At 40.4% G+C, this 113012-nt stretch overlaps 4 protein-coding genes and 1 pseudogene across 13 annotated transcripts; 3 read left to right on the top strand and 2 right to left on the bottom strand.

The window, feature by feature from the left end:
- Positions 1-2105: 2105 nt before the first annotated feature.
- On the bottom strand, positions 2106-2449 carry LOC127675461 (cytochrome c-like; annotated as a pseudogene).
- A 3382-nt stretch (positions 2450-5831) lies between these two features.
- Znf81 (zinc finger protein 81) lies at positions 5832-70245 on the bottom strand. 7 transcript variants are annotated; one of them, XM_052171241.1, is made up of 7 exons: positions 70162-70245; positions 69520-69650; positions 54272-54377; positions 52580-52750; positions 28495-28621; positions 16876-16971; positions 5832-10692 (listed from the first exon to the last, which is right to left on the bottom strand). In XM_052171241.1, the coding sequence occupies exons 4-7, from the start codon at positions 52631-52633 to the stop codon at positions 8993-8995; spliced, it is 1977 nt and encodes a 658-aa protein (XP_052027201.1). In that variant the 5' UTR covers positions 52634-52750; positions 54272-54377; positions 69520-69650; positions 70162-70245; the 3' UTR covers positions 5832-8992. The 7 variants fall into 7 exon arrangements, with proteins under 7 accessions (XP_052027201.1, XP_052027197.1, XP_052027200.1 ...); XM_052171237.1 differs by having other exon boundaries at positions 70082-70235; XM_052171240.1 differs by having other exon boundaries at positions 70076-70235.
- On the top strand, positions 70235-80180 carry Uxt (ubiquitously expressed prefoldin like chaperone). 3 transcript variants are annotated; one of them, XM_052171249.1, is made up of 7 exons: positions 70235-70346; positions 70515-70621; positions 72251-72332; positions 72470-72537; positions 72806-72913; positions 79581-79644; positions 79834-80180. In XM_052171249.1, the coding sequence occupies exons 2-7, from the start codon at positions 70524-70526 to the stop codon at positions 79885-79887; spliced, it is 474 nt and encodes a 157-aa protein (XP_052027209.1). In that variant the 5' UTR covers positions 70235-70346; positions 70515-70523; the 3' UTR covers positions 79888-80180. The 3 variants fall into 3 exon arrangements, with proteins under 3 accessions (XP_052027209.1, XP_052027208.1, XP_052027207.1); XM_052171248.1 differs by having other exon boundaries at positions 70257-70346; positions 70515-70579; XM_052171247.1 differs by lacking the exon at positions 70235-70346 and adding an exon at positions 70358-70369.
- Positions 80181-80275: 95 nt separating this feature from the next.
- Positions 80276-96467, top strand: Elk1 (ETS transcription factor ELK1). 2 transcript variants are annotated; one of them, XM_052171246.1, is made up of 7 exons: positions 81334-81409; positions 83135-83191; positions 88580-88823; positions 93004-93453; positions 93995-94426; positions 94902-95003; positions 95089-96467. In XM_052171246.1, the coding sequence occupies exons 3-7, from the start codon at positions 88614-88616 to the stop codon at positions 95185-95187; spliced, it is 1293 nt and encodes a 430-aa protein (XP_052027206.1). In that variant the 5' UTR covers positions 81334-81409; positions 83135-83191; positions 88580-88613; the 3' UTR covers positions 95188-96467. The 2 variants fall into 2 exon arrangements, with proteins under 2 accessions (XP_052027205.1, XP_052027206.1); XM_052171245.1 differs by lacking the exon at positions 83135-83191 and having other exon boundaries at positions 80276-81409.
- Positions 96468-102736: 6269 nt separating this feature from the next.
- On the top strand, positions 102737-108542 carry Cfp (complement factor properdin). Its single transcript, XM_052171244.1, has 9 exons — positions 102737-102887; positions 102979-103129; positions 104520-104695; positions 105071-105241; positions 105608-105799; positions 106010-106183; positions 106419-106610; positions 106751-106862; positions 108312-108542. Exons 1-9 carry the CDS (start codon positions 102824-102826, stop codon positions 108475-108477), a joined length of 1398 nt encoding a protein of 465 aa, XP_052027204.1. The 5' UTR covers positions 102737-102823; the 3' UTR covers positions 108478-108542.
- Positions 108543-113012: the final 4470 nt, after the last annotated feature.

The following is a 113012-nucleotide window of genomic DNA, read 5'->3' on the forward strand; positions in this document are numbered from 1 at the left end:
GGGGAACTTGGCCATCCCTTCATTCAGAGAAGTTCTGGGTCTGCATAGTGTTTCTAAATATGGAAACTGATACATGGGCTGAAATACCATTTTGCCACAATCCAATGAAGCCCTTCTTTCATTTGTTTGAGAAGTTTTCTGCTTATACAGATCAAACAAAATGCAGTAGGCTTCTTTTCTATTTCATTACTGGAAACACCATGATTGATTAGCCAGTACCGAAGGTCATACCACTATAAATTTCACTTTGTATCAGCCATTATAGGTCAGGCCATAATGGACACTGCTTTGTCTATGCTGCTCATTAGAATAACAATGAACACATTGTCTATAGTGATTCAATGCTGCCAACATGGCCTCTGCAACTTCAGGGCCCAATTAAACCCATTGATTAATTCATCCAACTGAGCAGAAGCATCTCCAACCATTAGGAAAAAGTACAACAGAAAAAAAGGACAAAAAAGCTCTGCCGGCATAATATTTTTGTACACAGTGTGAAGTTTATCCTTGGTTATTCAAATGCTGACTTCTCTGTTCTCATATCTTGTTTTAACCCACATGGCATTGCAATGCGTATATCAAGAATCTTCTATCTCAAGTTTGTATAAGCAGTTCTTAACATTTATTCTCTGCCTTGTCAGTAAACACTGATCACCCAATGGCTGGGCAGAACAGAGAATAGGGTGGGACATCTGCCAGCTAGAAGGAAGGAGAGAGGGAGATTCATATCAGCTGCTGGATGGAGGAATTGGAGCCATGAAGAATGGATACAAAGAACCAAATTAATAATAATATTCAAGTGTCATTGGAAGGGGCTGGGAGATAGCCAGATTAGCACAGGAGGTAAAGGAAGATCACTTAACTGCTCAGCTATTGAAGTGCAGTTTTAAATAGATCTTAATTTTTCTGTGTAGTTATTGGGGAATAACATAAGGTAAAGAAATACTGTTGCCTGATTAATTCACCATTTAATATAAATTTGCATTTATATCAAAGATAATTTTTAACTTTATATATTTTAATTGCTTTTAATTATTACACAGTCACATAACTTAAGCACGATTTTAAATTAATATTCCAACATTAAAAAAGCATAGGAAAGAAAGATTCTGAAATCTTTTAAGTAGCCATCAATCTTATGGCAGTTACAAACATTTTTTTCTTTCAAAATACAATTTTTTTCCTTTTGCTACAACACGTTCATTGAGAAACATTGCGATATTGTATTAACTCTGTGTGAATAAAGAGAAATTGAGATTCTCTTTGAATGAGTGAGTATAAAGCACAAATTACCTTTTAATGAAACCCTCAACTCCTTCCTTTTCCACAAAAGTCCTATATCTTTGTTCGGCAGAATACTACTACAGTAGGTCACTTCTGTTAAGCCCCTAATAAACCATTAATATTCAAGGGTAGTTTTTTTCTTGTACGTGGGACATGTTCTTCTAACTTAAAGATAATTCTTTTGTTTTTTTTTTTTTTTTGTTTTTTCGAGACAGGGTTTCTCTGTGTAGTCCTGGCTGTCCTGGAACTCTCTCTGTAGACCAGGCTGGCCTCAGACTCAGAAATCTGCCTGCCTCTGCCTCCCGAGTGCTGGGATTAAAGGTGTGGGGGTCTTTTTTTAAGTGTTAAATAATCTTTATTTGATATCATACATGAACCACAGTAAATGCCTTTCAGTGGTAAAAGGCAGCATCCTTGACATAGGGAATTCTAATTAAAGCAACATTGGTGTTTAGCCAGTGAACGCAAACTGAGGGCCAGTGAACACAAACTGAAACACAGGTGAGTCTTCTTGTTTCTGAGACAGTGATAGAATTTTCCCAGTGTTTAAACATATTCATATGCCCAGTTATATAAATCTAAGTATAAAACCACTAGTAGGTATGAGGCGACACCCCCAAATTTATGGAAAGTAAAACATTACTAATTAAATCCAATCTTATCTTGAGAAAGGAAGATCAGAGATAGCGTGTATATAACTGGAATTGTTGCTTTAAAAAAAGATCATATCAACTTTATGACAAGTCAGTCTTACTTAAATCGGGACTGTCCGCCAAAAGATTGTTAGCCCTTCCTGATCTGAATTTGGTGTATGAATTAAGTTATGGTAAACATTCGAAGTCTTGAAACATTTGTTTTGTAATAAGGCAATGGAATTGCTCATTAGTAGCCCTTTTAAGATAAGCTATTAGGCCTGGCCTTTCTTCATTCTTAATTCCAGGGAAGATCATGTTTGTTCCAGGGATGTACTTTTTGGGATTCTCCAAATACTCCCTCAGGGTGTCCTCTCCCCGAGGCGATGCCTTTGTTCTTGTTGGCTTCTGTCTAAGAGAATCCAGCAGCCTGGCCTGTCTTCCACACAGACCATGGTCTTGCCTCCCTTTTCCACAGTGTGGCACTGGGCACATTTCTGAACAAAAATCTTGCCCTTTTCAACATCACCCATTTTTCAACATCAGCCCACTCTGGGCTGGTCAACACCACAAACATTCAGACTGGAAGACAGACGTCCCACTTGATCTTAAAGATAATTCTTTTTTTTTCAGCTTTTTTTGATTTGATATATTTTTTATTTACATTTCAAATGATTTCCCCTTTTCTGGCCCCCCACTCCCCGAAAGTCACATAAGCCCCCTTCCCTCCCCCTGTTCTCCCACCCACCCCTTCCCACTTCCCTGTTCTGGTTTTGCCCTATACTGCTACACTGAGTCTTTCCAGAACCAGGGGCCACTCCTCCATTCTTCTTGTACATCATTTGATGTGTGGATTATGTTTTGGGTATTCCAGTTTTCTAGGTTAATATCCACTTATTAGTGAGTGCATACCATGATTGATCTTTTGAGTCTGGGTTACCTCACTTAGTATGATGTTCTCTAGCTCCAAAAGATAATTCTTTAACAAAGCTCTTTAAATGTGCTGGTACCTCTCTCACCATTTTGTGCCTTATAGGATTAGTAAAGGGCCTTCCTGTTGTGGAGGATTAGATATTACAATGTACAAACTCTAATAATGCAATTTCCCTGAGCTTTAAAGGTTCTTCCGCAACACTAAGCCAAGGAATATTAAGCATCTCCAACTCCTTTTCAGTATACCATCTTTTGATAATGCTTTGGCCAACCATTCAAACATATCTTTATACATTTCTTAACTGTGCAAGCTTTCGTATTGAAACTAGACTATCCACTCAGTGGGCCCATATCAATAAACTTGGCCTGACCCAGTTTTATGTTCCTTCTACCATTATCCCACACCCTTAAAATCCATTGACACATATTCCCCAAATTTCTGCTTGAATGATTAGTTTACTAATTAAGCAAATAGCTTAATTGCTCAGTAAACTTTAGTAATGTAGCATACCTCTTCATGGACTACACTTTCCCCCTCCCCTCTAGGAACCTACTTTGCCTTGAGTCTGGTAATAGGTCTAGAAGCAACTATTGATGGGCCCTGAGTGATATCAGTATTGTCTTGCCTGGCATCTCCTTCAGGGAAATTGACTGCTGGTTTAACAGACGTGAAGGATTAATTTCCTCAGTCAAAAGGGAAAGAGTAATATTTTAGGGGTTGACATATAAGTATGTTTTCTGCTGAGGGTTAAGAGACTAATTTTTTGGGAGACACATCGTTGAGAAGCTGAGGGTTGAAAGTTCTCAGGTTCAATAGGGTCCTCCCATAATCTGCATCCCAAGTTACAGGATCCCATTCTTTATCAACTAATGCCCTGACTTTAACAGCTGATCTCTTCAGAGGCTGAGACTTGAATCTTCACTGTAATTCAACCAACCTTATAATAATGCCTTCAGTTGGATTTTTCAGAACTTGATTCCTGTGGGTGCAAGAAAGGTTTTCTTCCAGAACATACTTAGAAACCTTCGGCTGTTTATGCACATTTGGAGCTGGTCAGTTTTATCAGAGTTCATTGTTATCCTTCATCATATCCTGAGAGACTAGAAGTTAGTTAATTTTATCATGGAACTCATTCTTTTCCTTTGTCCAGAGATGCTAGGAGCAACTGACCAGCATTACAATTTCCATTATTTTTCTACAAATTTTCAAAAATTTTATATATGAAGCGACAAAATCCATTGCTTCTCACAACTGGTAAATCAGGATAAACAAATGCATTTGTTTCCTTAAGTTTGTAAAATACTTTACCCAATGGCCTTTCAGTTCTCTCTGAGTTCCCCAAAGAGGTTTGGTAACTGGAGAGGATTCAGTAAATGTATGTGTTGACAAATTGGAAAGCCTATTCCACTTAAATAAAACACTCATCCTTATAATTATATTGTTCTAGAATCATTTCTGGAACCAGAATCTGTATTAATCAGAGTTCTCTAAAGTGACAGAACTTACAGAATGAATCTTTCTATATATAAAGGGGATATATTAGAATGATTTATAGGCTGTGATCCAGCTAGTCAAACACTGGCTGCCTATAAATGTAAGGTTCAAGAATCCAGTAGTTTGTCAGTCTGAGGCTATATATCTCAGCTGTTTTCCAGTATACATCAAAATCCCCAAGAAACAGGCTCTAATGCCACTGAAGGAATGGACTTCTAAGGAGAGCGAAAACAAGTTGGCAAGAGAAAGAGTTTCCTTCTTCCATTTCCTTTACGTACGCAGGCTGCCAGCAGAAGATGTGGTCCATATTAAAGATGGATCTTTTCACTTCAAAGTTCTAGATTAGACATGGGGTTTTGCACCAAGAGTCAACTAACCTGGACCCTTGGGGGCTCCCAGAGACTGAACCATCAACCAAAGAGCAAGCATGGACTGGACCTACATTCCCCTGTACATGTGTAGTAGAAGTTAAGCTTGGGTTTCATGCAGGTTCCCCAACAACTGGAGTGGGCTGTCCCTGGATGTGTTGCCTGCCAATGGATCCAGTTTCGCCTAACTGGGCCAGCTTGTCTGGCCTCAGCAGGAGATGCGCCTATTTCTCCAGTGACTTGATGAGCTGGGGGGTGGGGGTAGAGGGAACACTAACCATGGGGGGGCTCCCTTCTCAGAGGAGAAGGGGTTAGGGAGAGGTGTGTGAGGGGGTACTAGGAGGAGGGGGCTGATATTGGGATGCAAAGCAATTAAAAAATAAATTAAAATGTGTCTTCCCACTTCAAATGATTTACTAAAGAAAAAAAAAATCCCTAACTGGTATGCCATTTGGGTTCCAGTTGATTCCAGATATAGTCAAATTAGAATTTGTCCACAAACAACTCCCCATGGAAAAACTCCTGCCACTGCACACTACCTGCCCCACTCACCATGTACAGTGTATGTGTGTCTCTATTAGGCAATATGCACCCCCATGCCCCACCAACTATGAAAGAAACTTCAGGCCTCACTCCTCATATGGAGCATGTTTCCTGTCCACCTCAGTCCTCTGAGCCCACTTGCTCTTCACTTTTGTGTGAGAAAACAACCCAGTGTTCATATGAGACAAGCCCCTGATGTGTCAATTAGTTGGGGTTGTGGAGAGCTGCAGGCTAGTGTGGCAGTCATCATGCTAGAGAAGAGTGGAAGCAGCACCTGCTGTGTGCTAAGCCTGGTGGCAAGTGCCATGTGGAGAAGCAGAACTCAGTGGCTGTCAACAAGGACACATACCCCAAACTCACAAGAGGAATGTAAGGCAGGAGCTAAGCCTCAAGGATTGTAGGGCAACTACACAGATGCAACCCTACATATAGAATGTCAAGTAAGCTCAGTGATGGGAAATTCCTAAAACTAGGTGGAAGACTGTAACTGCCTGCAGTTCCATCGAATGGGTTACCTGGAAGAGAAGCTAGGGATGTATGGGAAGGCAGCAAAAAGAGACGACGACCAAGACAACATTGCTGTTCAGGGTCTCAAAGTTTAATGAAGAACTCCACAAATACATAGGCAGGGGAAAAGGCTGGAAGCTTCTCAGCAGAACCAGTTCAGTTGCTCCACAGGTGGCTAGTGTTTCTCAGGAAACTGCAGGTCCTTGGAGAACAATAGGCTTCACCATGGTCTGAGAACTCCACCCTAGGTGGAGGGGATTATGGCTGATACAGGAGTTCTGGCTCAAAGGCTGGGAGAGGAACTTCACATTGGCCCTGCCAGTTGGCATGGCACCTCAATAAGGCTCTCTACAGAAGACATTTGTTGACATCACTGATAAAGCAGTAGTCACAGAAAAGCGATGTAATTATATTTTATGGCATTTTATCACTGCTGCAAGACTAGGAGAAGTAAAGTTTCATGATTTGTATGCATTGAAATTTTGTCTGTGTCCAGTTAACTGCAAGGTTTTTTCTCTTATCCTAAGCTGACTTTCATTTTTTCTGTCATACAGAGATTTTTTACTCTTTCAAAATCTTATGTTTCTCATACACAAATACACCTTCTGGACAAGCACCAAAAACACAGCTACAGTTCATTACCATTATTGTGTGAAATTCAGAGTTCTGTCATCTTTCCGAGAGAGTTGGGAGAATATAATCTGTAGTTAGATAACTGTACATTAATTATTTAATATTTTAATTATGTGTATGAGTGTCTGCATAGTTATATATGAACATGACTGCAGGTACCATGGATGCCAAAGTTCCCTTGGAACTGGAGTTACAGGCAGTTGTGAGCAGACATGGGTGTTGGAATGTTAAATATTATGTTTGGGTCTTCCTTCTAAGACCTTCATTTCCCATAAGGAAGGATTCATGTTTACTACTATTTTAGCAAATAGCTCATATCCTTCTTGTAGATGCTAGTTTAGGTAGGGCAGTCCAGACAACTTTAATTTTGAATTATTTCAGTCACTTTAAAAGCAATCTTGAGGTAATTTCAAAGATAAAGCACTCTTTAGTTTTCTATGGATCTGCTTTGAGCTAGCTCATGTCCCAAATGCCATATCAGTGAATCTTTATGGTAAGCTTCTCTTTATTTAGAACAGTTTCTCAAGTTGCCATGGTCTGAATGCTCACTAATTTAGCACCAATGCAATACTCTATACATTGTAATAAAGACTTAAATAGACACATCAATGACTGACCTTTAGGACAGTTTATACCTTGAGGATATTTTGATACTACTAGGTGATTACCTATGTAATCCTTTGATACTAATTACTAGGTGATTGCCTATGTAAAACAGTTATTTCTTAAATACTCAAGTATTTTTAGTATTCCTTTTGATTCTGTTTGCCAGTTAGAACAGCTATTTCTTGAATTCATCTCTCTTTTCTGCACTTTATTATATGCAGCTAAAAGCAGCAAAGTGATACTTATATTATTCTCTCAGAAATTTCCTAAGTCAGATACAAAAGTTCAACTGGCAGGTTCTTTATGTTCTTACAGAACATTTTGGGTGTTTTCCCATTTTTCACTTACTAAATAATGTGGGCTACATTTTACTAAGTTTTTCTCATTCTGGTCTCCACCACCTGATTCCCAGGACCAAAGCCAATACCACATTATGGTAGGATATAATATCCTTTTGTGTCTTACTTAGCATTTGCTATGCAACAAACCAATCCAATATGCTGCTGTTTAAAATGGTGGTTATTTACCTCACAATGTCAGTTTGGCTGGGATAATTGATATGGCTGTTCTGAGCAGGAGTGTCTTGGATAGGACTAGAAATCTAATAAGGCCTCATTCCTATATCTAAGAGTTGGCAAGCTATTTGGCCAATCAGATTTCAGCTGAGCTGGCTTGCTTTGCTCTATGTGGCTTTCTTAATCTTCCAGTAGTGTGATCTGAGACTTTTCACACAGAAATCTCAGGATTCCAAAGAGCAGCTAGAAAGAGTAAACTTTGAGGCAGGCTTTCACATAACTCAAGCCCCTTTTAAAATCTCTTTCATAAGGCCCTCTGGCCAAAGCCAGTCATAGTCAAATTCAAAAGTCAAGGAGCAGCAAGAAGCTACTTCTTAACAAAAATATAACAGAGTAACACTACAAAAGGGCATTCATAAAAAGTGCCTAACTGGGAAACAAAGGGTAGAAAAGATAATAGGAGAGATTGATTAATGGAGACAATATCACTGATAGACTAAAGGAATAAGTTCTGGTGTGCAATTACATAAAAGGTAATTGGCAACATGCAGTTCAAAATAGCCACAGGAGATTATTTCAAATCATTTCATCATGCAAAATTGATAAGTATTTGAGATAATAGATAATGTTAAGTAATTTGAGCTGACCTATACACATATGCAAACACAGCAAAACATCACACTGTAGCCCATAAAAATTCAGAATACTTACAAATAAAATGAATTGAACACATTAAAATCAAAGACATTTGCTCTTCTGTTTAATAAAAAGGGAAACCTAGGAGAAAATACTATACACACACATCTGTGGCTACTGTACTTTTACCAAATTAAAGAAGTAAGACTATTTCATGTTCAGCATAATGAGTAACAGGATCATTTTATGTTACCATATAAAATTATATCTGCAGATGTGTATATATATAAAATCAAAATAACCTTTTCACTTGTGGATACACTTGAAATATTCAGTCACAAAAAAATTTGATATACACAATCATTCTAATTTTGAAAAGGAACTTATATTCTTCCTGTTACACAGTATATTTCACCACAAAAAAAGCTACAGAACTGAGAATTTTAGACATCAAATACATTATTTTGTTGCTTTATCATTCATTTTGATGTTACTTTTAACTACTTAATTACTGAAACTTGCATAATTTCTTTCTAAAAAAGAATTTGGTAACAATTTGCTTTGTAATACTTCCTATAGAAAGACATTTCTTAATGTATCAAACTAACATTTTCCCAATATGTATTCTGCTTTGTGAGGCCATGCAAATATAAAAATCCCCCCTTTCCAATGTATTCTTAAAGGGTCTTTTCAAAACAACTTTTCTCATCTCAGGTGATATAGCTGGAAGTTTTGTACAGGGTATTTACACAAAGTCTATCTTAGATGAATCTTATAATGTACACTTAGATTTGATTTCTACCATGAGGCTGTCTTTGTTTTGATGAAGCAGTGTTACTTTCAGGCATGACTACTTCTATGCATACTTAGAACTGATTTCTGAGTAAAGCCCTTCCCACATTCACTACATTTATAGGGTTTATCCCCAGTGTGAACTGTCTGGTGTTTATTGAAATTAGACCTGTCAGTGAAGGCTTTCCCACATTCTGCACATATATATGGTTTCTCTCCTGTATGGATTCGCTGGTGTACTTTGAGATGTGGTTTCTTGAAGAAGGATTTCTCACAGTCAGGACATTTATAAGGTTTCTCCATAGTGTGGCTTTTCTGGTGTGTAATTAGCTGTGACTTCTGGATGAAGGCCCTCCCACAATTGGCACAAACATGGGGCTTTTCCCCAGTATGAATGAACTGGTGTTTATTGAAATTTGACCTGTCAGCGAAGGCCTTCCCACATTCAGCACATATGTAAGATTTCTCTCCAGTATGAGACTTTTGGTGAGTATTGAGGTTTGACCTATTGGTGAAAGCCTTCCCACACTCAGTGCATATATAGGGTTTTTCTCCAGTGTGAATTCGCTTATGCATCTGAAGTTGGGACTTAGAAGGGAAGGATTTTCCACAGTCACTGCATTCATAAGGCTTTTCTCCAGTATGAATTCTTTGATGTGCAATCAAGTGTGCTTTCTGGATGAAAGCCTGCCCACATTTAGTACATACATAAGATCTCTCTCCTGTGTGAATTCTCTGATGCATTCGGAGTGTTGACTTTTGGGTAAAGGCTTTCCCACACTCATTACATTTGTGATGTCTCTCCCCAGTATGGATTTTCTGGTGTGTAGTGAGGGATGAACTCAAAGAGAAGTCTTTCCCATATTCATTACATGGATTGAGTTTTTCTCCAGTATGAGTTGTTTGATGCCTAAATAGAGAAGGCAGCTGAGAAAATGATTCTCCACATTCACTGCACTTGTACAGTTTTTCTCTAATGTAAGTTTCCTCATGCATCTTTAATTCAGAATTCTGAATGAATGCCTTCCCAAATTGAGTACATATGTATAATTGTTCATCTCCGTGAAATCTCTGATACATACTGAGTAGTGGCGTCTGTGTAAAATCATTTATGCATTTGCAAAGTTCATCATGTTTTTCCACATTGTGAATTCTAGGAGTGAAGATATGTGATTTGGGGGTGGGGATCCTTCCAAATGCATCACATGCTTTTAGATTTTCCCCAATAGGAAATATCATACTTTGTCTACATGTATGCTTGATTCTGATGACTTTTCCATTCTGACTACTTTCATAGAATTCTGTTCCCATATGTGGATTTTCAAGGTTAGTATAAGAAGTACTGTGGACAAAACCTTGCCTGTGGCTTATTATTCTGTCAAAATTCTTTGTTGCTTTGTTTTTATTATGAATATGAAAGTCTAAATTATGCTTAAAATGCTTTCCAAATGAGTCTTTTATATGGAGTCTTTTCTGTGAAGTAACAACATTTGTTTTGAAGTTTACATGCTTTCCAATATCTGTACATTCATAATCTCTCTTAGTATTCAATATTTCCTTACGGAAAGCAGCATGATTCAAAGGGTAGAACTGTTTTCCCTGGTATCTTTTCATCCATTCAGCATCTTGCCACATTTCTTCTAAGACGGAATACAACAAATCATCTCTTGAATCTTCATCCACTGTTTCGCCATAAATTGTAGTAGCTTTTTCAGAAATTCTTTTTTCTGAGTTATTAAACTTCTCACCTAAAAGAAAAATACAAAACTTGACATAAAGAATAGATTGTATAAGATTAAAATCTATATGTATATATGTGTATTCTAAGTCAAACTCATAAAAATAAATAACTCTGATGAAAATGGTGACAGAAAATACATACAGAGCACTTATTATGTGGCAATCTTTATTGATACTTTATGCTATTCTAGCTTCCAAGTCTAAATCCTCACTCATCTCATTCTTTTATCTTGCCTAACTTTTTTATTAATTGCTGGCCTAAAACTCATTATATAGACAAGGTTGGCTTCAAACTTGAATGGAAACTGCTGGGATTTAAGTGTGTGCCTCTCATCTTATTAGCAACAATATCAAATTAATATCATAAAATAAAGTAACCATTATATCTACATGAGTAAGTACTGTAGCCCTAATTTCAGGAACAATAAATAGATGTCTATATTCTATTTCTATATCACAGATATAATTGTTTCTCTCATTACACACAACATACATACACACACACACACACACACACACAAACATATACACACAACATAAGCCAGATAAGCTATTACATATATCCAGATAAGCTATTACATATATACATATATTTATCAAAACAGATAGGCCATATGTGGAAGAGAATGATAAGGATGTCCAGTCAAACCACCTTTCTGAGCCTCCTTTGAAGATTGGTATTCCCATGTAACAGTGTTCTCATCAATTGAATTGGAAAGAAAATTATAGGCACACTTTCAAACTAGAGCACTGGAATCTTAGATATTTTGTCCCCAGGCCCACTTTTGCCTCTCTGCCTACTAAATCTGGACTTGGCAGCAACAAAGGTTCAAATGTGCAGGTGTCAAAAAAAATTCTAAGAGATTGAATAATATACTGTAAAAAAAAAAAAAACCTAAGGATTCCTGAATAAATGTGAATATCAAAGTTTTCTAATAGTAGAAAAGAATGGGATGGGGGTTATCGGAGGGGTAATGTGGAAAGGGGATACCATTTGAAATGTAAATAAAGCAAATATCTAACAAAAAATTTGACAGCAAAAGAATAAAATAATTTAGAACTTTAAGGGATCGAGACCATGTTGTGTATTAGAATTGGGTAAGATTCAATGAGATACCATTTTTACCAGAATTGTATGATTACATATATCATGTACTTAAAACAGACATTTAAAAAAAGAGAAGAATAAAGGGCAGTGGTGGTGCACGCCTGTAATCCCAGCACTTGGGAGACAGGCAGGCGGATTTCTGAGTTCAAAGACAGACTGGTCTACAGAGTAAGTTCCAGGACAGCCAGAGCTACACAGAGAAACCCTGTCTCAAAAACAAAACAAAACAAAACAGTGGAACAAAATCATTGCATATTTAAATAAATGTATCTTTTTGTTTGTTTGCTGTTTTGTTTTCTATTTGGTGATTTGTTTTATTCTTGAGAGAGTGTTTGCCTGGCTGGTCTGGAATTCACTATGTAGACCAGTTTGGTTTCAAACATGTGATCCTCCTGCCTCTGTCTCCAAGGTAGTAGGAATATACACATGCACCACTACACCTGGCTTATGTTTGTGTTTGTTTTTCAAGATATTGTCTCATGCAGTCTATCTTGGCCTCAAACTCATAATATGTATCTGAGGTTGGCTTTGAACTTCTAATCCTTCTAGCACTGCCTTCTAAGTTCTGGGATTATATGTACCACATGTATACCGTGTACCACTATATCTAGCCAATCACTGTATTTTATTACCTCTTTATTACTACAAATTGGCTTTAACAAAATTCAAGTATTACTCTCTTCCAGAAAAGGTATAATATGTTTCCATTGCTACAGAATACATGAAACATGTTATATTCTTAATAAATAATTTAAATTGAAGCATTATACCACTGAGCTATTTAATAAGGAATTTTAGACACTGAGAATGCTAAGACATCAAATCCAAATTTCTCTTTTCCACATACACATTTTATCAAAAACTTTATACCCTATTCTTATTTTGTTACATTATGTTATATTCCATGAATGTTTCCCTTCATGCATTGTCTGTTCACTACATGCATGGCTGGTACCTGCAGCAGCGTAAGTGGAATTAGAGCTTCAGGAACTGGAGTTATAAATGTTAGAAGATGCCATATGGGTGCTGGAAATTGAACCCAGGTACTCTGGAAGAGTAGGCAGTGCTCTTCACTACTAATCCATGTCTAGCCTCCTCATTCCTCTATTTTTTCCCAAGACAAGCTTTCTCTGTGTAGGCCTGGCTGTCCTGGAATTTGTTCTGTAGACCAGGCTGGCCTCAAACTGACTATCCTTCTATTTTTATTTTTAATTTTTTCCTCATAATCTGGCTCTAATTTTTTCTGGAGCCATTAGTCCTGAATTCATAGACATGTCTTAGAAGTAATCTACTTTTCCCTTGGTAATCCCAGGCAAGATTTAGACAATAGGTACCAATGCTCCTAGGGAAAAAGACTGTCCTCACAATGAAAACTCTTACAATTGCCCCCAACTCGAAGAATTTTATAAACTGTATATAAAAACACATATCAGGCGAGAAAAAATAGCAATTCATGTAAGTACATTCTATTAATCAATCATAAAATGCCTATAAAATCCAGTTTATTATCAAATTAATGAATACACTCAGGAAGTCTTTCTCCATGGAGTCTACTTAGCATCTTCTATTATGAAATTATCCTTTGTTTCCAACAATAATCAAAGTTCTCTTACATTCAGTAGCATTTTCTGAAACAAAAGATATTAATCCTTATCCCTCACAACTTTAATTAATTTAAATATTTTCTGTATTCATGGCAGTTATGAGAGTGAAATATTAACTCTTATATTCAGAAACTTACAAAATTATAAGGAATGAAAGCCCTTGAAGTATGATGAGAAGAGAAAGGCTCTCATCATTTACAGTAAATGAGAGCACTCCATGGAAGAGTTGGTCATCTAAACACAAAATGAAAATATCTATAGCCTGAATAGACAAATATAAAATGATGAAATGCCCATGTGCATAGAAATAATTTGTGTATGGTAAGCATTGAAGACAGATGAAATATTTGAAGAAAACATGAAGTAAGGAAAGCTATACAAGTAACATTTTTAAACTGGTAATAGTGGCCATGAAGTAGATGAAACAGAGAAAAGTGTAACTGGTTATGGGTTATATAATACAGACTAACTGGAAATTTATTTCATAAAGCTAATGCCAATGATAAATGCAATATCTTACAGAATAAGATGTGATAGTTGCATTTAAGATGAAATAACATCTTCCAGCTGCCATTTGCACCAGGGAGTCAGGAGGCTCCACAGCCTTCTGTGCACAGTCTACCAGAGAAGAGTGATCTCCCAGTAGGACTTTCACTTCTGAGTGTGGAGGTGAGATCTCCACCTTCTCTCCAATATCTCTCTGGATGAGAACAGATAGGAGCACACAGGGCATACGATCAGTGGAGCAACTGTGACAAGAGCCTTCCAGGCGCCATTTAAGCCAGGGAGCTAGACAGCTCTACAGCCTTCTATGCACAGACCCTTCCAGAAGAGAGTTGGTCTCCCAGGAGTACAGACACAGGCTTACAGGCCCACAGGAGGGACAAGCTCCAGCCAGAGACAGCAAGACCAACTAACACCAGAGATAACCAGATGGCAAAAGGCAAGAACAAGAGCCCTACCAACAGAAACCAAGGCTACTTGGCAACATCAGAACCCAGTTCTCCCACCACAGCAAGTCCCGGATACCCCAACACACCAGAAAAGTAAGAGTTGGATTTAAAATTGCATCTCATGATGCTAATACAGGGCTTCAAGAAAGACTTAAACAACTCCCTTAAAGAAATACAGGAGAACATCGGTCAACAGGCAGAAGCCCTTAAAAAAGAAACACAAAAATCCCTTAAAGAATTACAGGAAAACACAACAGGCGAAGGAAATGATCAAAACCACCCAGGATCTAAAAATAGAAGTAGAAACAATGAAGAAATCACAAAGGGAGACAACTGTGGAGATAGAAAACCTTGGAAAGAAATCAGGAGTCACGGATGCATCACCACCATAATACAAGAGATAGAAGAAAGAAATGCATGTGCTAAAGATGACATAGAAAAGATTGACTCAACGGTCAAAGAAAATGCAAAATACAAAAATTGCCTAACCCAAAACATCCAGGAAATCCAGGACACAATGAGAAGACCAAACCTAAAGATAATAGGTATAGAAGAGAGTGAAGATTTACAACTTAAAGGGCCAGTAAATATCTTCCCTAACCTAAAGAAAGAGATGCCCATGATCATACAAGAAGCCTACAGAACTCCAAACAGACTGGACCAGAACAGAAAGTCTGAAAATAGATGAATAACACCAACACAAGGAGGGAAACTACACCCTAGACAAAGGAAAAAAGTAATCTTCTTCCAACAAACCCAAAAGAAAGTAACCACACAAACATAAAAATAACAGGAAGCAACAATCACTATTCCTTAATATCTCTTAACATCAATCAACTCAATTCCCCAATAAAAAGACGTAGACTACCACAAATATTTTTCATGTAAATCTTTAATTTTATCAGAAAATGTTTGTAATTCCCCTTTCAATTAATTTAGTAGTATTTTTTATGTCTACCATTTTATCTGTATTACTTTCCATGATAATTTTCAATTTTTACATGTTTTCTATATATTTCTTCAATTTTGTCAAAAATATTTTCCAAGTAAATCGTCAATTTTATCAGAAAATGTTTATAATTTCACATTTAGGTCAACTTAGAAATCAACTTAGAAATATTTTTAGGCCTACAATTTTATCTGTATAATTTTCCATGATAATCTTCAATTTTAACATGTTTTTCTATTTATTTCTTCAATTTTATCAGAAATACTTTGCTGGTAAATCTTTGATTTTATCAGAAAATGTTTTTAATTCCATTTTCAATCATCTTAGAAATATTTTATGTCTACCATTTCACTCTTTAATTTTCCATGAAAACTGTCAATTTTAACATGTTATTGTATATTTTTCTATAATTTTATCAGAAATATTTTCCATGTAAATCTTCAATTTTATCATAAAATGTTTCTACTTCCTTTTTCAATTAATTTAGCAATGTGTTTTATGTCTACCATTTTGCTTTTTAATTTTCCATGAAAATTGTCAATTTTAATGTTTTTGTATATATTTCTTCAATTGTCAGAAATATTTACATATAAATCTTCAATTTTATCAGAAAATGTTTATAATTCTACTTTCAATCAACTTATAAATATTTTTATGCCTACCATTTTATCTGTGTAATTTTCCATGATAGTCTTCAATTTTACCATGTTATTCTATATTTTTCTATAATTTTATCAGAAATATTTTCCATGTAAATCTTCAATTTTATCATAAAATGTTTTTACTTCATTTTTCAATAAAAAATGAACAATTTTAAGGTAATACTTAGAATAGAAAGCATGGAAAACTGTAGGTGACAGTTGAGTATCTTAAAGTGAGAGGATAAAATGAAGAGTTTTAGTAAAGATACTAAGAACGGGAAAAAGATGATCCTACCTATTTTCAAAGAAAGCAAATGGGTGTGATAATAAGCTAGAGGCCGAGTTGTGATCTCAGTGATGAAGCATTAAAATGTGATAGGAGGAGGGCTGCAGAGATGGCTCAGTGCTTAAGAGAACTGACTGCTCTTCCAGAGATCCTGAGTTCAATTCCCAACAACCATACGGTGGCTCACAACCATTTGTAATAGGATCTGATGCCCTGTCCTGGTGTGTTTGAAGAGAGCGTCAGTATACTCGTATACAGTAAGTAAGTATGTAAATAAATACATACATACATACATACATACATACATACATACATACATAAATCTGATTTATGAAAAAAAGGAAAAAGGAAAAGAAATGTGCTAGGAAAAAAATATCCAAGGAAGCAAGATCCATAGAGAAGAGGCCTGGCCTACAATCCAGAGTGTGGAAATGGGGGCAGAAAGGCGCTATCCCTGGAGGAAAGTTAAGTAAAGAAGACAGTTTATAACAGCATCTGAAATAATAGGAGAAGAAAATTCAGTTCCTAAGAGCTGGGTAAAACAGTTTCTAAAATCTTAAAGGAGAGCAACAATGACAGCATTTTCAAGGTAGTAGCATCTCAGGGAGTGGGGGTTTCCACAGACCTCTACCTAGGTCACACTCACTTACCTGAATAGCTCTGGTATGGGACTCCTTCCTCCAATATCCATGGTTCCTCTCCTTGCTCCAACTTGAAGATGACTTCTGGTTTGGGAACTTTAAACCCTATTCAGAGAACATGATAGAGAACTAGATCCAGATAATTGTTTTCTATTTGTTATTTGAGAGAGTTAAGTATATAGTTATACCTTAGTGCTACTACTGATACAGCAGCACAGCTCTCACCTTAAAAAGGATAAGAGAGGAGAGCTTATTTTGGTACATGAACTGGGAACACAGATTCAAGTCACTTCAAATTCCATGTTCCAACATGGCAACAGTTTTTAAAGTAACAGAACAAATAAGATTTCAGGTCAAGATATTGGTACCTAGGCTATAACAAAGTGGGGAAGCCTCTGCTAGAGGTTTCAGATGCTGATGACATTATTAGCCTTGGTGGAAGCTAGCTTCCTATAAAGTTAATAATTCCAAAAGTTTTCACCAAACAATCACAATACAGAGTGGACACAGTTCAGTTCAGACAGAGAGGTGGAAAATGATGAGCTATTAATACTGTTAAAGATAGCTCAAGAAAAACCATAATTATGCTTTGGACTTAACAATATTCCAACCTCTTCACAATCACTTAAGTTCTAAGCAGTCTTACAAAAGGGAAGGTGTAAGATGTGGTTCTTTCTTGAAACTTTGGTTCACATTACTATGCCCAATGATTTAAGAAAAAAAAAAAAAACTACGCTGGGTGTTGGTGGCACACGCCTGTAATCCTAGCACTCTGGGAGGCAGAGGCAGGCAGATTTCTGAGTTCGAGGCCAGCCTGGTCTACAGAGTGAGTTCCAGGACAGCCAGGGCTACACAGAGAAACCCTGTCTTGAAAAAACCAAATCCAAAAAACAAAAAACAAAAAACAAACAAACAAAAAAACTATAACCACAAAATGCAAGTAGGAGCACTTATGACCCAGACCCTTTAAATGGCATCGTAGAGTACTCCTTGAATAAAATTTGAATCAGGGTCTTCTGAAGTCACGGCCCAACTAGGCTTCCACTTCTATGCTTCCTTGTCCATCTTCACGACACTCAATTTTGGCAAGGATTCCATTGCAACAACAATTTAGGCAGAACCCCCATTACCTCAACTCCCACTCAGCCACCCTGTGCAGGGGATCTACATTTAAGACAGCAATGACTCCCACCTGAAGTTCCAGACTACACATCTTTTCAATACGTTTGCACTGTTCTTTCATGAAATTTGTGTATTGTGTCTATACATGCAACACACACACACACACACACACACATACACACCAGATTTCCTTATTCATTTTACTTCTCGGGAGAATCCTAATACAGATTTTGGTGCCAAAAGCTATTTCAGAGTGAAAGAATCTTCAGATCATCAGGAAGGGTTTTTCCTGAATTAGTTATGGAATTTGTAGAATTAATCCTTTAATTTGATCAGATTTGGTAAGTATTTCCAGTAGGAAAGATGATTCTGATCTGATAGTTCATGGTATGATATAGTGATAAAGATAAGCAAATATCAATACTGGATTCAAATCTTTAGGTAACTTTCTGAGTGATGATGAATTAGAATGTTTTGTTTAATAAAATTGGCTGGTTACATCAAATTACATTGGATTAAGGGAGACAGGTGGGGTGAATTCAAACATCAAATTTCTGGGCTCATGAGTCAAAAAAATAACTTGAAAATTTCTACACCAGGGCCACGTGTGCTGTATATATCAGTAATCCCAGTACCCAGGAAACAGATGCAAAAATATCATGATTTTTGTTGTTGTTTCTCAACATGTTTATTTTATTACAGGATTAGACTCCTCACCCAGTCATCATTTTTTTGTTACCTGCAATGGGGCCCTGCTCCTTTTATCTCCTCTCCCCTCTACTTTGCTTTTCTATTAGGCAATGTGGATGCCATCTGTTAATCTCAAGCATCTGATGGTTTAGTGACCATCAATGTAAAGTTTTCCAGATATCATGAATTTAGAGCTGACCTGGACTACATACATGTCTCAAAAGACAAAAGATTTCTACACCTGCTTCTGTAACTATAAAACTAACATCAATAAAAATCAAACCCAGACTCATCCTAAAAAATAAATATACTGTAAATCAAATTGAATCCACAAACTTCCAGGCTATCTGCTATTAAATTAAAGCCATTTATTGGGAAAGGAATGGAAACTAAATCTCTAAATTCTGCTATGTCTTTGTAGATAAGTAGAAGTCCTTCCACTATTTTAGTCAATTTATTGCTGCTGTAAAAGAATGCCACAGGTCTGATGATTTATAAACAATACAAGTTTATTTAGCTAACAATTCTGGAGGCTGTTAAGTCCAAGATTGTGGCCTTAACATCTTGTAAGGGCCTTCACACTGCATCACAGCAGGACAGAAGCAAAAGGGAGAATGCATGAAAGAGAGAAACAGAGGGTAGGATAGGGGCCAAACTTACAACAAACTCATTCTGGTAATAACCAAACCAAGCTCTGGATGATAATAATCAAATCTGAATGGCAGAGCCCTATGACATTTTCACAATTTAAAGGTCCCTCCACTCAGTATCACAGTTGTAATTAAATGTCAACAAGAGTTTTTAAGGACAATGCAGACCAATCCAACCTCTGTCTAAAAAGGATAACCTGAAAAACTGAATGATCACCCCTACTATTCAGAGTTCAAATGGCTCCTCTGCCCCTTTATTCAACTGAGATGGTCACCCTAAGAGATGGTACCAGCCCATACTCAAGTTGGGTCTTCCTACCTTAGTTAATTCAACTCTCTTTGGAAAGACCCTAACAGGCACACCCAGATATAGATGTATTTCACCAATCTTCTAAATCTAGTCAATTGGACAATGAAGATTAACCATCATGAATATGTATATTGAGAGTGAAAAAGAAGACATTTAGTAAAAATTTCCTCTACATGGTAACTAAACACAGAACAGACCATTGTGGAATCCTTGTCCTTTAGTGAGGTGCTGGAAATATAGCATACAAAAGATCCACTCCTAGTTCTGCTTGTAGTACACTCAAGTCCTTTTGATTCAGGCTCAGCCTATGGAAGATATGAAGACCATAGCAACTCTGGAGTACTGAACTTGGGTCTCAGTGGAGTTGTATGCTTGAGAATGTAGCCCAAAACTAGTGATAAACTCCATCTAAGGCCACATACTAGCACAAAATTGATATCCAAGTACCATAAAGGAATTTTAAAGAGAAAATTTAAGAGCATACAAAATTTTTAAGAGAAATGATGTTAATTTAGACATGGAAGTCTCACGTGCTTGGTTCTCAGTAGTAGCCCTAACCTCTTGGTCATGGAAAAACAAAGTGGCCCTTCCTTCTGAAACAGAGAAAAGTGGTATCCATTAGCTATGGTCTCAGTGTTCACGATGGTGATTGCAACCCTGATGACTTCTGAACTATTTATAATGCCAATCTTCTGTTTTCTTTAAGGATAACACATACTCACACTAAAACAGCATCACATTCTATTTCCTACCTATGGAACCACAGAAGTGCTTCCTTCATTTTCTCCCATCTGTCTCCTTTAGCCCAAGCTGGTAATGTTTCTACTGAAATAATTACCTAGATCCAAAAGTTAACTGCCAAATCTTTTGAACAATGTGTTCATTCATACCTTTGATCTTCTCAGAGTATATTTTTCCAATTTTTGCAATAGATGGGTTAAGTCTAGTGGTCCAAATGAGAATGGCCCCCCAGAGGCACATCTGTTTGAGTACTTGGTCCCCAGTTGGTGGGACTGTTTGGGAATAGGAGGTGTCACTCTGGCTTTGGGGTTTTAAAAGACATGCTCTTTTGTGTCTTTCTCTACTTTGTGGTTGTTGCCTAAAGATGTGAGCTCTCACCATGCCTGCACTATTCCAGCACCATGTCTGCCTACCTACTGCTCCCCACCATGATGGTCATGGACTCATCCTCTGAAATTTTAACCCACCAATAAGTTCTCTTCTATAAGTTGCCTTGGTCTTGGCATAGTGAAAGTTAGGCACTAAGCATTTCAGAATCCTCAAATAATAATTTTTCCTTTAAGGTTTTTTTTATGATTTAACTCTTTCCTTTCACATTATATGATAAGCATCAAGGATAAATCACACTGTGCTTTCTGCAATGTTTAGAAACTCCTCAAATAAATATCAAAGTTTACTACTTATAAGTACTACTTTTGAGCTGAGAGAATACAATCGCACCAAGATCTTTGTGCCTTTACAATAAGGATTAACTTTCCTTCCATTTGTATTAATATGCCCTGGATTCTGATTCTTCACCTTTAACATATTTATATCAATAGGTTTTCAAATAAACTTATGCTTCTTTATGAGATAGTGTCTCACTATCTATCACTGGCTGCCTTGGAACTCACCATGTGGAGCAGATTTGTCACTGACTCACAGAGATCTACCTGCCTCATCCTCCCAAGTGCTAGGATTAAAGGCACCCAGCTAAATCTATACTTCTTATGTCAAATATCTTAAAAAATTTCCACCCTTAACCCATTATACCTATCCAAAAACCTCTTTCATATTTTAATTATTTTGTGGGTTTTATATGTGTATGTGTGTATGTATGCCACAGCATATGTACAGAGGTCAGAGAACAACATCCAGAAATAAATGCTGTGCTTCAACGATGGAATCAAGGGATTAAACTCAGATTATCAGATTCACATGGAAAGCACAAATACCTTTCATGTTACGTATTTTTTAAAGCAATATTCCATTTCTAAATGTGAAAAACGTGTATTAATTTCCTAGGATTTCTGTAACAGAGTATCACAAACTAGAAGGCTCAGAACAGTTATTATTCTGGAGATTAGAAGTCTAAAATTAAGGTATCATAAGCAGGCCTATGGTCATTGAAAGGGCTTAGAGAACATTTCTCTCTCAGCATCATTCTCAGATGTTTCTCAGCTTAAAAATGCATCCTTCCAATGCCAAACCATATTCTCATGTCTTCACATTCTCTTCCCTCTAGACACACATATGCACCAGTGTGTCCAGAGTTCCCTTTTTCATAGAGAAATAGATACAGGATCTACAAAATGCCTCACCTGTTAAAGGCACTTACCCCCTAAGCCTGGCGACCTGAGTTCAGGTCAATTCCCAGAACATACTTAAACAATCAGTATAATAAAGTTGTCATGTGACCTCCATAAACATATGTTGCATTTGTGTCCCACCCTGAGATCTCTCTCTCTCTCTCTCTCTCTCTCTCTCTCTCTCTCTCTCTCTCTCCCCCTTCCCTCCCCTCCCCCCACTCTCTCTCACATACACAGTAATAACAATAACAAATAAATAATTCAAAGACAAGTTATGGCAGGTTAGAGAGAGATTTGATGTGTCGGGGTGAGAGGATACCCAGGGGGCCCTACCCTCTCAGAGGAGAAGGGGAGAAGGGATAGAGGGAAGGACTCTGGGAGGGAGGGACCAGGAGGGGGAGGAGTGTTTGGGATATAAATTGATTAATTTTTTAAAAGTTATAGCAGATTAAAACTCACCTTAATCACCCTATTCTAATTTGATTACTTCCATAAAGAATTTATTTCCAAATATGATTATATTCTGAGGTACTGAGGGTTAGGACTTTAATATATATACTTTCTTTTTTAATACTTTTAAATATTTTTCTTTTCTTTTAAAAAAAAATTCCTTGAGAATTTAGCAAACTATATGTCTTAGTCATGGTTTCTATTCCTGCACAAACCAAGAAGCAAGTTGGGGAGGAAAGGGTTTATTGAGCTTACACTTCCACACAGCTGTTCATCACTAAAGGAAGTCAGGACTGGAACTCAAGCAGGTCAGGAAGCAGGAGCTGATGCAGAGGCCATGGAGGGATGTTCCTTACTGGCTTGCTTCCCCTGACTTGCTTCGCTTGCTCTCTTATAGAACCCAAGACTAACAGTCCAGAGATGATACTACCCACAAGGGGCCCTCCCCACTTGATCACTAATTGAGAAAATGCCCCACAGCTGGATCTCATGGAGGTACTTCTCCAACTGAAGCTGCTTTCTTTGTGATAACTCCAGCCTATGTCAAATTGACACATAAAACCAGCCAGTACACTATATTTTAATTATATTCACTCCCCTTCCCCAACTTCTCCCAGATTCCTCTGTTTGCTGTAGGACAGCTCTGATGGTCCTGCTCTCTCTTGAAGGTAGCCAGGAGTTGGGGGTGGGAGGGGTGGAGATCTGCAGGGACAAGACTTGGTGTTTTAAGATATTAGTTGCTGTCTTAAGTCTAAATTAGTTTGCAGCAGTAACTGACATGCCTGTTTGAATTCCTTTGAGGCCAGAAACTGCAGTCTCTGGTGTTTAGCATCAGTGGGGGATTAAGTAAAGGATTAATTGCTAGGGCTTTTTTTTCTCTTGGCCTGCCCTTGTCAGGCAGAAGGGGAGGTTTGGAGCAATAAACTTTTATTGAACCAGAAGTCACTTGCAGAAGGAAAAACTTTTATACAAGCAATATGCATGAACTCAAATAATTTCATATATAAGTTCATTCATACACATTCATATATGTTCATGTATTTCAGTTGGTCCCAGCTACATACTTATGTCATAATTACATACTTACACACATCTATACTTACATATGCATATGGAGCAAAATGCTAAGTGCCAGTGCAGAAAGAACTCACTCATTCCGGATTTATCGGGAATGTGCTAAGATTTTTATTGCATATAGAAAGAAAAAGCTTTTACCCTTTTTATTGCTAAATGAATTAAACCCAAGTCTGTAAGAAAAAAGCTTTGTTCTCTTCAGCAAGACTAAGCCTGCCTTGCTGTTAAAAAGAAGACCTATTCCATCCCCAGACAAGGAGAAGCCTTCCTGCTCTTTCTGCTGTCTCTGCTCTCTCTGCAGCTTCTTCTTTGTCCCTCTTTCTCTCTGCATTCTGTTCTCTCAATTTTTATGTTCCCTCTTACCTTCCTCCTCCTAAACTTGCTCTATCTATCCTCCTGTGTATGCTCTGATGTAATACTGCCACGCAATATAATCGTTCCTAGTTTTTTGTACCTTTTTCTAGGGTTATTCCCTAGAACAACAGCATGGTTGTTCCAAGCATCCTCCCCCCCAAAAAAGTTCACTAAAAATTCATACATAAATTCAAATCATAAAAAGAGAATGTTTACAAATATATTCATTAAGACTAGACATTCATTATCTGTCACTATCTCTACAGGTTCACCAAGGGTTAAAGACCATAACGAAGTTATCATTGAAGAAGATAAACCCAGTCAATATTTTATATTCTGTCGTTGTACCTACAATAAATTGTTAGTTCATTTTTATGGTCTTTGGTTAATTGTTTTACAATCTCTTGGAATGTGTTCCAAGTTATAAATGCCCGCTTTCTATCTCAGAAGTAATTAGCTTGTGACTCATGAAGACTGGCAGAATTCTCATTGCAATTTTTTATTATCAGAGTGGGCTTTAATAGCAGTCCTGGGGGCTGGAGAGATGGCTCAGCAGTTAAGAGCACTGACTGCGCTTCTGGAGGCCCTGAGTTCAAATCCCAGCAACCACATGGTAGCTCACAACCATCCGTAATGAGATCTGACACCCCCTTCTGGGGTGTCTGAGGACATCTACTGTGTACTTATAATAATAAATAAATAAATGTTTAAAAAATATCAGTCCTATTATAGAGGGCTTAATAATTACTAGTATAAATTAAAAATTCTTATAGGATCATCATTTAGAATTAAGAAATCATCTATTTGTCTATATAGCATCACTACAGATCTTTGTTGAGCTGCCAAAATCTTCCTAGAGTAATACCTGGTGATCGTTATATATGTTTAATAATAATAGGAAAGGTATATCAGCTGCAAGAAGCAATCCTGGGATGAGGTATCTATAGAATCTTGCCTTATAAAGTTCACCCATCCTTAGCCATGCAAAAACTGGGCCACGTCCAGGAAGAACACCTGCTAGCCTTAGCCTATTGTACGTTTTCCCTGACAGCTTACCTTCCCTATACACCCAAATTTGTATTCTTTTCTTTAAAAAAACACTATCAAAGGAAGGTCTGCAACTGTACCCAGGGGGAGATTCTGTGCTCTATTCCCCAACACTCTCCCACACACCCAGAGACAGCTTGACCCCCCCCCCCCAGGCTCACGGATGAGACCCACTGCCTAGACCTGATACCTAGACTAACTGGGACACCCCCCTCCCTGACTGGTCCCAGAGCTGACAGGACCTCCTGCCCTGCAAGATACATATCTTCCTCCATAGCCTGGGAGCAGATAGTGAGCTCCAGTCCTCCTCCAACCCCACCAACACCCAGAGACAGCCTGACTCCCAGGAGTTCCCACACAACCAGGCAAACAGGTAAGACCCCATATAATTGACACAAAACAATACTCAACAGATATAAGAAGACTGAATTAATCCCATGAATTCTACCATAGCATCCCAGACTAAGGCTGGCTGTCAAAAACAACAAAAACAACAAAAAGCCCACATATACATGGAAGCTGAAAACTACTCAATGGGAAGGAATAAAGAAATTAAAGACTTTCTAAAATTTAAAGAAAATGAAGGCATAGTATACCCAAGCTTATGTGACACAATAGAAGCAGTACTAAGAGGAAAATCATAGCATGGAGTGCCTTCATAAAGAAATTGGAGAGATCCTATGCTAGCAACTTAACCGCACATTTGAAAGTTCTAGAACAAAAAAAAAAAAAAAAAAGCCACCCATTGAACTGAGCACAGGGTCCCCAATGGGGGAGCTAGAGAAAGAACTGAAGGAGCTGAAGGGGTTTTGCAGCCTCATAGGAAGAACAACAATATGAACCAACCAGAACCTCTCAGAGCTCCCAGGGACTAAACCACCAACCAAAGAGTACATATGGAATGACCCAGACGGCTCCAGACACATCAGCAGCAGAGGATGGCCTTGTTGGACATCAATGGGAAGAGAGGCCCTTGGTCCTTTGAAGGCTCGAGGCCCCAGAGTAGGGGAATGCCAGGGCAGGAAGGAGGGAGTAGGTGGGTTGTTGGGGGAGCACCCTCACAGAAGCAGAGGGAGGAGGGATGGGAGGGGGGCGGTTCTGGAGGGGAACCCAGGAAAGGGGATAACATTTGAAATGTAAATAAAGAAAATGTCCAATAAAAGAAAAGAAAAATGGGATACGGAGCTAAACTTTAATGGCTAAGAAGCACCTAAAGAAATGTTCAACATCCTTAGTGCTCAGGGAAATGCAAATCAAAACAACCCTGACATTCCACCTCACACCAGTCAGAATGGCTAAGATCAAAAACTCAGGAGACAGCACGTGCTGGCAAGAATGTGTGGAGAAAGAGGAACACTTCTCCATTGCTGGTGGGATTGCAAGCTGGTACATGCACTTTAGAAATCAATCTATCGGGGAGGGGGGATCCAGGAAAGGGGAAATCATTTGGAATATAAACAAAGAATATAGAAAATAAAAATATTTAAAAAAAAAAAAGAAAGAAAAAATTCCCAGGTACTTAATACTTAAAAAAAAATGCATTTTGAGTTAAAAAAAAAAAAAAGAAATCGCTGGGCGTGGTGGCGCACGCCTGTAATCCCAGCACTTGGGAGGCAGAGGCAGGCGGATTTCTGAGTTCGAGGCCAGCCTGGTCTACAAAGTGAGTTCCAGGACGGCCAGGGCTACACAGAGAAACCCTGTCTCGAAAAAAACAAACAAACAAACAAAAAAAAACAAACAAAAAAAAGAAATCAATCTGTCAATTCCTCAGAAAACTGGAAATAATTCTACCCGAAGACGCAGCTATATCACTCCTAGGCATGTACCCAAAAGATGCTCCAGCATCTAAAAACAACACATGCTCTACTATGTACATACATAGCAGCCTTATTTATAATATCCAGAAGCTAGAAACAACCCAGATGTCTCTCAACAGAATGAATACCAAAAATAAGGTACATTTACATAATGGAATACTACTCCGCTATTAAAAATGACTTCGTGAATTTTGCAGACAAGTGGACAGAACTAGAAAATATCATCCTGACTGAGGTAACCTAGACCTAAATGGATGCACATGGTATGTACTCACTGATAAATAGATATTAGACCAAAAACTCAGAATACCCATGATACAACTTATAGACCATATGGAGCTAAACAAAAAGGAAGACTAAATTATGGGTGCTTCAATCCTACTTAGAAGGGGGAACAAAATAATGACAGGACATAAAGAGAGGAAAGGACCCAGAGGGGAGAGAGGACGGGGAGGGAAAAAGGGGAGCCGGGATCAGGTATGGGAAGAAACAGGAGAGAAGTCCAGGGGCCAGGAGAATGAATGGAAATATGTAGTTGTAGGGAGTGGGGAATGGGGTGAACCACTAGAAAGTTCCAGATGCCAGGGAAGCAAGTGGCTCCCAGGACCCTACAGGGATGACATTAGCCAAAATAGCCAACAGAAGGGAGATAGAATCTGAAGAAACCACCTCAAGTAGATAAGCATAGCCCCTGGGTGAGAGGTAGGGATACCCACCCATCTCAAAAAATTTAACCCAGAATGGTTCCTGTCTAAAGAAAATGCAGGGACAAAAAAGGCAGAGGCTGAAGGAAAGGCCATCCACAGACTACCCCACCATGCAATCTGTTCCATCTGCAGACACCAAACCCAGACACTATTGCTGATGCCAAGAAGCGCTTGCTGACAGGAGCCTGAGAGGCTCTACCAGGACCTGACCAATACAGATGCATATACTTACAGTCAACCATCACAATGAGCCTGGAACCCCAATGGAAGAGTTAGAGGAAGAACTGAGGGAACTGAAGGGGAATGCGACCTCATAGGAAGAACAATAATATCAACCAACCAGACCCCTCAGAGCTCCTAGAGACTAAAGAGTATTCATGGGTAGGTTCATGGTTCAGAGGACTGCCTTATCTGGCATCAATGGGAGGAGTGGCCCTTGGTCCTGTGGAGGCTTGATGCCCCAGCATAGGGAGATGGTGAGGTGGGAGTGGGTGGGTGGCTGGAGGAACACCCACTTTAGAGGCAAAGGGGAAGGGGAAGGGATTGGGAGTTTGCAGGTGAGACTGGGAAAGGGGATATTTGAAATGTAAATAAGATAATCAATTAATAAAAATGGTAACAAAAGATAGGAGTGAGAAATAAATATAATAAATTATTTTAAAATGTATGTTAATTAAAAAAGAATAAAATATAGGAAAATACCTATCCAGTTTAATTTGGGCTGCCCATATACTCGAAGATGTGTATCTTTCCACTGGAATTTAGTCTACCTGCCAGGGACCATACCCTAAAAGAAAACTGACTCTCCTTCTCTCAGTATCAATTACCAATACATCCTTAGCTAAGGGTAAGACACCCCTCCTCCATGCTGAGATTTTGTCTGCCTTGACCTTTCAAAGGTCTTATGCATGCTGTCACAATCACCATGAGTTCATATGAGCAATTTCCCTGCTATATCCAGAAAATACTGCTTCCATGCAGCAAGCTACCACCTCTGGCTCTTACATCTTTCCTCTCCCTATTCTGCCATGATTTTTCTCTGGAGACAATTTGATCTACAGCAAGATCCTTATGACACAATAGGACAGTTATACTTACCCACTGAGAGCAGGTGACTATAGTTCTCCAGCATTACATCCTGGTATAGGCATCTTTGAAAAGAGTTCAATTGCTGCCATTCCCCTCTGCTGAAATCTACTGCCACATCCTCAAATGACACTAGAACCTGTAACAACATAAACTGGTTCAGGAAAATGCTATCAGTATTAAAACATAGAAGACAGAAAGTTGTTTTAAACAGTTTTGTGGTAGTATGCACATTTAATACACATATAATAATATGTAGAACGGAATCATCTAATCATAAATTTCTGATTTTCTTTTGTTTAGTGTGCACTGGCAATTCACCTGCATGTCTGTATAAAGGTGCTGGATCCCCCTGGAACTGCAGTTACAGACAGTAGTGAGCTGTCATGTGGGTGCTGAGAATTGAACATGATTCCTCTGGAAGAGCAGCCAGTGCTCTTAACCACTGAACCATCTCTGTAACCCAATTTCTGCTATTCTTGATGTATGAGACATAGTCTTTCACTTTAAAAATAATTTTTTTAAATTTGTACAAAATTTGACCCTGATTTTAATTTTTTGCTCATTTTTAAAGATTTATTTTTTATTTTAGGTGTATGATATGTGCACATAAACCATGCTCATGCAATGCCCTTAGAAGCCAAAAGAGGGTACTGAATTTCCTGAAACTGGAGTCACAAATGATTGAGTAAACTTCTGGGTGCTGGGAATTGAATCCAGGTTCTCTAAAAGAGCATCCATTTCCCATAACTGCTGAAACATCCCTCTATTTTTAAAATATCACATAGCTCCTATTTGTGCATATTGTTTTCATCTATTCTTTAAAAATATGGTTATTTTCTATTGATGGCTTTTTATTTCTAATTTGATTATACAATGGTTAGAAATTATACCCTGTATAATTCAATATATAGCCTATCTAGAACTATGTTCAACATTCTCCTGAAGAGAATGTGAATCAGGCTGTTGATGGGTATAGACTTCTATAATACATAAGCCAAGTAGGCAGGATATTGCTAAAATGTTCTATCATATTCTGATATTTTTAATTTTTCAATCATTTGTCAAGAGTAATAACTACAAGATCTTAAAGTATGTATTGTTATGTAAAATTCCTAAGATAATTAAAGCAAGAAAAATTTAAAAAGATTTATACAATCTTATGTATAAATCCTATACATAAGTATAGGATTCTTATAAAGAGAAACACTTAAAGAAATGTTCAACATCCTTAGCCATCACAGAAATGTAAAAATTATTTTGAGATTCCATAGGACAATTATCAGAATAGCTAAGATCAATAACATAAGTGATAGCTCATGCTGGCAAGGATGTGAAGCAAGGAGAACACTATTTCTTACTAGTAAAAGAACAACTTGTACCACTATAGAAATCAATATAGCATTTCCTCAGAAAGTTGGGAATTGATCTACTCAAGATTCAGCTTTACCATTGTTGAGCATATATCCAAAAGATGCTCCATCCTACAACAAGGACACTTGCTTAACCAATAATAGCCAGAAACTGAAAACAAACAGAGGTGCCTCTCAACAGAAGAATGGATAAATAAAATGTGGTTCATTTACAAAATGGAGTGTTACTCAGCTGTTAAAAAATGACATTATGAGATTTGTAGGCAAACAGAAGAAACTAAAGCAATCATCCTGAGGTAACCAAGACCCAGAAAGAGAAATATGTTATGTATTCACTTATAAAAAGATATCAACTGTCAGGTAAATGAAAACTAAGCTACAATCCATAGACTCAGAGAGGTTAGATGAAGAGAAGGGGTCTAGGGGGATACAGAATCTCCCTGGGAAGGAAAAATACAATGGATTTTTATGGGTGGACTGGGGACAGGTGGGGACAGGAACAGGAAGAATTAGATGGGGTGGAAATGAGAAGGAGGGAAGAGAATATGGGGAGGCATGGGTGGAATTGAGGGGCATTTAGGGGGTGGTGTGGAAACCTAGTGCACTAGAATCTTCCTGGAATCTATGAAGATGATACTAATGAAGACACCTAGTAATTGGGGAATATGGAATCTCAATGGGCCATCTCTTGTGGCCAGGCATGTCTTCAGGTGGAGGAACTGGGCTTCATTCCATTGAGTTGTTAGCTAAAGGAGTTCCATGGAAATCCCCCAAACAACCCAGGCTGATGCCAAAACCAAAAGGGTTGCTCTCTACAAACTGGCAATGGGGCCCTATTGCTGAGGACATACACACAACTCATTAAACATGAAGAAGTTGAGCAGGTGCCTACACAGAGCCTTCCCCTCTACATTATAGTCTCTTTGGTGGGAAAGGTACTCTGTAGGCTATCAAGGACACCAACCCAGCCACCAAACCTTTGACCTACAAGCTGTCCTGCCTGAAAAATATGCTAGGGAAACAGTGGCACAGAACCTGTGGGTATCAACCAATGTCTGATACGACTAAAGGCCAACTCTACCAGATACCTATACCTGATACTACTTGGATAACCAAGAACCAGAGGCAACAGAACCCAGAGACCTAGAGTAAAATCAAACATGATTGTCTAAAAAATTCAATTAAATGATTCCTAATGATATTCTGCTATTCAATCATCATCAGAGAGGCTTGTTCCAACACCACACATAAAGATTGTTTATGTGTTTATTGTTAATTGTTTATGTGTTATGTAAGGCTTGTTCCAACACCACACACAGATTAAGAGACCCACAGCAAGACACTATAAAGATAAAGAATCTGCATTGGAGTTCTTCATCAAGTACCTCTTCTCAGTGCTCAGGGAATCCCACAGAGAAGGAGGTCAGGCAGAAAACCTCTAAGAGTCAAAAGAGATGGGGACACCAGGAGAAGGCAGCCCTCTGAATCAAATAAGCAAGGAGCACATTAGCTCAGAGTTTGAAACAGCAAGCACAGGACTGGCATGGATATATACTAGGTCCTCAGCTACCAGCTTAGTATTTTATGGGGCTCATGACTATGAAAACAACTAAGCCTCTGACTCTTTTGCCCACTCTTGAGACTCTCTTCCTCCTGTGGAGTTGCCATATCTAACATCAATATGAAAGTTTTTGTTTGATTTTATTTTATTTTCATGTTTGATTCTTATCTTTAAAAAACTATTCTTTTCTAATAAGAAACATGGGAATGGATTCTGAAGGGAGGGGAGGAGAGGGGAGGGGAGGAGAGGGGAGGGGAGGAGTAACTGGGAGTAATAGAATGACAGGAAATTGTAATCAGGATATAGTATATGAGAAAAGAGTCTATTTTCAATTTTTAAAAAGGAGTTAACATAAAATAACAGCAATTCAGACAGTATGCTACTGGTTTAAGAACAGATATATCAATAAATATATACAATAAAACCAAGAAAGAACTACATATGTATGCCCAACTGTTATTTGACAAAGGTATTAACATGATTTAATGGGGAAAATAAAATCTTTCCAACAATTTTTGCTGGAAGAAATAAGTATCAGCACTAGAAGAATGTAATGAGTCTTGACTATATATCCTTTTCAGTATGAATACATTATTTTTACCATACCAATCAACCCTCAACTATAAAAACTATAAACATTGACAAAAATACTTTAAAAAAAAAAACCTAACTAATGCATCATTGTGTATGCCTGCAACACCAGCATTTGGGAGACTGAGTCAAGAGAATCTCAAGTTTAAAGCCAACCTGAGTTGCATGGTGAGACTCTTTAGGATAATAATTAAAAAATAACAATTTCAATATACTTTAGAATTGTTCAAATTGCTTATCTACTACAAAAGAATTAACACTTAAAAGAAAGGATGATATGTTCAGTTGCAAACAGGACAAGTCAGTGGCATGTTAACCAAATTACAAAGGAAGGAAGGAAGGAAGGAAGGAAGGAAGGAAGGAAGGAAGGAAGGAAGGAAGGAAGGAAGGAAGGAAGGAAGGAAGGAAAAGAAAAGAAAGAAAGAGAGAGAAAATAAGAGAGAAAGAAAAAAAGAAAGAGAAGGGGGAAGAGGGAAGGAGAAAGAAGGAAAATGAGAAAATATTGGTTTTTTACTGATTAAAAAAAATGTTAAATTTTCTTGTTTGCTCATGGTAGGGATTAGACCTGAAGCCTAGTGTTATGCAAGCACCCTCACACTGAGCTATATTCCTAGCCCTCTTTCACATTTTACTTTTTTAAAATTTATTTACATTTCAAGTGTTATCCCCTTACCTGGTTTCCCTCCCACAGAAACCTCCTATCCCATCACCCCTCCCCCTGCTTCTATGAGGCGGTTCCTCCACCCCTACCCCCACCTGCCCACCTTCACTTCACCTGCACTGGGGAATCTATCGAGCCTTCATAGGACCAAGGACCTTTCCTCTCACTGATGCCTAACAAAGGCTGCCCTTTGCTACAAATGCATACACACACACACACACACACACACCCCAAATTTTCTGTATCCATTCCTCTGTTGAAGGACATCTGGGTTCTTTCCAGCTTCTGGCTATTATAAATAAGGCATCTATGAACATAGTGGAGCATGTGTCCTTATTATATGTTGGAGCATCTTCTGGGTATATGCACAGGAGTGGTATAGCTGGGTCCTCAGGTAGTACTATGTCTAATTTTCTGAGGAACCACCAAACTGATTTCCAGAATGGTTTTACCAACTTGCAATCCCACCAGCAATGGAGAAGTGTTCTTTCTCCATATCCTCCAGGCTACTCCAGCTTGTTTCTTAGGACCATATGCTTGGAAAATTGTTTCCAGCCCTTTACTCTGAGGTAGTGTTTGGCTTTGACACTGAGGTGCATTTCCCGTATGCAGCAAAATGCTGGGTCCTGTTTATATATCCAGTCTGTTAGTCTATGTCTTTTTATAGGGTAATCGAGACCATTGATATAAAGAGATATTAAGGAATAGTGATTGCTGCTTCCTGTTATTTTTGATGTTATTTTTATGTTTTTGTGGCTACCTTCTTTTGGGCCTGTTGAAAGATTACTTTCTTGCTTTCTCTAGGGTGTAGTTTCCCTCAGTGTGTTGGAGTTTTACATCTATTTTCCTTTGTATGGCCGGATTTGTGGAAAGATATTGTGTAAATTTGTTTTTGTCATGGATTATCTTGGTTTTTCCATGTATGGTAATTGAGAGTTTTGCTGGGTTTAGTAGTCTGGACTAGCATTTGTGTTCTCTGAGGATCTTTATGATATTTGTCCAGGATCTTCTAGCTTTCATAGTCTCTGGTGTAATTCTGATAGGTCTGCCTTTATATGTTATTTGACCTTTCCCCCTTACTGCTTTTAATATTCTTTGTTTTGTGCTATTGGTGTTTTCTAGTCCAATCTATTTGGAGTTCTATAGGCTTCTTGTATGTCCATCAGTATCTCTTTAGGTTAGGGAAGTTTTCTTCTATAATTTTGTTGAAGATATTTTCTGGCCCTTTAAGTTGGGAATCTTTACTCTCTTCTATACCTATTATCCTTAAGCTTGGTCTTCTCATTGTGTCCTGGATTTCCTGGATGTTTTGGATAAGGAACATTTTGTATTTTGCATTTTCTTTGACTATTGTGTCAATGTTTTCTATGGTATCTTCTGTACCTGAGATTCTCTCTTCTATCTCTTGTATTCTGTTGGTGATGCTTGCATCTATGACTCCTGATCTCTTTCCTAGGTTTTCTATCTCCAGGGCTCTTTCTATTTACATTTTTAGATCCTGAAAGGCTTTTCAATTTCTTTCTTATTTGGCTGTGCTTTCCTCTAATCCTTTAAAGGATTTTTGTGTTTCCTCTTTAAGGGCTTCTACCTGTTTACCCGTGTTCTCTTGTATTTCTTTAAGGGAGTTATTTATGTCCTTCTTAAAGTCCTCTATCATCATCATAAGATGTGATTTTAAATCAGAGTCTTGCTTTTCTGGTGTGTTGGGGTATCCAGGGCTTGCTGTGGTGGGAGAACTGGGTTCTGATGATGTCAAGTAGCCTGGGTTTCTGTTGCTTATGTTCTTGCCCTTGCCTCTCACCATCTGGTGTTAGCTGGTCTTGATGTCACTAACTGTGGCTTTTCCCTCCTGCATACATCTGTGTCAGTACTCCTGGGAGACCAGTTCTCTCCAGAAGGAATTTGGGTATGGAGCACTGTGGTACAGGGTCAACTCTGGGGTGCAGACAAAAACCAGAAGGATCCTGTCCCCAGCTGTTCCTTAGTTCATGTGTCCTGATGGCTCTTGGAGGGTCCCTCTTGCACCAGGAATCTGAAGAAAAGTGGTGGTCTTACTATGCTCACAAATGTGTTAAGTCTCCTGGGAAACAAGCTCTTCCTGGTAGCAGTTGATTATGTATCACTGTGCACAGGATAAGTTCTAATTGTAGATAGAAACCGGAAGGCTCGTGTCCCAGGCTGCTCATAGGTTCCTGTGTCCTGAGGGCTCTGGGTAGGTCCCACTGAGCAGCAGTGGTGGTTTTACCATTGCTGACAAGCTTATCTACACTCCTGCGAGGCTAGCTCTCTCCCCGTTCTATTTAGGTATGGAACCCTATGGCAGAGGTCAGCTCCAGGTCAGATGGAAAATCAGAAAGCACATTTTAGTTTAAAACAGGTCTCTCCATGTTCCCCCAGCTGCCTTGAACTCAATTCACTTGTCCAGGTAGGCCTTGAACTTCTGACCTTTACTTTGTCAGGCTGTAGATGGGATTACAGGCCTTTGTTACCCTGCCCAGTTAGGTGGGTTTTCACTACCATTGGAAAAGTAAAGGGATATCCAGTGAAATATCACAGAAATATGAATATCTAAATTCTGAAAATTAACTCTGTTCAAATCTCAGGTTGATTATTTATATGAATTGAAATTTGGCCTATCAAATGCCACAGAGAAAACAGTTTCCAGCTTAATTCCAGCCAAGTGTACACTTCATTATACAGAACAAACAAACCCAGCAATATTCAGAACAATTAAATGGCATCCAATTACTTATATAACAACTAATATAAAACCCAAAGTACCATAAAACAAAACAAAAGCTATGTAGATAAAAAGGTTCAATAAAAAAACTGCTACCAGCTGGGTGGTGGTGGTACACGCCTTTAATCCCAGCACTCTAGAGGCAGAGGCAGGCAGATTTCTGAGTTCGAGGCCAGCCTGGTCTACAGAGTAAGTTCCAGGACAGCCAGGGCTACACAGAGAAACCTTGTCTCAAAAAAGACCAAAAAAAAAAAAAAAAAAAAAAACCTGCTACCAAAGACTATTCTGAGGTAGTCCAAATACAGAAAAGAATTTTAAGATAATTATTTCATATATTTAAAATAAAGAAAAGGTTTATAATGAAAATATGACAGCTCCACTGAGATGTAGACACCATAAAACAACCAAATGAGAAGTCAAGAAATAAAAAGTACAATCTGAAACAAAAACACTTTAGTGAATGGGTGTAACAGAAAAGTGGAAATAAAAGAAATAGTTAATGAGCATAAACAGAAAGAAGAAAACATCTTTAAAACACAAATGGTCTCATGGATGGTACAATGTTTTGAATATTTGTTTTCCTTCCAAATTCATACTGAAACTTCATTCCCAATGTAGCAGTACTAGGAGATGTGGTCTTAGGGAAATGATTAGGTCATAAGGGCAGAGACCCCCATGAATAGATTAGTGGTGCTATGAAAGCTATAGAAAAACTAGTTTGGACTACTCTTTTTGTCCTTACATCCATTCTTGCCAAAGGTCAAATCCTGTGCAAATTCATCCTCTCTGGTCTTCAAAATAAGCACAATTTTAAAAGTAGAGAATGGACATGAGAGACCAGACTTGCCTTGACTTTGGACATTTCAGATTTTAGAACCATGAAAATATATAGTCTATAAATTACCCAGTATTGAGTATTCTGATAAAACAGCATGAAGAGACTAAGAAATTGGTAATAAATAAGCTATTGCTATAACGTTGAGAGCTTTTGGTGCCACTTCTAAAAATTTGGCATTTGTCAAAGGAAGTAGGCTAAGATAAGATTAGAAACAGGGACCATGGAGAAAGGAAGAAGGCAGCTTTACCAGGAGAGTTTTACAGAGACAGAGTAAAGAGAGAGCAAACTAGACACAGGTGAGGACAGAATGAGCCAGAGGAGGATGAGAAGGAGTCAGAAGATTAGAACAGAATGCCAGAGTTAATATGAGGTCAAGCAGAGAAATTCAGGAGAGTCTGAGAGAGAAGTTTTGAGTCAGAATAGCTGAGTTGACCAGCCAACCAGAGTTCAGAAAAAGGTAGAAAGGGTGAGTTTATTCAGCAGCAAATCTCAGAGGCTGAAAACATTCTAGGCCTAGATTAGATTGTACAGAGGCTAGAAACTTCCAGGACTAGGCCTAAATTAGCAGACAGACCCAGTAAGCCTCAGAGACAATTACATCAGGCAAACAAAAGTTACTTTTACAGTCAGCAGGTAAATGGCTCCTAGAGCACCATACAGCTGATTCCATTGGGCTCAGTCTACAAAGTGAGAGCCATACCTTCTCCTCCTGAGTTTGCAATAAAGATTTGCCAAGAAGTCATGCTTGGAAGAAAGAGGGCCAAGGACGAGAAAGGCCTCTCTGGAGACATGACCCTGAATACTTCTCCTGTTGACATGCTTGGATGGGGCTACCAAGGATTAGAAGATATGCGACAGACACAGAGAGAAAAATGGAACCCATTGTGATATCATGGTATGACAAAGTTCTTCCTCCACATTGCTTCTGAGTCAGAGAGAATGGATATATCACTGGTCTCCAGTACTCCACTCCTAAGACAGAGCAAGCAACATTTGCAAGTTTGATGACCTCACTAAGCTCATTATCTGTTCTAGAAATGTGACACAGGACAACAGAACCAACTCACTTCACCCCTGGCATGGAGTTTCAGACCAGGATCTGTACAATGCCTAATGTTCAGGTGGCTGATTTAGACCGGACATCTAAGCATTTACCTACATGTTAAGATTATTTTAATTCTATCAGAAGAGTTGTTTCTACCCATGGACTTCCTGTTGCTCTCTTGGGAGAGTCCCCACTCCTAACTGAGCCCAAGAAGCTGGTCATCGCCTGGCTCTCCAACCTTGAGTCAGATGGTTTGTTGTTGTTGGTGGTGTCTTGTCTTGTCAAAAAACACCATGATTTTTAACTTACTTCTCAAAAAAAAAATCTCTTCACACTCCAAGCTCTTTCTTATGCACCCCTCCCTTCAGTTTTAAGCTCTGATGTCTCAGCAACAAGGTCTCCCCAGGCAACACTGCTGTTCCTCATCACGTTCTCTTAAAGCTTTCTTCTTCAAGCTGAGTGGTGAGGTACATGCCTGTCATCACAACACTCAATAGGCTGAGGCAGAGGGATTGCTATTAGTTTAAAGCAGCCTGAGATACATAGTGAATTCTAGTTCTAAGCCACCCAGAGCTAGTGTGAAACTTAATCTCAGAAACTACACACACACACACACACACACACATACACACACACACACATACACACACACACAGAGACACCCAGAAGCACGCATGCACACATAGACAAGCATGTGCATGCACACACACACACCATGGTTCTTCTAGCATTTATTTCAGATCACTGGTCATAGTTATTGTGTGATCATTTCATCTCTGTCTCCCCAGGAGACATAAATTCCACATAGGCTAGAATCTACCATGTTCATCTTCTCTCCCCAGACCAAAGGAAGAGGGAGAATGAAGTTAGCAGTGAATGGGGAGGGATTTTGGATGGTCTGTCAAGATATTCTTCCTTGACTGTGAGGCTCTGGGTAACTAACTCATGGTACTGCTTTGTACCTTGGTTTTATCTTCTCTAAAGTAGGGCCAGTAAATATGCACCCACCTAGGTTCTGTGAGGTTAACAAAGATGGCAGGAGTGAAGATATATGGCTTGTGAAGAATGAAGAGTGACGGGAGAACAAGCTCATCTTCTCTCATGGGGAAAGGAGTTCTGATTTCCTAGAGCCCTTTGGAGATTCTAGTAGGGAAGCACAACTACTTCTATACTCCTGAGCAAACAACAGCTCTCTATTGGAGAAGGTCATCTTCCTTATCCAATCACGCAGCTTTGGAAAAAACATGTGGACCAGTGAGTTTCCTCCTCAACAGCCAGACCAGCTAAACCAACCATGATCAACTGGATGACAGTTGTCCTAACCAAATGCCCCTCACACCCAAGAAGTCCTGATTTCTTAAAGAGAGTCACACCTGTAGCTACTCTGTTTCCAATCACCATGCTAATCCAGTGAGGTGCTGTCCTGCCAACATGGCCTCTAGTGACTTTCCTTTCCTATACTTGCCCCAGGGGACCCATGAGGTTGGCTTCCCAATTCCACCCTCACAGAGGAGGCTGTTAATCCAAAGTATTCAAGATGGGTCTCAGAATGGCAAAGGAAGTCACGCCAGCTTAATATAGACAGTAAGGATTGTTTTTCTAACAGCTAGGCTAGCTAGCTCTGAGGTCACGAAGTGCACAGCTTGAAGGAGCTGTAAACACTCCTTAACTCTGACACCAGCGACATAGGAATCTTCTGCTTCATTGGTCATTACGTAGAAAGTGCCAGGTCTTTATGGGAGGTTTCCCTGAGCTGAATTAAAAGGAAAGCATTATTTATACCTTATCTGCTGTGAACTTAGATTTCTCTTGAGGAAGTGGTTCTGTATCCTTAGCTGGAGATTTTTTTTTTCTTTTCCTTGTGTGAAGCTGGGACTCAGGGCCTTTTGTACACTGGGTAAAAACTCTACCACTAATCTATATCCCCTCCTCATGAAGGTTTTTAGGATCAAGTCAACAGTAGCTTTTCTGGAGACAAGTCTGGTGTGAACTGAAGTCTGAGGATCCTCACTTCGGTCTTGTGGAATCAGCATGTCCTCTTGGTATTACCTATGGTCTGGGTGGGCCTCCACGCAATCTATTGCTTGTTTACTAGAATATGATGCGGGTTTTAGAAGATATTTAAAAATTCATTAATTTCTATAACAACAATAAGCTGTACACATTGTGATTTTAAGTTATAAGGACAAAATAACTACATATTGGATGCAAATGAAAATAAATAATTCTGAACTACATGTAACTCCAGCATGTTTAATACCAGACTTTGAGGCCAGCCTGAGCTCCTTAAGACTGTCTCAAAGCAACAAGAGCACAATAAATGGATAAACGAACAAACAAAAAAGGAAACAGTAACCGTGGGGCTTTGCTTACTACTTTGCTGAATTACTACTACCTTGTGTGATTCTTTTGCTTACTGCTCTGCTTAATCACTTTCTTGTGTGATCTCCTTGTTTACTACTTCACTTGATTACTTAGTCTTTGTTCTAAGAAATGACCATGTTTTTTGGATATCCCTAGAATGATATAAAAGCAGGCTGGAGAGAAATAAAGCTGCTTCAGCCTCAGTATGGGCTGAAGTCATGTTCTAATTTTGTCTAATTGTTTTTCTTCTTTTTCAAACTTTACTTCCTCGCTTGAGACTATGTTGACTAACTGAGCTAGCTTTGTCACTGTAAAATACACCTAAAAATGGAACTGGGTAATGGGTAGAGATTGAAGTGTAAAAGGCTTATCTGTGGCTGGGATATAGCTCAGTATTAGAGTACTTGCCAAAAGTATTTGAGACCCTATGTTTGACCCCATACCCTTCCCCCCTGCAGCAAGACAAAAAAGGAGAGAAGGAGGAAGATATGGACAAGAGATGGAGGGAGGGAAAGGAGATATATACATTGAAATAGAGACTTTAATAGAGTATTTAAAAGTAAAATCAAGGGGGCCTAGAGAGATAGTTCAAGAGTTATTCTAGAGGACTCAGGATTGGTATTCAACACCTACATGATGGCTCACAAGGAACTGTAATTCCAATTCCTAAAGATCTGGCACAATCTTCTGCCTTCCACAGGCACCAGGCAAGCAACTTTGTACAGAGACATTCATGTAGGAAAAACTCCCATACAAATAAAATAAAATAAAATTTAACAAAATGTAACAAATAAGCAAGTGAATAAATGAATGAATAGAATTTGCTGGGCATGGTGGTACACACCTTTAATTCCAGCACTCAGAAAGCAGAGGGATGTGGAGCTCTGTAAATTCAAGACGGACCTATTCTACAAAGAAAAGTTCCAGGACAGCTAGGGCTGTAACACAGAGAAACCCTATCTAAAGAAAACTAAACAAACAAACAAGCAAATGAATAAATAACAAAATATAAAAAGGAAGTAAAGGGGCTGGAGCAATGGCTCAGCGGTTAAGAGCACTGACTGCTCTTCTGAAGGTCCTGAGTTCAAATCCCAGCAACCACATGGTGGCTCACAACCATCTGTAATGAGATCTGACGCCCTCTTCTGGGGTGTCTAAAGACAGCAACAGTGTACTTATTTGAAATAAATAAATAAAACTTTAAACAAAATAAAATAAAAAGGAAGAAAGGAATCAATCAATCAACTAATCAACGAATCAAAGAACTCTGTCAGTATACAGAGGACAATATTTTTAGGGGGGATAGGAAAGGGGGTTTTCGGTGGGGTAATGTTGAAAGGGGAAAGGGAATTTGGAATGTAAATAAAGCAAACATCTAATAAAAATGAATAGATCAGAAACATGATTGTACAACAAAAAAATTTTTAAAAAACTGTAAAATTTAAAAACTCACTGGAATCTATAAGAGTAACTTCTACAGTTCTTTCCCAGCTTCCCGAGGATCAAGATGATGAACTCTCATCTCCTTCTCCAGCACCATGGCTGTCCACACACTGCCATGGTTGCTGCCATGATGATGATGATGATGATGATGATGATGGACTAAACCTCTGAAACTGATCTACAATCACATGGAAGACAAGGATCTGGGCACATCTATGAAGATATTTCTAGATTGGACTGAGGTAGGAAGAGTCATCCTGAATGTGGTGGCATCATCCCCTAGGCTGCAGTATTAGACCAAATCAAAAGGAGAAAGAGAGCTGAATACCAGCATTCAATTTGCTGTTTCCTAACTACAGATGCAACATGACCAATTAGTTACCTCCAGCTCCTGTTACCAAGCCTTACCTACAATGGAGGATTGACTCAAGTTATAAACTCAAATAGTTCCTTCCTTCCATGAGTTGCTTTTCTTACAGCAATAAGAGAAGGAGTTTATGTCCTGTGACCAGTGCAACCAGGAATGCAGGGAATACCAGAGTATAAGATCAGTTGAGACACAGTCCACCAGGGCCCAACCTGAACCCAGGAGATGGGCAGTGCCACAGCCATCTGTGCACCTATCCTGCCAGGGGACATGTGCCCTGCAGGGAGTCCCACATTTAGAGGTGAGGCTGCCATCTGTGCTCCTGTGACTAAGTGGACAGGTGCAACCAGGAACAAAGGGAGCACATGAGTATAAGATCACTAGGGACATGGTCTGCCAGGGCCCCATCTGCACCCAGGAGCTGGGCAGCCCCACAGAACTCTGTGCCAGGGGAGAGATGGTCACCAGGGGTGCTGAGACAGGCTTGCAGGTCCACAGGAGGGACAAGCACCAGCCAAAGTCAGCAGGACCAACTAACACCAGAGATAACCGGATGGCAAAAGGCAAATGTAGGAATATTGCTAACAGAAATCAAGACAGCATGGCAACATCACAACCCAATTCTCCCACAACAGCAAGTCCTAGATACCCCAACACACTGGAAAAGCAAGATTGGGATTTAAAACCACAGCTCATGATGCTGATAGAAGGCTTCAAGAAGGACATAAATAACTCCCTTAAAGAAATATATGAGGACACAGGTAAACAGGCAGAAGCCCTTAAAGAACTACAGGAAAGCACAACCAAACAGGTGAAGGAATTGAACAAAACCATCCAGGATCTAAAAATAGAGGTAGAAACAATAAAAAAAAAAAAATCACGAAAGGAAACAACTCTGGACATAGAAAAGCTAGGAAAGAAGTCAGGAGTCATGGACCCAAGCATCAACAACAAAATACAAGAGATAGGAGAATCACAGATGCAGAGGATACCATAGAAAGCATTGATAAAACAGTCAAAGAAAATGAAAAATGCAAAAAGCTCCCAACCAAAAACACGCAAGAAATCTAGGACAAAATGGGAAAAACAAACCTAAGGATAATAGGTATAGAAGAGAGCGAGGATTTCCAACTTAAAGGACCAGTAAATGTCTTCAACAAAATTATAGAAGTAGGGCTAGAGAGATGGCTCCACAGTCAAGAGCACTGACTGTAGCCGGGCGGTGGTGGCACACGCCTGTAATCCCAACACTCTGGGAGGCAGAGGCAGGCAAATTTCTGAGTTCGAGGCCAGCCTGGTCTACAAGAGTGAGTTCCAGGACAGCCAGGGCTACACAGAGAAACCCTGTCTCATAAAAAAAAAAATTCCAAAAAGAGCACTGACTGTTCTTCCAAAGATCCTGAGTTCAAATCCCAGCAACCACATGGTGGCTCACAACCATCTGTAATGAGATCTGATACCCTCTTCTGGAGTGTCTAAAACAGCTACAGTGTACTCACATATAATAAATAAATATATCTCTAAAAAAATTATAGAAGAAAACTTCCTTAACCTAAAGAAAGAGATGCCCATGAACATACAAGAAACCTACAGAACTCCAAATAGATTGGACCAGAAAAGAAATTCCTCTGGTCACATAACAATTAAAATGTCAAATGCACTAAACAAAGAAAAAATATTAAAAGCAGTAAGGGAAAAAGGTCAAGTAACATATAAAGGTAAAAATCATAATTACTACAGACATCACTAGAGACTGTGAATGCAAGAAGATCCTGGGCAGATGTCATACAGAACCTAAGGGAACACAAATGCCAACCCAGACTGCTATATCCACCAAATCTCTCAATTACCATAGATGGAGAAACCAAGATATTCCATGACAAAAACAAATTGACACCACATCTGTCCCCAAACCAGCCCTTCAAAGGATAATGAATGGAAAACACCAACAAAAGGAGGGAAACTACACACTAGAAAAAGCAAGATATTAATCTTCTTTCAACAAACAAAAAAGAAGATAACCACCCAAACATAAAAATAAGGGGAAGCAACAATCACTATTCCTTAATATCTCTTAACATCAATGGACTCAATACCCAAAAAAGAAGACATAGACGAAGAGACTGGATACAAAACCAGGACCCATCATTTTGCTGCATACAGGAAACACATCTCAATGTCAAAGACAAACACTACCTCAGAGTAAAAGGCTAGAAAACAATTTTCCAAGCAAATGGTTGCAGGAAAAAAGCTGGAGTAGCCATTCTAATATCGGATAAAATTGACTTTCAACCTAAAATCACCAAAAAAGACACGGAAGGACATTTCATACTCATCAAAGGAAAAATCCACCAAGAAGAATTCTCAATTCTGAACATCTGTGCTACAAATACAAGGGCACTTCATTCATAAAAGAAACTTTACTAAAACTCAAATCACACATTGCACCTCAAACAATAATTGTTGGGGACTTCAACACCCCACTCTCCTCGATGGACAGATCAGGGAAACACAAACTAAACAGAGACACAGTGAAACTAACAGAAGTTTTGGACCAAATGGATTTAATAGATATCTATAGAACATTTCATCCTAAAGCAAAAGAATATTATACCTTCTTCTCAGCACCTCATGATACCTTCTCCAAAACTGACCATAAAACAGACCTCAAGAGATATACGAAGATCAAACTAATCCCATGCCTCCTATCAGATCACTATGGAGTAAGGGTGGTCTTCAATAGCAACAAAAACTAGAGAAAGCCCACATACACATGAAAGCTGAACAATGCTCTACTCAATGATACCTTGGTCAAGGAAGAAATAAGGAAAGAAATCAGATACTTTTTAGAATTTAATGAAAATGAAGATACAACATACCCAAATTTATGGGACACAATGAAAGCAGTGCTAAGAGGAAAACTCACAGCTCCAAAAAGAAGCTGGAGAAAGATTACACTAGCAGCTTAATAGCACATATGAAAGCTCTAGAACAGAAAGAAGCTAATACACCTAAGAGGAGTAGAAGGCAAGAAACGGAAGTCAAAGGGATACAAATTGGAAAGGAAGAAGTCAAATTACCACTATTTGCAGATGATATGATAGTATACTTAAGTGACCCAAAAAACTTCACCAGAGAACTCCTACAGCTGATAAACAACTTCAGCAAAGTGGCTGGATATAAAATTAAAGCAAGCAAATCAGTAGCCTTCCTATACTCAAAGGATAAACAGTCTGAAAAAGAAATTAGAGAAATGAAACCCTTCACAATAGCCACAAACAATATAAAGTATCTTGCTGTGACTCTAACCAAACAAGTGAAAGATCTGTATGACAGGAACTTCAAGTCTTTGAAGAACGAAATCAAAGAAGACCTCAGAAGATGGAAAAATCTTCCATGCCCTTGGATTGGCAGGATTAATACAGTAAAAATGGCCATCTTGCCAAAAGCAATATACAGATTCAATGCAATCCCCATCAAAATACCAATTAAATTCCTCATAGAGTTAGAAAGAGCAATTCTCAAATACATCTGGAATAACAAGAAACCCAGGATAGCTAAAACTATTCTCAATAGTAAAAGAACTTCTGGGGGAAGCAGTATCCCTGACCTCAAGCAGTACTACAGAGCAATAGTGTTAAAAACTGCATGGTACTGGTACAGTGACAGGCAGGTAGATCAATGGAATAGGATTGAAGACCCAGAAATGATCCCACTCACCTATGGTCACTTGATCTTTGACAAAGGAGCTACAACCATCCAGTGGGAAAAAGATAGCCTTTTCAACAAATGGTGATAGTTCAACTGGAGGTCAGCATGCAGAAGAATGCGAATTGATCCATTCTTATCCCCTTGTACTAAGCTCAAGTCCAAGTGGATCAAGGACCTCCACATAAAACCAGACACACTGAAAATAATAGAAAATAAACTGGGAAAGAGCATTGAGCACATGGGCACAGGGGAAATTTTCCTAAACAGAACACCAATAGCTTATGCTCTAAGATCAAGAATTGACAAATGGAACCTCATAAAATTACAAAGTTTCTGTAAGGCAAAGGACACTGTCAATAGGACAAAACAGCAACCAACAAATTGGGAAAAGATTTTTACCAACCCTACATCCGACAGAGGGCTAATATCCAATATATACAAGGAACTCAAGAAGTTAGACTCCTGAGAGCCAAATAACCCTATTAAAAAATGGGGTACAAAGCTAAACAAAGAATTTTCACCTGAGGAATATCGAATGGCTGAGAAGCACCTAAAGAAATGTCCAACATTCTTAGTCATCAGGGAACTGCAAATCAAAACAACCCTGAGATTTCACCTCACACCAGTCAGAATGGCTAAGATCAAAAACTCAGGAGATAGCAGGTGCTGGAGAGGTTGTGGAGAAAGAGGAACACTGGTCCACCGCTGGTGGGTTTGCAAGCTGGTACAACAACTCTGGAAATCAGTCTGGTGGTTCCTCAGAAAACTCGGCATGATACTACCAGTGGACCCCGTTATGCCACTCCTGGGCATATACCCAGAGGATTCCCCGGCATGCAATAAGGACACATAATCCACTATGTTCTTAGCAGCCCTATTTATACTAGCCAGAAGCTGGAAAGAACCCAGATGTCCCTCAATGGAAGAATGGATACAGCGGAATGTGGTATATTTACACTATGCACTACTACTCAGCTATTAAAAACAATGAATTCATGAAATTCTTAGGCAAGTGGGTGGAACTGTAGAATGTCATCCTGAGTAAGGTGACCCAATCACAAAAGAACACACATGGTATGCACTCACTCATGATAAGCGGATATTAGCCCAGAAGCTCGGAATACCCAAGATACAATTCACATATCAAATGATGTCCAAGAAGAAGGAAGAAGTGGCCCCTGGTCCTGGAAAGGCTCAGTGCAGCAGTGTAGGGGGATACCAGGACAGGGAAGTGGAAAGGAGTGGATTGGGGAACAGGAGGAGGGAAGAGTGCTTATGGGACTTTCAGGGAGGGGGAAAGCAGGAAAGGGGAAATCATTTGAAATGTAAATAAAGAATATATCGAATAAAAAAAAACTGAGCTAAGGGTCATGCATGTGATATTCTGGCCAAAAATCTAGTTTTATTCTGTCCATGTACTGTGAATTTGAGTAACATTGAATTGGCAGACAATGGATTAATTTGTTTAATAGAGAAAATTTCAGGATAGGAGAAAATTCAAGCTGGTGCTGAGAGAGCAAGTGTCATTGTTAAAGAGCTCTGCACCAATGAAGATAGCTTCCTGTGCTACACTAGCACAATAGGAATAGTGTCCTAGGGGTAAAATTACAATCTTTGAAGACTCCATCTTATAAAGATCCAAATTCATTTGAAGAAAGAAAGTCTAAACTGAAATGATGTTCTGCACTTCAAAAGCAACTACTTAGGAGGTATTTTCCCAGAGTCAGCACATAGGGGTGGGAGGAAAACTCAGAGGTGGGGGAAGGGCTTAATCCTAAACAGACATCAGCGCTAAGCCTCCTGATTTTTCTGATTCTTGGGTTATTGCTAATTGCCTAACTGTACAGTTTTCCACTTATGAAACTATACACTAAGATTAGACCATTGTGTGTGCAGACCATGGACTGCACAAACAGTTTACAGCTATAGCAGAATACTCTGGGTCATGCATGTAGGTCTCTAAACTAAAGATCCACTTGGTGAAACTGATTAGGTGTAACCTGCTCATTGAGACTCAGTGCCCAGCTTTCTACCACTGCTACTCAGATCCATCACACTGGATGAGGCAATGCATCCATTGTAATAGATATGGAACAAATTACTGGAGTCTATGCTTCTGATACAGAAGCTGCCATTACAATCCACAATTGTGACTCCTTCAGTTTTGTGATGAAGCTGGGTGTTGGGTGTGGTAGCACACAATTTTAATCCCAGCACTAGGAAGGCAGAAGAAGTCGGATCTCTGTGAGTTCAGGGACACTTGATCTACATGGTGAATTCCAGGACAATCAGGGTTACACAGTGAGTCTCTATCCCAAAAAAAAAAAAAAATCAAAACAAGACAAAATTTGTGATGAAGGGGACCTCACATGAGGTGTGACCCTATTTGGTCCTTAAAAACTGTCCACATTACATATCTAGCCCCATCTCAGAGTTTTCAATATTTACTACTATCACACTACATTTTGACAAGTCCAAACTGTTGTTGCTTTAATCTTCCAACTAACACAATTCACACAGTAATTTTCTACAGTATTCGCAACCTGAAAATGGTACACCATTTATTGTAAAAGCCATACAACAACATGACGGAGTATCTAATGAATGGCCACATTCTCTACCATTCACTTGCCACCGTATTATGATGTGTAACAAATGCCACAAAACTTTACTTCCAGTGCTGGAAATCAAATCTACAGCTGCATGTATAACAAAAGAAAAAGAAAGAACTAACAATAAAAATGTCCAAATGAGATTTAATTCAGGTTCCTTTTTTCATCTTCTCATGCATAAGCCTTCCGTAGTTTGCTTAGTCACTGCAGCTGGTCCCAAAAACAGACTTCTCTTTTTTAAGTAGCTCCAGTAATAACAACCATTAATAAGTTCACTGAGTGTTGTATGAACGTATTTTAAAAATTGGAAGATTCTTTTTTGAATATTCATGTTTATAATTTTCTTTCTCTCTCCTAGTGGCAACATCAGAAATAAGTAATCCTCCCCAACCCCTAGCCTTCTGCAGCACTTGGGAGAGCAGAACCAAGAAGCAAGAATCAGATGCAGATATTTGCACCCAACCAATGGACAGAAGCTGCTGACCCCTGTGGTTGAATTAGAGAGAGGCTGGAAGAGGAGGAGGGAGACCCTGTAGGAGGACCAGCAGTCTCAATTAACCTGGACCCCTGGGATGGCTCAGACACTGAGCCACCAACCAGGCAGCACACACCAGCTGACATGAGGCTCCCAACACACACACACACACACACACACACACACACACAGCAGAGGACTGCCAGGTCTGGGTTCAGTCAGAGAAGATGCACCTAAGCCTCAAGAAACTGGAGGCCCCAAGGAGTTTAGAGGTCAGGTTGGGTGGGGGCTAGGGGTGTGGGTACATCCTCGAGGAAACAGGGGATGGGGAGGAGGTATGGGATGTGAAACAGTCGGAGGGTGGATGTAGGGATGGGGAATAAAATCTGGAGTATAAAAAAATTAATTAAGACAAAAAAAGAAGCATGGACCTAGGCCTACTAGTGTAAGCCTGTATGTAATCTTCCTACCTGGGAGGCTGAAGCAGAATGATGCCAAGTTTAAGACCAGACTGCTACAGTGATTTCAAGGTCAGCCTAGGCTAATGGTTTCTCAGACCCTGTCTCAAAAAAAAAAGGAAAGGGAAGGGAAGGCTGGGAATTTTACTCATTAGCACAGTACTTGCCTAGCATACACAAAGCCATAGCTTCTACCTCTAGTAACATACATAAATACATAGAGACAGCCATGATAGTACACACCTAAAATCTCAGCACTTCAAGTCCAGAGGCAAGAGGGACACAAATTCTAAGCAAGCTTGGCCTATTATGTAGATTTTTTTCCAGAGAGACACGGGGACATACAGACAAACAGACGAAGGGGGATGTCTTTAGACATACTGTTCCTCTCTTCCTTGTGTTAACTGATAATGTGTAAAAGGCTATTTTCGTCTGTGTTGTATGTAACTGCAAAAAATTAGGAATTCTTAAATTGCTATTAATTCATGATCCATTTCTATATTTAAATATAGCCATGTAATGGATACAATTTAGCATTTAAAAGGAATTAAGGAAGTCATTGTACTAACATCTATCACCAATATTAATTGTAAAGAAAAAAAGTTAAAATCTGCAGGTGGTTTGGTTTGGTTTGGTTTGGTTTGGTTTGCTTGCTTGCTTGCTTGCTTGATTGCTTGCTTGCTTGAAGCTTTGGATTCAATCCAGGTCCTTTCACATAGCAAGTGTCTTAGTTAGGGTTTCTATTGCTATGACAAAACACAATGACCAAAAAGCAGGAGGGGAAGAAAGGTTTTGTTTGGCTTACATTTCCACATCACTGTTCATCACTGAAGAAAGTCAAACAAGCAGGAACCTGGAGACAGGAGCTGATGCAGAGATCACAGAGAGGTACTGCTTACTGGCTTGCTCCCCGTGGCTTGCCCAACCCAGGAATGATACAACCTACAATGGGTTGAGCCCCCCCCATCTATCACTAATTTTAAGAAATCCCTCACTCTCTCTTTTGCCTGATTTTGGGAACCTGTTTTGCCTACTAGATGGCCTCATTCAGTCTTGATAAGGGGATATATGCCTCATCCTACTGTAACTTGTAATTCCAAGTTTCACTGATATGCCTAGGAGGCTGCTCCTTTCTGAAGGGAAACAGAGAGGGTTGGATTTAGGGAAGAAAGGAAGTACGGGAAGGGACTGGGAGAAATGGAAGGAAGAGAAACTATGGTTAGGTTATATGTGAGAAAACAATGAATAAAATTTAAAAATAAATGTTTTTTAAAAAACTAAAAATACCTCACAGATAGAGCTTATGGAAGCACTTTCTCAGTTGAGGTCCCTTCCTTTCAGATAACTCTAGCTTGTGTCAAATTGACATAAGTCTAACAAGCATACCAAGTATGCTTTACTATACAGCTACAATGGCAGATGGGAAGGTTTTTTTTCCTTTTAAAGATTTATTTTATGTATATGAGTACACAGTCGCTGTCTTCAGACACCCCAGAAGAGGGCATTGGATCCCATTACAGATGGTCATGAGAGACCATGTGGTTGCTGGGAATTGAACTCAGGACCTCTGTAAGAGCACTTAGCCATCTTCCAGCCCCAGATGGGAAGTTTTATAGTAATATATTCGAAAAACATCTATAGCTGCCATTTATAAATGATATATGAATAACTCTATTCCATAAAATTAGAGGTTATAATTTTTCCCTTTTCAACAGAGTACTATCATGAAACAGAATATTCATGGGAAAATAAAAATTCAACTTAGCTAATTATTCAAGGGAAATATTTCATCTAATTCCTAACAAATCTAGAAACAGAACATTACCAGCTCCTTGCCCAATGTCTTTCAGTGTCTCCTTGCACCCCTCATCAATACTCGTGGAGATTTCCATCCTATCTCAGGTAGGGTTTCCTCGCTTTGCTTTCTGATTTTGCCACTGATAATATGATAATACCACTGTTCAGTATGGTTTTGTTTATAAAACCTAAGACAAACACAATACATTTTTTAGGTCTGTCCTCCTTTACTCAATATTATGCTCCATTTATTTATCCATTATATCATTGATGGACATTATCATCATTTTCACATACAGGCTAGAACAGTAATATTGCAGTGTTCACTGGTGCATATATGCATCCGAGGCTCATTAGTCAAACACAATTGTTTCCTTACACAGTCTATATTCACTTGGTGAGTAAGGCTAAAAGGTTTTCCAATTTGCACTTCCATAGCAGCTTGATATTCATGATGCTCCACATCCTACCATTTGTCCTGGTACTTGTCAATGTCAGGCTTCCTGCCATAGCCATTCAGGGTAGGGTGTATAGTATAATAATGTGGTTTAAATCTACACTTTTCCTGGCAATTGAGACTGAGCACTGTCTAAGGCAACCATTAGCCACTGGATAACTTTCTTTGTTACTATCTTCATTTAAGGGCCCTGTCTACTGCATAGTCTATTTTTTACTGTTTAGTTGTTCATTATATATTCAGGGTATAAGTCTCCTGTGATTATATCATCTTCCATTCTGTAAACTGTGATTCACTTCTTGTAATACCACAAAGATCAAGGTAGTAAACTTTGAGAGTAGGGTATTTCTGGAAATTGGACTGTAGACTCTTTCTAAAGATACAAATCACTCAACTGTACATTTATTTCTGTTATAAAGATATGTATATTCACAAGAAAACCTTTTTAAAAAATGTATTTAGCTTATAACCTACTCACCTAACCATATGTAATATTTAAGGAGACATGTACTTATGTGTATGAGGAAACATGAATAAGAATTTTCATAAGCCAAATGTAGTGACATTATCCATAATTCCAGCATTGAGAAGGCTGAGATAGAATTATTATGGGTTCAATGACAGCTTACACTACATTAGTATATTTGAAGCTAGCCTAGACTATCAAGTGAGCCTCTGAAAAACAAAACCAAAAACATAAAACAGAGGAAACTAAGTAATCTGAAAGTGGAGCATATAGGAGAAAGATGGATAAGAGAATTTTTGACTACATAGATTTGTACTTTTCAAACTTTTGGAATGTTTTTGTCTACAATATTTTTAAACATTAAATTTAAAATTAAACTATTAGCCAAGCATGGTAACATATACCTTTAATCCTAGCACTCATGAGACAGATGCAGGCAGATCTCTGTGAGTTCCAGGCCAGCCTAGTATACAGAGCAAGTTCCAGAGCAGTACATTAAGTAAGACCCTTTCTTAAAGGTTATTTAAACAAAAATTTTAATAGCATTAATGATATACAATAAAAGATTTAGAAGATAATATATTTTTTAATTAATTGGAAGGCAAACCAAAGAAATAGAAAGATGCTAGACTTGCTAGCATATACCTATAGTCCCAGAAGGCTGACACAAAATGGTTATTAGTCCAAGGTCACTCCAGGTAATTTAGCAAGACCTATCTCAAAATTTTAAAACAAAATGAAAGAGCTGGGGTAGGATTTGGAGAGATGCCTCCACGATTAAGAGCATTTGCCTGCCCTCCAAAGGACCTGGGTTTGATTTCCAGCATCCACATGGCAGCTCACAAGCAGTAGCTCCAATATCAGGAGATCTGCGACCCTCTTCTGGTCTCTATGGGCACTGTGTGCCTATGGTACATGCAGGTGAAATATCCATACATTTAAAATAATAAAGTGTTCTGTTAAAAGGTTTGATATACCTTCCTATAGAGCCTACTAGAGCTAGGACTATAACTTCAAATGACTGTGAAAACCATGTGAGGGTTGGAAAACATGCACAACAAATTATGTTTTTCTATAAGGCTCAGAAGTTCAGGATAAAAAATTCCTACCCTTTGGGTCACCCTTCTTTTCCCCTCACCTCACAGGCCTTAGCCTGTCTCCGTGGCTGAGTTAGGTCTTGAGTAACCACCATGTTAATGCTATTCCTGGGCTCTCTTGTTGGTAACTCTGCTCTCTCCAGATTCTCCGATTCTGTTGAAGTCTACAGACTTAACAGGATCTTCTAGGGTCAGAAGATACTCAAAGATACCTGAAAAGACATCATCAGAATCATACATTTGCAAATAAACATTTTTGGTAGTGTCAAAGTACAGTTCAACCCACTAGTTACTGTACAGTAGACAAAATTACAGAAACATTGATTCTGCTTATTAATCAAAGGGAAATATGAGGAAGTATGTGAGATTTGAATTAAGATTAATACAAATTAAAATTTTAGCTCTGCCAATGTCTAGGTGTGATAGTACAAAAACATTTCTTGAATTTCACTTTTAAATGAGTCAAAGCTATCTCAAGTGGTTGTAAAAATTAAAATGAGGGCTGGAGCGATGGCTCAGAGGTTAAGAGCACTGACTGCTCTTCCAAAGGTCCTGAGTTCAAATCCCAGCAACCACATGGTGGCTCACAACCATCCGTAATGAGATCTCATGCCTTCTTCTAGGATGTCCGAAAACAGCTACAATGTACTTACTTACATATAATAAATCTATAAATCTTTAAAAAAAAAAAATTAAAATGAGATGATGTTTATACAGGACTTAGCCTAAGACTGGCACAATGAAAATAGATCACATAGCAGCAGGTACTCAAATCTCAAAGTCCCAAAGTCACTAAAATTGAAAACTTTTTGAACGCTGCCATAATACAGAGATGCAAAATTCTATAAGTGACTGACTGTTAAAGAATCACTGTTACACAAAAGAGCGCACGTGGCATGCACTCACTGATAAGTGGATGTTAGCCCAAAAGTTCAAAATAAACAAGTTACAATTCACAGACCACAGGAAGCTCAAGAAGGAGGACTTAAGTGAGGGTGCTTTGGTTCCTCTGAGAAAGGGAACAAGATACTCACAGGAGCAATAAAGGAGACAAAGTGTGGAGCAGAGACTGAAGTAAAGGCCACCCAGAGACTGCCCTACCTGGGGATTCATCCCATAAACAGTCACCAAACCCCAATATTATTATGGACGACAAGAACTGCATACCAAAAGGAGCATGCCATGGTTGTCTCTGGAGGGGTCCTGCCAGAGCCTTACACATACAGAGGCAGATGCTAGCAATCAACCATTGGATTGGGTGTGGAGTCCCCAATGGAGGATCTGGAGGGTTGGAGGGTAGTCCGGAGGAGCTGAAGGGGTTTACAGCCCCATGGGAAGAACAACAATATCAGCCATTCATATGCCCCAGGACTCCCAGGGGCTAAACCATCAACCAAGGGGCACACATGGTTCCAGCCAAACATGTGGCAGAGGAAGGCCTTGTTGGGCATCAGTGGGAGGAGAGGTCCTTGGTCCGGTGAAGGCTCAATAGATGCCCCAACAAAGGGAAATTGAGGGGAGGAGGTGGGAGTGGGTCGGGTGGAGGGACATATATGTGGAGGCAGGGGGTGGGGAGGAGGGGTTGGGGATTTTCGGTGATGGGGGAAACTGGGAAAGGTTTTAGCATTTGAAATGTAAATGAAGGTTATTTTAAATAAATAGATAGACAAATAAATAGCAAAAAAAAGAATCACTGTAAAAATAAGGTTGTCAAAAAATACTGTATAAATTACCTTCAAGTTAAGATGTAACGTAGGGATGAAATGTGTAAGAAGTTCAATTATAGATTTGGATCTCACCCCTAAGATACTTCTTCATGTAAATGAAAGTGGTCCAAATCTGAAAAAGAATCACAAAATTCAAAACATTTCTGATCTCAAACATTCCAAATAAGAAATAATTACCCTGAATAAGGACCTATGTATTAAATAAAAGCACACAGATATGTTGTATAATTTGCACAAAACCTTTCACCTATATATTAATAATTTTTGTTTTTATTTTATGTGTACAGAAACAGATTAGTGTTTACAAGTTAGACCCAGTATATCTGACTTCAAAGTTCATGTCCACAGCTGTGTGTGTGTGGCAGACAGATCTTTGGAGGCTAGCCTGATCTACATAGCAAGTTCCAGGACAGCTAGGGCTACATATACAGAGAAACTCTGTCTTGAAAAACCAAAACAGAAAGAAAGGTGGGGATGGAAGATAAAAAAGAAAGAGAGAGGAAAGAAGAAAAAGAGACAGAGAAGGTAAGAACACTTCCAGAGGACCCAGGTTTGGCTCCCAGCACTCACATGGTAGCTCACAAGTGTCTCTAACTCCAGCTCCAGGGAATCTATGTCATTTGCTGGCCTCCTCAGGCACTGCATACATGTGGTATACAGAGATATACGCAAGCAAAACATCCACACACATAAATTAAAAATAAATCTCAAAATAAAGAGAATAGACAACAGAAATAACTGAGTTCAAAAAGACACCAAGGGGGCTGGTGAGATTGGCTCAGGGGTTAAGAGCACTGACTGCTCTTCTGAAGGACCTAAGTTCAAATCCCAGCAACCACATGGTGGCTCACAACCATCTGTAATCTGATGCCTTCTTCTGGAGTGTCTGAAGAATAAATAAATCTTTAAAAAAAAAAAAAGACACCAAGGTAAGGTGGGGAGTGACAGTGACACAGCACAACAACAAACAGCTTCTAAAAGGTAAGACATAAATGGTGGATCGTTTAGAAACAACATGAGAAGTAACATTGGTGACTTCTCTGAATATTCTTTTTCATTTCCAAATATGATCTGAAGATACTGGAGAAATGTACACAGAACATATAAGCCAAAAAAAAAAAAAAAAAAAGTTAAAAAAGAAATGAGTAAATTGTCTGCATGTACACCTGCCGGCCAGAAGAGGGCATCGGATCTCAGGACCTCCAGCCCCTTACTATATTTTTGAGACAAGGCCTTTCAACAAGGCCTTTCAACTTGTGATCTTCCTCCAGCAGCTACCAGCATGTGCCCTTGGTTATGTGCCCTTGGTTATGTGCCCCTGCTCTCAGCTTGCTAAATCTAATCAATTTTTACATATATTTTGGTAGATGCCATGGGTTTTTTGGTACATTCATGTCCTATAAAAGACCGTTTTACTTATTCTCTAATCTCTATATTTTTTTTCTTTTCTTGCTTTATTATACTGATGTTCCAATATTTGTTGAGAGTTCTATGTTGCTGCTCAAGCTGCTTCTGACTTCAGATCATTGTGGATTTTAAGTTTTTCAGGTTAAGACTCCTTAACCTATAATGTGTATAGTAAGAACTATGAGCAACAGTTTTGCATTATTCCAGTCTTAGAAATCATTAAGCTTCTCACAATTACTATATTAGCTATAAAGATCTTTTGTCTTTCTAATAGCTGATATTTGTTAGAGAAATTTCCCCTCTATTCATAATTTGCTGTAAAAGATTAAAGATTATTATTTTATTAATAAAAGCAGATTCCTGCTACTTCTTCAACATCTGCATTTTCAAGTTTTATACCATATCCATAACATGTCAGCACTTTTTCAATATTAAACAGAAACATGGGGCTGGAGAGATGACTCAGCAGTTAAGAGCACTGACTGTTCTTCCAGAGGTCTGAGTTCAATTCCCATCAACTACATGGTGGTTCACAACCATCTGTAATGGGATCCAATGCCCTCTTCTGGTGTGTCTGAAAATAGCTACAGTGTACTCACATACATAAGTAAATAAATCTTTAAAAAAAAATAAAAACAAATATAATTTGGCAAAACTCTTCCAGAAATGTAGATGTCTTTAGCTATGGTGGTACTAAACAAGGAAGAGACAATGGGTGAATAAAAAGATGAAAATATTTGTGGGCAAGGAAAGTGTAAGACTCTGGCAAGCCTTAACTTACAGGACACACCCCCTCACTCCCCACCTTCCCATCAAGCCCACTCCCCTCCCCCAGCCAAGGGGACAACACAGAGCCGGGAATCAATGCAAAAGCAAGAGGAATTTTATTGTTCCAGCATGCTGGGGTCACCCTGCACATAAAGGAGAGAGAGAATGACCCTACACAGCCCATTCAGTGAGTTTTTATACAGTTTTCAGAGCAGCAACCATTAGGCAAAACAGTATGACTTTTAAACTGATTGGTGTTTAGGGAATGAGGTAGCAAGGGCTTCCCTTGTCTGTAGGTAGCCAATGGTGTCTGGACCTCCCGAACCCACAGGTGGCCAATGGTGCCCCCAATCTACCCCCCCCCAACCACTTTCCCCCATCTGAGGAATATAATTAGCCTCTGCCTTCTGGAGGGGAGGAGTATCTATATGCTCTTTCAGTAGGAGAGGGATCTGGTGGAATTTTCCAAAGTTCCTGAGCTGACATCTTCAAGGGAATGGGTTTCAAGACTTTGGATTTAAAAATAAGTTCACCAGGTCTGATACCCTCTTCTGGTGTGTCTGAAGAGAGCAACAGTGTACTCACATACATAACATAACATACATAAATAAATAAATAAATAAATAAATAAATAATTTAAAAAAAAATGTAAGTTCCCCAGGAATCATGTAATTTCCAGAAAATTTTGTCTCCCAAAATGGATCCAAAAGTCCTAAACCAAAATTTTGGAAACTAGTTATGAGATGTTATAAATGATCAAAACAGTGAAAAGGAAAAGAAACATGACTTCTATTTAGCTAGAGTGTCACAACAGTTGGTGAATAAGTAAAAACTAAGTGTTCTGAAAAGCTATCTGTATACATTAGAACAGGTTGGGGCAGAAGAAATGGCTCTGCAGTTAAGAAGATTTGCTGCTCTTGTAGAGGACCTGGGTTCAGTTTCCAGCACTTACATAGAAGCTCACAACATGTGTAACTCAAGTTCAAGGTGATGTGACACCTTCTTCTCACCTCAGTGGGCTCAAGACACACAGGCATGCAGGCAAAACATTCATACACATAGAATAAAAATAAAGTTTTTTTTAAAATTGGGAGATTTCAGTGCTGGAAACATTTTCTAAACAGTAAAATGACTCCAGGATAGATCTCTCTGATATTGTCTGGTGATTCCTCAGAAAATTGGGAATGATACTTCCAGAGGATTCCACTATACCACCCCTGGGCATATACCCAGAGGATTCCCCGGCATGCAATAAGGACACATGTTCCACTATGTTCATAACAGTCCTATTTATAATAGCCAGAAGCTGGAAAGAACCCAGATGTCCCTCAATGGAGGAATGGATACAGAAAATGTGGTATATTTACACTATGGAACACTACTCAGCTATTAAAAACAACAAATTCATGAAATTCTTAGGCAAGTGGGTGGAACTGTAGAATGTCACCCTGAGTGCGGTAACCCAGTCTCAAAAGATCACTCATGGTATACACTCACTGATAAGTGGATATTAGCCTAGAAGCTTGGAATACCCAAGACACAATGCACATATCAAATGATGTACAAGAAGAAGGAAGGAGAGGCCTCTGGTTCTGGAAAGGCTCAGTGCAGCAGTGTAGGGGAATACCAGGACAGAGAAGTGGGAAGGGGTGGAATGGGGAACAAGGGGAGGGAAGAGGGCTTATGGGACTTTCTGGGAGGGGGGGGATCCAGGAAAGGGGAAATCATTTGAAATGTAAATAAAGAATATATCAAATAAAAAAGAAATTAAAAATAAAATCTAAACTGCCTTATCCACTACTGCTTTCAAAAAAAGGGAAAAAAACAGAAAAAAATCATCTCTCTGATATTAAACGTAGCAGAAGTTTTTAAAGATTTACAAATAGAAATAACAGAAAATTACAAGGCAGAGAATGAATATACAAAAAAACAACACAATGTTATAGATTCAATGTTATAGGCTAGAAATCTGTTAACTTTGTTAACTAGCAAATATCTTTTGCTTATGTTTATAAATTACTGATTTATCATATGACCACAGCATATTGAAACCCTTTTCCTTGTGCATTTAAGATGCCCATAATCAGCCTTTAAGCATTTTATATTTTTCTGTCAATCTTGGGTTGAGTATCTTGTTCCAGTTGATTTTGGTGAAGATGACTACAAACTGTCAGTGCAAGGCCTTAGATATAGAATCTAACATTGTTTTCACTAACTGCTGTCTGATATTCATTTTATGTATTATATGAACATAATCTACTCTATGGCAGTTTAGACTTCATTAAAAATATTTAGTGATTCTTGCATATCTTAATGCCTAATCAAATGAACATCGTCATCTTCATAACGTGAAAATCTTGAGCACTTCAGGATTTTCAAGATGTAGGTGGTGAGATGGCAAACTTCTGATCTCCAATGGCTGCCAGTCCAGAAGTTTTTAGACTGAAATTGTTGGTTTTAAATTCATGAAATAATAATTTGTTTTACATCTACAGTTTTAATATAAACAGTACAGGAGCCATTGGAATATCATCTTCCATGTGAGCTGTTACCTCTTCAAGACTTCAAATCTTCTGGGAGTCCCTGCAAGCATCACAGCTGTTAAATAATCCAAGGACTGGCAAGAATGAAACTTGGGTTTGTGGAGAGCGTTGGGTGCCACTTACAGAAATTTAGCCAAGTACTTGTCACTGGGCTCAGAGGAGGAAATAGGATCAGATAAGAGTATTTGCATTTGGGCTAATGCTAGGATCAAGGTAAACACAACCAAGGAAGGTGTGACTTCCCTTTAGTCTTGGTAATCCTGATAAGCCCTAGACCCAGCGACTCCAGGGACTTTGTTTATTGCTTTGTTAGATTACTACCTTGTGTGATCTCTTTGTTCATTGCCTTGTTTGATAACTTTGTCTTTGAGGAGTGGCCATATTCTTTGGATGTCCCTAGATTGATATAAAAACAGACCAGGGGAAAAAATAAAGCTGCTTCAGCCTCAGCACTGGCTGGAGTCATGTTATAATGTTGTCTAATTGTCTTTTTCTTTTCAATCCTCGATCCCTGTTGACTGACTGAGCTGGCCTGGTCATTGGTTCAGTACAACTTTAGTTTGCAGTCACAGGTTCAAATATCTGGAGTCTGACTCCAGTTGGTTTATTTTAGCTGTATTTAAGCCTAACACAATTTTTGAAATAGGTTTTTGATGACAATTAACTCAGTCCTTCCTGTTTATACAACAAAGCTCAAGACATGTTTACACTGAAACTCTTTACAAAGTACATATGGCTTCTTCCACAAAGATGGATTCTGTTTGCTTAAAAACAATGCTTAAGAAAAGAGTCTATGGAGAATAAGGAAAATACAAGGGATGGAAAGAGAATGACTGAGGTAAATGAAGCCTGTGGGATTCAGGATTGTCATGGCCCTAAGCACATAGAAATCCCTTAGGCTGTTGTAAATTACATGTGGCATCTCTCATAAGGATGACATTTATGTTCTAGAAGTAATGCTCAACATTTGGCGTGCAGGGGTGGGGGAGTGCATCTGAAATAAACAAACATAATAGCCTGGCACTACAGAGTGTAAAAGATCACCAGGACATAAACTACAGCCTTTCCTAGCATTCTGGGTAGAAGACAGGTAAATATCTCCTTCCTTTGAAAGACAAGCTTACATATTAGCTGAAATAAACCCTTTCCTCCCTTTTTGCTTAAAGTAATAGAAGGAAAACTAAGATAGCATGCAAGTGATTTTTAACATTATTAAAGATAAAAAATAAGCCGGGTGTTGGGGGTGCACACCTGTAATCCCAGCACTCTAGGAGGCAGAGGCAGGTGGATTTCTGAGTTCAAGGCCAGCCTGGTCTACAGAGTGAGTTCCAGGACAGCCAGGACCACACAGAGAAACCCAGTCTGGGGGGGGGGGAACAAATTCAAAACAAACAAACAAACAAAAAAAGATAAAAAATATATAGTAGTAAAATGGAAGTACTTGTTTATTTGTACATGAAGAATTAAATCTTGGTTGGATATTTGATACTACAGAACATCTTAGGTTTTTTCTTTTTTTTTTTTAGACTTGATCAATATTTTAATTTTATAATCATCAATTCTAAGAACACTGCTTTGCATAAATATATAATACAAATGGCAGAAGTATGTTTAGGAGTGTTTTAAAGGTCATTGGAAATGCTGCCTTAATTCTAAGCCAAATTTCATTTAATGATTTTTCATGAAAATCAAGTCAATAACTCAAATAGCAATTTTTAAAATCTGGCATTCTAACACAATACAATCGAAAGATATATTAACTTAATACTCCTTGCAGAAGAATGATGGCAGGAGAGTGTTATGTCTTTGTTTTCTATAATTAAACCATTATGTTTTGTAAGAACAGTAAACTTCATATGCATGGTTTTTAGAAAGTAATATAGCATAAAAATAGTCTTGAATCTGAGCTGAGGTATTTCAGGCAATGTCTGTTGAAATTGTGTGGCATAATGGCATGCTGTGATATAAATTATATTGGTAGCCTGACAGTGGTGGCACACACCTTTAATCCCAGCACTCTGGGAGGCAGGGGCAGGCGGATTTCTGAGTTCGAGGCCAGCCTGGTCTACAGAGTGAGTTCCAGGACAGACAGAGCTACACAGAGAAACCCTGTCTCAAAAAAAGCAAATCTAAAAAACCAAAAAAGGAAAGAAAGAAAGAAAGAAAGAAAGAAAGAAAGAAAGAAAGAAAGAAAGAAAGAAAGAAAGATTAAAACATTGCAGCTTTGAAAATAGCTAAAAGGTTTCCAATTCTAACAGAAGTTCCTGTTGTTTATTCCACAGTATTAAAATACTCACAGAAGGAACAAAAAGCAAGAAACTCATCCATGGAAAGAATACTGTGCTCTGCCTGGAAATTTCTCAACTGGGAATCCCAGCATGATCATTTCAACAGGTCTTTCCCAGTAAATTTCACTACATATTGTTAAGTGCCCTACTTGATGATTTTGCTATCTATCTGATACTTGCTTGTTACATGCTTAATAAAATCACTCATTTGGAAATTAAAAGTGTGCAAAATTGTTTTACGCTTTTTGAACTCCTATCCTTGTTCCCTTAAGCATAGTGTCATGGTGACTTGTGTATTTTACTTTGCTTGTCTGAGTATCTTCTGTGTAGGAACCTTTTATTAGATGTTATATTTTTAAAATAGACATTGTTTAGTGACTATCAAAATGTCATCTCTCTCATAAACATATATTATAGACATATACATGAATATAAAATATTCCCAGCAGGAATGTATAAATATCTCATTTTCTCAACTCTTCCCCAACACTGATTTTCTTTTACACCTTTTATCATTATAAGGGTTGAACTGTCTAGTTGTTGCCAGGCCCAACATGGGTACATAAGGGGAGGTGTGATAATAATAAAATTATTACATTCCCTGCCCCTGGAACATCACCAGGCCATAGATCCTTCCTACTTCAAATTAAGCAAAAATACTTTACAGGTATGCCCTCTATTTTGGAGTTTTAGTTAATTCAGGTTTAGTCAAGATAACACCCAAACTAGCCAGCCCAGACTACTATATCCAGCAAAACTCTCAATTACCATAGATGGAAAAACCAAGATATTCCATGACAAAAACAAATTTATCCAATATCTTTCCATATATCCAGCTTTATAAAGGATAATAAATGGAAAACTCCAACACAATGAGGGAACCTACACCCTAGAAAAAGTAACAAAGTAATCTTCCTTCAACAAATGCACAAGATAAAAATAACAGCAAAAATAACAGGAAGCAACAATCATTATTCCTTAATATCTCTTAACATCAGTGGACTGGATATGTAAACAGGACCTAGCATTTTGCTGCATACAGGAAACATACTTCAATGAAAAGACAAACACTATGTCAGAGTAAAGATCTGGAAAACAATTTTCCAAGCAAATGGTTCCAAGAAACAAGCTGGAATACCCATTCTAATGTTGGATAAAATGGACTTCCAACAAAAAGTTATCAAAAAAGATAGGGAAAGACACTTCATACTCATCAAAGGAAAAACCTACCAAGAACTATCAATTCGGAATATCTATGCTCCAAATTCAAGGGTACCTACATTCATAAAAGAAACTTTATTTAAAAAGCTCAAAGTACACATTGCACCTCACACAATAATAGAGGGAGGACTTTAACACCCAACTCTCATCAATGGACAGATCATGGAAACACAAACTAAATAGAGACACAGTGAAACTAACAAAAGTTATGGACCAAATGGATTTAACAAATATCTATTGAACATTTCATCCTAAATCAACAGAATATACCTTCTTAGCACCTCATAATACCTTCTCCAATATTGACCATATAATCGGTCATAAAACAGACCTCAACAGATATAAGAAAATAGAAATAATCAATCCTATGCCTCCTATTAGATCACTACGGATTAAAGCTGGGTTTCAATAGCAACAAAAACAACAGAAAGCCTACATACACATGGAAGCTGAACAATGCTCTATTCAATGATAACTTGGTCAAAGAAGAAATAAAGAAATTAAAGACTTTTTAGAATTTAATGAAAATGAAGGCAAAACATACCCAAACCTATGGGACACAATTAAAGCAGTGCTAAGAGGAAAACTCATAGCTTTGAGTGTCTCCAAAAAGAAACTGGAGAAAGCATACACCAGCAGCTTGACAACACACCTGAAAGCTCTAGAAGAAAAAGAAGAAAATACACTCAAGAGGAGTAGGCATCAGGAAATAATGAAACTCGGAGCTGAAATCAACCAAGAAGAAACAAACAGAACTATACAAAGAATCAACCAATCTAGCAACTGGTTCTTTGAGAAAATAAACAAGAGAGATAAAGCCTTAGCCAGACTAACCAGGGGACACAGGGACAGTCTCCAAATTAACAAAATCAGAGCCAGGTGGTGGTGGCGCACGCCTGTAATTCCAGCACTCTGGGAGGCAGATGCAGGCGGATCTCTGAGTTCGAGGCCAGCCTGGTCTACAGAGTGAGTTCCAGGACAGCCAGGGCTACACAGAGAAACCCTGTCTCGAAAAAAACCAAATCCAAAAAAACAAAAAACAAACAAACAAACAAAAAGAACAAAATCAGAAATGAAAATAGAGACATAAAAACAGAAAGCAAGGATATCCAAAAAAACCATCAGATCCTACTACAAAAGCCTTTACTCAACAAAACTTGAAAATGTGAATGAAATGGACAATTTCCTAGACAAATAACAGGTAAAAAATTAAATCATGATCAGATAATGATCTAAACAGTCCCATAACCCCTAATGAAATAGAAGCAGTCATCAATAGTCTCCCAACCAAGAAAAGCCCAGGACCAGATGGGTTTAGGGCAGAGTTCCATCAGACCTTCAAAGAAGACCTAACACCAATATTCTTCAAACTATTCCACAAAATACAAACAGAAGAAACACTACCCAATTCCTTCTATAAAGCCACAATTATGCTGATACCAAAACCACACAAAGACCCTACAAAGAAGAACTTCAGACCAATATCCTTTATGAATAACAATGCAAAAATAGTCAATAAAATTCTCGAGAACCAAATCTAAGAACACATCAAAATGATCATCCATCATGATCAAATAAGCTTCATCCCAGGAATGCAGGGATGGTTCAATATAAGGAAATCCATCAGTGTAATCCACTAAACAAACAAACTCAAAGAAAGAAAAACACATGATCATTTTATTAGATGCTGAGAAAGCATTTGACAAAATCCAGTACCCCTTCACAATAAAAGTCTTGGAAAGATCAGGAATTCAAGGTCCATACCTAAACATAGTAACAGCAATAGACAGCAAACCAGTAGGCAACATCAAACAAAATGGAGAAAAACCTGAAACAATCCCACAAAAGTTAGGGACTAGACAAGGCTGCCCACTCTCTCCCTACCTATTCAATATAGTACTTGAAGTCCAAGCCAGAGCAATTAGCCAACAAAAAGAGGTAAAGGGGATGCAAATTGTAAAGGAAGTATACATAAGTGACCCCAAAAATTCGATCAGAGAACTACTAAACCTGATAAACAACTTCAGCAAAGTGGCTGGATATAAAATTAACTCAAGCAAATCAGCAGCCTTCCTGCAGTCAAAGTTGATAAGCAGGCTGAGAATGAAATTAGAAAAACAACTCCCTTCACAATAGCCACAAACATATAAAATACCTTGGTATATTATAACTAAACAAGTGAACAATCTGTATGACAAGAACTTCAAGTATCTGAAGAAAGAAATCGAAGATGACCTCAGGGAAAGATCTCCCATGCTTGTGGATTAGCAGGGTTAATACGGTAAAGAAAAAAATGGCCATCTTGCTGGAAGCAATCTACAGATTCAATGCAATCCCTACCAAAATTCCAACTCAGTTCTTCACAGAATTAGAAAGAGCAATTCCCAAATTCATTTGGAATACCAAACAAACCAGGATAGCAAAAACTATTCTCAACAATAAAAGAACTTCTGGGGAAATCAGTATCCCTGACCTCAAGCAGTACTACAGAGCAATAGTGATTAAAAACTGCATGGTATTGATACAGTGACAGGTATGTAGATCAATGGAATAGAATTGAAGACCCAGAAATGAACCCACACACCTATGGCCACTTGATCCTCGACAAAGAGGCTGAAAACATCCAGTGGAAAAAAGATAGCCTTTTGAACAAATGGTGCTGGTTCAACTGGAGGTCAACATGCAGAAAATGCAAATTGATCCATTCTTATCTCCTTGTACTAAGCTCTAAGTCCAAGTGGATCAAGGACCTCTACATAAAACCAGACACCCTGAAACTAATAGAAAAGAAACTGGGGGAGGCCCTAGAGCACATGGGCACAGGGAAAAATTTCCTGAACATACCACCAATGGCTTATGCTCTAAGATCAAGAATTGACAAATGGGACCTCACAAAATGGCAAAGCTTCTGTAAGGCAAAGACACTGTCAACAGGACAAAACAGCAACCAACAGACTGGGAAAAGATTTTACCAATCCTACACCCTTTAGAGAGCTAAAATCTAATATATATAAAGAACTCAAGAAATCAGACTCCAGACAACCAAATAACCCTATTAAAAAATGGGGTACAGAGCTAAACAGAATTCTCAACTGAGAATATGGAATGACTGAGAAGCACCTAAAAAAATGTTCAACATCCTTAGTGCTCAGGGAAATGCAAATCAAAACAACCCTGAGATTTCACCTTACACCAGTCAGAATGGCTAAAATCAAAAACTCAGGGGACAGGAGGTGCTGGTGAGGATGTGGAGAAAGAAGAACACTCATCCACTGCTGGTGGGGTTGCAGATTGGTACAACCACTCTGGAAATCAGTCTGGCGGTCCCTCAGAAAACTGGGCATGATACTACCAGAGGACCCCACTATACCACTCCTGGGCATATACCCAGAGGATTCCCCAGCATACAGTAAGGACACATGTTCCACTATGTTCATAGCAGCCCTATTTGTAATAGCCAGAAGCTGGAAAGAACCCAGGTGTCCCTGGATGGAGGAATAGATACAGAAAATGTAGTACATTTACACAACAATAAATACTTCAAGCAGTATAGCAAAATAGTTATGTGAATCAATTTGGAAAGAAATTCACCTAAAATGCATAAGAAAAAGTAAACACAAAAGGATAACTAAGAACCCCTAAAAAATGAAGATCAATGGCAAAGATTAACTTCATAAAATATATGAACATTCTATAAAGCTTCTATAATTTAAGTAGTGAGGAAGCTGGGTATGGTGAAATATACTTGAAATCTCACAGACAAAGGAGGGTAGCTAGCTCAAAACCTGAACTACAGATTAAGTTCACAACCAGCCTATCTCAAAAACAGAACAAAACCAACCAAAACGATAGGATCTTGACACTTGAACATATAAGCTAGTGAAACAGTGTAAAATATCAGTAAAGAAGTCTGTGTCTAACTAAAATGCCATCTCAAATCATGAGGGACAAAGGTGAATTTTTAAATACATATACTAATTTCCTAATAGAGCAGTAAAAAGTTATCACAGACTGGCTGGTTTAAACCAATGAATTTTATTCTGTTATAATTCTGGAGGCTGTAAGTCCAAACTCACGAGATCATAGAAGTCCTTTTGAAGAAAATGTATTCCATTCCCTTTCTATTCAAAATCGATTCTATGCCTCTCTCCTACCTTCTAAGAACACCAGCAATCATTGATATGCCTCAGTTTCTATTTTCATAGTTCCAGAAATCAAGCCCAGGGCATCATGCATGCTATGTCAGCATTCTACCACTAAATTATGACCTCAACCCTTTAACTTACAAATATACTACCCTGCTAGTATCATTTTCATTGCTATGAGTAGACTTGAAACATAAAACAAATGAGAAAGGACTTTTTTAGGCTCAAACAGTTTCAGATATTGCAGTCAAAGATCAGCTTTTCTTTTTTTTTTTTTTTCTTTTCTTTTTTTTTTTTTTGGTTTTATTTTGTTTTGTCTTTTAGGCCTGTTAGCAGGGCAGAAAGTAATGGCAGAGGACATCACAGACAAAAGCCACTTACCTCATGGCAGCCAAAAAAACAGAAAAAAAGGGTATGGGTGTGTGTGTGTGTCTGCAGATTTTACTACAAGTTGATGAAAGGAGGAATGGGAACTATCAAGCTTTACCTTTATCCTCAACACTGATACACTACGCCTGTCAAAGATGGAGCTTAATCAGAATAGCAAAGATGTCTCTCACATCAAGCTCGACCACCTCACTACCAATCAAAAGAAACTGAAATATGGCTGGAGGATAAGAGAACTCGTACCTGTAAATAGGAACAAAGGGAGAGTCCAAAGCCAAGTAGGAAGACAAAGACAAGATGCCAGCAGGAAAATCTAAAATTAAGGGTACCTAAAGCAACAAAAAATAGCGAACCCAGATCAATTCCTGACTAGATAAAAATCTCCACAGAAAAGACCTAAGAAAACAAAACATCTACCATCTAGGCCTAAGAAAAGATTATTTACCCCACTATCTATAAGCAGAAAGACCTAGAGACTCCACCAAATGACTATTAGAACTTATATAAAATTCACCAAAGTAGCAGAAAATAAAATCAATATTCAAAATGGGTTTTTCTATATACCAATAATGAATTTGCTGAGATAGAAATCATGAAATCAATCCCATTCACGGTAGCTACAAAAAAAGAACAGAATGTTGCATATAGCAGGGTGTGGTGGCATATGCCTGTAATCCCAGCACTGGGGAGGCAGATTTCTGAGCTTGAGGCCAACCTGGTCTACAGAGTGAGTTCCAGGACGGCCAGGGCTATACAGAGAAAGCCTGTCTTGAAAAAAACAATCGTAAAGAATGTCACATATCATAGTTTCCACCAGGAAATAACTTTTCACTCCAGATGAGAAGGTACCAATGGGCCAACAGGTCTCTGTCCAAGTACAGTTTAGTGAATAAAAATTAATTTATTGGGATTACTTATTGCAGCATGGGTGACACAAAGACATCTACACAACTGAGAAATCCAGAGCAACTCATAGGCAGCTAATCCCACTGACTAATCCCACCTGCAGCATGGATAACTCACAAAAAGCTGGAGCACTGGAGAGCCTCATTTGCAGCATGGCTGACTCAGATGAAGTTATGCCACCTCAGTTGCCCAGAAAACATAGGGGAAAAGTATACTACCAAAAATTTGCAGCCCAGTCCACTTGTTTCCCTTGAGGAAAGAAGGGTCTTTATGAGGATCTTTTGATCCCAGGACCTCCTGAGCCTCTCTATTCTCTTAACAAAGAATATATTAATAGGCTGGATCCTATGAGAGTCTCATGAAGGTTTCATGAGGATTTTGAAAGCTTATGGGCCTCATAAGCCTCCCTTCTACTTCCATGAGGAAATGTTAATAGGCCTGGTCTCATAAAGGTCTCATTCAAGTGATCACATCTGCTCTTAGTCAAAATAGCAATGGTCATGCCCAACACTGTAAATAGTGAGACAATGCTCCCTTTCTGCAGCTTTCACATTCTTTCCACCTTGCCTTCTAGAGTGTTCTCCAAGACTTAGAATAATATCACTGATTACTATTTTCTACCATCCTGCACAGCTATACCATAGCAACAGAAACATTCCTTGCAGTTCAACCAGTTATGAATCTTCTATAGTAACTACCTCCCATTGTAAAAAAGAAGTGTGCTATCTCTATGTCAGGGAACAGGAGCAATCTACAAGCCACCCTGCAGATTGAACTCAGGCTGTCAGACTTGTTAGCCAGCACCTTTTAACCAGTGAGCCATTTGGATAACCTTAAAGTATCTTTTAAGAAAAAAAAATTACACAAAATAAAATAGATTTAACCTAGACCCAACTCTATTGTTGACTGTTCTCCTTAACAAATAAAGATTATATTTTATAGCTCCCTAATATCTGTTTTAAGCACATCAAATTTAATTTTAAATACATGTAACATGAAATTTTGGTTTTGGTTTTGGAGACAAGGTTTCTCTGTAGACCTCATGGACTGCAAGCCACCAAGCAGAAATTCATTTAAGATGAATTTCTTAAAATTTGTCTCTGTTTAAACATTTTTATGGTCTCTTATTCATTCCCTTTATGGAGGGTGAATATATATATATATACATATATATATATATATATATGTATATATATATATATTACATGAATGAGAGAGTGTGAAAACATATATATTTGTTGGTGTATGTGTGTGTGTATAGGTATAGATATAGATATAGATATAAAACAGATTCCCACAGGATATACTGCCTTCCTTATAGATTAGCACCATAATCCTTGCTGGTCTATAGGCACTTTTAAAATTGTTAAATGCTTAAGGGGTCTCAGTGAGTTTTTTTTTTTGGTTCTGATTTGGTTTTTTATTTTAAAAAGGACGTGAAATTGGGAGGAGAATGTGGTAGGAGGAGTCTAGGAGGAGCTGGAGGGAATAGGATGTGGAGATGATGAAAATACATTGCATACATCTATGCAATTTTCAAAGAATCAAAAAGTTTCTAAAAGAAAAAAAAATAGGGACTATATAGATACCTCAGTAGTTAAGAGCACTGGGCATTCTTATAGAGGAACAGGTTCTATTCCCAGCAACCATATGGTGCACACAAACAGTTGGTAGCTCCAGTTCCAGGGAATCCCACAACCTCTTCTGGCCTTTGTGGGCACTGCACACATGTTGTGCATAAACATGAAGACAAAACACATAAAACAGGGAGAAAAAAATAAGAGTGGGGATTGGGGAATACAGAAACAGCCCATCAGTTAAGAGCACATAAAACTCTTTCAGAGAATGAAACTCCATTATCAGCACACACAGCATGGTAGCTCACAACTGCCTGTAAAACCAGTACCAAAGAGCGTGAATGCACGCGCCCACGCACACGCATGCACGCACGCACACGCATGCACGCACGCACACGCACGCACACGCATGCACGCGCGCACGCACACACGCACACACGTACAGGCACTTCAAATTACTAATTAATAGACGCACACTTCAAATAAATTATAAACACTTAACTCCCTCTCCCTACCTTCCTGTAAGCCCACCCTCCCTCAGAACCCGCCAAATCTTATTAGAAGTCACCCAAACCAGTCTCCCGCCAGCTCGCGACTATTCGCCTGATGGCTGATGGCGTTCCGGGCCCAGCTAGCTCCATAAGATCCTGCTACCTCCAGAGATTCACTCCGGCCCCGCCTGCAGCTCTTCTCTTAATAAGCGCGTCTTCCCCACGCCGGACCGCCCCGCCCCATCGATTTGGTTGGCTTTGGTTGGCTCTCGTGCTGGAAACACGTCATCCATCCGCGCCACCCGGAAGCCGCGGTTCATACTAACAGTTATTGCTGGTGGCCTTAAGGTAAGTGTCGCGCTTGTGTACCGGTGAGTGAACGAGTCCTAAAGTTGGGTTGGGCAAGGAACTCCGCACGAGCCGAAAGAAGTCCTCCCCAACGTTGAGAGGTTGAAGAGAACTTTGTGAAATTAAACTGGAGCGTTCAATGTGGTTCCCTCCCCCTTTACTCCCCAGGAGACCATCATGGCGACGCCCCCGAAACGGCGGGCCTTGGATGCGGTGGGGGAGAAAGTGCTGCGGTACGAGGCCTTTATCAGTGACGTACTACAGCGCGACTTGCAGTGAGTGACAATGTGGGAGGCGTGACGTTTGAGAAATTCGACGTGGTGGGTGGGGACAGAATGCCGACCAAACTTTCGGATTGGCTGACCAGACTGCTGGGAAAAGGGTTGACTTCTGGGCTGAGATTTGGTTGGAACTTGTCCCTTTAGCAGAGCTCCGATCTTGTTTCTTGATTTAAAATAGTCATTCCGAACCCAGGGTGTTTCTGATTAGGCCATTTAACCAATATTTATGAACAAGTTGTACCTTACTTCGCCTCTCCAGGCTTTATGAACTTTGTTCATCTGTGAAATAGAAAAGTTTATTAGGCCTTCTTAACGTGCTGTTTGAGTATTAAATGTGTCAACTCCAGCAGTCGGGAGGCAGAAGAGGAACTATGTAAGCTGGAGACCAGTCTGGTCTACAGACTAACTTTCTCAAAGGGGGCAGAGGGGACTGGGAATAGAATAAAGCCAAGCTCAGCTCCATGGAGAGATGGGAAAATTCACTTTTTTAGCCAGGATTACAAGCCAGCCTGAAAAATAGAACAAAATTCTATTTAAAAAAAAAAAGTCCCAGTGTAGTGACACAGGCCTACAATCCCTGTACTTGGGATGGAGTCAGAAGCAAGATGATCAAGATATTCAAGGTAATCTTCACCTACACTTCGAGGTTGTATACAGCCTGGGCTCTGAGATTGTGTCTCAAAACAAGCAAATTAGGGCCAGCAAGATGGCTTACCTCCAACCCCATGCCCTAAGGTAGATCTCTGGAACCCCCATGGTGGAAGGAAAAAGACTCCCAAAAAGCTGACTGACCTCTTACTTCCAGGTGTGTACCATGTACACAAAATAAACACATAAATGTAAGTAAGAACACATTTTAAAAGCTCAGATAAACCTAACTACTATTATATTGGGGCTGGGAAGAAAGGATTGTTTGATGTGTTTATAAATTCAATACTAGGCTGAGAAACTCAGCTATTATCCCGGGAAATAAAGCAAATAACCTGAATAGTTGTTTTGGAAAAGGAAGTTGACTCCAATGCCTGAAAATACACTAAAGACTCAACAACTGGATGATTGCTGTGATTACTAATCTGAGTAGAAAGTTAGATATTCAGAACCAGGGCTGTGTGAGCATGCTAAAAGAGATGGGGAGATACATTTATGGTGAAGATGGGACATTTTAATTGGCACAGGTCACTGAATAAAATGCAATATTTGTAATTGTAATAGGTAGCGAGTATAACCATTTGGCAGCATTTAAAACACATTGTAGTAGACATTTGATTCTAATGACTCTTGTGTGCTACTACTGCCATCTCTATTTTCTATATGGGGAAATTTAATCCCTAACAGGTTTCAAACTTTCCACAGTCACATTACTAGTAAGAGGTAGAAGTCAGGATGAACTACAGTCTAACCTGTATTTATTGAAATGCCTGCTGTGTTTCTGTCTATACCCCATCATGTGTGTTTGGGTGAGAAGAGCACAGGATCTGGCTGTGTAGCACAAGCTGGTCTTGAGCTCATAGTCCTCCTGCCTCAGCCCATGGATTACATCCATGAACAACCACACCTTAAAATGCTTAGCATCTCAAGAAGAATAAGGCTGCCTAATTTCACTGTTGTTTTTCTACGTATCAGAAAGGTGCTGGACCATCGAGACAAGGTATATGAGCAGCTGTCTGTGTACCTTCAACTAAGAAATGTTATTGAGCGAATCCAGGTAAAGGCTTTTAAATTGGGTACCACTTTGTGTATGTGTACAAAGAAGGGAGGCTGGAAAAGAACCCCCAGAACAAAACCTTTATCTGGCTTAAAAATTGGCAACTGACACCTACCTCTTTTCTCCTGGCCCTATAGGAAACTAATCATTCGGAGTTATATATGCAGGTGGATTTGGGCTGTAACTTCTTCGTTGACACAGTGGTGTGAGTGTATTCTCTCCCCTCTTAGTTTCTCCCTTTTATCATGGAACACGTATTTCTTAGTATTTTCTGTATAGCAGGCTCTAGTAGCTTATATATTGCTTTAGGATATAAGCAACATCATGTGGGTGTGGCAATAAATGAACACAAAGTATCTGCCCTTACAGAGCCTTCACTTTGGGGAATAGGAAGCAATAGGAAACACCTTAAACTATACAGTATGCTAAATGGTAATAAAAACTTCTTCCACTTCTTTGACCTCTTTCCTCAGCCCAGATACTTCACGCATCTATGTGGCCCTGGGATATGGTTTTTTCCTGGAACTGACACTGGCTGAAGCTCTCAAGTTCATTGACCGAAAGAGTTCTCTCCTCACAGAGTGAGTTCATTCCAAGAGGATAGTATCTAAAGCCACCTACATTGGCTAAGGGTTCAGGGAAGTGGTAAGAACATTTGCTTAGCATGTGTGAAGTCCTAGGTTCTATCCATATCACATACCACACAAACACACATACAAAATATATAAAAGCCAGATATAGTTCACACCTATAATCCCAGATTCTAGAGGATCAAAGAGGAGGGTCCTGAGTTTGAAGCCACTCTGGGTGATAAAGCAAATCCCTGTATATAAGACAAACAGAAACAAATAATAAATAAACATCACAAATGTTAACACTCTACCCTTGCTGGGCAGTGGTGGCGCACGCCTTTAATCCCAGCACTTGGGAGGCAGAGGCAGGCAGATTTCTGAGTTCGAGGCCAGCCTGATCTACAGAGTGAGCTCCAGGACAGCCAAGACTATACAGAGAAACCCTGTCTGGGGGGTGGGGGGGGTGGGGGGAACCCCTCTACCCTTTTTCCCCATGGCTACCTGGGATGGTGCTTAAGAAATCATACTACCTTCCTCTTCAGGGATAGGACTAAGAAAAATGAGGATACAAAGTTCAGCCAGGGTGTCATACTAAACACTCAATAAGTATTTTGTATTTTTTGTATTATTCCTTCACACATTTATTGATCATTGTATGTATACCAGGTTGTGCGTTACTGTTGGGAATATAGCAGTAAACAAAACAGAAGAGTCTTAGAAGCTTACATTCTAGAACTATGTCATTTCTATGACCACATAGAAATCCATGAGATTTCAACCTAAGAATCAGTAACAGTCAAAGAAGCTGTTTCTTACCTATCTGCTAATTTTTCCACTCATTCACTGGGCTCTCCCCTCTCTGAACTTCATATGCCTGTACCCATACATGCAGAGACAATGCCTGCCTTCCTCTATCGCTATCTGCTTTATTTCTCTTGAAATAGGGTCTCTACCAAATGTAAAGCTTGCCATTTTTGGCTTCAGCATCAAACCTAGAGCTTGATATTTTTTGGCTTCAGCAAGCAACAGTGCTGGGGTCAGAGGTGTGAGTTTTTACATTGGTATCTGGTTTTTATGCTTGAGCAGCAAATGTTCTTATCCACTGAGCCACCTCCCCAGCCCTAACATATGCTTTAAGCATTGCCCACCTTTGGGAGAATTTAGTAGCTACTGGTGTCTGTCTGCAGCACTTTTCCCATGTAGTTTCTTTTCTCAACACTTGGTTGTCTTGCATAAATAACAGGCTCCCTCAACGAGTGACCTAACTTCAAAATTGCAACTCCTAGTGTTCTTGATGCACCCCCTTCTACTTTAAAAAATTACCAATTGTGTATATGTGCATGTCTGTGGGCATGTGTATTATAGCATGCATGTGTAGATCAGAGTACAGTTTTGTGGAGCTGATGCTTTCCTTCCAGGGACCCCATGAATGGAACTCAGATCCCCAGGCTTATGTGACAAACACCCTTACCCACTGAGCCAAAGCACCAGCCATCTTCTGGTTTTTCTCTTTCTAGAATCTTATTACCTCTTAAATTTTACTGTGAAATTTCTTTCTATCTCATGCTCATTTTTTTACAATTAGATAATAAGTATTACATGTCTTTACAGGGTTGAGACTTGAAGCCAAGGTCTCCTGTGTAGTAAGCAAGAGTTCTAGTGCTGAATTATATGTCCCTAACCAAAGTTATAGGCATTGTAAAAGAAAATGTTTGTACTGTGGATAACGAAAATAGTGTAAAGCACAGTTTCCGTTGAGTGAATTATGCTAGAAGCAAACTGAAGGGATGATCAAAACTTATCTATGTGGGTAGCGGTGAGGAGAGAAAGTGTGGCCTCCAGGTTACTTTTGATTTTATGTAGGGAAGAATTACTTTGGGTGAGAAGCTTGAAATATAGAGAGTGCTGTAGCTAAAGAGATGGCTCAGCAGTGAAGAGCATTTATTACTCTTTGTAGGAGATCCAGGTTCTATTTCCAGAGCCTGCATAGCAGTCCACAACCTTCTGTAATTCCAGTGCCAGGGTATCTGACTCCCTCTCCTGGCCTCTGAACACCAAGCACACAAGTGCTATACAGACATACATGCAGGCAAAGCACCAATACACATAATAAGGAGGCCACACAGAAGGCCTCAAACTCCCACTTTCAGATGAGTGACATTTGAATCAGTTTATTGGGTGAACAAGCCATGGGCTATCTAGGGAAGAATATTCTTGACCAAAGGGACAGTGTGTCTGGCATGCTTGAAAAACTATCATGTGGCATAGCTTAGGAAAAATTAGTATTAGGGAGCAGGGAACACTACACTTAGATAAATAACCACTCACAAGTATGAACACCTGCAATGTAAAATTTCTCCTTGGCCTTGTTTATTTCTGGATTCATTTTGTCTAGAGTTGTCTCCTGTATGGTTCCAGTAGTTATTCTCTTAAGCGTTCCAGAGATTTTAGTATTAGTAAACCTGAAACCTAATCTCTGTAATAGTCTCCATCTGTTCCAAAAAGAAGCTTTTTAAATGAGGGATGACAGCCACATTTATCTGTAAATAAAAGCATGTGGTTTTAGAAAACAGAAATGATAATTAATTTAGATTCTCGGGTCTATGTGTATTCCACCCAGGGGTAGTTGTATACCATCTTGCTAGTAATATCTTGCTAGTCAGATCATTGTTGTGGTTCATAGGCTCTATAGCTGGATAGGACTAGTAGATCCTCTCCCTTAGCAGCTTGCATCACACCTATGAGAGCCAGTCTTCTAGGTTAGTTCCAACTTGATTCCTCCTAAGTCTTTTATTATTATCATTATTGTTGTTGCTGTTGTTGTTGTTATTATTATATGTAAGTACACTGTAGCTGTCTTCAGACACACCAGATTGTTATTATATGTAAGTACACTGTAGCTGTCTTCAGACACACCAGAAGAGGGCGTCAGATCTCATTACAGATGGTTGTGAACCACCATGTGGTTGCTGGGATTTGAACTCGGGACCTTCAGAAAAGTAATCAGTCACTGGAGGGTCGGGCTTTGAGATCTTAGCCAATTCACTTCCTGCTGCGTGCTGATCTGGTTGTAGAATTCTCAGCTCCTTCTCCAGCACCACATCTGCCTGCATGCTGCCATGCTTCCTGCCATGATGACAGTAGACTGAACCTCTGAAACTGTAAGCCAGCCCCAATTAAATGTTTGCCGTTGAAAAAAAAAAAAGAAAAAAGGAAATCAGTGCTCTTAACTGCTGAGCCATCTCTCCAGCCCTCCTCCTACACCTTATGACTAAGGAATATGGTATTTTCAGCAGTGGTCTTAGCTTCGGGTCCGAGGAGGCAACCAAGAGCAACAGCAATTGCCTATATTTTTTTGAGAGTCTTGTATTACCCTGACTAACAACTCCACAATAGTTTAGGCAGAAGGTTCTTGAATTGGAGGCCAGCTGAGGTATTCCTGCCACTGGGGTTTTTCTTAGTTTATAGCTTTTGGAGAGAGTATTATCACCCCAAGTAGTATAACTTCATTTAAATGTGTGTGTGTGTGTGTTTATATGTATGTATATGTATTTTAAGTAAATATAAAATAGTGTTTTCCCTATGACCCTTTCGATCATCCTTGGTGTGTTTATACTCCTGTACCTCTTCCTCAGTGCTTCTTTTGCTCTCCACTCCCCAGATAAAAACCTCCCTCTTTCCCAATTTCCCCATCATAGCACCTGTGACCTACTGTCCCACTCTGTGCAGTTCATTCTCTTCCCTACTCTCTGGTTCCTCTTTCCTAGTTTCTGTGGTTATTCCAACTTAAATACTCACATCTAAAAATTTGATCCACAAATAAGAGAAAATTTTCAGTGTTTGTCTTTCTGGGTCTGAGTTACATCATTCAGTATAATATGTTCTAGTTCCATCCAATTGCCTATAAATCTCTTGATTTCATTTTTCTTTATAAGTAAACAGAATTCCATTTTGTAAATATACCACATCTTCATTATCCATTCTTCTAGTGGAGGACATTTAGGTTGTTTCTATTTCCTAGCTATTGTGAATGAATAAATTAACGAGGTACATGGCTAAGAAAAGGTATCCATGCTTTCCAGCATGCTATTCTAACCATAGACTTAAGTATTTAAGGATTTGGGGTCCTTTGACTGGATCAGTCTTTATTCATTCAGCATCAGCTGGGTCACCACTCTATCACATACTTTTCTGGTCCTCATTTTACAGCAAACAAACAAAAATCTGTCCTCACAGCTCTTATTTTGATCAAAGGAGACAATAAGTAAGGCCATGATGTAATATAATAGATATTGACAGTGCTACAAACAGTACATAATGGAAATCAGAAGTTTTGCTTGGGATGGAGCAAATTGTATAGAATGGCTGACTTGAAATGAACAAGAGAGCAGAGCCTTGAAGCTGGGGGCTGTGTCCATCAGTAGTAAAGTGCATTACTAGAATGTGTGAGACACTTGAGTTTAATGCTATTCCTGCAAAAAGAAGAAATTCTAGATTTTTGCTAAGCATCAAAAAAAATGGTGTTAGTTCTATCTGAGATGGAAGAACAGACCAGGAGGGAAGAGCTGGATCTCTGTGTGGGACCTATAAAGTATAAGGGACTTCGGCACTGAGATAGGTTTTTGAAGATAGTTGACAATATAAATTTGAGAGATAGTAGTATATAGGTGGAGTCATAACTACTTTTTTTTCAACCTAACTTTTTATCTCATTGCCTTGTTTTTCATGCAGTATTTAGTTTCATTTACCCCTTAAACTGAATCCTGCATTAGCAAATAGATCAGCACAATTAAACTGGATTTCCTATCATGTTATCAAGCCTTGCACTATCCAGCCCCTCCTGGTGCTTCCACAATATCTTATACGATCTTTCTGAATGGTTCACTTAATTTCTAACACTGACCACTTCTCACAAAGCTTTCTTGTGCATCTTGGTCTTTCTGTGCAAAAAACCTTTTTACTGCTTAACTCTCACCCCATCTTCAGTTCTTTTTTATTCAGAAAATTCTTTTTTGGTCCACTGTATTCATTTTGACTGATTTGGACAGAAGGAGTTGACTGATTTATATAACTCAACAGTTCGAGGCTAGAGTAGTTTCAGGCATCTCCATTTGTACAGGTGTTTTTATGTCTTAGCCTCTTTCTAGAGTCCTTTCTTGAATACCTCACTGTAATCCTTTGGCACCGCCTTCAAAATACACTCCAAAATGAGTCATTTTTCATTACTTCAACTATCTTCCGTGTAATCTGAGCCTCCACTGTTCACCTGGATTACCCTCCTCAATAGACTTGCTGCCTTCACATTTGGGTTTCTTGTCCTGTCAGTATACTGCCCAATAGCCGGGTGGATTCTTTTAAACCCTGATAAGTATATTTGTCAAATCAGTTTGCATGTGTACTCCACTCTTAACCTTCCCTTTATTAGCACCTTGTTTAATGTAAAAGCTAAGATCCTTACCATGGTAACTGTAGACTTTCCACCCTCTGCCTCCTTCCTCACCTCTCTTGACTTAACTTCTTAGGATCCTCCTTCTCTTATTCTTTAGCCATTCTTTAGAATGGCTTCTTGGCTGTGCCTGCAACATACCAAACATGTTCCTACCCTGACACGTGTGTATTGGCTTTTCTTTGTGGTAGAACACTTATCTTACATATCACCCACACTAGATGGTAGGGTTATGCATATGTAATCTCAGCAGTCTGGGCAGGGGGATCTTGAATTGGAAGCCAGGCTAGACTATATGTAGTCTCAAAAGGAAAGCTCTCAGTGAAGCCAAACCTGAGCATTCTTTGAAATTGAAGCCTCTTCCTACCTCTTCTTCAATATTTAGTTCCTTATACTATTTATTCCCTTATACTTAAGTGGATCTAACACATCATAATTGCATGTGTATACTTTGTCTCTTAGTATTTGAAATGGCTTAGTGCTTAAGTATATATACTGCTGTCCAGAGTAACTTGAGTTCAGTTCCCAGCACCCATGTCATGTAGCTCACAATCACCTATAAGTACAGCTCCAGGGAATCTGATATCTTCTTCTAACCTCTGTGGGAATCTACATTCATGGTATATTTCCCACATATATAACAGATAATTAAAAACTAAAAATAAATGATTTTTAAAGGAGCTCCAGGAGACCAAGAATTTTGTTTCATTTACTGCTGTTTCTGCTATTATTTAAAGCTCCCTGGCATACAGAAGGCACTCAATAATCTTTACTTCTTATCATCATATATTCATTGTGATGGGTTTCATAAAGAGTTTCTTTCATGTGTATCAAGTAGTTTGATTGTATTCATAGACCCATACCCCCCATTTCTCTCATCCCCTTAATCATTTTTTAAAAATTGTTACTACATTTTTTTCTGAATGCATATGAAGGTTAGAGGGTAACTTTTTAAAGCCAGTTCTCTCTTCAACTATGTGGGTCCTGGCTATTGAACTCAAGTTCTCAGGTTTCGCAGCAATCAACCTTTACAAGCTGAACCACCTCACTGGCCCTATTCCCCTCAGTCTTTAAATGGGGAAATTCCAAGTGGTAGCCAGCCATCTCTGCATGGGATCAGGGCAGGTGTGAGTCATCCAGGATACAAGCATTTCTTGAAGTGATGAGGAAGAATCATCCTCACAGCCCTAAGTGGGGCCCATTTTGCCCTTTCTTGTTCCTTTTTTCTAGGCTCAGCGACAGCCTCACCAAGGACTCCATGAATATCAAGGCCCATATCCACATGATGCTAGAGGTGAGAGCAGCTCACTGCACTCTACCCTTCAAATATTTTTAGGGTAATAAACCTGAAAACAGGAGAAAGCCAAAGAAGGGAGGGGTCATCTTTCCTTCTAAATTGAAACCAAAGAAGTAAAAAACAGAGCAAACCTGGGACAGGACCTGGACCCAGCCTCTGTTCAGTATACGTTGTCCTCTTTTACAGGGACTTAGAGAACTACAAGGCCTGCAGAATTTCCCAGAGCCATCTCCCCATTGACTGCATCTTCCCTGCCTCCAATATTAAAGAGCCTGAATGCCTTGGAATCACATAGCTCTTTTTTCCCCACTAATTCTCACTAATTGACGAAGTGCCCTAGAGACCAAAATTACTGGAAGACCCATCCTTTCTGTAGAACCTCTAAAACGTTCTAGAGGTCTTGCCTCCAACTTGTGTTTCCTCCGGCTTTACCTTCTTCTGTCATCTTTTGAACCCTGACCCTGCTCCTCACAATTCCTTTTCCTAGATATTTGTATCTATGCCCTTTGTATTACCATAAAGAATGGACTGATTCATGGGCTGCAGAGGTTCAATTGATAGAGTGCTTGCGTAATCTCACATGAAACTTAAAATTCAGTCCCCAGTACATAAGCTGAGTGTGTAGCACACCTGCGACCCCATCACTCAGGAGATAGAGGCAGGAGGATTTGTAAGTTTAAGCTAATTCTGGGCTTCATGAGACCCTTGAAAAAAAAGTTTACAGTTCCAGTTCAAAGTGATTTGTTTCCATGTCCGTCAGCTTTTTACTTCAGATCTTAAGGTTTATTGTCTCTTACAGTCCAGTGATCATCCAGGTACCCTAAATAACACTACTGCCCTTGATTTGGTTTGTAAATAGTACTTGCAATAGTTCTAAATAGTTCTAGTTTCCAACAGTAGGCAGAGATCCTGCCTTCCCTGCTACAGCCCCTACAGCTTAGGTTATAAGTCCACTCTTAGAACCAAATTCCACCCTTATAACTGACTGCAGCTTGACTCTGCCCTTGTAGACAGTTAATTTCCTCCTCTCAACTCCTCTGTATATCTGGCAGCCATTCCAGCCTCCTCCCTCTGCTGGATTCTAAATTCGTCTTGCCTAGCTAATTACCTACCCGCCTACAGTAGAGTCAAGCCCTACCCTGCTGCTATTCTCCTTTCTAAATAAGTCCTGTTTCCTCTGAACGGTTTGGTGTGCAGCACCACCTACTTTGGTGTTTTGGCCACTGTCTGAGAGTATCCACCAATCAGCTGAAAACAGCCGGTCCACCACCCCTCCATCCCCTGGGACTCTCTGTCTGCCATCAATCTCATTTAAGCCAATCGGTGTGAACTGGGCGACCTCCCTCCTCCCCGCCCCGCCCCAACCTTGGCGCTTGGCTAACCAGTCCTCCTTGACCCAATCGGCCTGAGGCACTAGCACCGCCCATCACCTCTATAGATTCCTTCGGCCGCCTGCAGTCCATCAATCCCCTTTAAGCCAATCGTGTCACAGCTCTGTTAGGATTCCACCACCACCAGGCCCCTGTGCTTAGGATCCTTGGCATTTTGTCCAATCAGCAAGCAGTAGGACGCTTGGCTCCTCCCACAAGGGCCCACGTGAGCGGTGGGGAAACGCAGGGGCGGCTTCTGGTTGCTGCTTCTGCCGTCACCGTCGCCGCCACCGCCGCCGCCGCCTTGGAACCCGGGCCTGGGGGGCGGTGGGGCCTCGCATGGAGCCCCCGCCCCCCCGGAGCTGCCGCTGCCACCGCCGCGCCACACACAGGTGAGCCCCAGGCCCAAAAGGTGAAGGGCCCTGTCCATGACCCCATGTATCCTCGCCCCCGCACAAGGGATGTGGTTTCGCCCAGCCTGCCGGTGTTCGGCTCCACTACCATCAACTGATTGCCCCTGTGTGTGCATTGCCTGCTCCTTTTGCCCATTATAGTGGATCTGACCGTGGCCTAACATCCTGCTGTCTGCATAATGGATTGGTCTGGGAGCTGATGATTTTCCCCACCCCAACTTAATGGACTCGTCCGTGGTCTTGCCCTCCCCTACCCCCACTTATTGGGAACCAGTCTGTTGCATTGTCCATTCCCCCTTTAGTAGTGATTGTGTCTAAAGTGTTTCCGTTTCCCATAGCCTCATATTTAAGGGGAGCCTTCTGTGGCCTTGTTTATTGAACCCCTCATGTTTATTGTAGTGAATCAATCTGTGTGGCACTGTACCCACTCCAGACACCCCATGTTTGTTCAACAGTGAGTCCACCTAAGTTTATATTATTGCCCCCTTGAGTCCCCAGTACATAAGCCCATGACTTTATCCACCTCCTCCCACTGCCCCCATCTTACTGTGAATTAGTTTGCATGCTTGCATTCATATCCCTCCAGTAATCATCGCCCTAACTTTTCTCCCTTTTTTGTAGACTCCAGTCTTTGGGCTACTTCCTTTTAACAGTGGGTCAGTTTGGTGCTTTGCAATTTTTTTTTCCATTTTCAACAGCCCAGTCTATGGCCTTGGCCTATCCTTATGTGATGGCTTTTCTTCTCTGCAGTTGTATAAGAATCAGCTTAAAATATGTCTCACTTTTGCAATGAGTCTGTTCAGAAGCCTTTTGCCACATTCTCCCATATCCTCAGAGCTTGCAATCCCTTCCCAAAGAAGATAGGCTTTGGGGGCTGGTGAGATGGCTCAGTGGTTAAGAACACTGACTGTTCTTCCAGAGGTCCTGAATTCAATTCCCAGCAACCACATGGTGACTCACAACATCTGTAATGGGATCTGATGCTCTCTTCTGGTGTGTATCTGAAGACAGCAGCAGTGTACTCATACACATAAATCTTATAAAAAATGGTTAAGAAAAAAGAAGATAGGCTTTGTACTTTATTTCCCTCCTCTCCATGTATTGGGTCAATCTCTGCCCCTATCTCTTAGGAAGTCCTGTGTACTTGTGAAACCCAGGGACATTTAATGTATGCCATGTTTCCTCTTAGACACTCTTAACCACTAGACATTTTACTTTGCTATAGTTCTCAAGTACAGTAGTGGTACTGTTGTAAATGAGAGTCAGATCTAACTTTATACTTTACACTTGCTGTGTACCAGGCAGAGTGTTCTATAGTCTCCAGTTGCTTATTCCTGAGCATAGTCCTGAGAGACAGGTAACTGAGAGAACTGGGGCATATGGAGGTTAAAGGCCTTACTCAGAGATGGCCCAATAACTACTTAGAGGAACACTTTTGACATGCCCTCTCACCGCATTGCATCCCATACGAGGGTGCATTCCTTAACAGCCAAATTAGTTCTCATTACCAGGCTTTTGTTTCTGCTGTTTTTTTCTGCCAACAGAGCTGTCTCCATTCTACACTAGTCTCCGGACCTCAAGTCCTAGCAGTGGTGTGACTTTCCATTGAATGGCTTAAATCCTTTCCAGTGTGAATAAAAAAATATGTGGGTTAATTAAAGAAGTCACCTCTCTGACCTTACCTCCTTCATCTCCACATTTCAGACCCGTGCTATAGCCATGCTGACCTCCTCCTCCTCACTGCATCTCAAAACATAGCAGGTACAGACCAGCCTCAGGGCCTTTGCATTAGCTCTTCTTTCTCCATTAACACTATTTGTTAATGGAGAATTAACAAGGAATTTTATCACTACCCAGTGCAGGGAACACACTAAAGATATTTCTAAGAATGCCATTTGATTTGTGACTAAAATGAGTGGAAAAGGATGTGTTAACAGAAATTATATTGGTGCTATGAAAAGGCACAAATAGAAAAGATGTTTCAGAGAGTACCTTTGCATCTTAGGTAGTGTTATTTCAAATACATAAGCATGTATTTGTCACACTGGTGCTTGGAATATAATGTATATAGGTACATATATAAAGATATTTCAAATGATTTGTGTGTGTGTGTGTGAAACAAAGTAGTCAACACCTACCTCTCTTTGATCATCTGATTTTGTATACCCAGCAGGTTTCAGATCTCTTTCCTGCTTGCTTTGTCCCTTTGTACCTCTCATGGTTAGACATGCTATATAGCTTACATAAATGTCTGTCTCTCCTCCTCAGAATAAACGTCCTATGGGGACTTACAGGCTTTATCTGTCTATTCAGTGTTCTACCTTCATGTAAAAATGTACCTTCTACACAGTAGATGCTTGGAATAATCTGTTGTACAAATTAACTGTTGGGGGGGGGGGGGCTGTAGTACCTAGTCTGTCCATGATGGCTCACAGCTATATATTTCGAGCATGGAAGACCAAGAGAGAATTTATTTACAGGAAATAAAAACTAGCCTGGGTGACATAGCAAGTTTCAGAACAACCTGAACTACAGAGTAAGATCCTGTCACAAAACTGACAATGAAAATTGTATCCCAGACATCACCAAGGGGGGTTACACATAAAAAAGAAGAAAGGGGAATGTAATAACTAATTAAGATGTCAGTTGCGACTGTTTAAATGCTAACAGCTATTTACTAAGCACCTAGTGAGTACCAGGCATTTATTCTAGATGCTGGAGGTATGGAGAAAAGCAATACAGGCAGATATCCATGTACATAGAAAGCAGGCGTTACTAAAAGTGAGGGAGACAGACTGTATAAATAGGTAAAATTAGATACCATGTTATACAAATGCTAAGGAACAGACATGTAGTGGGGCAAATAGGAAAAGAGTATCAAGGTGTTTGAGATCTTAGAGACAAGGCACGCTACACTTGGAAATGTTACTCATGAGTTACAGCCTGAAAGAAACAAAGGAGGAGGCCATAACGTGTAAAGGAAGAGTGTACCAGAAAGGACACTCAGTGCACAGACCCCGAAGCCCAGCTTATGGCTACCATGGTCAAAAAACAGTGTGATTGGAAATGAATTGAGAGAGAGGGGTAGAAGACAACGTCATAGAAACGATGAAAACCAAATGGGAAAGTCCTACAGAGAGTTGAGGGGAGGGAAAAGGATGACATAGAACCTAAGGGCTAATGTTTATTGCGGTTCTCCCATGTGCTACAGATACTTTTCTAAGTACTTCACACATATATAGGCACGTTGAATCCTCCTTTTTAAAAAATTATTTTTTATTTGAGAATAAAACACCCTATTTTACAGATTTTCAATAAAGCATAGAGAGGTTAAACAACTTGCTCAAAGTCACACAGACAGAACAGGGCTGAGTGTGAGGCTGTGTAGATTAGAACAGAACAAATTTGCAAGAACAAACAAGTTATTCCATGCATTGGATCATGGAGAGGAAAAATTCTATCTGGCAAGGAACATTGTGTGCCTCAGGTAGACACTTCAGAGCTTTCATATATGCTTTTCCCTTTACCAAAATTATCCTTCCCATGGACATCAGTATGACCTACCTCCCCTCCACCAAACATCACTTCCTCAGGGAAGTGTCCTACTTGTCACTCTGTGCTCTTGCCCGTTTATATTTTCTTCTTAGAGAACTGGCCTTGAGTGACTAGGAATGCTGAGTTTGAACTCTTGACTGCCAGCATCCAGCAGCTCATCCAAGGGTGAGACCTTAGGCAAGTTACTTAACATCTTTCTCCACACTTCTCTGACTTGTCTGCAAAATGGAGACAGTAATACAGTCCACCTTTGGGAGGGTGTTATTAATTTGTTTTCTTTTTAAAAACATTTCTTGCTGCGCTATGAATGTATGGATTATGCAGGGACTCCTAAGCTGTTTTGAGGCACCCAATGAATGAGATGAGGAGTGGAAGGAAAGCCTTCTGGGAGTGGCAGGTGACTAGGATGCCTGGTAAGGCCTATGTGAAAGAAGCAATAATCAAATTCAGCCCATGTCTTCGATAAGCTAGACACTAGTTGGGCAGATTTCACTCAGCTGCTGGGTTCTGGCATAGCTCAGAGGAGGTGGTAGAATTGCCTGTCTTTGCCACTAGGGGTCACACTGCACTCTGTAGGCCTCTGAAAGAATTTAGTGTTGGGAATATTTTGTCGCATAGAGCTCTGAAGAGGGGGCTCTTGATCCACTCGGCACTAATTTGGACAGCTGCCTAACACTGTTTCTGCTAAATGAACCTTAAGCTGGCTCAGACATATGAGGATCATACTGTAATTTCATGTAGATTAAAGAATAAAGCTATAAATCTAAATCATAGGTTCTTCAAAACCTTAAAAGGTTTATTCTTAATCCTTAATCCAGCAATCCCAGCCAGGTGGACAGCTGGTTGATTAAGTCTCATCCTTGCATGAACTTAAGCAGGTTCAGTGTTAGTTTCACTTTGCTTATAGGAAAGGTTAATGGTAGGATAACAGGTGAACAGTGAACATTCTTCTGTTGAAACTGTAAGATATATATAGATATAGATATAGATACATACATATATACATATACATATATATATATGTACACACACACATATACACACACACACACACAGAGTTGAGGGGGAGGGAGAAGGATGACATGGAACCTAAGAGCTGATGTTTGTTGCGGTTCTCCCATGTGCTACAGATATTTTTCTAAGTACTTCACACATAAGGAGGCACATTGAATCCTCCTTTTTAAAAAATTATTTTTTATTTGAGAATAAAACACCCTATTTTACAGATTTTCAATAAAGCATAGAGAGGTTAAGCAACTGTGGAAGAACCTATGATTTAGATTTATAGCTTTTTTTTTTTTTTTTTTGGTTTTTTTTTTTTCTTTGGTTTTTTTCGAGACAGGGTTTCTCTGTATAGCCCTGGCTGTCCTGGAACTCACTCTGTAGACCAGGCTGGCCTCGAACTCAGAAATCCGCCTGCCTCTGCCTCCCAGAGTGCTGGGATTACAGGCGTGCGCCACCACCGCCCAGCTATAGCTTTATTTTTTAATCTGCATGAAATTACAGTATGATCCTCATATGTCTGAGCCAGCTTAAGGTTCATTTAGCAGAAACTATATATATATATATATATATATATATATATATATATATATATATATATATATATATATATATATATAAACAGTTTACCCCCACCTGTACTCTTACATCTTTCCCACCTCCCCTCCCATTGGAAAACAAATAGGCAGCAGGGTAATCATGGTGTGGTGCATGCTTTTAATTCAGAGTAGCCAAAGCTATTATACAGAGAAGGCTTGTCTCACAAAAACAACAACAAAAAGCCGGGCAGTGGTAGCAAGTGCCTTTAATCCTAGCACTCAGGAGGCAGAGGCAGGTGGATCTCTGAGGTCAAGGACATTCTCCTAGTTTCAGGACAGCCGGTACTATACAGACCCTGTCTCAAAATACAAAAAAAGGAAGAAAGAAAAAGAAACAGGCTTCTAAAGGATAATAATAAAATATAATAAGATAAAACAAAAAAAGCCCAAGAGAAGGCCCAAGAAACAGAGACCCATTTATTTGAACACTAAGGAATCCCATAAAAACACTAAATTGGAAGCCATAATATATGCACAAAAGAATCTGGTACATGTGGTTAAATGTTCAAACCCCTGAAGCTGGTCATGGTGACCCATGCCAAGTATCTCAGTACTTGGGAGATAGAAGCAGGTAAAATAGGAGTTCAAGGTCATCCTTAGCTGTATGGCAAGTTTGGGGCTACCCTAGCATATATAGACCCTATCTCTTAAACAACAAAGCCACTTAGACCCCTGCAGTATGATACTTGGGTCAAATGCAGGAACTGTCACAACAGTGTGGCATAGCAAAGTCATTTGGACATCTTTTGCCTTATGTAAAATTAGTGATAGTGTAATAATATCTCCTTTCCAAAAGGAAAAATTGCCTATTTTTCTGAGTTAGGATGAGATATAAGTGAGTCAGTGCCTATAAAAATAACAGCTCATGCCTTTATCTAAAACCCCATAGACCAGATGTATTTCAGAATTGTGAATTTTTCAGTTTAGAAAGGTAGCATGGTGCACATATGATATGTTACATAACACTTTCAGCCAGCTCTGTCACCAGCTGCTTTTAGATCTCAGCACTAGAATGTATGAAATTCATACTAAGCAAGGATCAATAAAAACCAGAATGGGCTTTGCTTTCTTTTCAATCATGTTTTGTTGCCAAAAGAATTAAAAAGAAGCCTTCATTCTTAGAGCATTTTGGATTTAGGAACAACAGAAAAAAAGATTTATGAACAAATTAGAAAATATTTTCTTAAAGCTTATATCCCAAGCATGTTAAATTTAAAATTCACACAATAATAATGATACATGTTCTCTACTTTATAGATGAGTATATATATATAGTAATATCCCTGTTGAACAGATGAGAAAATTCATGATACAAAAAAAGTAATGAATTTGGCCAGAATCTCATAGCTAATAACTGGAAGATGCAGGAAAGCAAGAAGCCTTTCTGCTTAGGGTAGTGCCTGACATAATATTAAAGAGTAAATACATGCTTGTTTAAAAAAAGGCTCACAGCCAACCATTGGACTGAGCACAGGGTCCCCAATGGTGGAGTTAGAGGAAGGAGCTGAAGGGGTTTGCAGCCCCATAGGAGGAACAACAATATCAACTAACCAGACCCCCCCCCCCCAGAGCTCCCAGGGTCTAAACCACCAACCAGAGAGTACACATGGCTCCAGCTGCATATGTAGCAGAGGATGGCCTTGTGAGGCATCAGTGGGAAGAGAGGCCCTTGGTCTTGGGAAGGCTCGATGTCCCGGTGTAGGGGAAGGACAGGACAGGGAGGCGGGAGTGGGTGGGTGGGAGGGTGAGTACCCTCATAGAAGCAGGAAGAGGGAGAGTGGGATAGGGGGATTCTGGAGGGGAAACCAGAAAAGGGGATAACATTTGAAATGCAACATTTTTTTCTTTTAATTCTTTTTTGTCCCAAGTGTAAAATACAAGGGGCATCCAAAGCTACATGAGGGAGTTTAGAAGACTGTTTAGGGAATAGTAGTGAGGTTTGGGAACAGATGTGGAGGCACGGTAACAAAGGAATTATTTTGCTGTCTTCCAGGTACCCCTGGGATGGCGTGAGTGCTTCCCTAGTGATGGACCCCTCTGTGACACTGTGGCAGTTTCTGCTGCAGCTTCTGAGAGAACAGGGTAATGGCCACATCATCTCCTGGACCTCACGGGATGGTGGTGAGTTCAAGTTGGTGGATGCAGAGGAGGTGGCCCGGCTATGGGGACTGCGCAAGAACAAGACCAACATGAATTATGACAAGCTTAGCCGCGCCTTGCGGTACTACTATGATAAGGTATGGCCTCAAAGACCAGACTGGAAACCCTTGAAATTACTGTCAGAAAAACTGGTTTTTTCCTTTTGAGGCAAGCTCTTATAATGTAGTCTAGATTTGTCTGGAACTTAACTATGTAGCCTAAGCTGGCCTCAATTTCACTGTCCTCCTGTCTCTGCTCCCAATTCCTGGAATTACACTTCTGGCCTAGAAATTACATTTTGTTGTCTCAATTAGTATAGCTATAACTGTGAAGACAATATTAAAATTTACTGATTTTTTGCACTGTCCTTTAGTTCCCTGCATGCCTGGAGATAATAGGTGTGTTGTTCAGAGCCCTCAGACCAATGTTAAGTTCCTTTAGTTACTTTATCTTCTCTTACTACAGAATAAATGATGTTCTTTTTCTTAGACTCAGAATCCTCCTGACATTAGAATGCTAAGTTCCCTTACTCCATTTTCTAGAACCCCCAATATCTTTAATCACTTGTTTTATTTTGTTTTTATTTTTGAGGCAGGTTCTCTTTGTGTTGCTGAAGATGGCTTCAAACTTGTGTCTCTTTTGTTTAGTCTCATGAGTGCTAAGATTACAAATCTTTGCCTTTAACTAAATGCTCCAGAAAAATGTTTGTAGTGCCAGCTCATACCCACTCCTCTTAGATTCTTCGAGCAGCACCTCAGTATCAATATCACTTGCTTTATTTCATCATCTTACTACTGCAGTTCAATTTTCAGATTTTTCTCATCACACTCTCAAGCTCCCAGATCTGCATTGTATTCCCCCCAATATTTATACTAATTATTTCATATTTCTTCATTGTAAACCTTCAAAACAATATTAATAATTATCCATTTTCCTTCATTTTCTGTAAAATACAAGGATGCCCTATGAGCAGCATTAAGACAGTCACTGAAATGCCTGCTGCCCCATATTCTTCGTGCCACCTCCCCAAATGGTTCTCACCTGTGTCTTCTGTCCTTGGGAGTTTACAGTATATATATTCCACTCTCATACATCACTCTCTTAGTTCAAACTTCCAAATCCATGCCTTGTTCTCTCCTGAGACCACCAAGACATCCCTGAAACCCTCCAAACCATGTGTGTCTTAAGATACCTCAAAGCATGTTTTTGACCCACCCAAGCAAACCTTGCTATCCCCCTCATCATGGTTACGCCAGCTTCTTACTCTCTTCTCTAATTACTGCCAGTTGCCTTATTTTCTTAGTGCTCTAGCTTGTATATTCAGAATGGTACTACTAATAAAACATCACATGTCCTCTTCTGTGATATTTCTGTCCTAGTCTATTTTCTTGTTAGGATAAGAATGATGATCAAAAGGAAAGGGTTTGTTTCTGTTATAGTTCCATGTCACAGTCCATCATTGAGGGAAGCCAAGAGAAGAACTCAAGGCAGGAACCTAGAGGCAGAAGCTAAAGCAGAAACCATAAAGGAAGGCTGCTTACTGGCTTGCTACCCCTTGGATCACTCAGTGTGCTTTTTCTATACTACCCATGACCACCTTCCCAAGGGTGGTCCCATCCTAAGTATGCTGGCCCCTACCACATCAATCAGTAATCAGTAAAATGTCCCACAGACTTGCCTACAGGCAATCTGATGGTAGTAATTTCTTAATTGAAGGTCCTTCTTCCTAGATAACTGTAGTTTGTACCAAGCTGACAAAAAACTAACCAGGACATTTGACCCTTTTTGTCATCTTGACACTATTAAAGTATAATTGTTAATTTTGTATTTATCCCCAAGATCTCATGTTAATATCAATATCACAAAATAAAACATAACTTTGAAAGTCCCTTTAAACACTTCAAAGATTTGATATCTCTAAAATATCTAGTATCTCTCAACTGTCAGCTCCTATAAAATAAAAAAGTAAGCACTCATTTACTATCACACCAAGAGGAAAGAGCCAGTTACAATCAAATCAGAACAAGACCAAACTCTAGCAGTACACATTAAATCCTGCAGTTCAAGATCTGGCACCTGGGACTCACTCATGATCTCTTAGGCTCCAAAGAGCTTGGGCAGCTCCACTTCTCCAACTACACCAACTGCATCTCCTGGCCTGAGTCTAGCTCCATATCACAACTTCACCATTCTAAGTGGTGGTCCCACAGGCTTGGCTTCTCCAGTAGGCTGGGGTCTTCACTGCAACTGAGGATGACTTTCACCACTAGCCTCTTAGCTTCTCCACAGGGACTCCAACCCTATCATATGTACCAAGCCCCAGCTCCTCTCCATGACCCTTTCAGTCCTGGAACATCTATTGCAACTAAGGCTTCATCTTCACCAGTGACTTCTCCTGGACTCTTAAAGTGCCAGGCCTCAGCCTCTGTCCACAACCCCTTGGCATGTGGCTTTTATGCCAAATACCCTGTGGAAGACTCTTCTTACACATTGCCAAGTTCAAGCTACCAGCATAATATGCATCCTTGTCCCCTCTGGACCACAGGTTCTGTGTACTGACCCTGAGGAAACACTGCCTGAAAGATTTCACCTCAGAAATGCTGATCCGAGCTTATAGCTGATTTTTCTCAGCCTCTACTAATCACTGTCGATTATCCCAAGTAAAGCAAAGATTTCACTTCAGGGGTTCTGGTCTCTTGTTAATCACATTTGATCCTTCAGTTCCAGGTAACCAGAAACCACAGACTTAATACAAAATATCACATAAATGACCCCTATAGACACTGAGAGGCTCTCAAACTTCCCTCTGAAGCATCATAAGCCATACCTCCACCTGTTCTGCTCTTAGGATTGTCTTCCAAGTTCCCTCAGCATCTCATCTAAAGCTCTTTCAGCCCAAAGTTCCAGATGCTACCACAGCCCTTTCAAAACAGCATAGTCAGGTCTGTCACAGCAGTAAGCCCTCTGTGGTACCAATTTTTGTCATAGTGTACTTTCTATTGCTGTGATAAACACCATGACCACAAGCTACTTGAGGAAGAAAGGGTTTACTTCATCTTTAAAAACCCACTTTCTCTTACCAGTGAGATGGCTTAACAAGATCCGTCATAGAGGGAAGTGAAGATAGGAACCTTGAGACAGGAACTGAAGCCAAATCCATGAAGGAATACGAAGTACTTACTGCTTGCTTTTCATAGCTTGTTCAGCTACCTCTTTCTACCGCCCAGGACCACCTCCCCAGGGAAAGCACCATCTACTGCAACAAAATGCCTACTGGCTTGCCTAAAGACAATCTGATAGAGGCATTTTTTTTCTTTTTAGATGACTCTAGCTTGTGTCAAGTTAACAAAAACAAATAACCAACACACTTTTTTTTCCTTATCAGCATTGCTAGCTTTTAAAAATCCACTCTCTCTGGCCAGGGAGATGGCTTAGTGAGTTAAGGCTCTTGTTGCCAAGACTGAGAAGCTAAATTCAATTCCTGGGACCCATGTACTAGAAAGAGACAACCATCTTCTGCAATTTGTCCTCTGACCTTTACATGTGCTATGGCACACTTACACCCCACAATCAAGTCACCCTCATTTCCCCTCCCCCCAACAGTCAGTCAGTAATTTTTTTTAGAAAAGCCCTCAGCCGGGCAGTGGTGGCGCACACCTGTAATCCCAGCACTCTGGGAGGCAGAGGCAGGCGGATTTCTGAGTTCGAGGCCAGCCTGGTCTACAGAGTGAGTTCCAAGACAGCCAGGGCTACACAGAGAAACCCTGTCTCGAAAAAACCAAATCCAAAAACAAAACAAAAACAAAAAAAAATCCCTCTGTATCAATCATTGTTATCTCCCTGTTTGTCTATACTAATTTAGTCTTTTCCAAAATGTATCAGTTACTTCATTTTACTACTGCAGTCCTGTTAACATTCCCAAAACCTGACAGTTACACCCAGGTCCATAGATCTCACCTATTCCCCTAAATTGGACCCTGATGAAATGTAGCCAGTGGGAAAAGAGGAATTAGACAGATGAAGATGAATGACAGAAAAAGGCCTGAAGGGAGATGGGTGGGAGGGACACTAAAGAAAGAAGTGGTAAAGGGAGCCCAGAGAAGGAGTTGAAACTGGGGACGGATGCAGAGAGGAGGGGGAAAAGGAAAGCATAGACAGAAGTGGGAAGACTCCAGAAGGCTAAAAGAGATGCGTGAGATAGGAGCAAATGGAAAGAAAGAGAAATGGAAGAGAAACAGCCCTCACGACCCTCCATTGACCCTGTTCTTTACTTCGCAGAATATCATCCGCAAGGTGAGCGGCCAGAAGTTTGTCTACAAGTTTGTTTCCTACCCAGAGGTTGCAGGGTGCTCCACTGAAGACTGCCCACCCCAGCCTGAGGTGTCTGTAACCTCAGCTGTAGCCATGGCCCCTGCTACTGTCCATGCAGGCCCAGGGGACACTGCCACCGGAAAATCAGGAACACCAAAGGGTGCAGGAATGACAGGCCAAGGTGGCTTAGCACGAAGCAGCCGGAATGAATACATGCGCTCGGGCCTCTATTCTACTTTCACAATACAGTCCCTGCAGCCACAGCCACAGCCACCCCTTCATCCTCCTCGGCCTGTCTCAGTGCTTCCCAACACTACCCCTGCAGGAGTGCCAGCACCTGCCTCAGGGAGCAGGAGCACCAGTCCAAACCCCTTAGAAGCCTGCTTGGAGGCAGAAGAGGCTGGTCTGCCCCTGCAGGTGAGTACTGGAACTTGGAAATTTAAGAAAGGGCTTGGAGAAGGATGCATGCATCGTTCTGAAATGAAGTCTGAAACTCATGGAATAGAGATGGGTGTCCTGGTACAGGACATATTGGTGGGACATAGTGGTGGAAGAAGGGATACAAATTCCCTCAAAGAAATAAATAGAAAAGTCATGCCTCTCTTGGACATTAGTCCCTTGTAGGATCACATCTAATGCACTGGTTGTCTTACTTTAGCACTCATCATAATCACTAGAGTGGCCTTAAGGTTGCTTGGACCCTTTTCCAGAGTTTCTGATTAATATGGGTATGTGGATGAATGACAATGATACCTCTAGAGTCTCACCCAGGGCCTCTGCCCCAAAGGATCTCCACTTCCGTTAAATCCCCTGGCCAGTTAGAGAACATGCTCCATATATGTACAGTCTTGCCTCCAATACCAAATGTCTGTCTAGACCCATCCTTGGATGACCCACAGAGAAAGGTTTTACACATGAACAATCCTATGAATTCCCTTTGCACACACCCCTTTTCCAGGTTATCCTAACCCCACCGGAGGCCCCAAACCAGAAATCCGAAGAGTTGAGTCTGGACCCAGGTTTCGGCCATCCACAGCCCCCAGAAGTCAAAGTGGAGGGGCCTAAGGAAGAATTGGAAGCTGCAAGGGTTGGAGGCTTCAGTCCAGAAGCTGTCAAACCTGAACCAGAAGTCTCACCCTCAGAAGGCCTGCTGGCTCGGCTCCCAGCCATCCTAACAGAGAATACAGCACAGGCGTGCAGCCTCTCCACCTCCACTGCTGAGATCACCCAACCCCAGAAGGGTCGGAAGCCCCGGGACCTGGAACTTCCACTTAGCCCAAGCCTGCTGGGTGGCCCGGGACCTGAACGGACACCAGGATCAGGAACAAGCTCTGGTCTTCAAGCACCGGGGCCAGCGCTAACACCATCCCTGCTCCCCACACATACCTTGGTGAGTGCCTTGCAGAGGAGCAAGGGCTGGCAGCCTAGCTGAGTGGCATTGGCACTGGTAACTTACAAGCTGTTCTTAGGCTTAGGCTGAAATGTTGGGGCTAATTAAGAAGAGCAGGTCTTAAGTCTTCGTGGCAGCCTGACTCCCAAATGCTTTCCACAGGGTTTGCATATTGGTTTCCTAGTGAGATATATGGGTGGAATCCAAGACTGGGAAGTTGAGTTCTGATTGTCACAAAGTTTGAGAGCAGTGCATGGATAGAATCTGGTAGATAGTCTTGCCATTGAAGTCTCAGTAACAGAAGGTGAGCTCCTAGGTGTAAAGATTGAGGGATGTCATAGGCATGGTCTTAGTAGTTATACTCTAGGTCTATGAACTTTTGAAGAATAACTATGGAAGTCTGAAGGAGATCTATGAAGAAGTGCTGAAACTAGGTTCTTTCCATCTTCTCATACTTGTCACCCCATCTCCACAGACCCCGGTGCTGCTGACACCCAGCTCGCTGCCCCCCAGCATCCATTTCTGGAGCACTCTGAGTCCAATTGCACCCCGTAGTCCAGCCAAGCTCTCCTTCCAGGTAGGATTCCCTCCCCCTATGTTGGGAAGGTTAAGCGTTACTAGCATGGTTCTCATCCATGACCTCTCCTTGTTTCTTCCCCCAGTTTCCGTCCAGTGGCAGCACACAGGTGCACATCCCTTCCATCAGCGTGGATGGCCTCTCGACCCCCGTGGTGCTCTCCCCAGGGCCCCAGAAGCCATGACTACCACCACCACCCCCTTTTTTGGAGTCCATCCATCTATGCTCCTGAACTCTCCAATTAGCCATCTCAAGGAGAAACATAGTTCAACTGACAGACTTATGCTCTGGTTTTGGTGGGGTAGATATTCCTGGGAAAGAGGATATTTCACTAACTCCTCCACCCAAAACAGGCAACTTCTTTCTTCTTTGCCAGCCTCCCAGTGGCCGCCCTTACACGTCTCCTACTTCAGTGGTGGGGCGGTTTATTTATTTATTTTTTGAAGGCCACTGGGAAGAATCTGGCCCAACCTTTTTAGGGGAGTGGGTAAGACATTTCCTCCCCATTTTTTCCTAAAACAAGACAATCAGGGTATGGCTGGAGAAGAACCTTTATTTATTTATTTCTCAGCCTGCCCTTGGGGAGTTGAGGGTACCCTGTCTTCATTTTGCGACATGGGTCGAAGAGCTAGTTTGTTTTATTATTCCTGGCTATATCCGAGTCCAGGAAGCACTTGTACGATGTAATGGTTTGGGAGTGGTAGCCAGGGAATCAACACTGTTAAAATAGGGATTGCTACCTCCCCAGCCTTCTTTTCAGTCAGCTTGTTCTTTTCTCAAGTAACCTTTTGGCCAGGGAGGACTATTCCTTTTGTTGTTCTTCCCCCTGAGAAGCCATTCCTTTGTCTGCCAAATTTCCTGGGGCCCTGCCTATTACCTCCCAATGGAGGGTTTTTTCGGGTGGTGGTCCCCGTCTGGGGGGCCCCTCCAGCTAGTACTCCAGGTCTCTGTCTCCTACCCCTTCCATTTTGATAGTATAATCTATTTTTAAATGGGGCTTTTAATAGGGGAGAGGGAAACATCTCTTCCTATATCGATGGGTGGGTAGGTGGGTGGGTGGGAAGTAAGGGATTTGGAGGCAGTCTTCCTGCCACCCCCCCAGTGTTTATTTTTGATACCAAACGTGTATTTTCAGCTCCTTCCCTCCCAGCCCCCCAATTTCCTGCAGGCGGGTACAAAGGACCCTTTTAAGTGTCCCTGGAGTTGGGAGGGAGGAAAGGGGGACATGGAGCCTGTCTTATATCACTCTAGACTGGAGGGGGATGGATCAAAAGACTCCCGGGCTCACCTGTCAGCACTGGCCCAGCCCAGGCCTAAAGACCTGGGGGTTGGTGATTTGGGGGACGGTGCTATACTCGTCTCCACTATTTGTTTTGCTTCCCCAAAATGGACCTTTTTTTCTAAGAGTCCCAGAGAATGGGGAATTGTTCCTGTAAATATATATTTTTAAAGGTGTTGCTGAAAGCTGTTGGTATTATTTTTCTCCTGTGTCACCAAAGTGAGCCATGACAGCCATGAATGTGTATGAAGAACAGTAAGGGCCAGGCAAAGATCGACTGAAAGAGACAAAATGATGGCATGTGTCAGAGACTGATACAGATTGTTGATTGGTAACCAGTGTGATTAGAGAAACTGAAAGGTTTTAGATTTGTGTGTGACAGGCCAGAAGTGTGACCACAAACATTTTTGTACATGTGTATGCATGGTCTTGTGTGTAGTGTGTTATCCATTAGAACACTGTCCCCTCCTTTGTGACAGTGTCTCACCTTTGCCTAGACTTTACGGTTGGGATACACTGGCTGGCCATCAAGCTTCAAGGATCCATCTGGTTCCACCTCCCAATTCTGGGATTACAAGAATGTGCTTCTGTGCCTGAAGATTTTACCTGTATTGTAGGGATCAAACAGTCACCTTTTACCGTGTTGACTCCTTTATTCACAGGATTTATTGACTGGACCATTTCCCCAGTCACAGCCATTTGTAAATGAAAAGTCACACTGTTGAATAGCAGGCAGCCCTCAGCATTTGAGAAATGGTTTGTGTATGAAATTAAGTCATGGAAGAATATGTTTAAGAAGTTGATTGTGCCAGCACTTGGGAGGCAGAGGCAGGCGGATTTCTGAGTTTGAGGCCAGCCTGGTCTACAGAGTGAGTTCCAGGACAGCCAGGGCTACACAGAGAACAAAAGAGGAGGAAGAGGCAAAAGGAAGGGAGATGGAAGAAAAATAAGAAGTTGTTGATTGTGTGAGAGAAAATGATCATGAGGCCCAAGAAGTGACTGATAAGACATAGGCATGAGACATAAAATGTTTAATAGAAACCATAGGAAAGACAGAGAAATTGGTTGCAGCTGCTAAAGCCTAAAAGGCTGGGGGAGGGGGGAGTCTGAAACCATTACCTCACAACTAGTGGGTAGCAGCTGGTTTGCAATTAACAAAGCTTTCCCACAGGTTCTGGTGAGACTGAGGAGCTGAAACACAAACCTGTCTTTTAGGAGAAAAGAAGGACTGGTCACATGGGACCAGCAGTAGCAAGGACTCATAGTCAGCAATTGTGAGAGAGAAACTTGACAACCACAAGGGTGTCTGAGAATTATGTAAGTCTGAAACATTTCATAAAACTGAATCAGACCACATGTTTAGAAAACAAAATGACCCAGCATTTGGGAGGCAGAGGCAGGTAGATTTCTGAGTTTGAGGCCATCCTGGTCTACAGAGTGAGTTCCAGGACAGCTGGGACTACACAGAGAAACCCTGTCTCAAAAAGCCAAAAAAGAAAACAAAATGAGACTGATCCAGCTGGGGCTACAAAGAGAAACACTGTCTCAAAACAAACAAACAAGAAAAAACAAAAAATGAGACAGAGCCAATGAACTACTTACTATATGACCATAATCAGGGGAGTGAAAAACTTGGAGGCTATTAAGTGTACAAATGTATCCATGGTGGTGGCTGACTATAGGAGGAAAATGGTAGTGTGGTTGATTGACCAGGGAGGCATGGAAGACTGATTACAGGAGACTTAATGAAAGCCTTATAGCAATTGTGATTTAGTGGCCTCATATATCAGAAGTGGACTGAAGGGAAATGATGGTGAGACCATAGGTGGGTGGGCCAAGTATCTGAGAAGCTATTATATACGTGAAACTCTTTGCTGGCATGGTAACTCATATCTCCAATTCTAGCACTCAGAAGGCTGAAGTAGGAGAATCACTGTAAGTTCAAGCCCAGCCTAGCTACATAGTGAGTTTAAATCCAGCCTGTCTCAAAACAAAACACAACCCTGTGAATAAAGGAGTCAGCATGGTAAAAAGGTGACCGAGAAGAAATTAATAATCATGTGAGGAAGATGATATCTAAGGTAATGTGTCTTTGTGTGTTTGGGTGACAATGTTCAAAGAAGACTGTAATTAACAGGCTGTAAATAAAGAATTTGGGGGGATGTAAACCTAAGTGGCTTTAAAGAAAGAAAGGAGAGGAGAAATGGTGCTTGTATATCATGGGACTTAGTAGTAACCACATTTGTGACTAGGTGTAAGAAAATGTTAGGTCAAAGGAAATCATCTCTGTGATGGTGGGTCTGTGCAACATGTGATAAAACTAACCTACTGAGAAAAAGTACTGATGCTATTTACCAAGTATGTCTGTGTGTATGTGTGTATGTTTGTGTAACTGTGACTGTATGTATCTGTGTCTGACTATGAATGTGTGTGCCTGTGTTTGACTATAACTGTTAGTAGGAGACTAATGAAGCTGGGATCCATGGCAGAGAATTTTACCCTGAATGAATGATGGTGGCTGAGCCATCATTATATAATCACACACACATAAATATGTATGTAGCCAAATGAGGTGGTTCATGCCTGTAATCCTAGCACACAGGAGGTAGAAGCAAGAGGATTAGGAGTTCAAGGTCATCATTGGCTGTATTATAAATTTGGGGGCAGTGTGTACTACATAACCCTGTTATTTTAAAAAATGAACACAAAGTCACTTGTAGGTCAGTTGTGATAACTCAGCATTTAAAGAGTCATTTAACTAGTCACAAAAGCATGGTAACCTGTTTGCCATCCCCAGAACCTACATGTTGAAAGGAGAGAAGCGATTCTCAAAAGTTGTCCTCTGACCTAGTAAAATAATATAGGACCAGCAAGATGGCTCAGCAGATAAAGGCGCTTAACCATCAAACCTGACAAGCTAAGGCTAGTCCCTAGGACTCATAATGCTAGGAGGAAAGAACCAACTCCTACAATTTTTTTCTAACCTACACACAAACACAAACAATAAATAAATAGTTTTTAACAAGTATGTGAGCCTGTTCCTAAGAGGCTGTAGTAGAGAGTAGAAATCTAGAACTCTGTATATAGATAATATACATGCATATATGACATGAGAGAATGTGATTGAAATTAAATGAAGCTATCTATGTCTTAGAGATCTCAGAATGAATGTGCCATGGCCTCCTCTGTTTGTTCTCTTTCTCCACAAGCCTCTCCAGCTCAGTCTCCTGGCCTTTGCCCAGAACTCCTTCCTCATGTATTGTCTCTAGAGAGTCTTATCTGGTCCTAGCACTTGAAATAGATGCTGGAAATTGATGTCCACTTTTTTTTAAAATATCCTCTTAGCAATTTTTTTATTCCATGTATTGATTGAGCAGATGTTTATTGTTTGTCTGGTGTCCTAAACACTTCAAAGCTAACAAAATGGACCAAAGTTTCTGCCCTTCTCAACACTCAGGATTCTGAGGCAGTAGAATTGCTATGAGTTTAAGGTCCACTTGGGCTACATAGAAACACCTTATTTTAAAACAACAGTAGTATTGAAGTGTATGTGTGTGTGTGACTCAAGCCTGTAACCCCAGGTATGCCATGAGTTCACCAACCTGAGCTAAATAGCAAGTCAAGTTTTTAAAAAAAATAAAAGCTTCCTTTGTAGAGTTGATACTCAGGAAAACTGACAGGATAGATAAGTATATCAGGCAATAATACATAAATCCAGATTCTCATTGTTTGTTTAAGTAAAGAATCTGTGAAGTCATTTGAATGCCTCAAAACTGTATGGGGAAAAACAGTGTTGACACCTTTCATCCACAGGAACTATGAGGATTTATGCTGTGTAGGAACAAAAGAAATATTGATTCTAACATTCATTACTGAGGCAAAAGGTAACTGAATAATGCAGCCAGGCAGTTTTGGTTTTTTACTGACAGCTGGAGGCTTTTTTTCGAGGCAGGTTTGCCTCCCAAGTGCTGGGATTAAAGGCATGCGCCACCACCTAGCTAGCTGAAGTCTTGGAATCTTAAGTTTCTTTGTTCAAGACACACAGAGACGAATATACTCTCAGAGAACAAGGTACTTCTGTAGTGGATATTAACAGAATAATATTGTTTTAATAATAACAGGATAATAGTAACAAATTTTATCACCCCTACCCAAATCAAGAGCAGATTATTGAAGGACTTCTATTTTAACCCCTGATCACCTTATTTTATCTTAATTCAATATATAGATTGGTGCACCTCTGTGACTGCAAGAGAACAAATACTACCTTTCTCAAGCTCCTTTTTTGTGAATTATAAAGGGTATTGTTTTTATTCTTTATTTTTGTGATGCTGGGACTCACACCCCAGGTCCAGCTCATGGGTAGACAGTCTACCATTAAACTACATTCCCCAGAGCACAAGGGTGCTGTTTTTAAAGCAGGTTCTACAATTTCACTCGTTGAGGCTTGTTTTGAAAAAATAAAAAGCAAGTCTGTGGAACTTGGATTTTCTTTGGGGAAAATGGACTGAAGATGGATCAGTCATTAAAGTGAAACAAGGTACTGTAAACTTTATTTCCTCTAGATATGACCCACCAAAAAAACTAAAAAGGGACCAAGGACCAAAATAGTGGTTATCAAAACATTCTTCCAGTTTTCAGTTGTCTCCTGGGAGTTTGTTAGACATGCATTACTGGAGGCCCACACTACACCTGCTGGATGAGATATAGGTAGGATCCAACAATCTGCAGTTGGATCAAGAAGCCCTGTGGGTGATTCTTGTGTGTCCTAAGCTGAGAGAGTATTGGCATCCAAGAAGGGTCACAGGAGAAGACCTTTCTGAAAGATTTTTATTGCTAGTCTCCCCTTGTAAGTCCTTTAGAGACAGTGGTTTTTTTCTTGTCTTGTTTTCTATTCCATTTAATGCTGAGAACTACTGACACTCAGTAGGTGCTCAGTAATTGTTGAACAAACCAATTTAGTAAATACAGCCAGGCACTGTTCTAAGTATTTTCATTCTCAGGCTATTACAGATCTAAGCTATGTCCAGTGCTCTAAGTTTGTACTGGGTATCAGACTTAAAGCGGCTCACGTGCTAGGCAAAGGAGCTAAACTTCACTGAGCTAAACTAACCATTCTTTTACTTGTTTGTTTGGTTTTTTTTTTTTTGTTTTTTTTTTTTTTACAGCAGGATCTCATGGACCCTATATTCAAACTTTATAGCCAAGGATAGCCTTACTTTGCTGATCCTCTTGCCTCCCCCCCCCCCATTGCTAATTTATATGGTGTTAAGGAACAAACCAAGGGCTTTATTGATGCTATGCTAGCACTCTACCAACTGAGCTACACTTCTAGCCACCCCCAACTTTTAAAAGGTTTTATTACATTTATTTAATTGGTAGGGGCACTGCACATATGTGCCACAGTGCACATGTACAGATCTGAGAACAACTTGAGGAAGTCACTTCTTTCTCCATGTGAGCCCTGGGAATTAAACTCGGGTCAGCAAGTTTTGCAGCAAGCACCTTAAACTGAGAATTCTCACCTGTACCCTGCCCATTTTTAAATTTTATTTTTCAGGCAGAATCCCACAAAATCAGCCAGGGTAGCCTTGAAACTCACACTGTAGCCTGGGCAAGCTTTGAGCTTTCTTTTTGCTTGTTTTCCCCTCCAAAGTAGCTAAGATTGCAGGCCTGTGCCTCCCAGGGCCCTGCTTGTGGGCACATTTTACACAAAAGGAAACAGGCTCAGAGGAGAATGCTATCTGCTCTAGGTACTCTAATAAAATAGGGCCCATCTGTCTTTCTTCTCTACCCTTGTAGACTCTAAAGGTTTCTTCAGATGCCCCCCCCCTTCTGAATCGCTTCCCACACAATGCCACTTCCCTTTTTCACTTCCCTTGCATTGACCTCACACACATACATGCTGACCACAGGAACCTCACTTTTAGGAAAGGAGTAGGTTTTCAAGATGGTAGATAAAGCAGCTGCCCTGGTGCCTTCTCCTTAACAGACTGAGAAGGGCTTCCCTCATTTCACCCTTCTTCAGTACCCTCATGAAATTGATCACTAGAGTCAAGATTATGCATTTTACAGGTAAGAAAATGAGCCAGCCATGGTGTTACTTGCCTGTTCAAGGCCAGCCTGGTGTACAAAGCAAATTTCAGTATGGCTATGTTGCAAAACCTGGTCTCAAAAAAAAAAAAAAAAAAAAAAAAAAAAAGGAAAACTAAAGCTGAAAATTAAAAGTGTCTTGGCAAAGTTCACACACCTAGGTGGTTCTTGCTTTCAGGCTCCAGTGCCCTTCAGTGAGAATTTGTCTCCTAAGCATTGATTGAAAACTAAAAGATTCCTAGGGTATTAGGTGACAAAGATTGAGTGACAAAGCAGGAACAAGGAAATGGAGAGGGAAGAAAAGAGGCAGAGTGCTCAAGGGAGAGGTCAGAGTTAAAGAGGCCATACCCTCCCAGTTCCTCCTGCCCTGGGTTCCTCTTTCTGGAGCAGGTCAACCCAGACAAAGCCAAGGCCCCTCTGTGCGGAGTGCAGAAACACAGTGTTCCAAATGCCTGCTGCAATGCCAGCCCTTGAGTGGCTCCTGCTGCTACTGGTTATCCTACCAGCCACGGGTAAGTGGATGAGGGCCCACATGGCCTCCCTCCTAGGGATGCCCAGGCCAACCACACTCCTGATTTCTATTCTTCTCCCCTGATCTTACAGGCTCAGACCCTGTGCTCTGCTTCACCCAGTATGAGGAGTCCTCTGGCAAGTGCAAAGGCCTGCTTGGGAGAGACATCAGGGTGGAAGACTGCTGTCTCAATGCTGCCTATGCCTTCCAGGAGCACGATGGTGGCCTCTGTCAGGCATGCAGGTTTGGAGGAACCTGGGCTGAGTCCTATAGCCTAGAACTGTACTCTTTGCTCTGGAGTTTCTAAGAGTGCCACCCCCTCCGAAAGCCCTTATGACCATAGCTCAGGGTTTCAACATCTTGGCACTGTTGCCATTTGGAACTCTGTTAGGGGTATGAGTTTTTAGCTGTGCATTGTTTGGTAATTTATAACATATTTGACCTTCCCCTAATTTTTTTTACCAACTCTGTGCACTGATTAATAGTGGGAGTGGGGGTATCTGGGGGTGTCTCTGACACTTTTCTGTACTTGGGACCCTTTTCCTCCTCCTGGGTTGCCTCATCCAGCCTTGATATAACATTTGTGCCTAGTCTTACTGCATCTTGTTATGCCATGTTTGGTTGAAATTCCTGGAAGGCCTGCTTTTTTCTGAAGGGGAATGGGAGGAGGATTGGATCTGTGGAAGAAAAGAGGTTGTGGGGGTAGGGGCTGAAAGGAATGAAGGGAAGGGAAACTGCAGTTAGGCTGTATTGTTTGAAAGAAGAGTTAAAAAAAAAAAAACACAACTGAATCCAGACACTGCCAAATGTCCCTTAGGTGAAACAAAATTAACCCTGATTCAAAAGTACTTTAAAAGTTAGGGCTTCCTGTAAACATTGCAGGTGGCGTAGAACTTGGATATTTTTCATGGTAATTCCATTCTCCCAGCTTACAACAAATCATATTTGAGTGCTTATCATATATAGAACCATCATAGAAATGGAGGAATTAAGGGAAATTCTGAGGACAACACCAAATTTTTAATTGAGATGACACATTCATTGTACAATTCTTTTGTGGCAGTTTGATCTCTGAAAGCACTTCAAATCTCCTAATCATAACTTCCAGTTTACATATGTTGAGTCTTACTATACTGTAGATATATTTTATGACTACTTACTACGTATTACAGGTAACATTGCAAAGATGATGGGTTTGAAGATCTTGGAGAGCAGCTCTGGGCCACCAGTCATGCTAACGGTTCATGTCTCTTTAGCACTGGCAGCATACCCATATTATCGTGCAAACCTAGTACTGTGCAAAAGCAGTGTATCTCTAGGATGTTTGTGAAGGGACTTCTGAGCTTCTGTTTACTAAGTACTTCCTCTCTGCGTGATACTCTACAGGGTAGTAACCTATTGAGTTCCTTGCAGAAGTTCTAGGTTTTTCAGTCCATAAATTTGCTTACTGTACATCTGGCTTTGACCCTGGGGGGTTTCCAAAGCCCTTGCTATGAAGAGAAATGAAATTTATCATCTATTTCCCATATATTCACTTCTTCCTGTTCAATCACCCACCATCCTAAGTGGTAAGTAGGCTCTCAATCTATCCTGTCACTTCATACCAGGATAGAACATTGGCTCCTCTCCACAGGTCCCCACAATGGTCAGCATGGTCCTTATGGGGGCCCTGCTCAGTTACATGCTCTGAGGGGTCCCAGCTGAGACACAGGCGCTGTGTGGGCAGGGGTGGGCAGTGCTCTGAGAAGATGGCTCCTGGATTTCTTGAGTGGCAGCTACAGGCCTGTGAGGACCAGCCATGCTGTCCAGGTAAGGAAGATCAGTGATGTGGACATGGACTTAGCCCTCAGCACTAGAAGAATCAGTGCAGAGGCCCCAAGGACAGACCTTTGTATGGCTTTAAGGGTAACGGAGGAGGCTAGGATTGCTGAAGGAGGATGTTCGAAAGTGAAGACATTGGCTTTAGTCTGAATGATTTGGATTATGGGAAGAGGAGAAATTTACTTTGACTTGCTTTGGGAAGAGGACAGGTTGAATCTGGAGTATGAAGATTGCTGTCATAGTCCAGATGAGCAGTACTGGTATAGGGACAAGAGACAGGACAGGCTAAGATGATGTGGGACACACATGAAAGAAAGGAATCCTAAGTTGCCACCCCCACGTCCTTCTCTTTTTCTCCCACAGAGATGGGTGGCTGGTCTGAGTGGGGACCCTGGCAGCCTTGCTCTGTCACATGTTCCAAAGGAACCCAGACCCGTCAACGAGAATGTAATAATCCTGCTCCTAAGTGTGGGGGGCACTGCCCAGGAGAGGCCCAGCAATCACAGGCCTGTGACACTCAGAAGATCTGCCCCAGTGAGTGAAAATAGTCACAGGACATAGAAGGGGTTTCCAGAATGTTGGGTTACAGCAGGAAACTGCCAGGGAGAAAAAAATTGTATACTGAGTCTTTCCAGAACAAGGGGCCACTCTTCCTTTCTTCTTGTACCTCATTTGATGTGTATATTATGTTTTGGGTATTCCAGTTTTCTAGGTTAATATCCACTTATTAGTGAGACAGGGGGAGAGAAGGGGGCTTACGGGACTTTCGGGGAGTGGGGGGGCTAGAAAAGGGGAAATCATTTGAAATGTAAATAAAAATATATCGAATAAAAAAAATTTTAAACAAAAAAAAAATGTATACATGATTGACCATAGCTCATCATTCCACTTCTACCGCAGCACATGGGGCCTGGGCATCTTGGGGCCCCTGGACCCCCTGTTCAGGATCCTGCCTTGGTGGAGCTCAAGAACCTAAGGAGACACGAAGCCGCTCATGTTCTGCACCAGCACCTTCACACCAGCCCCCCGGAAAACCCTGCTCAGGGCCAGCCTATGAGCATCGGGGCTGCAGTGGCCTCCCACCTTGCCCAGGTATGCAGAGTAGGGCCATTGGCATGCAGCTAGTGGGGCTTTGAGTTCTGGCAAAGAAGGTGCACCATTTGAGGGAATGGAATTCTTGTACCATATGACCAGAAGCCGAGGACAGTTTGCCTCAAATGTCTAGAGGTGATAGGGAGGGAAGCTGGGGAGAGTGCGTGATTAAGGTGGCCTTTATTTTCTCTTTCTTTCCCACTCCAACAGTGGCTGGTGGCTGGGGGCCATGGGCCCCTTCGAATCCCTGCCCTGTGACTTGTGGCCTGGGCCAGATCCAAGAACGACGGACATGTGATAACCCTGCACCCCGTCATGGGGGCCCCTTTTGTGCTGGGGATGCCACTCGGAACCACGTCTGTAACACAGCCATACCTTGCCCTGGTTAGCAAGTCAAGAGGCGCCATGCCCATGCCTAAGCCCCCTGCCCATCACTGCTGCCCACTTCTTGCTGCTAAAACCTTGTTCCTGCCTGATTCTCCTCTTCCTGTCCTCATACCCTGTTTCACCTCTCTTCCTTCATCCCATCTGTTCACTCCACTCCCTCTCCAGACTTTCTTTATTCCTTCCCCTGAGGCCCTCTACTGGCTCCAAACCCTCTTGCTCCTTGTCTCTACAGTAAATGGGGAGTGGGAGGCCTGGGGGAAATGGAGTCACTGCAGCCGCGTGAGAATGAAGTCCATCAGCTGTGATGAAATCCCAGGCCAGCAGTCACGTTCAAGGACCTGTGGTGGCCGCAAATTTAATGGGCAGCCATGTTCTGGGAAACTCCAGGATATTCGGCACTGCTATGACATCCATAACTGTGTCTGTGAGTGATCCACAGGCAGCACTGTGAGGGTGGGCAACCATGCTGTAGCTATGCTGGGCACCCTATGCCCTTGTATTCTCTTCCTGTTGAGACCTCCAGTTTTGACTATGTGACACTCTACTACCCCCATCCCATTGCAGTGAAAGGTTCGTGGTCACAGTGGAGTACCTGGGGTCTGTGCACACCGCCATGCGGACCCAACCCCACCCGTGTCCGCCAGCGCCTCTGCACAGCTTTGCTCCCCAAGTACTCGTAAGTTGAGGGGCAATGTGTTTCTAGGAGGGGGTCATAATGCTGAGGATGAGAAGGGAATTGGTTACATTGAACTGGAGCTTTACCCCTGGATCAAAGGTGCCTGCCTTGCCAGTGCTGTCTACTAGCTTAGAGAAGAAGAGAGAAAGGAAGAGGAGGAGCAACCAGAGAAGACTTCATAGCCTCTTTGCACCTCAGTTTCTAATGCAGTCACTTAGCTGAACTCCCATGCACACATTCCTTCACGTAACTTTCTCACTGACCTCTTAGCATACTTTTGAGTTACTCCATCATCCATGCCTTCATTTATCCATTAAGGTACTCTGTTGTTTTTAGCAACAGTCACTAAAAAAGAACCCAGATCTATGGGTAGAAGGTACCCAGGTAAGTTGTGATAGAATCCATCTAAAAATGACAGGTAAGTGGCAATGAGACTATCGCTACCATCTGGGCCTAGATAGCTAAATTAGACCTTTTTGGAGAAGCATTCCTAACATCCAGATTGTGAGCAGGTTCCGGACAGAGCCGATTAGCCAGCCACCTTGAGTGTTCACTGGACACCACGGTGGCCCAGGAGTTAGAAAAGGTTAAGCTACCCATCCCTTCCACATATATCAAGGTTAAATGCCCTTTTCCCAGCTGTTAAATGACTTGTCACTGAGTGGGGGGTCAGACTGGTTCCTGAAGGTAGGAACTGGCCAGTTCCTAATTTCCTAAGTTTTCCACATAGTTAGAGGCTAGGTGAAAATGAATAGAGAGCTTGCCTACTAAGAGAAATCTTCCTGGCAAAAACCTTCCTGAATGTAAGGTTCCATTTGGGGAAAGTGGGGAGGGACAAAGAAAAGAGAGGGGGAAACAGAGGGGACAGGAGAAGTAATGGCTTAGGATAGGGATTTAAGGTGAGTATGAGGAAAGAGAAAGGGTTTGGAGGGAAGTATTCCTCTTACTTTTGTAGATGAGGGAAACTGAGGCACAGGGAATCATATTTCCTATTTCTTTATCAGAAATGCCCCAATATCACAGTTAGGCATAGGGTTAAATGCACAGTTAATTCAAGTGTAGTGGTGCAAACCAATAATCCTAACTGCTTGAAAGGCTAGAACCAAAAGGACCACATGTTCAAGACATTCCTAGGCTACAGAATGAGTTCAAGGTTAGCCTGGGTAAAAGCGAGGGAATAGGTTAGTAGGTCCTAAAAAACAAACAAACAAAAAGAATGCTATGCTATTGGGGGTATGGTGGAGCATTTTCCTAGCAAGTACAAAGTCCTAGGTTTAATCTTTAATACCACAAAAAATGATATGAGACTTGCCTGTAATTCCTACATTTGGGAAGCTGAGGCAGGGGTAACATTAATTTTGAGATTAGACTCTCAAAAAACAGAGTTTTTTTCAATGCATTCTTGCCTTAGCTGAGCTTCTCTCCTCCATTGCTTCCCCAACACCCCAGGCCTACAGTCTCCATGGTTGAAGGGCAGGGTGAGAAGAATGTTACCTTCTGGGGGACTCCACGACCACTGTGTGAAGCACTACAGGGGCAGAAGCTGGTCGTGGAAGAGAGAAGGCCATGTCTACATGCGCCTGCCTGCAAAGACCCTGAAGAGAAGAAACCCTAAAATCACTGGCTTCCATTCTGACCCTCTGACCTTCTAGACCTCAATAAACCAGCCCTTATACACTCTTTCTGAGATACCTTAAAGAAGAAGGGGGGAACATGCCCCTACTCCTGGAAGTGGGCCAATAGAATTTTCTAGAGCAATATAGCAGTGGTTCATTGTGACATATTCTGTTGTATTGTGTTTGTAGCTTGGAAAGCCAGAAAGTAAATGTCCAGCCCCAGCCTGTCTTTGCCACAAATATATGGGAGTAGGATTAGAGGGGAGGGCAACAAAGTGGGGTTTGCCATTGGCTACTCGCCTTAGCAGGAAATTTTTGATTGGCCCATGTGCTAATTAGTTGCTGTCTCTTTATGAAGTTTCCTAGGTTCCCACCCACTTACCAGAGCTGGCAGATCTGCTGCAGTGATGAATTGGGTGGGATGTTTCCAGAGTTGGCACCCAGCTGAGAAAGCACCTGCACCCACCCACTGAAAACCGCCTAAGTCCAACACCACAATTACCAACAAATAGCTGGGGGGAAGGGACACTGAGGATGTGGCTATGCTGCATTTTGAGGGAGGGCAGGGGTAAAGAGAAGCTAGAGTTAGAATTGGCCTAGAGGAAGCCCAAATCAAACCCAGATGCACCTTCTTTTTGTTATTTGTTCAGTTAACACTTTAATGTCTACTGTAAGCTAGAGATAAGTCTGAGCATCTGGGCTGGGGGAGGACTGGTAGAAGGTGAGAATATCTGAGAGCCAGTGAGCAGACTCAAAATAGACATTCCTTTTGTTCAATCATGTGTTCAATGTTTAACGCCTACTGTATACTAACAATAGTGCAGAGTATGGGGACACAAGGAAGGAATCAGCTGCCTATGTCTCCACAGTAAAGGGAACAGACCCAGACACCAGTGTTCTTAGAATTTGCTCATTCATTTTACCATTCACTGAATGCTGAGCTCCTTCATGATAGGATCATGAAGGAATCATCATAACTGGGGTAATAGCTAACACTTAGCAATTTACTAGAACCCCAATAGTGCCTTAGGTCTTTCTATAGTGTGGATTCATTTAATCCACAATGAACCCAGGAGGGTCAATATTATCCCCATTTTATGAAGGAAGAAACTATCACCGAACAATAATGAACTGGATATTTTTAAAGCACCACACATAGTGATGCAGTGTTGTTAAATATTAGGATCAGAGTCTGCAACTTTGTACACTGGGTGAAAGGAACCCTTCTGTGTGGTAGTGTTTCAGGAGGAGATTTCTGAGACCCAGAGTCTTGTCAGAACATGGATAGAACTCAATGGATAGAAATGGAGACAAGTCAATGAGGATTTGGTCATCTTGGGAAGACTGAGTCAAAGTGAGGGGTTTTAGTTGCTACTTAGGATGTAAGAGATACTTGCTTGGAAGAAAGTAGAAGTTTGGCTGTGTAGGTATGCATTGTGAGGTACACATCTCTCTGTAATGTAGACTTCCAGAGCTGTGAAGAATTAGGACTGTATTGGATGTGTGTGGTATAAGAGCTTATAAATAGGGCTGGAGAGATGGCTCAGCAGTTAAGAGATCTGATTGCTCTTCCAAAGGTCAAGAGTTCAAATCCCAGCAACCACATGATGGATCACAACCATGAATAATGAGATCTGATGCCCTCTTCTGGGGTGTCTGAAGACAGCTACCATGTACTCACATATAATAACAAATAAATCTTTTTTTTTTTTAAAAAGAGCTTATAACTATAACAAAACCATAAGGGATGTGTGTATGTTCACTCATACCAAGAACTGGCAGGTATATGTTATAGACAAAATTCTGGCATGAACTTGTGTCAGGGATGTGTGTTTAAGTTGTTCACCAGTACACAAGAAAGTGATTCTTAGACTCTTCTGTGTGCCTATTTCTGCTGTAGAAGTTGGTGTGGAGATTTATCCTTGAAGAGTTATGATACTCCAGAAGGAGAAGGAGGAGCTTCCTTTAAAAGACAATCTGCAAACGTTAATTTCTAGAAACTAAGCCACCTGGGAAAAATAATGGCACTAGGAAGCTAAAAGCACTAGGAGTCTAAATGTTTCCCAGGAAGAGCCACAGAGTGATTGTACAGAGCCCTGATTCAGGAGGAACCAAAACAGTCTGAAGACCTGCAACTGCTTCTGAGTCACCAAAGAGGTCAATAAAGGCCCTGATTTTCTTTTTTATTATATTTATTTATTTACTTTTGGTTTTTTGAGACAGGGTTTCTCTGTGTAGCCCTGGCTGTCCTGGAACTCACTCTGTAGACCAGTCTGGCCTCAAACTCAGAAATCCGTGTACCTCTGCCTCCCAAGTGCTGGGATTACAGGCATGCACCACCACCGCCTGGCAGCCTGCTTTTCTTCTTAAATCAGCAATATAGTTACATATTTTAAAACTTTAGAAAATACCCATATGCAGTAAGTTCCTTATTTGAATTACCAGAGGGCATCCTGCAAAGAAAGAAGAATTAGGCAAGCAAAGGCTAATTCTACTGAAACTGAAGCTCACTAGGATAGAGGAGAGATTATAAGGATGGCTTGAAAATATTGAACTTAGGAATTGTAGGAACCTAGGGAGAAAGGGATGGGAAGGATGAAGTGGAGGCATGGTTTCTGGAGAGAAATGAGCAGGCTGGGTTCTGATGCGGCTACAGCACTCACAAAAGCACAGAGGAGCCTCTCCTTCCTCATTTAAAGACTGAGAAAAACCTCTCAGATTAACTCACTTTCCCAACCGTATTGTGGAGGCTGCTGTTGATCCCAGCTTTGTGACTCCAGACCCCACACTATTATTGCTATGTTTAACAAACCATTGCTTTCATAAATAAGGAAGGAGCAAATGGCCAGAGTTGGTAATGAACACCAGGAATCTCATTACTGTAGGGGCTGAGAGCAGGCTAACCTAGGCTGCACAGTAAGATCTGGTTTTAAAAGAAATGATTATGTAGGTGATTCTAAAATCTTTCAGGCAAGGAACTCCTGCCACTTCCACTGTCATTGCTCACTGGGGGGTCAATGATGTACCCAATCATTCTGGGCCTATCCCTTACTAAACTCCCACTCCACTTTGTTGTGAATACACTGGCACTAGCAGTTTCATCTTCCTGCCTCATATACCAATCACAGCAAACATACTCTTCAGAGATGATTTGAAGTTCATAGATTTTCCTCATTTGCAAAGCAGAAATATTATCTGTTCATCAGATTGTTGGATAAGCTAAGGTACATATACACAAATAAGTATGGATTTGTAATTTTGTTATAGCGAGAATCTTACAAGTTGACATAATGGCTTCTACATCCTACTACTGCCTAGATTACTGTTTTAGTCAAAGTTCTATTGCTGTGAAGAGGTACCAGCACCAAGGCAATTCTCATTAAAAATAAGTAAGGGGGCTTTCCTACAGTTTCAGAGATGAGTCAATTATCACCATAATGGGGAGCATGGTGGTAAACACAGGCTTGATGCTGGAGCCATAGCTGAGAGCTACATGCTGATCCACAGGCAACACAGACAGACAGACAGACTCCGGACTTGACATGGGCCTTTGAACCCACAAAGCCCACCCCAGTGACATGCTTCCACCAACAATGCCACACATCCTAATCCTTTTAATCTCTCCAAACAGTGCCAGTCCCTGGAGACTAAGCATTCAAATCTATGAGCCTTCTTATTCAGACCACCAATATTACTTTACTCTTTCATACGAAAGTATTATTGGCTTCCTATCTACGTCCATGGACACTGATAACGCTGGGTTTGGGCTATGGCCAGAGCACAGGAATGAGGGCATGTAAACTAAATATGTGCATGTAGAGGAGGCCGAATACACATCAGAGCTATCACTACAGGAAATGCTTCTGCTTGCATACCCAGAGTTTCCTTGCTCATCTGGGAACATGTATTTTTTCTAGATGTGTGTACTTGTATGAGATTATCTGGGTATGGGGTCAATGTGTTGCCTGAATGTGTAATGTGTGTTCAGTATGCTCATGTGTGTTACCCTGGGCTTCTGTGTCTACATATATACCTGGATGCTTATGTGTCTGTGATGTACATATGCCCTGTGTCTTTCCTTACTTTTCTATTTGTGTTATTCCATGTTTGTGTTATTCCATATTCAGACTCTCACCATCAAGGGCAAGGATACGTAAACTATCCAAGTGTCCACCTCTGCCTGTCTGGTGATGTTTACGCCACCCCCGTGCTCTTTTCTTTTTCCGATAATGTTGTTGTAGGAGACGTCTCGCCAGAAACACTGCAGTAAGGAAATTTCTACTTTTATGTTCCCTTCCTAGTGTGCTTCTAACCCCACCCTCAACCCCAAAATGCCTTCACAGGTGAAAATCAACAATGGAAACCCAAGTATCTGGGAAGGGTAAGAGTGTATGTGTCCGAGTTAGCCTAAGGATTAGGAAAAGGCTGGTAAACAGGGTAGGATTGTGGGAGGGAGCTTCCTTACTACTGGTCCGGACCCTCCGGACAAGAACCCCACCTTCCGCTCCCCAAATTGCGCATCCCCCCCCCCATC

The sequence above is a fragment of the Apodemus sylvaticus genome, chromosome X (genome assembly GCF_947179515.1).
Source record: "Apodemus sylvaticus chromosome X, mApoSyl1.1, whole genome shotgun sequence".
Taxonomy (NCBI): domain Eukaryota; kingdom Metazoa; phylum Chordata; class Mammalia; order Rodentia; family Muridae; genus Apodemus; species Apodemus sylvaticus.

Excerpts from the sequence above, each read along its gene's own strand:
- Cfp (XM_052171244.1), top strand. The coding sequence starts at position 102,824 with ATGCCTGCTGCAATGCCAGCCCTTGAGTGGCTCCTGCTGCTACTGGTT. Across the intron at positions 104,696-105,070 it reads GGACCAGCCATGCTGTCCAG|AGATGGGTGGCTGGTCTGAG; the intron begins GTAAGGAAGATC and ends TTTCTCCCACAG. Across the intron at positions 106,611-106,750 it reads TGACATCCATAACTGTGTCT|TGAAAGGTTCGTGGTCACAG; the intron begins GTGAGTGATCCA and ends ATCCCATTGCAG.
- Elk1 (XM_052171245.1), top strand. The coding sequence starts at position 81,357 with ATGGAGCCCCCGCCCCCCCGGAGCTGCCGCTGCCACCGCCGCGCCACA. Across the intron at positions 88,824-93,003 it reads TGCGGTACTACTATGATAAG|AATATCATCCGCAAGGTGAG; the intron begins GTATGGCCTCAA and ends TTTACTTCGCAG. Across the intron at positions 94,427-94,901 it reads TGCTCCCCACACATACCTTG|ACCCCGGTGCTGCTGACACC; the intron begins GTGAGTGCCTTG and ends CCATCTCCACAG.
- Znf81 (XM_052171238.1), bottom strand. The coding sequence starts at position 52,633 with ATGGTGGTTACTCAAGACCTAACTCAGCCACGGAGACAGGCTAAGGCC. Across the intron at positions 16,972-28,494 it reads TAGTCACCTGCTCTCAGTGG|GGTTTAAAGTTCCCAAACCA; the intron begins GTAAGTATAACT and ends TTCTCTGAATAG. Across the intron at positions 10,693-16,875 it reads CCCATACCAGAGCTATTCAG|GTGAGAAGTTTAATAACTCA; the intron begins GTAAGTGAGTGT and ends TTTTTCTTTTAG.
- Uxt (XM_052171249.1), top strand. The coding sequence starts at position 70,524 with ATGGCGACGCCCCCGAAACGGCGGGCCTTGGATGCGGTGGGGGAGAAA. Across the intron at positions 70,622-72,250 it reads GTACTACAGCGCGACTTGCA|AAAGGTGCTGGACCATCGAG; the intron begins GTGAGTGACAAT and ends TCTACGTATCAG. Across the intron at positions 79,645-79,833 it reads ATATCCACATGATGCTAGAG|GGACTTAGAGAACTACAAGG; the intron begins GTGAGAGCAGCT and ends CCTCTTTTACAG.